Below are 144179 nucleotides of genomic sequence, written 5' to 3'. Positions count from 1 at the left end.
CCGTCACACTATCGTGTGGATCTTTACTCACTATTCCAGGAAGAGGATTTCTTCCTAGACAGTACTAAGCCAGAATATGTATCCAGAGGCCTCGAAAGGATCTTAACAGTCATGTATTCAAATTTCCAATTCTGTGAATAAAAGAATGGTGGCCTATAAAAGTAAACAATTTACCAAGGGTATCTAAAATACATGTATATGCACAGATAGCATCAAGGGCTGGTTTTCTAAAATTCCCTACTTTGAATTGTAACATTTAACTGAAAGAAAAAAATACTTTTATGACAAAAATCCAATATCATTGTAAGATCTAACACTCTTTCATATTTACATGAAATACAAATTTTAAAATGCCTTCCATCTTAATTTGCATAATTTTTTCACTTATATTTTCCCTTCAGTTTGAAGCACCACAAAAATATATAGACAGTCAAATACAATTCAGGAAACATCAACACAATAGTAACTTCAAAAAAGTAAAAGGAGAAGAGTTTGGGGCCACTGTATCTATTGAACACCTACTGTATGCCAGACATATCCAAGGTACTTTCACTTATGTTTACCTCTCTAATACTACTGTGAATATAAGACCTTTAATTCTCATTCTACAAATTAATTAAAAAGAAAGAAGTGAACATCTTTAAAAATTTCAGTTAATAAATAGAATAATTTAAAAAGTAACTTGAGGAGGGCACTAATTGATTATTCCCATAACACTATTCTGTTCTCATTTTAAGTTTCAATGTAAATGAAAATATTACCAAAATTATATTGACTGATTATAACAATAAAAATAAAATAATAAAAACATTTTAAATTAAGAATTAATTGTAGGCATAAAAATTTAGGAAAAGATTATTTTTTAAAGCATTCCACACTTAGTAAAAAATAGTTTGCCAAGTGGCCATAAATACAGCATTTTGTTTTAGTATTTGAAAATATGACTGGCCTCTGTCTCTCTATTACCATACTCTTAATTTCTACAATTGTAAAATGAACAGCCATCATCTATCAATACAGCTACCAGAATTCAGTATAATTTCAAAACCAAGAAAATTTAAATACTTCAACAAAAACACTGGGGGGAGGGGTTGCTGGTAGCTTATGTATAAATTAACACACAACAAAATTTGATTTCCAGCATTTGAAAATATTTTCTTAGGAGCTAATCATCATATTCCTATATACTGTTATAAAATGTTTACAGAGAACTCCATAAAGGTTTTCTCTTTTATCCAGTGATGCTTATGTTTCCTTCTTAGATCACAGTACAATATACTTAGCAGTAGTAACCATAATATGAAAGGTACTATGTACAAGTCAGTCATTCAAATCTTATCACCCAAAAGAATCTCTAAATTATATCAGTTAAACACAAACTTATATTTGTAATTTAACCATACAAATCCAGTGATAATGTACTTACAAAACTACGCTTGCCAGAGCGTGAAGTTGTTGATAGTGATGGTGTTAAGTAATAATCAATAGTCCCTTTCTTTGCAGTATTTAATGCTTTAAGGTTACAGAAGCACACACTTAAAAGGGTAAGATGAAATGGCATCTTCACATTCACCATATTTCGAAACAGTTTCATAAGTATATCAACCATTGGGGTCATCACATCATAATTTCCTAAATAAAGTGTTCAGAAGACAATATATAAACATATTATATCATAATTAATATTAAGAGATTAATGTACTTTATATTGCTTAGATTAAGAAATTAAAATCCTAAATGGTATCACTGGGACAACTTGACATGTACTGAATGAACCAGGACATCTCAGCATCAGTACTAAGTGCTAAACGAGTTTTCAGATTTGAAATACAGGACTTTAAGTTATGGAAGAACGCTGAGGTCAGAAAAATCTCCCCATAAAGCTATAATATAACTGAAGAAAATGGTAAAAATAAATAACCATTTTGAGATTCTGGAATGAATCAAAGGCAAATAAAGTGAGAAGCACTGATTTATGAAAAGCTGCTAGAACTTAGGTAATAAAGTGAGGACAGCAGCCGTACTGGCTGGAGTCATTTCTCCCATTTACCCAGTGCAGTTGGCTCAGTCATTTTACCAGGGTGAGGCTGGCTGTGAAAACCAGCATCTTTGCTGCCAGAAAGGACTGACCTGATTTGAGGCAGAGAACAAAAGCCCACACCCAGCAGTGTTGCCAGAAAAATGAACAAACTTGGTAGGAAACAAGTGAAATCGCATAGCTGTGGAGCCCAGGGTTGCAGCTGTGGCTGGGATGAGTGAAAGATCAGTGGACCGGCCATGAGTTTAACCAGGAGACCTGGGAATGAGAGACTCATGGAGGGCCCACATAAGCCCTCCTCAGCACCCACGCCGACTGAGAGGCTGCACGCACAGAGAGGGCCCAGGCTCCCCACACGTCTCCAACTAGAAAGGCAACAAGCATACCAGGGGCGTGCAAGAGGGCCCAGCAGAAAACAAAAGCCAAGCAGACTTGAAAATGGCCTAAATTTTGAAAGTGCTCTTCAACCCATGTATGTATCTGCTAACGGAGATGAAAGCCTTCCAGGCTGCAGCATCTGAGCAAACCTTTGACCAATTATTGTCTAACCACCAAACCGTGCAGACACAGGGGAAACCTCCTAAGGAAGCCAAAATAAAAATTTTTAATTTAAATTAAAAAAAAAAAAAAAGCTGAGCAGAGAAATCACGAGAAACATATCACAGGGGAGGTAGATTTTGCATCTTAAGTACAGACAAGTTACAAAGAAAAGAGGAAAAAAAGCCCATAGGGAAAAAGTCCAAATCCAGAGTTGCTACAATACAAGGTTTTCTAGTGAAAATTCCTAACAGAACAAACGTATTTAATAGCTCACTAACACCCTGTGAAGACTACCCATCTTTGGATCGTATTTCTAACTCAAAGTCTGTTTTATTAAGAGTTCAACCTGCTAACTAAGTTATCAGAAAATTAGCCCATTACCTGTCCCTAACTTCTGAATCACGTGGGATGGAATAGGGCACTGCCGACTCTCACGGCTACAGTGCTTCTCAGATGAATACCGACGGATTATTAACCTTACTGTATGTGGCTTCCTTCCATCTTGGCAGACTCTAAAAATAAAGAGAAAGAGGAAACAAGGAATTAGAAAAAATATTATCTAAAGATTTTTCTAAATGGTCTAATATACCTCATTTATCTGAAGGTGCAAGATTTAGTAACTAACAATTATAAAGACAGCTGATAACTAGGCAGTAAAGGTCCCTGAACAGCCCAAGTAAATTTCACAAAGTCTAGGCACTAAAGGTCTTAACTTTTAAATGTAAGCTCTCAGGCCTCACTCAGAATTGAGTGCTATCAGAAAAAGAACAGAAATAAGATATAATTATAACAAGCCATTTTATATTCCAAATTCAAATCATAACTAAAAGCAACATTTTAAAATCAGGAAATTTAAGAACCTGAGAATCATTCACTGACAGAAGCAAATATATAAAAAATGACATTTTTACACAAAAAAATTACCAAAAAAATTTAATGAGATTATTTTTGTCAAAAAGCACACCCCTCAAATAGATCCAAAGGAGTCAGTAGTATCACCATTATATGGCATATCACAGCAATAATGTGAAAGATCAATTATATACTATATTTAGGAAGTTAAGAAAATGTCCATGCATCTTAAAAAGCATTCCAGCCAAATGGTCTTAGTTTGGGTGTTGAAAACAAAAACAGAAAATTCACTTAAAAAGTAGAAAATGTAATTAGTAGAGAAAATAAATGTCACCAAAGAATAACATTTTCCTTCCTATATGTATGGCTATGGATTAAAAAATCACAAACATAAAATACAAATATTATTAAACATACTCAAATTGATTTTGAATTATAAAATATAATTTTATAGTAAATAACTATTTTCTTATTGCTTTATCACAAAACCTGTTGACTCCTGCTTTGCTAAGATAATAAAATATCTTAAATGGTTCCTGTAAACATGTTACTAGTTTAAATATCCTCCAGTTAAACTTGTTCTATTAAGTTAATACTCAATTCAAAGAGTATGATTTGGTTCCTATTACTAATTAAAACATACTAGAAAAAGGTTATACTCGAAGCAATCTTAAAACCAGTGCCTAGAGAATGGATTAAAAAGTATATGATTTTATACCTCTTACATACCTATAGTATTAATCATCATATGCTCTAGATCATTCACACATACACAATTATTCTTTTTGCCAGTCACTTAGACGGTATTAAATATCTCAGTCACTAAATAAGGGGCCACTGTGTGGAAGAGGGAATGGCAAGCAGAGATAAGGAGAAATGGTTAATAGTTGGTATTTCACAGGTTTTAGAGCATCTAGCCTCATTTCTGGGTTGATTCTTCAAATAAGAGAACCTATAAAACAAACTTCTCATGGTTTCTCCATGTGCAGAACTGTTTCCAATGGCCAGGCATTCACAGTAGTCTTACATTTAGCTGAAGCAAAGCAAATGACCCAGTTTCACTAGCATACTCCCAGGCCCAGGCTGAGTCATATCACTGAAGCTGGGTCATAGAGCCAGCCAGCTGCATGCAGCAAACGGTGAGCTGCATGGTGCTGCTCAACACATGAGAACCGCCACAAATGTGATGGCAAAGTTGTAGGAAATTTCACTTCATCAGTTTTCTGAAAGCTGGAGTCATCCAAAAACCATTTTCTCTAGTCACAGTAGCCATCCTAACATCACTGCAGAAGCACACCTACCCAAAACTGTTAGACCTCTGACACCTGGGAAATAGATACAGGGTGGCAAAGGAGCATCGGAAACCTAAAGGTCTTGTTCAGTTTATGCAATGCTGTTCGTATACCCTTAAACCGCAACTGACACCCTTCAAGTACTTACAGACCACTAAGCCTGCACATAGCCACAGTCACTCACTGCTCACACAGTCCCATTTAGCCATTCCATTCATTGGCTCCATTTTCTTTCATAGTCTGAGGCACAGGACATAAAAGGGTTCTTCTGCTTTTTCCATCACTGTTGCTCTTAATAATTTCCTTCCCTCAACCATCATGAATTTATAGATGTAGAAATTCTGGAGGTACCCATGAAACTCCCTTTGGTAACAATCAGCAGTTTAAGAACTGCAGTCAACCATAATGTTATGAAAATTAAGACTAGTGGAGATAGATGAATTAAATTTAGTTAAGAGCATCTGTCACTATCTTTGCTATTCTCTATGAAGTAGAGAAGTTCAGTGAGAAATCATCTATCTTTAGATGTTTAGTCTCCAGTTAAACAGTAAGTTCCGAAACAGAGCAGCAAGTATTCCTTCCATGTACTATAAACAATCTGTAAGATGACATGCAAAATGCAAAAATCACCTGTTTAAAAGACTAGCAAGTAGTTCTTCAATCTTATTTTTAGCTTCAATTTCTGATGAACATTTTTTAAGTGAATCTTCTTCACTAAAGGACTACCAAAGAAGCACAAACAAGGATTATTATAAACCCAAATAAGCATATCCAATTATCAGTGTTTATGTCAAATAAATATTCAGCAGCCTTTACTAACTCACCTCTTGTGCTTAGTTTGAGCCATTTAGTTCACTTTTATATTAAATCTTTTTACCTGCAAGTTATTGCACTCCACTAGAAAGTACACTGGAAGTCAAGAAAATTACAAAGCTCTAGTATCAACTCCAAGCTTTACTTTGAGATTACAGTGAGGCTCTTAATCCCCTAGGACTTGAATCTGAGCTTCACCTTGGGCAAGTGATTTAATCTTTCTAAAGTACAGTATCTTCATCTTAAAAAAAAAAAAAATAACAGGAGGAAGAGGGAATGAGGGAGGGAAAAAATTTTAACAAATGACAGTACTACCTACCTGGAAGGTTTGTTTTGAAGATTTAATGGGATAATTTGTATAAAGCACTTAGTAAAGTGCCTGTCACACAGGAAAAAGTCACTCAGTGTTACCTGGATGATTACACCTTTCTTCATTTCCTAAATCATTACACTAATCCAAAAATAAGATTTTTAAAAATTAAAACGTTTTGCCTCCTATATAATTAAGTGGCATTCAATCAAAGTGGCTAACTTGAGATTTAAATACTAACTCTTAGAGTCAGTGTAAGACTATTTATTAATCTAACACAATGAATAGCATTCTCATAGGGAAGGGAACATGTACTAACCTAATAAGCAAACTAAAATAGACAGAGCAGAGCAGTAAAACTAGAAATCTTTATCTCAAATAATGTGACAACCAGTACTCAATCAAAATAAATACCACCATCATGTACCTGAGGTGGCCCTGAGGGCGTCACAGGAGAGTGGTCCTCTCCAAGACTGAGCTTCTGGATACGCTGAGCAACTGAAATTCCTAATTCCTTTTCTAATATTTTGGATGAAAAAGTCTGAAGATCACGCACATTACTGATACCCAGTGCTTCCAGACGTTTGGCAGTTTTATACCCAATACCTGAGCAAAAAGAGATGCACGTGGTGTTACAGTAGCTTTTCTCCTTAAAACTGGCTAATTAAAATATTATATATTATATAGATACATCAACCACATCTTTTGATAGCATAATTGATATTTTGCTAAGATTAAACTTTATGAAAAATTTGGTTATTCTGCTGCTCAAGGCCTCTGAGTTATGGACCATCTTGAAAACCTACCAACTCTAGTATAATATAGTGAACAGACAACCAATAAATGCTGTCTTGATAAAATGAAATTTTTACCATTTGTTATATAACATTGCAGAAGTACTGAAGTTATTATTCATGTAAAGAAAGACTGTCACTAGAGCAATTAAAATTAATTACCATGTGCTAATGATTAGCTAACATGACAGATTCCTATATACAATACTACACATTTATATCTGGAGACAGTAACCATCCCAAATACAACTTCAAGCCAGAAGAAGAACAAACAAATCTTCTCATCAGCAAAACTCCTATCACAAAGTTCTTACGCTACAACTCAGCCACACGTTATCACAGGAAAATTGCTCAGGCAATTTAGTGCCCCTTTACTCCTTTCATTTAAAAAAAATAATTCTACAGTTGTCTGTTTGCCTTGCACAGTAAAAGAATCAAAGGCAATGGGTGTGTAGGGGGATTATTAAGTGAAGTGACAGACATTTTCACAACTGAAAAAAAAGGGCTGGTAATTTGGCAATAAGAAAAGAGAAAGTCTGTAAAAAAACGAAAACAAGAATTCAAGTAAAGCCGAGTAATACACAGTCCTCAATTTATTATAACTTGACATAGTGATTATTCTTCAGAATGCAGATTCAGAGTCATCCAAAAACCTTTAACTTAACTATTATACCAAATTAAGGAAGGCAAGGCAGTGTTTAACACATTTTGGAATCCAAACATGGGTTACATGGGTTAAAAAAGTAAAGTCATGACATCTAAACATTAAGCTTCAGTTGTCTTAGAAATTCACTTCCCCAGAACCCTATTATAACATCTTAATCCCCAGCAACGCCACAGAAGCGAAGTTTAACATAGCCATTATTGATGGTCTATGAAAACATAAGTATTTGGCCTTCAAAGATACAAACTTGCCCCATGACCTGAATAGGCCACAGAACCCCTCAAGAAAATCAGTTTTTTCATCTTCAAAATAAAAAGTTGACGTAGATGTTTTGGAAAGCCCTTTGTCACCCTAATGTTTTATATATAATCCCAAAACAGAATTAGTGTAAGACCAACTCCCCTCTCTAGACCTGATGTACAGTCTAAGAGCATGAACCAGAGACTAACAATAAAGGACCGTGTGTTTCCAGGTTATAACATTCATGATCATGTTCAAACTACACAAAAGCAGGTGAGACTATAAAAGCACTTTCATATATTTCCTCATATAGATTCCTTTCAGAAAACATCAGCTTTTTGGGTTTTTATCAGGAGCCAAGTACACAGACTCAAAGAATTAATTACGTGTATCTGTAGTTTTTAAACTTAAAGAAATACAATAAAACCAAATATATTTGTCTTACCAGGGATTTCCTTTATGTGGTTCAAACTATGAATGAGATCTTGAGAACTTTCAGGTAATAAGACTGTTTGTTGATTTGGTTTAAAGACACCAGAAACTAATTTTGCCAATAATTTATTAGAAGCCACTCCAGCGCAGCCAGTGAGACCCAGCTGAATGTACATGGCTTCCCGCATCTCTGCTGCAATCTGAGATCCAACCAGCAGTCTGACGTGCAAGAGGTCACGCAGGTTTACAGCTATAAAAACAGCCAATTTGGTTAAAAGCCACCATCAAAAGTTTTAATTTTCCTTTTCACAAATGAGTTGTAAAAAGATAAAAGGCATAATTTTCACCCAACTCCACCCCTCAGCATCACGATCCTGCCACCCACTTAACTCATCTCTTTGGGTCTTCACAGGAATTCTGTGAAGTAAGTAACTACTGCAAATGGTTTCCAAGGACCTGTGACAGTCAGTGCACACTGGCAGCGCTTAATGATTAACAGATTACGAAAGCTGATCTCTCATAAAAAACTCCTACTGGCATTAGTAGAATTTTTATTTATGTTTACCTGCAAGTAATCATAAAAATGAAAGTATTACATTAATGAGAAAACATTACAGCTTTAAAGAGCTGAATCTAAACTTTACACACTAGTGTTATGTGCTACTGAAAACAATTTTGGATTTGTATATAGTTTAAGAGAACTTTTATTAAAAATGTAGGGAAATTATGCAGAAACAAATTTTCTTAGGTATGAAAATGATATTAGAGTTATGTAAGACAGCTGTTAACTCAGGAGTATTTATTTACATTTGAAGTGTCATGACATCTGTAATTTACTTTCTTTTTTTTTAAATGAAATATAGTCAGTATACAATGTGTCAATTTCTGGTGTACAGCATAATAGTTCAGTCATACATATACATACATATATTCATTTTCATGTTCTTTTCCATTACAGGTTACTACAAGATATTGAATATAGTTCCCCGTGCTATACAGTATAAACTTGTTTATCTAATTTATATATATTAGTTACTATCTGCTAATCCCAAACACCTAATTTATCCCTCCCTACTCCACTGTCCCTTTGATAACCCTAAGTTTGTTTTCTGTGTCTGTGAGTCTGTTTCTGTTTTGTAAATAAGTTCGTTTGTCTTTTTTTTTAGATTCCACATATGAGTGATATCATATGGTACTTTTCTTTCTTTCTGGCTTACTTCACTAGAATGACAATTTCCAGGTCCATCCATGTTGCTGCAAATGGCATTATTTTATTCTTTTTTATGGCTTAGTAGTATTCCATGGTAGAAATATACATCTTTATCCAGTCATCTGTCAATGGACATTTAGGTTGTTTCCATGTCTTGGCTATTGTAAATAGTGCTGCTATGAACACTGGGGTCCATGTATCTTTATGAATTAAAGTTCCCTCTGGATATATGCCCAGGAGTGGGATTGCTGGATCATATGGTAAGTCTATTTTAAGTTTTTTGAGAAATCTCCATACTATTTTCCATATTGCCTGTACCAAATTACATTCCCACCAGCAGTGTAGGAGGGTCCCCTTTTCTCTACACCCTCTCCACCATTTATCATTAGTGGACTTTTGAATGATGGCCATTCTGACAGGTGTGAGGTGATACTCATTGTAGTTTTGATTTGCATTTCTCTGATAATTAGCAATTTTTCATGTGCCTACTGGTCATTTGTATGTCTGCATTGGAAAATTGCTTATTTAGGTCTTCTGCCCATTTTTGGATTGGGTTGTTTGCTTTTTATTACTAAGTTGTATGAGCTGTTTATATATTCTGGAAATTAAGCTCCTGTCAGTCTCATCATTTGCAAATATTTTCTCCCATTCCGTAGGTTGTCTTTTTGTTTTCTTATGGTTTCCTTTGCTGTGCAAAAGCTTGTAAGTTTAATTAGGTCCCATTTGTTTATTTTTGCTTTTATTTCTATTGCCTGGGTAGGCTGCTCTAGGAGAACACTGCTGAGATGTATGTGAAATAATGTTTTGCCTATGTTTTCTTCTAAGAGGTTTATAGTGTCTTGTCTTATGTTTAAGTCTTTAAGCCATTCTGAGTTTATTTTTATGTATGGTGTTGGTGGTTTGAAGTGTCGTGATATCTGTAATTTACTTTCAAATAGCTCATCAATCTATCAACCAAATCTATAAACAGAGCAAGATAAAGCAAATGTGGCAAAATGACAACAACACGTGAATCTACAAGGAGGGGCATAAAGACTGTTCTCACTGTACTGTTCTGTCAACTTTTCTGCAGGTTTGAAAAAAAATTTTTTTAATTTTATGGGAAGGACAAAGATTTCATAAAGAATTAGATGTTTTAGGATGTAAAAGCTAGCTCTCTATAATATGTTCTAGCCAACAGAATCCAAGTTTGCTTTAAAAATTATACAGAAACGTATTTGGAACCTTATTACTACCTAGACCTTGAAAGTGACAAAGGAGCCACAGGTAAAAAGACACATGAAAAGCTTCATATCTTCTTCTAAGAGAGAACTGTAGCTCTATCCTTTTCTTCTTAATATCAGGGAAGTGGAGAGTGACTGAAGATTGATGACACCAGCTCTCAAAAAAGGGGGTAAGAGGAAGCATGTGCTGGCTGAGACCAAGGTGCAGGTAGGTCAGGGCAAGTCTTACACAAAAGCAGAGTAGCTTGCCTCTCTTGCTAAGAGTTGGCAAAAATAATTGAACTGATAAAAATGACTGAGCTTGCAAAAGATGGCAGGTAGGCCTGGACAAGCTTCCACAAGGGGTAACTTGGGAAGTTAGAAGGCAAAGCGGGGCCTTGGTGCTTTGGGGGAATAGAAGGGAACAAGTGAAAGAGGCAACAAAGGCAAATTTAGTCTACCTAAAAGTTTGCTTAAAAATGGTTTTAGGAGAATAAAAAATTACTCTAAAAAGCCAATTCCTGTAACTTCAGGATCACCTAAAGAAGTATGACACCTTTGAAAATACCATTTTTAAAAATGGTAACACAGGACTGTGTCAGAGAAATGAGAAGTGCACAAAGCACAGAGCTACATGTCATCAAAATCTCATTTTCTGCCTATTTACTATGGAAAAGCACTATCTAATTTTTGTTCTCTTAGATTACCAAAGTATGGCTATACCACCAACAAAAGCCATAAAACTTTCAGAAAGACACTGTCACCGCATTGAACTGATTGAACATTAAGAAATGTAGATATTTCTAGTTACTAAATAGAATGAATAAGAACCCACTTACCCTGATTATTGTACACATGACCAGACACAGTCAGTGCTGCAATCTCGTCACTTTGAAGCTGCTGTAGTCTCTTCCCCACCATTTCTGTGAGATCCACAAAATTTTCATCGAACCCAAGTCTCTCAACAACTGGACTAAATTCTTCCAATAACTCTAAATTAAAATAATATTGGAGCAGAGATGTAACTGATTATAACTAGAATAGATTTAACTCTTTTATATTTAAAAAATAACAAAATATGTTAAAGATTTTACATATATTCACAGTTCCACAATATCTTTAATAAGGTCTTCAGTTAACTGGGATTTTTTTTTTCTGCATCACATTCTGAGTAAAGGCAGTATTTTCCAACAAAATAAGTCCAATAATAACATTTCCTGGGCAGATACTCATCACAATATATTTAGCTCCATCTCCTACACCTGTAATTTTTTTAGCTGTAGTACATTAAATATCAAAGCCGTAGGTCAAAGAAGAAATTATAGTCTGCTTAGAAAAGTGAAAACAAGTAATATATTCTAGCTATATTCTTCACGATAATTTTTAAGAGGCAAAACAAAATAAAATTTTAAATTTCCAATTAATACTGAGTCAAAAAGAAAAGTCATTTAATTTTCAAAATACATTACAATGCAGTATTTTGATTTGTCACCCTTCAGCTCATTCCTTACGGGCAGAGATAGACCATGACTTACATGTATTTGAATGTCCAGCATCAAGCACAGTACCTAGTGCTTAAGTCAAATGTTTACTAAATTAAACTGAACCAAAATTTGAAATAAGTTCAAAAAGACTTATCAATTCTCATTTTTAGGATTAAAAGTAGTAACTTTGAAATCACTGAGAAAAATTCTCACTTCTCTCTGAATCACCTATTGATACTAGCTGGATGGCAGAGAACAAATTATTAGCCTCATTATATAAAAATGCATAGGTTCTTAAAGTCTTATGATATGAAAGCTCAGAAACCAAAGACCTATGTCATTCCACAGAGGTGACTTTTTTACACAAATACTAGAAATACGTTCTGTTTTATTGATGCCAACACTGACAACACCAGGGGAAAACAATAAATATAACAACTTGATCTGGTAACCACCAGAAAATCACGTCCGACCCTCCTAGACAAAACCATTTATCTACTCTGAGGAATACTGAGTGTGTCCGACAACATAAAAGGATCCTTTTGAATTTCCCTCATCAATTTCTATTTTTTTCCCCCAAAAGTATATACCTGATATCCAGCAGTAACAGATAGAAAATAAAAGTTTATCAAAACAATACTATATAATAAAAATAAAGGACAAGGTTTTAAGTACTAAGCTGAAAAGCAAGTTAAATAGAGAATCACGTACAAAGCTGGTGGATCACTGAATAGTGATTGATCCTATTGGTTCTATTACTAGGTCACAGGAATAAATCACTTATCCCACTCCCAAAGTTAACCTCTTTTTGTCAACGTCATAATCAAGATGCATTTATTAAACATATGATTACACAAGGCCAAAGAGAGGAGTCTGTAATTAGAGAAAAAAGCTATCTAGACAAAAATGTATATATACTGTAGAAAATATGAAATAGTAAGGTTATACATCATAAACAGGTCTGAGATAAATGCAGCTTAGTATCAGAAAACTCGATACACGTTTCTGCATCTTGCCTTTTATTCACTTAACGACAAGACATATTTCTATGAGTCAAATAGTACAGCACCAAAGCTATTCTTTTTAATGGCCATATAATAGTCCATCCTAGAGAAGTCGGTTTATTTAGCCATTCTCATCCTGATGAGCATTTGTTTTCATTCCATGCTAAAATTATGAACCATGCTACAATTAACATTTTCCTACATATCTCATTATTTTATTTCTATTAGATAAACCCTCAGCAGTGATACTACTGGGTTAAAGAATATAGTATGTATCTTTAATTTCAAAAAATGTTTCCAGATTGCTTAAAAAAGGCTGTAATACTTTGTTTCTACTTTTTCTCACATTCTTAATTTTTTTACAAGTATGATGGATGTAAAAATAATTCAGATTTCCTTAGCGCTAATGAATTTGAGCATTCTTTTTCTATATTGTTGGACATTGGGTTTGCTCTTTTTGTCAACTGCCTACTCATATCCTTTGTCCATTTCTCCTGAATTTCTTTTTCTTGGTAATTGTCAAGAACTTCTGGATACTTAACTGCTACAAATAACAAAAGAACAAATAAACATAATAGCAAAAATATAAATAAAAAGCTGATTCTTATACATTTTAAAATTGTATCTACTTGCCACATGCCAGTACAAATGTGGTTTCACTTTTCCTGTAATTTACTAAAACACTAAGATTCAAACCTGAACCTTAGTAAGGGGGAGTTTATCTGTCATGCTAAAATATATAGAAAATCTTAGAAAATACTAATATACCCATTATCTTTGCTAATAGTTCCTAACCAGTTTTTAATTATGTTAAACATTACTGAAGCCTCTCTCAACAACCATTAGTGCATTAGAGTACAGCATATTTCTTCATAATTCATTTAAACTTGACATTTAAATTAAAAATTTAAAATATCTGGTTTTCTTTGGTATATCTTCTCCCATTTTCTCCTTTAAATTTTTAAAATATTTTCTCATATTTATAAAAACACCAGTCATTACAGAGTTCAAATTCCAACTATACATTTTTTGTCACCATTATTCATATTAAGTCATCCTCATGTAAATGTTTTTTTAAAGTGGGAAAGACCAAAGTAAAAAGGAACTAACTTATGGCATTTTATATTTATTAAAAGATTCATGTAGTTAACAAGCACCCTATATAAAAATTAATGCTGAAACTACATTGCCCATAATCTGTACCTGTAACCTTATATGACATCTCTCTGTAACGAGTCAAGTCTTCTCCATTAATCAATACTAGCTGTGGACACTTTTCTTTAGCATCTCTGACATTCATAAGTTTCTTAACTCCAAGCTTCCTAGCTTCATAGTTGCAGGTAACCACCAAATATTTCTGCTGAACCCCTGTAAAAAAAAATAAAATGTTTTATGGAAAAACTGAACAGGATTGAAGAAACATCTTAAAATATAATTTACCAATTCCATATTATAAATGTAAGTTGTAATGCAATCTGTTTAGATAAGAATAAAAAGCTCTCAGTTAAAAAAAAATAGCCTCTACTCATAAAAGTCCTATGAAGTACGGTTTAACAAAAACGACCATAAACCAACAGTTCTAGGGCGTCTTCAGCAAAAAGGCACAAATAAAATTCTTCTAGGGTTTTTTTCCAGACAGTAGAAAACCAAACTAAGTTATACTAAATTAACTCTATATAACTTTATATATAACTGTAGACCATCTTTTACCAAAAAAAAAAAAAAAAGCAGATGAAAATAACTGAGTACAATTAACTGGTGGCTGCTTGACATCCTCCCTTATCTTCTGAGTAACTTTCTAAAGAATTTCAAGCAAGGTTCTGTTACAGCTGCCAACCTACAGCAGTTATTAGGGATCTCCCCCAGTAAACGTTCTAATTACTGAACTGTTCTTCACAGTAATCTGCAGAAAAGATTAGACAGTGGGGTGGAATGAAGAGCCCCCTATCAGAAAGGATTAAACTATGATCATGCACAGACTTTAAAACTTCTAGTTTACTGGTGGCTTAAAACTGCTAAAATTATTTGCTTTTCTCTTTACACAAGTTGACTACTTGTTTACCACGATTAAAGTAACATTCACCTAAAATATGTAAAACACAAACATGTAGAGGGAAAGAAAAGGTTATGTCCATTCCCCTAATGTAAGACATTTTGTTTCTAAAATTTTGATATTATAAACCAGGCAAAGAAACATTATTTCATTATTTTTGATATGTTTATGCCCAAAAATAGAATCACTGGGTCAAAAGTAATAATTTATGATTCATCAGTTAACTATATAAAAAATCAGATTAGTAACTTCAACTGAAAAAAAGTCTTTTAACACAGAATTATAAGGACTCAGCACTATGTCACCAGCCCAAGTACTCATTTGTTTGCTAAGTACAAATGAAAGACTATGTTCACTTTCTCCTAGAAACTTTCAGCATCACATCCCTCACATCCTGGTAATCATTCATTCCTGCATCTTAATTACACAATACCTTTTTATTAAGCATTATTTACAGAGCACCTTGTTACAATGCTACTAATTACAAATACCTTTAGGAGAAAATTTAGGTCCCCTTATCCTCACTCCTTGACACCCTTAGGAAATTTTAAAGATCCCAGACTGACCTTGGCAAAACTAGTAATCAGTCATCCCTTTGTTCTTTAATAAATCAGCTTGGTTGGGTTGAATTAGGATTTATCAGAACCAAAGTAGACATCAGAGCAGCAGGTGAATAAAATTGCTCTTTATGCTTATATTAAAAGATAAATCCTTACTACATGCATAAAAGAAACTTTCATAAATTTACTTTTCCAGTTTAAGATATAAGAAGAAATGTTAAAATAAGCCAACTTAATAGTAAGTAAATCCTCAATGTAAAATTTCTCTTTGCCTTTTATTTTAAAAGGTACTTACGTTTTTTATGGAAAGCTTGTACTATATGCCTTAATATTTTAGGTTCTGTTCAAAATTCAACTGTTTTGTCAGATGTTACGCAACAATTCAAGAGTTATGGGGAGAACAGATGAAATTTTCCATTAAAATTAATACAAGAGGATGTTCTTGAAGTAAGGTGGTGGTAAAATTTCAAACACTGAGAAAACGACTAAATGTTTATTATGTTCTTTCTGTTCACTTATTTGGCTGGCTCTACCCACCGTGTCACATTCACCATTTGTTAAACGAGGCTTATAAAGTTAACACCTGGTAGTGAAGCAAAGATAATTGTCTATAAAGCATCACAAAACTGCTTCCAACATTTACTAATATGATTAATAAATCAGAATATAATAAACATAATAATGAATCCTATTATACAATGAAAATAGTATCAAAGTCCAGAATTACCTAAAGGTTTGTCCTTTAGTTCTGGATTTGAGATCATTTCTACTTGTGCATAAAAGCAATCCAGATCCACGTGTACTATGACTCTAGATGAAGAACTTCCTGCGGGTACCACTTGATCATGAACTGTAGCAAATTATGCAAAGAAATACAAAAATACTTTCAGGCTGCTTATCATCTCTGAGCAATTGCCAGATCCCTGAAACATGGTAACTGAGAAAGAATACAGAGTAATTTTTAAAGTTTTTCCTGGGTTTATTACATGTGTCAAAGAATCTGAAAATTAGACATGAGAAACTCCATCTACAGTAGGGTCTTCGGTCTGGTTTACTTAGCATTTCTTTGTTTACTGTTTTTTTTGTTTGTTTGTTTTTTCAGAATAGTAATAAAGTTTAGGGGGAAAAATTTTTAACAATAAGGGAAGATGCAAGGGGTAATCTACCATTTGGAAGTTTATAGTAAAACTTAGAGTAAATTGGAAGGAGTAGAAAAGTTTAAACACTGATTTTCAACCAACGTAATTATTCTAAGTGGCGTGTCCTTAAATTGAAAAAGTAATCTGAAATACAACACGCAGAAGACGGAACCTATGGTTCCCAGTGTACTATATTTAGCTCCCATACGAGATCAGGATTATCTGGTTCAATGCTGAATACCCAATACCTAAAACAGAACTTGGCATATACTAGACTACCAATAAATACTTGCTAAATTTAAAGATCGAGTAAGTATCTCTTGGATTTTAAAAAGCCAGTTCATGTCTTGGGGGAGAGGGTAGACGGGTAAGACAGAGGAGATTCCTGCTCTTAACACCAATTACAAATAAGGTAGGCTAAATGCAATGTGCTATTCTGGTTTGGATCCTGGAGCAGGAAAAAAAAATTGCGGAAAAAAAAATTGGTAAAATCTGAATAAAGCTTGTCCTTTAATCGTTATTATGCCAATGTTAACTTCTTAGTTTCGACACATGTTCCATGGTGATGTAAGATACTTTTCATCTCTCCGTAAGTCTAAAATTATTTCAAAATTTAGAAGTTTTTAAAAGGAGGTGGGGTGTGGAAGCAGGGAAGGAGAGCCCTGGCCCCAGGTCCCGGGGTTGAAGCGGTACAATGCAGGGCCCAGAGGCTGGAAGAGGGTCACCGGAGAGGCGGCCACTGCAGACGTGCCTCGTCCTCGGTTCCGATAAGACCCATCGCTTCCCGTCCGGGCTGAGGCCGGGCCCAACCTCCGCCAAGTGGGCGCTTCCGCAACCATTAGGCGCCCGGTTACCTCTTCGGCTTTCACTGGGCTGTTTGAGGGATTATAAATGCACCCTTCACAAACAAACTGACGCGCCCACCCACTCCTACTGGGCAAATCCACCCCTTCCGGGGTCTTCGCTTAAAAACACCAGGCTTCGAGGGCAGCTCTCTCGGCGGAGCCGGGAAAACGAAAGGACCCGCGAGGGGCGGGGACGGTCGCACCCCAACGGCCGCCGCCGCCGCTGCCGCCCCGGGCGTCCGCCCGCCCCGCCCCGTCCCGCCCTGCTCATTTACTACAAGGGAGGCCGCCGGGTTCCTCAAGCCCCCGCGCACCCGGCGAGCCGCCGGCCACCCCCTCCTCCGCCCGTTCCATAGCTGGAGCCGCGTCCTCTTCCTCGTCGCGGCCGCCTTCCGGCTCGGGCTCCACCCCCCGCTTCTCCATCCCGCGGCGGCGGCCAACCGCAGCGCAGCTTCCGGCCGCTTCCGCCTGGTCTCCAGGGAAGCTGCTCCGGGCTTCGGGCCTCGCGCCTGCGCAGTCCGGGCTGCCCCGCCCGCGGCCGGGAGGTACGCGCCGGCTGGGAATCCTGCAGACCCACGTGCGGAGGTTCTCTTCGCCCAGGCGGGACAGGGAACGAGGAGCTGTCGTCCCAACAGCTCATTTTTTATCTTGAGGTCTTCAATTAATCTCACACCACAAATGTTCACCTTTCACCTTTACTCAGAAGGCCGCCTGTTCTCCTGATCAACTGGTAGCAAAATCGTTCCCTTAGACGCTGAATGATTTGTGGGAGTGAGGGAAAGGATAGAAATTAGTGTAAGAGCAAAGCGACCGTGGAAACTAGTATGATTAGCAAGTACGTTAAAGTTTGCTGCATTTTGTTTGTTTGTTGTTTGATTCAAAGAGACTATGACAGATTGGACCCGTGAATTTTTAATCGTCTAAATTGAATAGTATTTTGATACATGAGCTTGGGAGTCAGGTAAAATCTCCAATGCTAACTGTGACTTTGGGCAGGTTAAATAACGGCTCCGAGCCTGTTTCTTCACTGTAAAAAAAAAAAGAGAGAGAGAGAGAGGGAGAGAGAAAGGAAAAAGGAAGGAAGGAAGGAAAAATTGTGTTGAGTGTCTTCAGATTAAATGAATGAATGAGAAGTAACATACGCTTTAATACTCCGGTGTTTATTAAACACCAGGTACATGGAAAGATCAAAGGTGCTCAGTAAGTGTTCATTTTCTTTTGTCTTCTGTTGAGATGCCTTGCGTGCCTCTGTGTGTGTGTGTGTGTGTGTGTGTGTGTGTGTGTGTGTGTGTGTGTATTTCTTCCAATAGAGAAAATTTAGAAATTTCTCTGTGTCTGTATATATATATATATTTTCACACAAATATTTTGGGTTTTATGCAGGATTCTGCTCTTACGAAATGGACAGGAAAACTTTGGGAAACCCATTAAAGCACATGCTGATGCTTCTGTAAAGAAGGAATACAGGCAGAGCTGGGACTCAGTGATTTGGAGACCAAGTCTTCCTCTGAGTATTTTACTCTTGGACCTGTTCCCTGGAAGTCTCCAGTCTAAAATCTAAAACGCCAATTTAAAGCTATGCTGCTTTCTTTGTGAATGCTGTTAGGAAAATTTTGATAAAGTGCTTTTGAATTAAGTGTCTCTTTCGCTGTCATCAAGGGTTCAATTACTTGTAGACAACTAAGGTGTTTTGGTTTAATTCCCCGATGTTGAGAATGATACAAACCAAGGAAATACCATAGCCAATTAAAACAGTTCCTTTATAAGAGACATAAGCTTGCTAATGTTCAACAGCTTGACTAAAAGTGAACCGGTGTTGAAAAACAACACACATAATCAGGTCCTCTAGTTAGTTGAACTCATTTCCCTGTCAATTGTCAAGTTGAAAAGTGGCTTTTAATTTAGTAGAAAAATAGACAAATGGAAACTTGAAATCCCTAGGGGAGCAAGCAGGGCTGACTCTGTGCAGTAACACAGAGCCTCACACTTAGAAAGGCTTCTCACTTGGTTTAATGTTCTGCTGTTGCTGTCTTGAAATTCTTAATAATTTTTGAACAAGAAAGCCATCATTTCCCTGTTGCCCTGGACCTCAAAAATTACCTAGCCAGTGCTCCGAACAAAGGAGGGAAGTGGCATAGAAAATGAAACTTATAAAACACCTGTATGTCAGACACAAGTTTCAGTCTTAAAGCAGAGTATGTCATTCCATATGCCTTAGAAGGCAGGTATCATCATTCTCATTTTACCAAAGATGAAACAGGCCAGCAGAAACTAAGATGCTTACTCAAGATTGTGAATCTAGTAGTGGTAAATCCACTTGCCAGAGTTTTCAATAGAGAAGAATTCATTAAGAATGTTTCTTCCATAGAGGAAACCACTCCCCCTGCCCATTTTCCTTGGTGCTTCAAACACCAGACAACTTAGATATACTAGGAGGCATAAAAATAAAATTTATATTAACTACTATGTTACTTTGTTGTGGGATGAATTAGGGAAAGCATTTCTTTTAATTCTGTCTCTCCTCCCCTAGTTTTAATTAATTGGCTCCAATCTTGGAGAATTTCAGGAAATAAATATTTTAAGCATGCATTATAGTTGTATATTTAAGTGCCAAATGAGGAAAGCAATTGCAAGGCAGACTAAGCATTTAATCCAAAGAAAATTACGGTTGAAACAATATTTGTTGGGGAGCATGGGGTTGCAGAGTGTGGGTAGTGGATAAAGAAACTGAGGGCATTTACAAGCTTCAGAAGTCAAGACATTATGAAATTAGCATACATTAAAAGTGGTAACCATAAACACCCATGTCAGGGAAGGCTGGGAAAGTTGCCAGTGCCTGCTTCTTTTCTCCTAGCCAAATTGGCCATATATGGTTCAGAGGAAGGACTCTAGACGATGTTCAAGGACTTTATGTGAAGAGTGTGAGGTTGTTTATGAATGTCTGTAGTTGATGTGGTTGGTGGCTAGGTAAGTAGAGGTTGATCACAGGGTCAAATGAACTATTTGAACTGGCGAGGCACAAAAGGCCTGGTTTTGTAGTCTTTGGCCTAGTGCAGGGGTCCAAGATATTGTCCCCGGGAGATAATCTGGCAATATCTTGGAGGTACTTGTGGTGGTCACATCTGGGGAGTTGCAGCTCTGCACTGCTGGCCTGCGGTGAGTAGAGGCCAGGGCTATTGTTGAACATCCCGTAATGCACAGGACAGCCCTTCACAATGAAGTTATCAGCCTAAAGGGTCAGATGGGCCAAGCCTGGTGCACTCTGGCCCAGGAGTGTTTACATTGTCCTTCTCCCAGATCCCTCCTCAGCTTAAAGTCCCCAGTTGTAAACTAATATGTAGAATTGGTCTTCCGTTATGTGCTTTTTAAATTATAAATAGGACATTTTTAGAGAAAGGAGGATATGAGAGAGGGAGAGAAGCATTATTTAGTTGCTCTCCACTGTGGGAATTTACATTCTGAGGCTAAACAGCAAATGCATGCATTTGCTAGAAAAGAGATTTAAGAAAAATATTCACACTTTTATGAAGTTTGTGAGTTGTCCCTTAGGGTGAAAAAGGCCAGTGAGTCAGAAATAATTTACATGGCTTGGAAGCTAAAACCAGAAAGGCTTCAGATGATTGAAGGCAAGCTGTCATTATTTTTATGCTGTTGTACAATGTGCATGTTGTGCAGTATTTCCTAAATAATACTCATCCAAGGACCTCACACCTATTGCATAAAATTTTCAATTGTCATAAAGAAACCCTCCTCTCTCTCTCTTTTTGCACATTACATTATACACCAAACCTGCAGTTTCAAGCTTTCTCAGTGTGACCTAAAAATATTCGCTGCATACCATGTGATTGTGGCTAAGAGAAGGTGTAAGAAGCTGGAGTTTTTCTAACAGTCAGCTTCTCTTTGCTTTGACCTTTGTGGTTCTATAGAAGTCTGAAGAAAGGACTGAATAGTCATTTTAGCAATGACATTTAAAAAGTAGCTTCTCAGGGTGTGCTCAGTAGATTTTGCCTTGTCATTTTGGACAGAGAGAGGTGGGGACCAATGTGATCACGATAAAAGTCATTGGTCCCAGTTTGTAAATAAAGTCTGCAAGCTTCAGTCATTGACAAAAAGAGAACTTCTTGATGTCATATAGAAAGTGCAAGCAGATAGACATTGATCAGATACACTGTGTTAGATTTATAGACACCTAATTTTAATTAGACATTTTGTTTTTAAAACTTCTTTTTCTGATGGCAAAAGTAGTTCGTGATTATTACAGAGAATTTGGAAAATATAGAAAGGAGGTAAAAAGAAAAAATCCATAATCTGCTGCTCAGAGATAACCAAGCTTTTATAGTCTTCTCATAAAGCACAACTTAAAAAGAAAGCTTTTGTTTAATTTTGCAAATAAATTTCTGTATCTGTTTCTTTATTAAACCACAAAACCATTGTGAGGTGCATTGCCTGAATGAATGACAGGAAAATCTTTGTATACATATTTGTTTTTGATATTAATTTGAAGGAAATGAATAAACATGGTCTCAACATCATTTTGGAAATGTTAATAGTTTCAATTTAATTAATAATAGTCTCCATTTTCCTGGTTTGAGTGTAATCCAAATTCTTTAAAAAGGCAAATACTTTTTTTTAATTAATTTTTTTATTTTTTGAAGAGTGATTTTATTTAGGTTTTTTTGTGGGGGAGGTAATTAGGTTTATTTATTTATTTAATTTTGAAGGAGGCACTGGGGATTGAACCCAGGATCTCGTGCATGCTAAGCATGTGTTCTACCACATGAGCTATAACGTCCCCCCTGGCAAATAATATTTTTATTTATAGGACTTATTTCTTAACGTTGATTCAAAGATTTCATTAAAGTACCTATTAATCCTAAAAGCACTGCTTGTGCCTCTGATTTAACATTTTTTTTCTTTTCATCCATTATTTAAGATATTCTAGTAAGACAGATAGATAATAAGGTATAATGTAAAAATCTCCCATAATCTCCACTGCACTGACATCACCGCTGTTAACAGAGTTAACCACTGTTAATATATATTGATATACTTCATCAGACTTTTTCTTATGATGCTTAACATAGCGTAGACATAGTGGTAATCATTTCTAACTCGCATCATTGGGATTGTACTACACAGACTCTTATGTACCAAGTTTTTTCACTTAGTATCTCTTGAACGTCATTTCTTTTCCACGCACAAAAATCTACTGCATTCTTTTTAATGGATGTGCTGTTTTACCAATTCCGTATTTATGGACACTTATTTCTGATTTTTTGCTGCAGTGAACATCGTTGTATATCTCTCGCTATGCCCTTCTTTGGGAGTTTGATCCCAGCCAAATCTAACCTCTTAAAATTCTGTAAGGTTGCTATCATTATCTTTTTAAATTAATGAAAATCATTTGAAAGCGCACTGTGATACACGAGTCCTGTGGGCTTTACTTCCAGACAATCTCTCAGACCCCTCCACTTCAATGCATCGGCACTGATCCAGCGCAGCGCAGGGCATCTCACACACAGTCATCGCCCACTCAGCCCACAGCAGTGGCCTCGGAACATCTGCTCTTTACCATCTGTGAGCCCTAGAATGATGTTTTAATAATGCAATACATAAGTTTCCTGCTAAGAATCTTTCAAAGGCTTCCTGCAACCTTTAGAGTAAAATTCAAATGCCTTTTTCGCCATGGTCCTCAAGCATTATAGCTGTTTAACGCTTTTCTTCCCTACATCCTCTCATAGCAGTTTCTTTTTTGCTTATGTTTGGGACAGACCAGCCCCCTTTCTGTCCTGGGGACATATATTAGTCCACAGTCAGCAAGCTGGAGACCCAGGAGAACTGACGATACTTCCAGTCTAAGCCCACAGGCCCGAAAACCAGCAGAACCAATGGTGTAAATTCCAATTCAAATCCTTGTCTGAAAGCAGAAGACCAGTGTCCCAGCTCTGACCCAGTAAGGCAGAAAGAGCAAATTCTCCCATATTCAGCCTTTTGTTTCTAGTCAGGCCTTCAACAGACCGAAGCAGGCCCATCCCCGTCTGCTTCACTCAGTCTGCCGATTCCAGTCTTAATCTCATCCAGACACATCCTCACAGACACACCCAGAATAATGTTGAACCAAACACCTGGGCCCCCCATGGCCCAATCAAGTTGATACATGAAATTAAAGATCATAGAACCATTTCCTGCCGGCAGACCACTGTATTGTTTGCAAGGTTTTTCGTAGAACTGGCTTGTTCTCTTTCTCCAGTTCTCAAGTCAAATGTCAACATCTCTGACTTTTCCAAACCGCACTCTCTCAGGTGGCCTTCCCCAGAATTACCACATTCTCTCACAACATGCTGAGTATCATTTATCACTTATCCCAATACATAACTTTTTGCTTGCTGTTTACTTGTTCTTTATCTCTCTTACTAAAATATAAATTATATTAGGGTAGGGACCTAGCATGTGTTGTCCTTTTTGGTATCTACCAAAAACGTGTGCCATAAATGAATAGCATTATTTCAACATCAATTGGATAATTTAATATTAGATTTTAAAAGTCCTGTATAGACAAATTTTCCTTGTAGAAGAATTCCTAATAATATATGGAGATAAGCCCTCCTACAGGAGGTGGAGTTTAATCTTCCCCCTCTTACAAGAGGACTGGACGGTGACTTGCTTCCGAAGAACAGAGGATGGGAAAGGAGGAATGGTAAACTTAGACAGTGGAGAAACCTGGCAATCACTACCTTAATCAGAAGATCATGCGGATAGCATACATCCCTGACAGGATGCATTCAGAAAGGCACAGCATCGCTTCTGTGGAGTTCTTGCCAAAAATGCATATCATGTAATGTAATCACACGAAAACCTCAGACAAGCCCAAACCGAGAAGCGTTTTACAAAACAGTTAACTGGTTTCATCAAAAGTGTCAATATCACAAAAGACAAGATAAAAGGAAATGTCACAGTTTGAAAGAGTTGAAGACGACACAACAACTCAATACAATGTGGCATCCTGGATTGGATCCTAGAACAGAAAGAGGATATGAATGGGAAAACTGGTGAAATCCAAATGAAATCTCAAGTTTACAGAAATGTATTAATGCTGACTTCTTAGTTTTAGCCAAAATATGATGGTAATGCAAGATGTTAACAGCAGAAACTGGTGAGGGTTATGTGAGAACTCTATTATCTTTGCAACTTGTCTATAAACGTAAATTTATTCCAAAATAAAAAGTTTATTTAAAAAATAGGTAATCACAAACCAGAATCTAAATAAACTGCAATATTTTTTTTCAAATCTTAGACATAAAAGAACAAAACACTGAAAACAGAAAGTCCCCCAGACTCATAAACACACACACATGCACATAAAGGTAACTATGTGAGGTGATAGATGTGTTAATTAACTTGACCATGATAATTATTTTACATATTTTACATAATGTATGTTTACTAAATTATCACATTGCACAACCTAAATATATACAATTTTTATTTGCAATTGTACCTCACTAATGTTGTGGAAATAAACTTATATATTGCTTCTGATATTCAAAAGTGCAATGATAAATCTATCTTTTTGTTAGTTAACTGTATATATAGAGAGAAACTGATAACTACTGTCCTTTGAATTATGCTTACAAAATTTCAAAATCTCCTAAGTCTCAACTATTACTTTCCACTTCTGTTACCGTCCTTCAAAATCCTTAAAAGACACTGTCTTTGCAGTTAATTTCCATTTAATGTTTATAATTGAAGAATATTGTTGCGTATACTGGCACCAAACAGATAGTTGCTGCTGTTAAAATGATCACTGCTTACAAAAGTTTCCGCATGACATGATTCTTACTTGTCTATACGTCTTAGCTTTCTTTCTTTTGAATAAAGCCAGAAAGATTATTGAGCAATCAATGGTAACGAACACCTGAAGTCAAAACTGCTGAATCCCAAGTCCCTCTGAGGCGTTAGACACAGAGAATCACCAACAAATTCTTCCACCAGTGTCTGAAGTGGCTTCTACTCTAAAATAGTCACTATCCAAAAGCAAGAAGAACAGTTTGTCCTTTTTGCTGTCACTTGGGTAGTTATATTCATTCCAGTGAATGGCATCTGCTACAGTCACTTGCGCAATACGTTGATAAATAATTCACTGTAGAAAACATCCTGGTTTAGGATTTACATGGAATTAGCTAAGAAATTGATACCTACTTAAGTCTTAAGACATTTTTTAAAATGTTGACCTGAATTGTTTTTCTTTACCTTCATGGAGTCACAGATCAAAGTCATGAAAGATAAGGAAAGATGTGGAATTATCACAGTTTGGAGGAGACTAAGATAATGGAATAAATAAAAGGTACCATCCTAGGTCAGATTCTGGGACAGAAAAAGGACATTGGAGAAAATCTGGCAACATCTGAGTAAGCTTTGTAGTTTGGTTAAGCACTTTATGCCCATGTTTATCTTCTGCTTTTGATACTTACGTCATGTTTTGATATCACATTTTGATACTTATACCGTGGTCTTGAAAGTTATTAACATAGAGAAACCGGGTGAAGGATAGACAACAGCTTTCTGCACTATATTTGCCACTTTTTGCAACTTCTGTTTAAGCCTAAAATTATTTCAAAATGAAAAGATTTTTAACCATGACATTGGAAAATTCCTCAGGAAGTTGTTACTTCAAAGAGAGACAGTATTTCTCAATAGTTCTAATACAGCCAGTTTACCCTCCAGCTTTGAAACAGGCCATTGTTTCTTCCGTCAAGCGGCAGATAAAGTGCAGTTGCTGGCTTGGGCTGTAGGAATATTTTGTACACAAGTGTGTATTCCAAGATCCTAGGATTATACTTTGTAAAGCAAAATTTTCATGTTTTGAGAGGCCTGTGGAAAGCAGGACCAGTTGAGAGAGTCACATTTTAAGTTTATTTATACAGAATATTTATGCTCATTGGGTGGAACTTTGGGTTGAATTGTCTAGATAATTTTTAACTTGGGGGATTTTTTTCCTCTTTCCACTTTTTTTTTTCTTTCTTGTCTAGGGCATATAGTTGAATTTGAATAAGTAAAATATAGACAACGTCACTGTAGTCCAAAGGAGGAAGCAAATACACAGGAACTTTGTTAAATGGGTAATAGAGGAATTCATTCTTTGAGATTACTTTAAAAGTGATCATCATGAAAAGGAGGTCCTTTTGGCAGTTCAGAAATCATACCCTGTCTTACTATTACATCCATTCATCACTTACCACTTGCCTGCCTATTCTTCTACCTCTAGCCTAACTCATTCCTCGAACTCTAGTCTATGTAACTCAGCAAGGAAGTGTCCCTATTTCACAGAAGAGGGAATGGAGGTTCAGAAAAGTGACATAACTGGCCCAGTCTAGGCTTCAGATTCAGACTGAGCCGTCTGCAAATGACTAATACTTGTATTGGTTGAACTACCCTGCAATAAATTCTATCCTTAGTGAATTGTGTCATAGTGAGATTCAGTATACAAGTTTAGTTTTTTGGGGTTTTTTTTGACATATTTGAAACATCCTGTTAATTTTAAAAGAAAATGTGATATTTCCTTTGAAAATTGGTCATACATAATTAGATTTTCTTCAAAATTTAGAAATATATAAGAAAATTCCAAGTCTTCCAGTTACTGTTACTAGGTTCCATTAATAGCAAAATGTATCAAGCTGATAAATTGTATGTTTCATAAGTACATTAACTTAACGTGTCAACATCTTAGAGGACCTTTTAATAACATATAGTATTGCAGCACCCTAAAATGTGTTTCTTAAAAGCCAGAAAAAAAATTAGTGATCTAAAAGAAGTAACTCAATGTTTACTTTAAAAAATCTACCTTTGGCCCTTCATTTATGGGTTCAGAACTATAGTGAAAAATTTATGAGTAATCTCCTTGGCACAAAACAAACTTTGCAAAGCAGAGATAAATAACCAGTCCTACTCTGATCTCAATGAGAGTTTCTACTAAAAAAAAAATTATGTACTTTGGATATGGGAAATATTACTCCGAGGAGCTTTTATTCTAGAATTCTGATGCTCTGTAATTGGATTAGTAGACGAAGATCATTTACTTGATAAAGAGGGAAAGAAAACTTTGTGGCCGTTGTAGCTTTCACCTTACAATTAAGAGTGACATAATTAAATGCTCGACTTTAGCACCCTGTTATAAGATACAGGTTTAAACCTATCCCTTACATCATGAAACCAGCAAGTTTCCTTCTGTGTGCCCCAGAGCCCTTCTCGGTGAAGTTGAAATGCATTAAAGGTTCTGAGCAGACAGTACTCTGCTCAAGCTCTCAAAAAAACAGAGAACACCAACACTCCTTACAAGTTCCAAAACGACAGTGTGAACTAGATAATCATTGTTTCCTAAACCTTCCTGGTCTCAAGAATCATCTAGGTACCAGTTTAAAATACCTTTTCCTAGGCACGTCATCTGGAAATTTCAATTTAATAGTTTGCAGTGGGGCCTGAGGATCTGAATTGTAGACAAATGTCACCGGCGACCAGGCATATTTGAGACACAAATTTTTAAAAATAAAATAAAGCATGTGTTACTCCTACCAGGAGTTAATACAGAAAGAATAGAAACTCTGCTATTAGTCAAATTCAGGTTTCCTCATTTATGAGTTTTTTAATCTCTCCTTCAACATCTGCTTTAAAAGGTAATCATATTATCAATCTCTCAAATTTATTGTCAATATTACATACAAAGGATCTAGGCTCTTGCTACTCAAACTGTGGTCTGGGGACCAGGACCTAGCAGTCACTGAGAACTTGTTCAAAAACGCAGAATCTCAGGCCCCGCCCCAGACCGTCTGAACATGCTTGTTAAGAAAATGGGCTGGATGATTCACATGCCCTTTGAAGTTGGCTAAGTGCTGGCCTTGTCGCCGAGTCAGGGTTCAGGAAATGCTAGAGTCTTTCTTTCTCATTATAGTTGTTGTACCAATAATTCAATTGAGCTGAGGTTCAGTGAGTGTCACCACCATTTCTTACTGCTGGGTTAAGCCCATCAGGTACACTTTCAATTCCTGTACAGTGCAAAGGCATAAATAAATCAACAAATGCATGGGCTGAACATCAGACTCCCTGCAAAAGGTAACTGAGAATTTCACTTTCCGGCCTTTGCTCCCGCACTCTGCCGCAGGCAGGGAGCAGACAGTTCCCATTTTTCAGTCTCTTTTAGGGATTATTTCAGATTTTCTCACACGTGCCTCACTGACAGTTTCTTACACAGCTTTCACTATTTTTAGCAATTGTTGGTAGCAGGAGAAGCCTACATCTTATAACTGAATTGGTCGCGGCTTGAATAAAAATTGGGAGAAGGTTTTATTAAAAGGTTTTGGGTTCCTTTTTCTTTCTTTCTTTCTTTTTTTTTTTTTTCTTTTTACTTTCAGAACTTACCATTGAATTCTGCAGAGTCCGAGGAGGAGAATTAGGTACAACCTGTCTTACTGCCTCAAAGACATTTTCAGTAATTGCCAGCAGTTAAGGTGCACAGCACATGTTAGTACATGACAAATGAAAATGAAGACTAAGTTTTAAACTTTGGGGGTGCACTCAGGGAACAGTGGAAAAGCCTGGCTGCTGCACTGAATATTTTAGCTGGAATGCTTTTATTAAAACAGTAAATGAATTTAATGTTTGAAAAGAAATGAATAGGATAATTCTCAGATTTGTAGATACTCCAGCCACACACAAAATAGGTTTCTTCAATGCTTTGTGTCTCTGAAGAAGTGTCTATTATGTGCTTATAGTATAAAAAAACAAGTCTACCACTTTGATGATTTTTTTTCAGTGCTAACCTTGGCTTTCTTTTAGCTTAATAGGAACAACTGTGTCTACATTATAGTTACATTGCCGCAGTTCAGGAATGCTTTCACTTTTATTTTCTCATTGTTGTTACCCAGTCCTTTCTCATTCATCAGCTCAGTTGATCTTCAGGGGAACCGTGAGCCAAACAGGAGCTTAGCACATCACTCTCACGAAAGGGGCCTCGTGCCAGGATGTAAACATCGCTGGTACCTTCTGTCTATCACCTTTGTTGATCTCCCATATCCTTATGGAACTGGGAGGGTATTTTACTCCCCAATCAGGAATAATTGTGTCAGACAGCAAAAGAAAGCAGAAAGCATTCTGGTTTGAGCTACGCACATACTTTTTTTCCCCTGAACTATTTGGGAGAAGGTTCCCTGCATCATTCCCTTTACCCCTTCATATTTCAATGTGCATTTCCTAAATTCTGTCACTCATTTTGGCATATAATTTTGCAGTCACAAACATTTTTTATTGCAATCTAACCATTAAGTTTATATCCTTTCCTAGTTTTAATTCTTTCCAACATACCTTATGTTTTTCGTATGTTATTGCTTTTCAAATGTTTTTAGCCCATGAGTTCTCCTACTTAACCTAGCTGAGTAGTGAGAGCTTGCCAATTCCTTGACTTTCCTCGTGGCTTTGTCCCCTACCGCCTGCAGCTTATCTGTACATTTCTGGTAAGGAGTGGCCATAACTGCATCGTAACTTTTTTCCACAATGCAGCCTCAGACTGACCCACCCAGAGCTCAGCTGTTATCTTTCAATCCCTCGTAATTACCCCATATTCATATCAAAAATTGTTGCACATAATTAATGATTCCACATGGTTACACTGTCTCTTGCATCTTTTAGTGGTCTTTGCAGGCATTCACTGTGGTCAGAAGACCTGAGTTCTTGTTCCAGCTCTGTCACTTATCAGAGAGGTAATCTTTGCCAATCACCTAATTTCCCACAATCTTAGTTACCAAAGTTAAAATGATATCCAGCTTCTCTATCTGTTAAAACCAGCCTTATCCACTTTAGGCTTCTTTTGAGGATAAAATGATAAGGTGTATGGGAAAGGGCTTTATGAGAAATGCCAGAGTATTGTAAAACAGTATATCTTCAAATATTCAGAATCAGAAAGGATCATAGACTAAAATGACTGGGTCATCTTGCAGATGAGGACATGAATGGACAGAAAGATTAAATAACTTGTTCACAGTTTGGCAGAGCCAGGCTTCCTGGTTCCCAAACCAGTGTTTTTTCAATCTCAGTAAACTGTCTTCCGAGACGGAGTCAGCCTCTCAGGGTGCTCAAGTTTATGCCTTGATGTTGTAAAGAACACAATCCCAAATCCCCCAATTTTTTTTTTTTTTTGCCAAATATTTAAAGCACTAAATGTGCAGAGTATAAAAAAAATACAAGTTTAGAAAGAGAATTTAAAGAAAACTCACGAAGATTATAGGTGACAGAATTTTACTTGAGATTATTTGCAATATCTGTTAAGAAATCATTCTTGCTCACTGAGGTTCAAGCTTCATCAAAGCATCAGCAACTAAGATTTATGTTAAGCTTGAGCAGATTAACCCTCAGTTCAAGGTCAATAAATGGCCCCTATAAATTGTCAATAATCATTGTTTTTCAACAGATTTCAGTACAAACATGCAACCACAGGATGACAGGTTAGCAGTGGGATAGTTCTGCCTAAAGCTCAATTCAATATTGTTCTAAAAATTTAGACTTGCAATTATTAAAGAGGCAACTAGCATGATTTTTAGATTAAACTAAGTGACAGATTAATTTGTTTTTAGTGATAAATGTTGAAGGGATATCCCCCTAGACACTGGATTGACTCTGCTCTGTGTCCATTCAAACAGAATCTCCCTCGTAGAATTTCTAAAAAGATAAGAAGGGAGACGAGGTCTGAAGCTCACAAATCTAAGAATTCTGTTCTGAGAACAAAAGTCTTCACTGTGTACTCTATTGAAATCAAACTTCTAATTCCAGTGAATTATAGGGGAGTTATGCCTAGATTTCAATCAGAGAAAAGGATGCAGTCTACAAAGTTCAGAGCAATTGTCTTGAGAATGCCCCCAAAATTTCTGTCAGGGCAACATTTCTGTACACTCATGCATCAGAGCTATTTCACGGTTCTCAGCAAAGGTTTGAACAGTAAGATCCAAGACTTTATGCATATTTTTACAGATAATAAGTTCATATTAACAAAACTGAAAATCACTGAATTCTCAGAGAACATCACCCAGACTGTTCCTCTGACTCACTGATCCTGGAAGTTTAAACATGAGAAGGATGGTGTCAGTTTTAGGTTGTTACCGATCTGTCTTTTGGTATCGGAGAGAAACATCAATAAATAATAGAATTTGAAAGCCCATGATTTTCAATCAGTGCATTTCATTTTTCTTTTTTTAATGTAATACCTCCCCCCCCCAAATATAAAAGCAACATGGCAATTCTTTATCAGTTACAGATGTTGGGTTCCTAAAAAGCCCTGCATTTGGCAAATCCTGAGCACAAAGAATATACAGCCTGAGGAGAAAAACACACGCCATAAAAATATGATCCGTGTTTTTAACTTAGTAAATAAAAGTAGAAGGCATCTGCTTTAGAAACACACCAGATTTGCTGGCATTAAATATTCGCTTCAGTAAGTCACCCCCTTCCTGAGTCACCTTTATCCATTATTCAGGAAAAATTGCTGAAGTAGATTCTCAAGTTACCCTCATGTTATCAGGCTATAACTCTATTTAATGCTTTCCGAATCCTTTCTACCTTAGAATTTACTGTTGTTGTTCTTTAAATTATGCTTTTCTTTATTTGCTTTCTGCAAGTCTCAGCAAATGCTCGCGTAATACCTAAATTTTTTACAAGGTATCTATCTTAATACTTAGGCATTAGGGGAGAGAGAAGAGAGTCTGGTCATGAAGGCATACACAGAGAGGTTGGGGAAGGCAAAAACAGAGCTGGCTACAAACATGCATGTGTCCTCTGAACTGGGCAATGCTTCCATGAAGGGGACAGGATGGAGCCACACATTAACCTCAGTCAATCCAAGCTGGTTTTTTGTTTTTTTTTTAATTAAAGTCCATAACTCTCATGTATGGCTGAAGCATCATGCTGTACACCAGAAACTGACACAACATTGTAAACTGACTACGCTTCAGTAAAATACACACACACACACACACACACACACACACACACACACACACACACACACAAAAGTCTATAGCTCAAATCCTCTTCAGATCATACTAACTCAGAAATAGAGCCAAGGAGACAAAAGACATTTTGCTTCTAAATTTTAATAGCCATAAAATGAGGTCTGAAGTAGAAAGCTTTTTTCTGAGGCCTTCCCTACCTCCCGCATTTCCCCACCCACCGTGACTTGAAGATAAACAGGCAGACATGAGCAGCCGACCTGACTTTTCCACCCAGTAGCAGCAGGGTGAGGAGCTGGTTCTGAGAGCACAGAGGCCTGTCGGGGCCTGCAGGAGGCCAAACACACCTGCCAGCTTAGTGATGAGAACCTGGGAGCGCAGTGAGCCACCATGCCGCGGGGGAGGCAGCCCGGGAAGGAGCTGAAGGCTGAGCCCACCCGGCCTTAGGATTGTCGGGCTCTCCCCACTAATTAAATAAACAACAGTGCTTGCCTTGGGGAAGAGAAAAGAGAGAATGAAGAAAGAAAAGAGGGAAAGTCAATACACTGCCCCTGGGAGAGTAGGGCAGAAGAATCTTCATTATTGAAAATAGTAAGAGCAATCCTTTAACAACCATCCCCCACACCCCCCAGCACATACACACACATCTGCTATCGTGGAAAAATAGATAACCGTTATTATTTTGAATGTGACTCCATCTTTTTATTTGGATTGTGTTTTATCAGGTAGTATTGATTTCAAAGTCCAATTATGCACACAACTCAGCTTGGAGACAGCTATTTAAGATTTAGAGGAAGGAGAGATCGGTCACTGTCTACAGAGTTCAAAGAATCGGCCCTGGGCATGGGAGCGAGCAAAGAGAGCTTAATTGTTCTTCAATTTATTTCTCTCGTTTTAAATAGATAATGCTTAGCTTAAGGGCAAATACAAGGTATTTATAAAGTATCCCCTAGATTTCTACTGGCAATATCTCATTTACTTATTGATACAGTTAGAGAAAAGCTTTCTGTTTATGTTGACATTCTCTCCCTAGAAGAACAGCCATAAAAACAACACTAAAAAACCTTTTTTCGTGCTTGCTTTGGCAGCACGTATACCTAAATTGGAATAATACAGAGAAGATTAGCATGGCCCCTGCGCAAGGAGGACACGCAAATTTGTGAAGTGGTCCATATTTTCTAGGAGCTTAGGATTAGCAGATACAAACCACTGTATATAAAATAGGTAAACGACAAGGTCCTGTAGAGCACAGAGAACGCTATTCAATATCTTGTAATAAACCATAATGGAAAAGAATATGAAAAAATACATGTATGCATAACTGAATCATTTTACTGGACACCAGAAACTAACACGTTGTAATTCAACTGTACTTCAATTTTTAAAAACCCAAAAAACCCTTCTTCTGTTCTACATTGACTGCAAGGAGGTTTTCAGTAGCACCTGCACCAAATCTAGTCCTTGTGTCTCCAATAATAATGTCTACCACAGGGTATGTGAGATAAGAAGGGCGCCAACTTGTAACAACACTTTAACAAGCAGCACGTGCCCTCGCTGGAAAGACATAAATACAGAGGCTGAGGACATCTAACATACCACGTGACCGGACCGAGCAGTGCAGAACGGGTTATTACACAGAGAGGAAGGTTTAAGTCTCCTCAAGTTTGGTAGAGATCAAAGTGGTTAGCTTATCACTTCCTGAGCCAAAATGTTCAACATGAGGTTATTTGAATGCCAAACCTTTCCCAGATAAACATATTAAAAGTACATCATAAAATATTTTTAAAAAATTTAATTAAAAATGAATTTATTATTATTTTTTAAGCACATCGGACAACCCCGGCAGAAAATGGGCAAAAGATCTGAACAGACACTTCACCAAAAAAAGATGTCTGACATCATTAGTCACTGGGGAAATGTAACTTGAAACCACTACACCTGCATTAGAAAGACTAAACTTCTAAAAACTGACAGTACCAAGTGTAGATGAGGATGCAGAGTGAAGGGGACTCTCATACATTGTTCATGGGGATGTGAAATGGTACAATGACTTTGGAGAGTGACGTGGCAGTTTCTTAAAAAGTGAAACATAACACCTACCAGGTGCCAATTCCATTCCTAGCTATTTACCCTGGAGAAGTGAAGACATATGCCCACACAAAGACCTATATGTGAAAGAGCATATCAGGTTTACATGTAGTGGTTGAAAATTGGAAAACAACCCAAGTGTCCATTAATAATGAATGGATAAACAAATGGTGATACATTGACAGTGGACTACTACCCAGCAATAAAAAGGAATGGACAGTTGACGTTCTCTACAACATGGGTGAATCTTAAAATAAGTAGCTAAGTGAAAGAAGCCAAGAAGAAGAGCACATAGTGGATGATACCATTTAATTTCAGAAAATGTTAATTAATCTGTAATAACAGAAAGCAGATTAGTGATTTTCTGGGGAAAGGGTGGAGGCGAGGAGGATTACAAAGAGGCAAATGATGGAAATGTTCATTATCTTGATTGTGGCGTGTAGTAAGATGCACCAAACTGTACTTTCCAGATGTGTGAGGTTTGGCACATTTCAATTATACCTCAATAAGACTAGGGGGAAAACACCTTGAGAAACCTAGCACTTTAGGACATTTAGATTTAGGTCTTTCCTGCCTCCATTCCGGAAGGGGAAATCTTTATCACTTAGGAGGCATTTACCAAGGAATCCACTGTGTTTGGAAAAATTGGGTCATGGACTTTAGGCAGCCTAGCTGACAGTCAAAAGAACTGACCTTGTCTGATAAAATGCATGTAGTCAGATCTCAGTGGTGGGAAACTTACTTATTCAGATTTAAGGCTTACTCAGCAAAACAAGAAAGGCTGTCGTATCTTGAGGTCTTGATCCGGTTCAATAAAACTTAGAAGGAGTGATGTCAGTAGTCCTATAATCAGACTAGGTGGGTACACATGATCAGATTATATAGAAGCTCTATAAGTCTTATTAAAGAAAGAATTGAATTACATTATTACTTGATTAGGCTCCTTAATTTCCTAGATTCATTTATGAGCTGGAGATCCAGACTTTCCAAAACGATCTTACTCAAACTCTTCTGTCTTTCAAACTTTTTTTTTTAAAGCAATAGACTCTAATCAAGCAAAATCTCACTCAAAACACCCACCTCAATCACTGCCACTGCTGCAGATAAAAGTAGAAATTTATGAGCACATGTTTATTTTACAAGTTTATATTTTTAAATCCTTATTGACAAGTATGACACAACCAGAGAATAAAACACAGGGTTGGATGATTTTAGCTGATATATCGACCTCAGCTTCCCTTTCTGTTTCTTGCCGGGATTACAGAGTTTTCAGAAATTCCAGACTCATGTAGATAAGGAATTTCAAATGGTATTTTTTTAAAAAAATCAGTGCCCATGGAAAACTCTTCAATTAAACTGATCCAGAAGCTAAAGAAGATGTTAAAAAAAAAAAAAAAAAAGTTGCCTCTAAGTGGAATCACCGATAATATCTAACAACTGATTTCATTTCAAAAAGGCAGGCAAAAATCACCAAAGGTTTACAGTGTTAAAATCATTTATCATGAAAGGATCACAGCTCCACGTGCTGTGCGTTTTCTTGTCCCTGCACAGCTCTACTCCGTGGTAAGCACACATAAAGTGCACTTCCCCGAGCCTCGCCAGCTATTTCACAATGGTGCACACACGTTGTAACAGTGGCTTTACTTGTACAGTTTGATGTGTTCAAACATGCAAAAACTTCAAGTCGAGGAAAGAAAAAGCTGAGTCAGAACCAAGTGACAAACTTAACAGCCAGTGAAGCAATACTGAGGAGGTTCAAGTATCTAATCCAGATGGCAAAGGTGAAGGTGTTTTGCGGGTGAAATTAATGCGCCTGATGCGTTTAGGTTGAGTCAATCAACAGATTATCCTTGGTGTCCTGAGTTAACCAGTTGAATCCTTTAAAAGAGAGTCTAGAGATCAGAAGCAGAAGCCAGAGACTCTTTTGAGGAGCTTGAAGAAATCAGTCTCCTTGAGTTCTGTGGCTGCCAGGAGTAAATACTGCCAACAACCACGTAGGCTGGGAAAACGCATGAGCCTCAGTTTGAGACCCTGGCCCCAGTCCACACCTGGAATATTCCCAAAAGCAGAGGACCCAGCAAACCTTGCCCAGACTCCTGATCCGTGGAAACTGTGATAATAAATGTGTGTTGTTTCAAAAGGACACATTTGTGGTAATTTGTTCTCCAGCAATAGAGAACGAGTACAGATGCTTTATTCCCAGGCAAATACTGTGAGCACATCAGGGCTGTCATTCAGTGTTAAACACTCTTTAAACTCAGGGGTATAGGTGAGTGATCTCAGATGAGCTCAGAAAACTCAGCTCAGCTAAAGAAAAAACACTCGAGAGAGTCATTCAAAATTATGTCGTAAGAACCTGAGGAAGTTAGTAAGCAACATGCTAGGTTCTGAAATGCAAATGTGAGTTAAGCCAACGACTTGAAATGGTCTCTGAGTTAAATTTTGACTTATAACATATTCTAGTGTGTTTTATTACCATTAAAATGTTTTTACGTTTTTAGACTATATATTAAAGTACGTATAAATTACAAAGGTAAAAATGTAACCTTACAGTGGAGGAACTTGCCAGACACCCCCCTTAATCAAGTGATCAAAGTTAATGTGACCAGTAATGGGACAAACTGAAATCCTGTGTCTGCTGATAGGATGTTAGTGAGAATGACACAGCACCGCTTCTGCTGTGTTCCTGCCGGAGATGCACTTTACCTGCATTTGATCACAAGGAAACATCGGACTAACCCAAACTGAAAGACACTATACAAAATAACAGACTAATCTCCAAAAGCTTCAAAGTCATGAAAGTCAACAGAAGACTGAAGAATTGTTCCACAATTGAAGGAGACTGAAAAAAAAACATGACAACCAAATACACTGTTATGATCCTGGGCTAGATTCTTTTGCTATAAAGAATATTTTGGGGACAACTGGCAGAACTCGAATGGGGTCTGAGGATTATGATTGCATGTAAATCATGATTGTATGTTAATTTCTTGATTTGATGGTTTTACTGCTACTGTTGGAGGAGAATGTCCTTGTTTATAAGAATTGCACGTTAAAGTACTTGGGGTTAGGAGATATCTTATTAGCAATTCACTTGCAAATATTCAGGAAAAAGATGTTCTTTAAATTTTTTGGAAGTTTGAGATTGTCTTAAAAGGTACACAAAAAACTACACACTTGAACTTTTAAGAAATTATGCATTTGGGCAACCCCTAAGTACTTCTTATGGAACACTATTTTTAAAAGTCTCTCCTTTACTTTTTTCCAAATATAACACTATGTTAAATAAAACTCCCTCTCGTCTATATGGCAACTATACACTTCTCTATTTATTTAAAAAATTGTAAAATTGATCATTTTTCTTTTTTTGTGGTTCCACTAACTGTTTAATTTTTCTATTCCTTTGTGATAGGTTATGATTTGTATAATCATAGAGTTGAAAAATTTGTGGGAGATATTTGCTAAAATAAGTACAAATTTCGCTTTTCATATTTTCATGCGTCCAATAATTTTACATTTCAAACATGTAGTTTTGCTTGGGATTTTTTTCCTTATGCATCCTCCAGTGCTATTTATTATTTAGAATCAGTTAATTACTGCATTCTACAAGTTGTAGTGGCGAACAGCAAATCCACCATAGATAGTCAAATGTTATTTCAGGGTACAGTATACAAATTATACAACTGGAAAGCCATTTCTTTGTGACTTAAGCTTAGATGCTAAAAAAAAAAACCTTATAATCCTATCTTCTTTTTATTGTTAACTAAATTTCCAAAAATATCTTTCTCATCTACAGTCACTGTATACAAGTTAACGTGTTTAGAAAAGCTTGTAAACATTTCTATGTTTCATGTCTTTTAAAGAAAAATATTTCCCACTAAATTTTTGGACATTAATGTTTTCATAATTTTTGGTGTCATGAAACCCCTATATTGGAATAATTACTCCTTGATTAACAGATGAAGATGAGTAGGGAAAGGAATGAGGGCAAAATTCTCTGCACCTTTTTGCTCCCAAGGCTGCTGCTATATGTAATGTTTAGCTCTTTAGACAGCCTACAGAAACTGACTTTCTAGACACACCTCTCCTTCTTCAGCTGGCACTTTTCTTAAGCCGACACGAAGCAATCAGACTTGCAGATCAACTCTGTCAACATTCAGTCTAACATTCAGGTCTCTCATTCAGTGCTAAAAATTTCTTTAAGCTCAGAGTTACAGCAGAGAGAAATCCCTGAAACTCAGATCAGCGAAAGAAGAAACAATAGGAAGAGTTATCCAAAATTACACACAAGGAAAGTGAGGAAGATAAGGAAGCTGCTCACTGAAAATCAACAGTGATCCCCACCCCCCAACATAAATCCCATGTGAGGCTTTAGGTAACACGTGCACCATGTACGAAAATTAAAATGATACATCATCAAAGGTAAAGCTGTATTTCACTGCAATGGGTAATTTAAAGACCCCAGGTTTTAAAACCAGATGGCCACATGCTAGCTTTATTATCTGCTGGTTAGGTAAACTCTGATGGGTAATTTAACCTCTCAATGCCTTAGTTTCCTCATGCGGAAACTGGAGACGATGCTATTTACTTTGCACACTGGTGCATGATGAGATATGCCTGGGGAGTATCTGGCACCAGGACTGGCATGTAATAGGCACCAAGGAAAAAAATGATAATTATCCTTCATACTCATGAGGTGGTGAACGAAGGTACCAAAAGGAAGTCCTATTACAATTTTTAAAAATGGTTATATTTTTACCAAAATCACACATGCACGCAGTTCAAAAAGTTCAATAATATTAAGACATGTATAAAGAAAGTACGCAGGACTCAGCCCCGTCTCTCTAGTCCTCAGTCGCACTCCCAAGAGGTAACTCAGTTCTGCTTTACTAAGCTGCTGCCACTAGTGCAGTTTCAGCGTCCCAATATTTGGTTACATCACTCAAATATGATTACCTATTACATAATATCACAATAGTATGACCATGATTATATTTCATTTCTTTTTCCCCTAAAGCTAATCATTACCTCTTTTAAAATTTTTCTTAGTGTTCTATGCGATTATCATTGACTTTTTTCCCCCCAACAGTCTCCAAGAGCTTTTTAACATAATTTTCTGCAGAGGCATCAGCATAAACAGTCCTTTTTTTTTTCCTTTTCTTTCTTTTTAAATTTTTTTTCCTAGAAATGTGCCTCCTATAACCTTTGTCCTCTTCCTCCAACCTGGAATATTGCTCTCTGGGCCTCCTGCACATCTCTTAGGAGCTCTTTTCCCCATCATCTTGGCCATTTGTGTCTCTCTGGTGTTACTGGAATCTCCCTTTTCTTGGGTCCCCCATCTTCCTCAAACTAGTTTTACTCCCATGTTTTGGTAAATCACATCCTTCACTGGCTTCCTGGAAAAGACTCCTTAGAAAATTCATCTTGAGATCTATCCTGCAGTTATGAAAATGATTATTGACTGAGTATAAAATTCTAGTTTGAAAATAACTTAAAAAAATTTAAGGCATTGTTTCTTTGCCTTAGAGCTTTGTATCGTTGAGAAGTTCAGGATTACTCTTACTGTCCATCCTTTGTATGTGAATTCTCCCAGTTCAATGGTATTCTTATTGCCAATGCTTTGTATGTAGATTTTTTTTCTCTTTGGAAGTTTTCAGAACCTCCACCTATGATGTTCTGAAATTCCATGATGTTATATTTAGTGGTGAGTCTGTTTTTCTTCAACATGCTGGGATCTCAGTGGGCCTATCAATCTGGAGACTCAAGCCCTAGAATATTCCTTAAATTTATTTTTGATAACTTACTCCTCTTTGCTTTTTCTATTCTTTATTTCTGAAATTTTATTGATCAGATGTTGGACTTCCTAGTTTTTTTTTTAATTTTTTTTTCTGGAAGATTTTCTTAATTTTCCAATACTTCGATTGATGTTTTAAAAAATTCTGCCATCATAGTTATATTTCTAAGAGCTCTTTCTTATTCTCTGATTGTTCCTTTTTAATATCATCTTGTTCATCCTGAAATGTCTTCTGAATATGTTAATCTCTGAGTATATTAATTAGAATTTTTTAAAAAAACATATGCAATTCCTTTCATTGCTCTGTTTCCTCCAAAGTTATTTTTTCCACTGTTTTTTGCTGTTTTTCTGTGTTAAGGCTACCTCAGATATCTGGGGATCCTAGGAAGCCCCTTTTAAAGAATAAAATATGAGAAAGCTGTTTAAAAGCTCTATGTGCAAGGACCAGAAAGATTTTAAGAATGTCTTCAACAAATGAAGAAATAGTACAATACACAGAAAGCAGGGTATTTATGGTCCCGCCTAAAAAAAAGACTTGGGGATAAGTGTTGAAGAGTTAAATAATATCCTCTAAGAAAAATCCATCTTATATAAAGAGTAAAAGAAATAGGAAAAGAGGAAGCCAAATAAAGGTGTTTCAGCTGACCTGGTGAACCATTTGAAATGTAATCAGTTGAAGGACTTGATCTGATTGATGTACAGTGAGAAGATGCCACAAGAACCTAAGCATGGATGGTCTGATCCAAATGACAGTGAGAGAAAGCACGTGGAAGTGAGTTAAGTACAGGCTGTTGTGCTAAAGTATTTAGTGATCATATAATAGTTCAAAGGAGAGAAGTCTGAGCACTGTGCTGCTTCTCTGGGGGTGACAGTGACCTATGGCATTAAATGCCTTGGATTTTGAAGACAAGGGCAACACCAAAGTACCAACGAGTAAAAGAAATATTAAAATTTTGATGTTCTGATTACCTCTCATATTTCTACAATCCAGTGATCTCCGCAGAAGACATGCGAGGAGTTTGGCCCACAGTGCCGCCCTCCCATTCAGGAATCTACTGAATGATTAAATCACATACACTCTAAAATGATGTTTCTCTGGCAAAGAAAATTCACATTCTCATACTGGTCACAAGAGGCTCGCGTTTCACAGTATGCTCAGAGATTATCCCCTTATCTTTTCAGTTCCATGATAAAGCAGGGTTAGGCAAAAACTAGACCTGAATAAAATTATGTTTCTTTCCAATCAAATTACTGACTTCCCCTGTGTTCCCCCTACCCCTGCAATGTACGCCCCAGTGAGATATCGCAACATGCTTCACTTTACCATAATGTTATGGCAGTATCTTGTCCTTCTATCTTCTTGAGTCCCTGAGATCTTATACTTAGTTATTATTCCAAGTTTCAGATTAACATATTTGGATGTTTTTCAAACTTCTAAAAAAAAAAAAAAAACACCTTTAACATATGATTTAAAAACACTGAAAACGACAATAAATTTGCTATGTCTGTGAGTCTGTTTCTGTTTTGAAGATAAGTTCATTTGTGTCCTTTTTTTAAAGATTACACATATAAGTGATATACGGCATTTTCCTTTCTCTTTCTGGCTTACTTCGCTTAGAATGACAGTCTCCAGGTCCATCCATGTTGTTGCAAATGACATTATTTTATTTACAGTAGGATGATCTGGCTGATGCCGAAGCCATGCTGGCATCAGAGCACAGGGTTCAGTTCTGCGGCTAAATCTGGTGAGAAGGTGACTTAGCCAAGCTACAGCGCACAGAATAAGAAGAATAAAGATGAAGCCTCAAAGAACACCATCATTTAAGAAACTACTCAAGAAAGAACCAATACCCAATGCAACTGGAAAGTAACATATAGAATGAGAATCAGAGAAGTATGATGTCTCATAAGCCAAGGACGGAAAGGATTTTAAGAAGTAAGGGGTCACCAGAGATGAATATTAATTTCTCAGAAATCTCTTTTCTTGGGAAGAAAGGATATGATCAGGAGAGTGCCAATTAGGGCACTTTTTCCTTAAACTTAAGAAATAAACATAATCCTTTCACAAGGAAAAAATAGAGGACCCCCTCTCTTCTGGTGTTGAGTTAAATTATTTTCTGATGTTACTCATAGATGTAAAAATATGAAACTTGTTTTAACCTCATAATGCTTGTGGTTCTTATGTAATTAAAAAATGAACAGATTTATAAGTTAAATATAAGGAAAATTATCAAATAAACAGTCATAAAATTAAATCAATGTACTCTTGTGGATGACTTCCATCCTTCCAACCCCTTACCCCCCTGCCCCCAACCACCAGAAGCCAAATCACTGATTTCAAAGTGGATATGGTACAAATTGCCACTAGTCAGATAGTTTGGGTTTTGGCCTGTGAACACCACTGTGTTCTTGAGGTGGCAAGTTTTCCTACCACTTTTCTCTGTTGAAAGACAGCAGAACTTTTATTCAGTGTGCCCTGAAGTTATTTGGCTTCCATATGGCACAACCTCATCATCCACATATTAAGTTGGCATCTGTTCCTTTGTCATTAGCCAATGTCATTCAAAATAGCACTGTTTGTTACCAACTAGATAATCTTGGACAGTGAAATAAGGTGGCATGACTCAGACACCAGGTGTTCATGGCTTTTTTTTTTTTAATAAAAGAGTTTATTGAAATGAAATTTTCAGCTGTAGAAACACTAATTAGGTTCTCCTTCCCCAGACCTATCACTCTATTTAGGGCTCAGACAATAGCTGCAATGAAATGACCAAGTTCAGAGATAACCTAATGGTACATATGCTCTGTAGCTGGGCCTGTCATTGTGTGAAGCAAGGAGATAAAAATTAGAGCTGATATAGAGATGATCTCTTGGAATGCTTTTGCTTCCAATCAGAGTATGAAAGGGAGGCCTTTCCTGGACTCCTACTGCTGGGTGCAAAGTCTACCAACCATCCTTCTTTGCTGGCTTTCTCCTCTTCTGACTCTCTCCTTTACTCTGTGCAACCTCTTACCCAGAGGGCTTAAGCTTGGGAGTGGCCCAATTTCCAGCAAAATACACACACTTAAAAACCCAAAAGCGGTTTAATCCCCAAATGGTCTAGTTTCTCATGTAACACAGAAGTCTGGAGATAAATAGTTGCAAGACTTGGTTCAGTGACTCAATAATGTCATTCAGTCTCCATCCTCTGGCCCTGCTCTTCTTAGGGTGTCTGCCTTCTATCTTTCTGCTCTTTGCTTCTCCGTTGCAAGTAGCTGTCACAGCTTCAGGAATCATGTCCATGTTTAAGGTGGGAACAAAAGGGAGAGGGTAGTGTCAACCATGCTTTTGTACTGTTTTGCTTTAATAGAGAAGTAAAAAACTTTCTCAGAACCACTCCCTACAGTCCACTGTTCTCACCTAAACTAGACTGGGATAGCTAAGTATTTAGATTTTTTTCAGTCTTCATAATGGAAGCAGGCAAGGGAGATGGATGTTACATTAGACCAACTGGCATGTCTGCTACAGATGATGACAGACAACGTTGCTGGATCCCTCCTGTTCCCATCTTCCTCCTTACAGGACAGACTTCTAAGCTCTGCAAGAGAATATGTAACAGTAAACATAGATGCTTGGAGATAAACAACATGACATCTCAAGATTAACTGTACAATTGTGATCAGCTTGTGGGGGAGGCTGGAGGTAGGTGAAAGGTGTACCTTTCAAGCCTGCAAGTATTTCAGAAAGGAATCATTTGGCCAAATCATGGACTCTCTATTAGCTTTTTCACATTATGTTAAAAAAAATTATGGGTAAATCAGAAATTAGCAAAGCCCCTCCACCAATACTCTGAAAATCTTGTAAAAGATTCCAAAATAAACAAAAAGACATTGAAATGTATGTGTGCATATACGTTCAGAGAATATTAGGAGAAGTCAAGTTATTTGAAGTCAAAGAGCAGAAACGTAAATGTTGGTAAATACACAAGTTCAGGAAAGGTTGTTTAGAAGTAGAGTCTCATATTGTGATTAAATCGTTTAAGACACAAAATGTTTGAGGAATTGATGAATAGTTACTTTCAATTCAGGTAGGAGAGACTGACCACTCTAAATTAGAACACATTATAACTGTCTTATAATTAAGCATTTTTGTAAAATGAATTTAAGCCTCATTTTTAATTGAGTTAAATTTATTGTTAAATAACTTTTGGGACTTGGAAACCTATTCACATTTTATAAGAATAAGAACAGCTGTTAATACTCTGATTTCAGATAATCCACGTGATTATATACTTCCATTGAGAGGAAAATATGCTGCTCATTATTTTGAGAGTATCCAATTTTTACAAAATGCATGAATTTGATTTATTCATCAGGTATCTAATAACCCCTCCCATGTTCCAGGCAAGCCCCGTCAGGCTCTGGTGATGCTATGGTGACAATAAGAATGGCCTTCTAGGCTGGCAGGGGAAGAAACACAAATAACTAATTACAGTCAAGTACAATAAATGGCTGGGGGAAATATCTAATGGTATACATACAGCACACAACCCAGGGGGGTCCAGGAATGAGGGGGTGGGGGGAGGTCAGAAAAGGCTCCTTGCGGGAAGTGATGTCTAAGATGGGACCTAAGGGATAAACAGGAATTAGCTCAAGAAAGGCGCTGGGGTAGGGATGGGGTGGAAATAAGGGAACTTCATCCATTCTGAAGCAGGACTAAGTCCAGGGGTGAAATAAAAGAGACAGTGGGGCAGTTTGAAAGCAGCTAAGCAGACAAGGCTGTAAACTGAAGTCCGGCGACGTGGGCTCTCGGCCTACTCTGCCACGTCTGAGACGCATGTGAGACGCTGGGAAAGCCACTGATAGCATGAAATCTCTCGGCGAGATGCATTTCCCAATTTATTCAGTTACTGTTCCTCCCTCTGCTGTGAACAGCAGCCCTTGTCAGCCCTAGTTTCTCTGGATCACACGTCCTAGCATTCTGGTGTTTTTGAGACCAGAATTAAGTTAAAACAAAACAAATCAAAACAAAAAGCCACCAGTGTTTAGCATGTTAAGTGGTATCTTAGAGCTCTGAAACCTAAATGTCATTTTCTTTCTAATCCTAGTCCTATGTTTTCTATTTTTAGGAAGTTAAATCAAATAAGCATCTCTCCATCCCTTAATCCTAAATGCCTAATACTAGCCACTTATGGATGGCTAATGTAACAACCAGCAGAAAATTTTAAAAATGCCGGACACTAGCTTCTGAAATAATTTCCCTTGATTCAAAACTTACTTCTCCTTGTCTTCTCTTGCCTTTTGAGTAATTAACGCTTCTCTTTTTAGTTTGAACTATGCAGGGTAAGATTCCTCTGTAGTCATTCCAAGTGGAAGGTAATAAAAAAAAAACTTTATTCTGCATGTACTTGAAAGTGTCATTGGGCCTTCTGACACACCACGCCAGAAGCCTTTCGTTTTAGTTGGGAAGCAGTTGAACAGTAGTTGGGCCAACTCAGTGAATCATAAAACCTGCTAATTGGAGCTGGAAAATGGTTTTTGGCTATGCCCTCCCTCTTGTTTAATGTCTTAATAAATTCTGACCATTTTGTTTGATCTCTGTTAAGAGAAGAAAAGTGATCCCCCCTGTTATCACTTGGTGCAAATATACTCATTGGAAAAAGCTGGATTCTCCAATATGTAAATCCTTCTTTTACTAAGTATCTTATCACACTCAAAAATTCAAATGCAGGTTATATTTGTTAATAAATATATAGATCTCAAAACCAGCCATTACTTCCTGTTCTTTTAAGTTTCATCCCTTGAATGTGTTCTATTTTTCTTAATAAAAATCCAAACTGACATCTATTTTTCTTGAAAACTATGTTTTATTTAATGGCTTAATCTCAGGTTTTTTTTCTTAAATAACAAAGGGAAAATATCATAAAAAAAATAAAATAAGCAGTCTTCCAGGGGTGACAGCTGGTGTTTCAGCACCTGCTTTTACACCTGGGAGGAAGAGATCAGAGGTGGTTAAATCTCTTTTGTTTGCTTAATGGACCAGATTTCATCCCTAATTCTCTCTTGCTGTTGTTGTCTTTCACTTTTTCCCTAATGTGAAGCCAGCAAGACCTTTTCTACGGCAAGAGAGATAAAATTGAACAATCGGTCACTACTTTACTGCCTGAGAAAAACAATGCTGCTATTCTTCCAAGAGTGATATAAAATGCATTTCTCCAGAATTATAAGAGTGCTATTATTTGTCCAGTATTTTAAGGAAAACAAAGGGATCTACCTCTTAGTTACTTAGCGTTTACCTCAATACTTTTAGGTGTCAATCTAGTCCCTGTGAGAATTTGATGTTTCCTTAATTAGATTGTTTCCTTCTTTTAGTGGAAGAATAAATAAGTGTTTTTGTTTGGTTTTATACTTTGCTTTATGGTATCACAGCAGAAAAATTCAAGTGTGACCCAAAAAAGCTTCTGAAATGCCTAAAGAAGAGTTTTCTTAACAGAGGGAACATTCCACTATATTTACTGGGGTTTAGCAAATGGAATCTGGTAGCAGAAGTCAAAGTAATTACCTTAAATTGACAGTGATTTATTCCTTTAAACATGCTTTCATATCCATTATATCATTTGATCTATAGCCTTGTTAGACACAGCATGGGAAGATAAAATTTTCCAAAAGTATATCTTTGCCCATCTATTATCTCAACTACCATTTCTACTGAGATTTTTGCTCATGTTTGCCCTTCAGTTTTTAATTAGGTGTGAAAATCAAAGCCTTCCTCTTGCCGGGTGTTTGTTTCCCAAACTTTGATCTCGTAATTCTCTTTTATTATTTAACTTGAGCCTTAAATGTTGGTGTTCCTTAAGATTCAGTTCCTGCTTCATCTTTCTTTTTCTTTTATCATAATTTTTTAAATTTAAACTTAAAATTTATTTAGTTATTTATGTATTTATTTATCTATCTACTTTTACCATGTGTGCTTTTCCTTGGAGATCTTACTTACTTGCAGGGTTTCCTTCAATTGTCACTTTCACAAGATGACTTCTAAATGTACATCTCAGAACTGATATCTCTCCAGGGGACTTGACTTTCCAACCTTTTGCTGGACACATTTTAAAACAGATTTTATGGAGGAAGCTATAGCTTAGTGTATCTCAACTCAAGGACCTTCCTTTAATAAGGAACTTTAAGGTCAGGCTCAGAGACAGATAAGTTTGCATGTTTGAGTTGGTGTTTGTCTGCATATGTTACAAAGACCAATCAAATAAATTTTGATTTTCCATTATTTTATAGTAATTTTTTTTCCATATATTAAACTTGGCCCTCAACATTTAGGTCCCATGTGTACAAAAACTAAAGTTAGTTTATCGCCGTTTTCATAAAATGTAGTTTCCATCTTTCAGTCTTCCAAACATTTCATAATATACCATCTTGAGTTTAGAAATGTTAAAACACATAGAAAATGTGGTCCTCTGAAATGGAAATTAGTTTTCTTAATCAATTTGGCGTTATTCTTTAAAATCACTCCTGAATGATGAGTTGGCAGGTCAGAATGAATTCCACGCAGATTCCTAAAGGCCGGTGACAGTGCGTTAAGTTGGTCTTTCAACATAGGGGTGTATTTACCAAGTCAAAGGCCATGGGTATTTGTCGCAGGCCATTAGACAAGGAGGTCCAAATTAAGAAAAGATCCTAAGAAATGAGGTAAATTCTAGGTGGATTCAGGGATTCTGTCATTTTATGGAGAATTCAAAGGTGAACCTTGCAGAGCTGGAGGGAACTTTTCAAACTGTCATTTCCCTTCCAAAGTTCTAGGAGGATAATCAATCCAGGGTCCGACGGCCCGGGAACCACACTTTAGGAGCGTAGCGATATTGCCGTATTGGGACACTTCGACTTAATTCGTGAATCTGAGCTCCCGGGCAAGCTCTGATATAAAGATGCAGGAAAGAGGGTACCTCTTATGCTGAGAAATGAATAGTCGAGTGAGTAAATATAAAACATGAGATACAGTTTGTTCGTTGTTCATTAATCGGGAAGCAAACGTGGGTAAAATCGCATAGCTGAAGAGGTTGACTCTATTTGAAACAAAGTAACCCAGTCGCTCTGACATTCCCCCACCGGTGACTCGGGGCCCAAGTCGCGCGCCCCGTGGGGGCGGGGGCCGGAAGGGCGCGGCCGGGGGCGGAGCGGGTGGGGCGGAGGCGTGTCCTCCGGGAGGCGGAGACAAGATGGCCGCCCCTAGCGCTTGGAGGACCTAAGAGGCGGTGGCCAGGGCCACGCCCCGGGCGGGAGGGCCGCTCTGTGCGCGCCCGCTCTATGATGCTTGCGCGCGTCCCCCGCGCGCCGCGCTGCGGGCGGGGCGGGTCTCCGGGATTCCAAGGGCTCAGTTACGGAAGAAGCGCAGCGCCGGCTGGGGAGGGGGCTGGATGCGCGCGCACCCGGGGGGAGGCCGCTGCTGCCCGGAGCAGGAGGAGGGGGAGAGCGCGGCGGGCGGCAGCGGCGCTGGCGGCGACTCCGCCATAGAGCAGGGGGGCCAGGGCTGCGCGCTCGCCCCGTCCCCGGTGAGCGGCGTGCGCAGGGAAGGCGCTCGGGGCGGCGGCCGTGGCCGGGGGCGCTGGAAGCAGGCGGGCCGGGGCGGCGGCATCTGTGGCCGTGGCCGGGGCCGGGGCCGTGGCCGGGGACGGGGACGGGGCCGGGGCCGGGGCCGCGGCCGTCCCCCGAGTGGCGGCAGCGGCCTTGGCGGCGACGGCGGCGGCGGCTGCGGCGGCAGCGGTGGCGGCGGCGCCCCCCGGCGGGAGCCGGTCCCTTTCCCGTCGGGGAGCGCGGGGCCGGGGCCCAGGGGACCCCGGGCCACGGAGAGCGGGAAGAGGATGGACTGCCCGGCCCTCCCCCCCGGATGGAAGAAGGAGGAAGTGATCCGAAAATCTGGGCTCAGTGCCGGCAAGAGCGATGTCTACTACTTCAGGTACCGCCTGGGGGGGGGGGAGGGGACGCCGGGGTCAGGCCGGGGTCAAGGGTCAAGAGCTGACCTGGGTAGGGGATGTCAAGATGAGAGCAAGGGCCGAGGGGAGTGGCCAAGACAGTCTGGCCTGGTTGTAGAAGGTGCCTGAGCCTTTGGGTGAGAGTTGACCCCAGTGCAGTGACAGTCACAGTGTCTGAATGGCGAGAGCCCAGAGGAGGGCGTCTGATGTTAAAGGTGTTGGTGAAAAAGGTTTGTGGAAAAAGGGTTACTCTGGCAGGGATGGCTAGTCCACTGAAGGGTTAAAAGAAGGTGTAATTCATCGAAACTATAAAACCAGTCACTGTTGGCTCCTGTCCCAGCCTGTCCCAGATTCATCATCACAAGAGTGTTTAATCATGCACATGTGGAAGAATTAGCCATCTACAGTAACAAGGTTTCAGTTACTTTGTGGGATCCAGGAACATTTCATGTAGAGTAGCTATTTGGAGTGCCTGTATTTTCTTGGAACTCTCTTGGTGTTGCAGAACTTAACCCCTCTTGAAAACAAACACTGTAATAAGTTGTTAGACTCCTAGGCCAAAATTTGTACCCCAGGGGACATTTTGGTTGTTGCACCTTGGGAGGGGGTGTTACTGGCATCTAGTGGGTAGAGGCCAGGGATGCTGCTAAACATCCTATAAGGCATCCTACGAGGCCAGGGATGCTGCTAAACGTCCTATAGTACGCAGGGCCGCCCTCACAGCAAAGAATTATCTGGCCCAAAAATGTCACAATTGTGGGTTGAGAAATCTTGGTCTGAATGATAAAAGAGTTTCAGCCTGCTGGTGAATCCTGTGGTCGTACTGTCTGTGTCATTAACTTGGATGACCCAGTAAGCCAGGAAAGTGTCTGTGGCTATTCATGCCAGTGGAATTTTCTTATCAACAAATTTACCAACTTTTCTTATAAACCATCCCATTTATAGAAAATATAACCATGTTATGTACTTGGAGGGCTGTGTTTGTGGGATGATTGAGTCATTTTTTAGGGAATATATATGGATGTTGGAGTAGTTGTCTTCTGCCATTTAGCCATTGGAATATGATATAAAGGATTTCCTTTTTCCAGCATCAAGTAGGTTTAATACATTACCCCTGGGAAGAAGTGTATATGCACACACACACACACACACACACACACACACACACACACACACACACATGCAATATGGTGTTTATGAATTTCAAATACTCTTAAATAGATTTGTGGTTAAAAGAAGTATGTGTGTATATATACATATATACTACACATGAGAATGTGATCACTACTGGTATAACATATAAATATAAACATATTCTTGATAGTTGCTCAACGTATGGGTGAGTAGTTTCAGTAAAGTTATTTTACCTCTTTTAGTTAAAAAATAAATAAAATAAAAGTGATGTGGCCTTAGAGCGTATTTTGTCACTGAGTCTGAGACCACTCATCATGAAATCTTAAATGATAAACAGAAAACTTACTTTAAACGTACAGAGGTGACAATCCTGTGTTGTATTTCCCGTATCATTAAATATTAAATTTGCTTCAGTGACACTGAGAAAGTTATTGTGGAACAAATGGTTACTCCTTCTCAAGTTCACTTGTTTCATTTAGCGCTTTTCACAGTTGTTCATTTTTGCATATTCTTCCATTAACAGCTCCTGTTTTCTTTCTAAGCAAGTAGTGTGCATAACCTTAATGTGAGCCAAGTATTGATGTCTCGTAGCTAGTTATATTTGACGGGAATATTCTGTGTCTGGGATTGAACTCCTTGAGGAATAAGTGGCTGGTCTATTCTCAGTAGAGCATTTTAAACTTTGAATTTCACTCCTTATGGCATTTCTCCTGGGATATGGTTTGTTTGGTTTTGGGATGATTTATTTGTTCAAAGTAACTTTCAGATATTTCAGAGCTTTTTTTGTTTTGTTTTCCTTGCAGTAGCTGGAAAAGTAATTTCAGAAAGACAAATTGCTGTAGTGCTCATTCTGATCTGTGGTCACTTAATTTTTTTTTTTTTTTTGAATGTGTTGTAAATTTTCGATGTTAACTTTTTGATACAAACTCAAAAGATATTTTATGGTAGAGAAACTGATACAAGCAGTTTAAAACAAACTTTCTAAACAGATTCATCCTAAGAAGAATCACAAACAAGTTTAGTGATAATTACTCTCTAAAGTCTTTTTATGAAACAGTGCAACATGATTTCCTTTTTACTTGTTTACGCAAAATAAAAAGGCACATTGAACAGATTTGTGCCACATTCGCTTAGCTCAGGGCTGGAGGGAGTGCTGTCTATTGCCTGTTGACTACGTACAAATCAAATCGTAGTTACTCTGCAGGATTGTAACATCCAGTCTTGCTTTCCTTCTGAGAGGTTACATTCTGAGGCAGGAGGACACATATAGTGTGATGTGATACTTGTGATACGGTGGTTACTCTGACTTCTGCTTTCAGTGATGAAGTCATATTAAAGGTGAACACATTTTTCAACAAAGTGTCACTGCTTTGCATGTGAGCATCCCCGTATACATGCTAGCCATTCAAAACCAGTAGCTCACAAAATACAAGCCATATCTGTTAATAGGTGGGTTTGGCGTTAACTCGTCCGTTGGTAATGTGAACACCTGCACCTATTTGTTCACACAGATTCTAATAATGCTAACTCCTGATTTAGGTTGCCCCTGGGGAGGTTAATTTAAACAAATCTGTGCCTGTTAATGGAGGGAGTTTCTATGCTTACTAACTGGGCTTAAATCAAGCTCATCAAGAAAAACCTCAATTTTTTTTTTTTTTTTTTTTTTTTTTTTTTGCTATTTCCTGAGGTTGCCAAGTTCTAATAGGAAGACTCGCCTCTGGTTGCCAGTTAAGCAATGTAACTATCCGTTCTGTCTGGATTACTGGTAGTATCATGGCAGTTTGTGTAGTAACATCCAAAGCTAGTTTTTAAAAAGGCTATAATTTGATAAAATGATGGATCCATTGGTGTAGTTTCTGAAAAAGTTCTTTGCCATTATATGAACCCATTATTTGAACAATACTTTTCTAGCTGGTGTACTTGACTCCTGTCATTTCTGGTACCCTGCACTTGCAGATTGATATGTTTGAAATATTGTTTTCCTCTGCATAGGAACCTTTAGTAATTATCTTATTGCCTGTTTTTAAAAAATCAAGTCTAAACTTATTGGGTTCTAGACTCTTGGTTATAACTGGGTTAACAGCCTGGGAGTCATGGTAAACTGTTACGGCTGCTACCATAAAATATCATCTGGTTGAATATTGGAAACATAACAGTAAACATTCTTGAGTCTTTTATCAAATTATGATGCATTTGCAGCTGATCACTTCTCTGAAAAAAAAGATAAGATGGAACCAGAGAACAATTAAAATAATCATTAGAAAGCAGGTGCATGAAGAGAGACTAAAGAGGTTTCACCTTGATCTGAAATTGTATAATTGAGGTCTTTAAATCATGAGTGATGTGATTAAAGTAGGAGTCTCTAGGGAAGGCAGCAGAGCACAGGAGTTAAGAGATCGGGAGTCAGCATGCTTCCTCTGCACTGACCAACGGTGCAACATCGAGCTTGTCACTTAAACTTCCCAGGGCTGTGGTTTCTCTGTTTGTAAAGTGGGTATGATTGTACCTGTACCTCATAGTGTTATAAGGATTTAAATCTAGAACACTGAAATAAATACATAGATCTCTTGAAGCTTTGAATATGTTTAAGGACTAATTAAAGAAAACAGTTCTTCAGATAACTCAAGTTGTATGGGCTGAACATATTAAATAGGTTTTTAAAAGTGTACAAGGCATATCCCATTTGTTATTAAAGGTCAATATGGTGCTTTGAAGGCATGAATTCTGAATCATTGAAGATGTCAAAGTTCAATTAGTCTCTTTCCCTGTTTTTTTTTTTTTAAATAGACTCACCCATGTAGTCTTTGTTGGATTTGTCAGAAAAAATCTAGCTCAGCGGACCGGGGGTCACAGTTCTTTAAGTCTCTCTGACGTTCAGTAAACTGTTCTTCTCCATAATATTTTCTTTCTAGTTATCCACATTTAGTTAAATGTTATAACTCTCATGTTTCCATAGAACCTGTGACTTTCTCACATTGGCTATGTTCCTCCCTCCAGGCACAATGCTGAACACACAGATGCTAAGTGTTTACCAATTCATATGACACTTAAATTTTTGTAAAACAAGTCTTAAATGCCTTCCTAGCCTTTGTTTTATATTATCTGTGATTTTGTGCTGTACAGTTGTCTCCAATTTGCAGGTGGTGGGGTTACGACAGGGAAGTTAAGTAATATGCTCTAGGTTGTGCTGCTGTTAAGGGCAGAGTTAGAATCCAGATGCAGGTGGTTTAACCCTGAAGCTCTTAACCACCCTGCTCTGCTGCCTCGCACAGATCCCTGCTTGTATTCTCAAGTATTGCACCAACTCATGCCTAGTCTGCTTTATTGAGCTTCGTGTACCATCTAAAATAATGTAATTACTTATGACGATGCTTGCATCCTGAAGTTGACAAAGGGTAAATTCTAAATCCGATTTGGTAGTGAAGCCATTGAATCAAAAGATGCTCTTCCAGTTCTATGCAATATTAAAGGGGAAAAAAATGGAAAAATTGTTTTAAATTAACATAATCAAAGCAGTTTTATTCTGGATAACATAAGTAATCATTTTGTTCAGAAATGTTTCTCTCTTTGATAGACATTTATCCTAGGATTGACTCTCTCATTTCTCAGATATTCAGATAGGTAACACATTCCCTAAGGAACAAGCTATATAGGTCTTCTTCATTTAAAAAACTTTCACTTAAATTAGAAGAAATCAGATTGTAACTTGCAGGCTAAATGTAGCTTATGAGATAGTTTTATATGATTTCTGCAAAAAGCTCGTGTTTCTTTCAGAGTTGGGATACAGTTGAAATGTACCCTACAGACCAAGTTAAAAAAAATCCGTTTAGTTAAAGAAAATAACAAAACGCAATATTTATTAAACACTTAATTGCATAACCAAAGGTTTTACTTGCTTTTAGTCTCTTTTTGATAATGCCCATGTAAAGCCTGGGCCCAGAAAGAAAAGCCATAGGTGTGGTGGACATTGTGCTCTGGTGATTCTCTCTCAACTGTACCATCGCATCTTTTGTAATGTGCTAGAGAAAGTTTTGTTAGGGTGCACCATTGCCATCTGTCCTCCGTCTGATTTTTAGAGTCTGACATGCAAAGTCTCTCTTGCCAGAACACCCGCAGTACCTGAAGTAGAGGAAATACATAGCTCAAAAGGAACTGATACATGTTCATTCTAAATATGATCTCTGGCAGAAATTGATGTATGATTTGTTTCAGATTGCTTTTAAATTTTCATTTGTGAAGTACAGGGTCACAATTTAATTTTTCATAATTTAGTTTTAATTAACAGAGCAGAAGTGGATGATTTGCGAAGTTAGTGATTTTTCTGTTTTGTTTTGTTTTTGTTTTACACTTTATGGTTGGACTAATTTAATAGCAATTCACAAACTTTAGCCTGTGTTTGAGATTCGGACCGGCAGGATGACTTAGAAATAAACCATCAGCTCTTGACTTGATACTAACACCCTTCACAGCTCCTGTCTGTTCTCTTACTGCTGTTTGCCGTTTCCACTAAGAAATAACTTGGCAAATTGAAAAATGAAATTTTACTTGATAAGAACTTCTAAAAACTAAAACTTTTCAAGGAAAGAGAATAGAAGTATGAAATAGAATGAAATTTGAATGATATATGGAGATCTTATGGTTTTGCCTTGTCTTATTATAACATAAATTCATACTCATTTGGGAACTTGATTACATAAGGAGTATGCAAATACAAATAATAGTGAATATAATTTAAAATTAGATTTTAAAATTGAGCCCTTAGTATTTGTCAGGAACCAGTAGGAGTGATTTACAAATGTGAGGAAGAAAAACATCATCCTTTTGATGATTTTTGAATAATACATCTTGGTATTCTTTCCTTTTTATGCTGGAAGAGCCCATAGATTAAAGCAAGGAGGAATAGCCTTAGAATTCTTTTTAACATGTATGCAGTGATGTACGCATCTCTTTAAAAAGGTCTTTCCTGGAGGCCCCTAGAACAAATGGGCAATATATAATATAAACATGGACATATGAAATACGTTTTGCAACTTTTTACTCTTAGAGCATACAAGGCATAACTCACCATGTCAGATTACCATAGTAGTTTCTAAATCCTTTCTCTCTATCTCTGTACTTATCTGAAGGCCTTGTTTGAAGTAAGGCTGTCCATAGATGACACAGGTTTAGAGTAAGAATGGGGACTTTGAGTCAGAAGATTGGGCTTGAATCTTGAATATTGTTTTACTGTTTTAACATGGACAGATTTTTAAACTTCTGTAAGCTTCTGATTTCTCAACTGTAAATCAAGGGTAAGAATTCTACCTCATGGAATGTTTTGAGCTTAAATAAAAGTACATGTAAGGCATTTGGCATGTGTTGAATTGTCAGTGGATCAGTAAAATGTTAGTTCCTTTCTCTTCACCTAATTAACCAACATAAATAGAAGCATGTGCTTGTTAATATGTAAGGATTCACAATATTTTGTTCTATGTTGAAGTGTGATTAGAGAAGAACTTAGGTTATACATGTTCATCAGAGTTTTAAAAAAGTATTCCATTTTTTTTCTCTGATTATAAAACTAACCCATGCTTAGTGTGGAAAATTGGGAGAATATTATAATGAGAAATGACAATCCTTGTTTAAGTCCTAAGGAGAGGCACTGCTGATATTTTGACATATTGCCTTCTATTCTGTTTTCTGGATATATTTTTCTACGCACACAGGTATGTGTGTATGTGCGTATGTTCTTTCTTGGTACTTTTCATACTGGAAGAATCCATAGATAAAATCAAGGATGAATAAACTTTTAACACGTAAACAGTAGTGTATGCATGTCTTTAAAAAGGGCTTTCCTGGAGGCCCCTAGCCTCTTCTTTAAAAATATAGTTTTTGGGGGGGTGTTCTTATCTATCGGTCTATATATTTTTTATTATGGGAAAGTTCAAACACGTGCAGAAACAAAAGTGGATAGAAGAGTGTAATGAATCCCTCATGTGCTTGTCTATGAGCTTGAACAGTGACTCCTGGCTGGTCTCATTTCATCAATATCCAGTGCCCGTCCCCACGTCTCCTGTTATGTTTTGAAATAATTCCCATAAGTGTTTCATTTCTGACATTTCCATAGCACTGTTCAGTCCCCAATTCAACCAAAATAGCCACTGTTTTTTCCTTTTTCAGAAAGTGAGTGCTTGTGGCAATGGGATGAGATTAGGTAAAATTCTGCATTCATTCATTTTTTATTTTTTGGTGGATAATCCTGGCTTTTTATTTTCTTAATCATAGAGATAACAGAATTTGCTACCAACAATATACTTTTTGCATACAATTTTTGTTACTTAAATGTTAGTTTATGGAATGAGAATGATTGATACAGAATTTGAATTATATTTGAGGTCTTTTATACCTCTTAAAATTGTGTGGTGATTCTTTAAACATTTAGGTCAAGGGAAGAGGTGAAATGCTGTCATATCTTATCAGTTGCCAAATTGTAAATAATTTTTTCCTTATTGATACTTTAAAAATAATTCTCTACCTCATCCCTTACCCCTCCCCAACTGCTAAGGAAATTCTTTAATGCTCAAATTTACTTATCCAAACTCTTCTTATTTTTAAAAAACGACTTTTCAGTTTTCAGGGAGAAATATTCAGCTTGCATCCTTTAATGTTTAAATATTTTATTATAGAACATTTGAAACATATGGAAAAGTAGAGAGAATTATGTAAAAACTGCCAAGTATCCAGTTCAACAGTTGTCAGTCTCGTTTCATCCATACCCAGATCTACGACCCCTGACTCATTACTTTGAAGCATATCTGACATCCTGTCATTTCATTTGTGAATAACTGCACTTTAATATGCTACTTGTGAAGATAGGATTGAAACTTGTAGACGTTTTGCAACTATACAGAACTCAGTGTTTCAAACTAGAATACAAGAGATGCCAACAGGCAGTTCGTGGTTATTGGCCTGGTTCCTATTACTTCTTTCTGCTCAGGCTTATGGAAGAGGTGTGAGACAGATTGGTATTTCTGGGCTCTTGGGTACTGGGGTGGAGACGTACATACTGGACCAGGTAAAAGATGTGGTTTGCGTCGGGCTGAAGAGGGAAACCATTCAGCCTGTTTATTCAGACTTGAATAAACCAGTATGGCTGGGGTGAAGGTCACTGGGTAAGAGGAGTGGAAAGTAGGGTTGAAAGGTTAAGAGAAGACTAGATGAAAAAGAATCTAATTGCAGGGCTAAGATGTCTGACTCCCTTTTGCTAATGGGTTGAAGTCCGTTGAGGGCTTTTAAACTGGAGCTGTCACAGTGGTGTTTCAGGAAGTTTAGGATAGTTTAGGATGCAGAGACTAGCAAATAGAAAATCAGCCTTTTGTAATTTAGACCTGAGGTGATACAGACTTGATTTAGGCAGTGGGAATGGAAAGGAAGGATGGATTCAAAGGTGATTGTGAAGGAATTAGATTTAGTAACTGATCAGAGATGGAAGGTAGAAGTGGATGAGAGTAGGTAAATTCTACCTGGCACAAATATAGAGGGCTGAGGATGGTTCATTTTAGGAAAGGCCTCCATTTAGAGTTTGGGGAAAAACGAGTGGGAGTGGGCGCTGACTTTTAGATAGATTTTCTTGTGTGTGTGTCATGTAGTTTTGAAAAAATGAGATATGTTCTTTGAATTAATTGGTTTGGCAGTTTTCTGATTGTATGTTTTGTACCTAGGTACGGAAAGCTAATTTTAATTTCAGATTTCTAGTCTTGGCTAACATTTGATTTCTGGAGATAATTGTTATTTAAAGTTAGAGAAATCTTTCTTTCAGTACTTAACTCTTGTAAGTATCAAGTAACTTTAACACTTAGAAGAAAAATAGGAAGTTGATGTTTCTTCATTCTCAGACTTCTCTAGTGCTGTAGTTTGTGGCATTTTTATTATTCCCCGCAAAGCACTTCCCAACGTCGTTGGAGCATGAAGCACCTCGGCACTTGCCCTTGAACCACGCAGCTGACCACCTGCCGTCCACAGGGCACCCTGATGCTCGCAGGCCTGTCCATTTCACCCCATTCTGGGTGCTGCTGTCCCAGAAATTGGTGTCAAACTGGTGTGAAGATATACTCGTGTCTGCTCACATCTCTCGTTTCATAATGGTTTGACTAAGCGTCATGATTATCCATGTTACCAAAGTAACTTGAAAAAATACATTCTGCCGTGTTAACTCGCTTTCAGAGTGCGGTTTCACATGGCAGCGGCAGGTCTTCAGGAGAGTGCATTTTCTCATCGTAAACTGGCAGGGAGTGAGTGTTGCAGTGGTCTAGCTCAGGTAATGCTGATTACAGATGAGTTGACAGAGTGACAAAATGCAAATGCCACTAAGTTAAGGAGACTGTCACTTAGGTCCTTTTGGTGTCACAATTAATTTTTTTTTGGATTTGAAAGTCAGATGCCAAGTAAAATCTCTTTCTTTTTGGTAAACTATAATTAGAAACCTCTAAGGTAGAGTTGCATTTAAGAAGTGCTTTAAACAGTTTAATCAAAATGAAAGCAGGCAGAGACGTAGTTCAAGTGATGAAATGCTCTTATGAGAACTGGAAAAATATAACTCATGCTTTTGATTTTCATTTATTAGTTACTTTTTTCACGGTATTTAGCAGGGAGGACAAGTTAAAGGTGAGATCACAGGTTGCTTCAGGGTAGGCAGATCTAGGGGGCAGTTGGTAGGGAATTTTTTTGTGGTTGAAAGTGAAATATTAGTATTTCATTACTGGGATTAGAAGTAATCACTTTGGGCAGAGAAAACTGAAAATGACTAATATCCTTCACTAGTCTACTAGAGTTTAAAAAAAAAGTAATTTCCCTAAGTTACAGTCTGGTGCTTTTAGAATAAAAGCTTAGTCATGTTAAGCCCTGGTGTGCCGGAGAGTGTTACCTAACAGCAGCCATCTTAGAAGGCAGACAGATGATAACTTAGTCACTTTGGGCAGGACGAGAGCCTTAGTGGCGTGGGGTCTTTTTGTTCACCTAGCACTGACTTCCTTGGCCACTCCAGGGCCGTCTTGCCAGTGTGCAGGTGGTCTGTACCTGACAGGCAGAATTCTGCTCACCCATTCCCGTGGGCCTCTTCCTGCTAATATGCTTGCCTTCAGCTCCTGCAGAGGAAGATCCCTGGTCTTAAAGTTCCCCTGGGGCAGCCGGGTTGACTTTCCTCAAAGCACCAAGCACAAGCTAGAGCAGTGAGAAGAATGCTGCTTGTACCACTGTCCTGAAGGCAGCAGTGTTGTATGAACAGTGTCTGCAGCTGTGCAGTGCAGGGGCTTAGGTCTGTGTATCAAATCGTTTATCAGAATCTTGTTCTGGCATATCTGATTATAAGGACAGTGTGGGTGTTTTAGCTTAATTAAAATTAAATGTAATATATTATGACAAAATAGTAATCTACCAATTTTTCATTAATTTGGGTCTTGTAGTAATACTTCATTTTTTATGTAGCATAAGATTAATTATGAAAATATATTCTGGTTCAATTTTTAAAATTCCAGGCAATATAACTTTTAAGTAAGCATAGAATTTCTGTTTCATTGTGTCTGCAAATGAAAACCTTATTCTTAACTATCCATCTAATAAGGATTTTTTTTTTCACTCAGAAGTTGCCTTGTTCCATGCTAGCTTATATAAATTATGTTTGAGGATTTTAAAAAGGGACGCTGTAATGTCTGGTTGTTTGACTCATCAAGGGGATGTACAGAATTGTAATGAAGTAGAATTGCAGGGTTAGTAGAATTATTTCTAAGTGGGCTGGGGGAATCACAGACAACTTCATAAACGCAGTGACATTTTAGCTGGGCTTGGAGGAGTTAACAGTTCCGCAACAGACAGGATATTGCTTATGCTCATCCTTCCACCTGCAAAGACATGGCCGGAAGTCAAAAAAAGTGCATGGAGTATTTTGGTGACATTGAGTTTAGAATGTGGGGTATCTTCCAGGTTGGTGGGGAAAAGTCAGGAAAAAAAAATCTAAACAGATTGAATGTTTTTGATGTTTCATTGAGGAGGCAAAGCGATTTTGTCAGTGTTGAGGAGTCTCTGAACATTTAGAACTTGGTATTGGATGTGTGGCTGAGGGATGGGGCATTGAACATTGTGATGTGGCCTTCTAGTTTGAAGATTGGTTGCTAGGTAGACAGTGATATTTTGGGGGTGGAAGTTTGCAGTGGGCAGAGATGATTCAAGTTTTGGACAATATTGAGGATTATGTGCTATTTTCTTTTGTGATGCTGAGCATATTTGGAAATATGGGTTAGAATGGGAGTTGAGGTTTGCTTATACACAATCCTGTATTCTTTCATCTGCTATGTTCTGTTTGTTGCCTGCTTCCTTTTATTCTGTTACATTCTGGTCTTAACTGGTTGTTGTCTTCTTCTGGAGGCTGAATTCTATACCTTGAATTGTGTTTCAGGAATAGTTACACTGTGTGATTATGGAAAAAGAATGTTGATACGATCTTGAAGTCTTGTGGTGGCAGAAGACCATGGAATTTGTGTTACAGAGTAGGGTGTGTTAATTTGGATTTGACCCAAAAAGAAGTTTTGCTGTTCCAGGGAAATGTAAATTGCTTGGTTTTCCAGCCTTTTCTCTTTTGTCTTCCTGTTGAATTATTTTTCTGTTATTGTGGTCAGTTGGTACAATCTTAAGTTCTAAATATGACATGTTGGCTTCTTTGAGAGATATTCTAGAATTCTCACAATTCTCTGCTGATGACACATCACACTGAAATGTATTTTAGCATATTTGGCTCAGAAAATTAGATAAGACTTTGGGGCATTCTTCCTGTAAATCGTTCTTACAAATCAGTGCCACGTGGGAAAAAATTTTTTAGGAAAGACTAGCTTAGTTTAGCCATGTTTATAATTCTGGCACTTTTGTAGTTTTCCAGCTTCGACAGTATTTCTTAACAAGAGGTAAGTTATTCCTGATACACTTCTCTGAGGTGGAGTTAGGCTAACAAAAGTTATGTCAACATTGTACAAACACATTTGCAAATGTTTGCCTTAGTTTTTTCCTTTTGGTAGTTACATTAGGGAGCATTTAAAGATTGTCAAAATTTATTAATTTTAATAATTTTTTTCTATTGTAAATGTTATGAGTTCAAATCAGTCGCCCAAACATTATATGGATTCCAAGTGTGTGTAAGTGTTTTCAACAAAAGTTGTTGACTTCAAAAGAATGTGAAGTTCTTTCTGATTACTGTTGGCATTATGTATATTAATACTTACAGAAAAAATAGCATTTTGAAAATCACTTTGGAAAATGTGTAAGATTGAGGACATCTGAAGTGCTCTACTTGCAGTTAGTGTTGGGATTCTGTTAATGATTGCTGAGTGAGTGACCACTGGGATAATCTCTATTAACATCTGTTATGTGTTCCAGGGCTGTACCTAGTGGGCTGTTATGTTAGGTGACACATTATCTCTTTTTATAGGAAGTTAAGAAGTTTCTTTAAAACTTTTAATATTTCTTTGAAAAAAATAAAGGTATGTAAAATTGTCACATGGTAACAATTGGGAACGGAAAGGAAGGCATGAAGGAAAGGTTTATGTAGAGATCTAGGGTAAATATTACTGTCTTTTGTACAATTAACATTATCTTTCTTCTAGTCCAAGTGGTAAGAAGTTCAGAAGCAAACCTCAGTTGGCAAGGTACCTGGGAAATACTGTTGACCTCAGCAGTTTTGACTTCAGAACTGGAAAGATGATGCCTAGTAAATTACAGAAGAACAAACAGAGACTGCGGAATGATCCTCTCAATCAAAATAAGGTTGGTTAATTTATTTATATGAGTGCTATTTCAGAAGCTCTCCAAGTATCTTACATTGCACTGTGTCACTGGAATTTGGGTTGTCTGAATATCCCAGTTTTTTTTTTTTTTTTTTCCTGCTACTACTACAGAGCATTTTGACTTACAAATCTGATTAATTTTCTGGTAGCTGGCAGTGCTTACAGAGAGAGCCTATGTAAGCTGTGCACAGCTGAAAACAGCATGTCAGTATCTTCCTATGCCAGAATACACCACACATTTGACCCTTTGGGACTATTTACAAAATATTTCTTTGTTGATGTTAATTGTCTCCCCCTTTCTTTTTTTTTCCCTTAAAATAGTTCCTATTGCCCAGAAAGAGGCAAAATTTTATTGTGGCAGGTATCCTTACTTACCACATAGTTTATACTACCTGCTCATTTTCAAGAGTAAGCTTTGAGAAAGAGCATTTTTTATTTTGGCTTTTGGATGGTGTTGAGGACAGTGACTTTAGGAATAATACTCTCATTCTAATACTGTGATTGGAGATTTTGTCATTAGCTCTTTTACGGAGCTGCTTGGTTGGTTATTGTACAGGAATTTGAACTAGCAGCACTTGAATTATGATGCTAACGTAATTGTATTAAAGCACCCAGTATCTCTACAGAAAAAGCCCTTCTCTCCCCTCTAAAACAGCTGATCTTATAGAACCATTTTTTTCTCCCTAAATTTCATAGGTAGATGGGTATGCGTGTTGCCACCGCCATTCTCTCTCACTGACTGTGTGAAATGGCGGAGGGAAAAGTAAAGGCTTTTCTTTCCAGAGTTTGGACTGACGGGACTGTGCGAGCCCCTTGGCAGCACGCGTCCGCCTGCGGAGCCCCGAGGCAGCGTGCAGGGCGGGGGCGTGGCCTGCGTGCTGGCTCCACCGCTTAGCAGCCCGTGTGGTCATGGGCTACTGCATCAACCGCTGATGGCCTCAGATTTCCCATTTGTAAAATTAAGACAATAAAGTCTTTCCTCTAGCAGTGTTGGGAGGAGTAAACAGGGATTTGTATGACATCACCTGCAGGTTCTTTTCCTTTTCCCGATGTAGCTTCCTAAGCACCAGGCTGCCTCCGTGACCGGTGAGGGCGCTGTCTGACCCGAGCTCTCCTCCCCTTTTACTTCTCCTGGAGAACGTGGGGTCTCTGCTTCATATCCCTCTTTGTTCGGAATCTAGCTTCCCAGTTAGTTTACAATAGCTTGGTTTCCAGGAAGTGGTGTGGAGGTAGGAATGCACTGTTCCCTCACGTACTGTGTAGTTACCTGGCATGGTTTCCACAGGAGCATCGCAGGTACCTTGTTTGGAGAGGCGGTGCAGGAGGGGAAGGCTGAAGGTGCCTCTGTATTGCTTATCTGTGGTGTTGCTTTGGGGTGATGGCTACGAAGCTGTTAAGGACACGAGGCAGTGGGAGGAGTCGGGGTGCTCAAGTTAGCACAGTTAGGGACTTGAGTATGTACAGGTGAAGCTGTGTGATTTCACCTTGAAGTCTTTATTCTGGGTTTATTCGACTTCTTAAATGTGCAGAGGAAAATTAAGATTATTTTTCTAAAACTGCCTTTTAAACGCTCTAAACAGTGCTGGGTGTCTTTTGAAGGAGCTTAAATATTTATGAAATGAATGGAATGCTTTCAAACTATCCTATTGTTACCAGAATCATAGTTAAGCTGCACTACTCGTAATAGGAAGATATACTTCCTGACAGTTATGATTCACTAAAACCTGAAACTAACTCGTTTCTTTAGTTTGTATGCACCTTTCTGCTCTAGCTGCGCTGGACCGCTCGCCATCCTGCACCGTGGCATGTGCTTTCAAGATTCTGCTTGCTCATGTGCTGTTTCCTCTGCTTGGAATGTGCTTCCCCCTTCCCCTCCATCTGGTGAACCGCTACTCATCCAAGGCCCAGCTCCATTGTCTCCATGTCTGTGAAGCCTGCTCTGCATTCTCCAGGCAGAACCGGTCCCTTTTCCTGCAGTGCCTCCCTGGTGCTTTGCCGTTGTATTTGTGATTGTTTGTCTGCTTCAGCTAGACTGTGAGCTCCACGAGGGCAGGGCCTGTGTCTTGTTTAGTTTTTTTATGTATAGTCCAAAGCCTAGCGCATGGTAGGTACTTAATAAACATTTGCTTCGTGTTTATTTGGTTTATTATTCACCTCATTCTAGAACTTTATAGTGGTTATATATGTTTATTGAATAAATTAATATACCATACATTATTTTGGAAATGTCTTTTATTATCATTGTTTTCTGAAACTCTATCTGAATTTTTCTGGGCGTGGTCTTATTTGTGCCTCTGATTTTATTTTAGTTAAGTAGTCAGAAAATGGAGTTTTTCATTTTTTTTTAAAGTAAGCTCTCTTTTGGAGTAACATGAACATTGAATATCTCTATAAAGCAGAAAACGTACTTGTGGGTAATTAATAATTATACATATGTGGTAATAGAAGTGAATAGATCCTAGTTCTGATTTGAATATAGAATTGACAGAAATTACCAATGAATTGAGTGTAGAAGATGACACAGAAGACTCAAGTGTGAGCCCTTAGATTTTAGTTAGACTGAGTGACTAGGTAGATTTGATTGCCATTTACTGAGATTGCCTTGGGGAAGAATTTATATGGGTGAATAAAATAAACTCAGCTTTGAATACAGTAAATTCAGCTTTGAGTGTGAGATACTTGTCAAACATCCAAACGGAGATATCATGTGTGCAACTGGTATACTGATGGAGAGGTTTGAGCTGGAAAGTCATTAGCACCTAGGTAGTATTCCAAGTAATGGGACTGGAGATGATTGATAGATAGATCTGGAACCAAGCTCTGAGAAAATCCAATAATTAGAATTTGCTTAGAGTAGAAGGAATCAGCAAAGTGGATTGTGACATGATTGCTGGTAAGGTAGTAGAGACATGGGAGAGGACAATGTTTCAAAAAGGAACGTGGTCTGTTAACTTTGATTGCTGCTGAAAGGTGGATGCAGGAAGACAGGAATTTCCATTGAGTTTGGCAGCATGATGGTTATTAATAACCTTGATAACAGTAGTCTCACTGGGAAGAGAAGCCAGACTGGATTGGGCTGAAAGTGAATGAGAGTTGAAATTGGTCAGCGTGGACAATTCTTTCAATAAATTTTCTTGGCTAAGGAGGAGAGTCACTAGATGGTGGATGAGAGGGTTGCCTATTTGGTTACTCTCCCATCTTAAAGGCTTTGGAAAGGTTAAGAAGAAAGGAGTCTGTAACACAAGTGAAAAAACCACAGAGGTTTAATTAATAATACATCTGCAGTGTACTAACAATGATGGGGACCATGGAGTCTACTGGGTAGGGAGGAATGTGAAAGAGGTTATGGAAGAGTAAGAAAATAGGTCATTCAGTGGATAGGAGATACCAATGGCTTCAAAGAATGCAGTCCTAAGTGAGTTGCAAGGATAAGAAGTAGCAATTGGAGAGTTAGATGCTTGATGGAGATACTGGAGATGGTGCAGTTACTGGTGTTGACAAGCCTGTGCCTATTTTAGGTGGGTGAGATTGGGTGGAAGAGTGGATCAGAAGACTCAGGATGTGGGTGAATTATCTACATGGGTATTGAGGCCCCTAAGAATGAGGACAAGAGCTGAGATGGGGAGGAAGATACAAAACAGAAACTGAAGTCTTTCATGAATGAAGGGGAAGGCAGGGAGGAAGGGTGGAGTACAGTCAGAGGATTGTGAGCTTCAGAGGAGCTCATGTTTCTGAAGAAGCAAAAATGGGAAAATGCGTTGAGAGAAACGAGGAGAGAGAAGGGAAGCTGTACCACTTCTTGGTCCTTAGATAGGTAGTGGTAAGTTAAAAAGAAGAAACCCTCAGAGCCGCTCAGGGTCTTTGTGCTTCTGTGCCGTTGCTCCCAAGGGGAACAAGTTAGAGCAAATGTCTGCAGAAGACAAACTAGGGATGTCCTCTTCGGTCGGAAGGGCAGACCCGTGAATTATTGTTCATCTGAATTTAAAATGGTTGCTTTAAGTGAGAGTGTATTTGTGAGAAGAGCTCTGGGATAGAAGTTTTTTTTTAATTAAAAAAATTTTTTAATTATTTATCTTTTATTGAAGTATGGTCAGTTTACAATGTTATGTTAGTCTGGTGTACAGCATAGTGATTAAGATAATGCATATATATTTGATTGTATTTCATTCCTAAAACAACCTTTGTGTGTACATATACTGCAATATAATTCTAATATTAACCACCTGGAATTAGCTGACTTCACAAATAAAGATCACAGTCCCCGCCCCCCCCCAAAAAAGAAGAAAAGCCTTTATTTGAGAGAACTTTAGGGGAGATAGGATCTTTGAGGGGCAGCCAAGTTTCAGTAAAGTCCAGAAACTGGAGAGAATGTTTAGAGAAAATATTGAGGTTATAGGAGGGCCTGCTGCCCGGTCATTCAAGAGCATGCAGTGTAAGGACGGGGGTGGGGATGGGTAAGATTAGGGGATTGGTTTTCAAACTTCGGATCATTGAATCAGTGTAATTGTTCAAGACTAGAATTTTTAAGATATGAAATACAATAGGTTAGAAAATAGCGCACACATCCCAATTAGTAAGGGTAAGTATTTTAGATGATTTTTGTGATACTGTATACCCTTGTGTATACCGAGTAATGATGTAAAGTATATATTTCTTCTCTTGGCTGAAGTCGGAAAAGTTTGAGAGCCACTGAACTAGGAGGTAGCTGTACAGAATATTATGGGGATGAGTGCTGGGTGATGACTTATGATCTGGGGGACTTGGCTGTTGTTACGAAGATTGGATGTGGGGTGTGATGGATTAATTTTGATAACTGCTAGAGCAGAGTACACAAGCAGTTGAAATATTACTGTCCTGACTTTTTAGAAAGGAGGTCCGTGTATCTGCTGGATAACTATTGTAAACAAACTTAGAACTTTCTTAGGCAACTCGGACCTGTCTGGAACTCTGAGCTCTGAAAGAACTGGCTGTATTCCTGCCTTGATTCTCAGCCTCTTACATGAGTGATCTGTTACAGGACTGCTCGGCAGAGTGTGGGCTCCTTAAACTCGTTTGCTTACCTCCCTAAGGGGGAAAAGTTTTACTGTTTGGAGCAAGCCGAATTCTCACTGAAGTTTTTAGGATCCAAAATTGATTGGCTGTTTGTCTCCAAGTTAATATCATTCTTACCTGTTAAAGTTTCTGTGTTCAACCAAGCAATCACCTGTCTCATCCCTGTAATTTATCCATTGATGTCCTATTATTTGACCTTACACTTTGTTCCAAGGTTTTAATCTCCATACCAGTCTCCTCAGGTCTGGAAGCACTGTGCTAAATTTAGGTTATTTTCTATATGGATGGAAAGTCGTTACGGCAAGTAAGTTTCAGTGAGATGACTTAAGTTTTCAGATCCGTAACCAAAGAATATTTTTCCTGAATCATAGCTCTCTAACAGCAACATGGCATGTTCCCTGCCAGTGTACATAGTTTGTTTTGATGTCTGAATCTCATGTTGGCTGTCTGCTGAGTTCTAAATTCTTTGCAGTCTTTATTTCCCATTATTTCATGATATAACATCACTATGATTGACAGCGACTTTGCCAAGAGCACCATGTGTAGACTGAGGATTATTTTCCCATGGGATGCTTATGTAGGGCTGGCTGTGTGACTCAGAGGAAGACGCTGCTATGTACCCATCAGCATAACTTAACGTTAAATAGTCATAAATGGAACAAGTCTGAGGATTATTTTACATTGGTAATCTTGAGGTATATGATACAGACGACTATGCTGAATAATTCTGAGATAGACATTGTAGACTACATGGAGTCAATATTTTCCACTTATGTAGCATGTGTATGTTTAAGGCTGAAAATGAGACTATTCAAAGACTGTAACACAAGGCCTTATGTGTAACAGACATTTTATGCATTTATTCCAAAGAAATTTTTTTTTAGCATATTCCATGTGCTCAGGCAGTATTCCACATTCTGGAAATACAGTAGAGGAAATTTGTGTGTTTGTAAACTTACATTGTAGTGGGATGAGAAACTAATACACAATTTAAATATTAAAGGTACACAGTGAATGAAGTAAGAATGGTTGAGATTGACTAGGGGGCTGCTTTAGGCTGAGTACTCAGGAAAGTTTTCTTTGAGGGTGTGATTTTTAGGCCCAGATCTGAATGAGAAGGAGTCAGCTGTACAAAAACCAGAAGGAAAAGGGAATAGTGCAAAATCCTTTGAGGCAGGATGCATTTAACATATGAAGGTAGAAAGCAAGCCACAGTGACTGGAGGTTAGTGAAAGTTCAATGAATGAATAAAGGAAGAAAGGGTAAGCTGTAGCAAGAGACAGTAGGACTATAGGTGACCTTTGAACAAAACGTTTGAACCTCACGCCTCCACTTACATGTGCATTTTTTCAATAGCAAATATCGCAGTGCTACACAATCAAGGGTTGATTGAATCTGTGAATGCAGAACCATGGATCCAGAGGGCTGACTATAAGTTATGTGTGGATTTTCAGTTGTGGGGAGGGTCGATGCCCCAAACCTTCATGTTGTTCAAGGGTCGACTGTATTTAGTGTTCTCTTGTCCGAAGAACTTCTAATTTTCGCATATGCAGAAATAACCTTAGTAAATAAATAAAGGGCATTTATTTCCCTTCTGCTAATAAATGAAGATAATAAGCAAGTTGTTATCACCTAACAATGCTTTCATTCTTCGGCTAATTTGAGCTAGGTATTTAGATACGGATTTGGATAAAATTGCTAGAAAGCAAAAAGCAAACAGAACTTTATAGTCCGTTCAGTATGAGAGTAGATTTAGCACATTGTAAGTTAGTGTTTCAGATGTATCCAAGTGCAATAGATAGACCTTTTGAGACGGTCTGGGCTTGGCTTTTGTGCTACAAATGAAGGTAGATTTGGGGACGTAGTTCCCCACGGTACAGCTTTGGCAGGATTTATTTTGGATGCCTGGGTTTCTGTTGGCGATTGAGTCAGTTTCACCAAGTTCTGTTAAGTCCTGAAGAGTTACTTGACTCTGTAGACTCTAGGTCAGCTAGAGAATTAAGCCCTATAGAAACCAGTTTGTGTGACTTTCTACAATTCTAAGGGTGTGTACTCAGCTAGTGCCAACTCAGACATAAAGGAGATAATTAATTCCAGACACAGATGCCTTAGTTTGAGTAGAGCTGCTCTAGCCATCTGTTTGAAACTCCTTAGTATCTTTTCCCATCAGTCCTTTTATGACCTTATAGTAACTAAAGCTCTCAGAAGTAATTTTTTTAAACAAAACTCTTCAAAACTTACTTTCAATGATGAATTTCAGTCCTATACCTCTTCAATTAATTGCAAGTATATATCCTTTTTTAATGAGCTCAAAGTGTAGTCCACCCATTTTATTACTTTTTAAAATATGATCCCATTGATCTCCTTAAAAAAAAAAAAAAGAACTTGTTCCTCACTTAGGATACTATATGAAGTGGATTTTCAGTATAAAATCATAGATCCCAGATGTATTTTTCTTTACTTTTTGCAGAAACCTATGAAGGTTGCACCACCTTGTGAATATACTAAAATCCGCTGAACCGTGTAGTTTAAAGTGGTGAATTGTACGGTGTGTGAATTATGTCTCAAAAACTGAAGGACTATAAAGCACTTTGCATTGTTGGCTTTTGATTTTTATGGAAAGGCATTAGCTGTCAGCTACTGTGTATCCTGGAGCAAATCTGAAATTACTTTTTTGAAGATAATCTTGGTTCAACCTAAAGATACCACTTAGGCTCGCCTTTTTGTGAAACGGGATGGCTTTCCTTCCGAGAAAGCTTAGTAAGTTACATTTGTAAGTGTTAATAGCATCTTGAATAACAGGTTAATGCTGAACTTAATAGAAACAGCTGCTGTTTATTCAGAATTTGTGTGTCAACATAACTGTAAGCTATAACCCTATTTTGTTAATTGTTGTCTTCCCCTGACCCTGACAATGTAAGCTCCGAGGTGGGGGCTTTGGTGTTTTGTAAATGACTCTGTTCCCAGCATGCACTCACAGATGGTAAGCTCTCAATATTTGTTCAAGACTGAATGGAAGCTGCACCAGCGGTAGCATCTTACATGCATGATCTCGTTTGATCTTTGTAAGAGTCTTGTAAACAGTTACTGTTATTATCTTCATTTATGGATGAGGAAAGTGGCCTTAGAAAAATAAAGACTTCTCAAATCGGGGCATGAATATCTCTTGGGGGTATGCAAAGCCACAGAATTAAAATGGTACTTGAATGATACTTGGAAGTGTCAGTTTTATTTGAACATTTTTGGGTAGGAAGAGCAGCATTTTTACATGACAACAAACAGGACTAATTTTAAAAATTAAATGCAGAATTTGCATGAATTTTAAGGGTAAAATGAATCCTCAAGACTCTTGTCATAGTATATGTACAATTGTGAGCTATTTACTGAATATACTGTATTTTAACACCAGGCTAAGAAAAGTGGTATTTAGAATATATAGTTTAAGTTCCTGCTGTTCAAACTTTGCCACGTGAAAGGCTTTACATGGTATCACAGCATGGGTAGTTTTAAAGGGGTTGTTTCTATGTCCTTCCTTCTGAGAATGTATCTAAGACAGAGGTACAGGTTCTTCCCCCCATCAGCTCCCCTTTCATAGTCAGCTTTCTCCCATTTTACAGAAGAATAGCACACCTCTCGCTTGTTCGTGGTTTTACTGTGGTATGGAATGTTTGATCTCCAATAAAGGAACAGTTTGAAATGTTGGTGATGACACTGACAAAATGGATGACTTGGTAACAGTCAAGTCTTTCTGCTAATACAGTTCTTCGCCTGCAGTAAAATTTATTAAGCGTTAATGTAGATGTTGATTATTAAAATTTTTTGATGGTTCACTATGTGATATTTTAACATAGTACTCAAAAGAAGGCCAAAGAATTAAGTGACAGACTAAAATTCCTTCATTTTCTCATTTATGTGAACAAGGTTTCTCGGTGTTAACATAAAAAAAATGAAGAATAGGAACAGAATTGATATTAAATCTTGTCCCATTCTAGCAGATAGTAATACTCATCCAAGGCCATGGAGTTCATTTTTTAAATAAACAATTATTTTATATGTATGTATATATATAATTTTTATAGACTGTGTTCAATAATTATTTATTAAAATGTGTAATTTACCATTTTTTGTCAATTATATACTATTAATTGTAATAAACCAGAAGTCACTTATTTATTTTTTAATCACTAAGCTTTGTGGTCACAGAAAGTTAAATAACTACGATAATAAATGATTAATTAAACATTTTCAAGTATAAAATAGGAAATAATTCTGGAAATGGAATATTAGTCCAAAGAGAAAAAGGAGTGAAATAAAATGAATTATTGTTGAAGAGTTTGTTCCTTTATACATGGTTGATGGTGGGTATATTTAGATTCTGTTAGACACACTGTAACATGATATAATAATTTATTATTGAAGTGTCAGTATTTAAAATATCTGGTAAATGCATCCTTTGCAACTCTTTAAAATATGGAATATTCTTGATGGCAAGTTTACAATGTAGGGCGGATATATGAATATATATGTTTTTTGATTTTAGTGGGTAGGAATGAAACAGTATTTGAAAACTACTGGTTGATGACACATGCTCTTCACCCACCTCTTTAGTCACCCTCTTTGCTAGCCTTACTCAGGTTGGGTCACTGAAAGTCTGCACGATCATCAGACCACACTGGTTCAGTCATTTTCATCTTCACTGAGTTGTCCTTTAAATATGTTCTCAGCTTTTATGGAAGGTCACTGGAAGAAGAAACAGCACTTGGAAGTCTGCTTAATATTTGTTGTGATGTTAAGTGTCTTTAACTTTTTTTCCCTAGATTTAATACCAGAACTGTTTTTGTTTTTCTCATTAACTGGTATGCTTCCTCCTTTCTGACTGTGGTATCTGTATAATTTAATGTTTCTCTTTTCACCCACACCCCCAGAAAGTTCACATCTACATTTGATGCTCAGCTCTAGTATCTGTCACTATTAACCTTTGGCAAGGAAATTTGTTTTCTCCTCGTCCTTGATTTTTAACAATTTTTAAATTAATTTTTATTGCATATTTGGCCTTTGTGAGTTTCAAAGCATCTTCTCAGATATTAATTGGAAAGAGATGAAGTAAAAACTTACAAAATAAAAAAAGATTTATTTTTGTTCATCCCAGGGGAATAGAATAAACCCTCAAAAATTATTTGAGTTACTTGAATACTTCCTGCTTAATATACACATTATTATAAAATACATTAAACTTTGATTTGAACAGCCTGTATACTGAGATTCATCAAAGTTTGGAAAATTTTAGTTCTAATATTAGAATGTGTGTGTTTGTCAGTTTAATTTTATAAGGAACTTCTGTTTCACTTTTTTTTTTAATATTAAAGGGAAGATTTCAGGTATCTGAATAGCTTTAATCTTGTCCCATAAAGTATTTGCTTTGTAACTCCTAAGTTTATGGCAGATGGGTGGTTATTTAGAAAAACTCAGACAGCAACGGGGCATGAAGGACTCTGACAGTGTTCAAGGAAGAGCAGTAATAAAATTTACTGTTTTTCTAACAGTTTCTGGGAAAACCAGTTAGTCCAGCTTTTCAGATTACGTGACACTGTTGTAGAACACAAAGTTAATTAGTACAAAAATTCTGTCTGTGTTCAGAGCTTTCAGTCAGTTAAAAGGAGAAAAAAATAATAAATACCAAAATAAGATCAAGAGAAGAGCCATGCAGCACACTCTTGAGTAATCTCATTCCATGACACTGGGAAATGAACTGTTTCATCGTCAGACAGTGGAAGCGAATGGTATATTTTAAATAGTTTTAGCCAGCTTTTTCTTCAAACTTTTAATTTATTGCAGCACAAACATAAGTTAATGGGAAAAAAAAGACCAATCTTACCATTGTGGCACCAGTAGTTTTACATGTTCCATGCTTGTTCCTAGTCTGCGTGGATTCAGGATTTTATAGTTTAGAATCGTTTAGACTAGTCTTTGCTGCTGCCAGTCATCCTCAGTAACACTGAGAATCTTAACAGGCTCGACTGTGTGTGCTCAGACAGTCACTATATACTTCTTTGTCTACTGGTACCATCTTTGTTCTAATACCAGCACAGTACATTGCTCTTTATTAAAGACCAAAAACACTAAAAACTAAATAAGGTATTGTTAGTGATAGGTACTAATTATAACTAATTATGACAGAAGTTCTTCGTAAGCATTTATATATCAAGCTTCTTTAGGATTGAATATTGACTATTTTATAGGTTGAGTGGCTTCACTTAGGGCCTCAGGATAATCTAGATGTTATAAATCAGGGTGGTCCAAACCCTCTGCACATCACAGAACTACCAGGAGAGCTTTAAAAAAAAAATTCTTGGGTCCCACACTTTTTAGAGATGGCATCCTAAGTGGTTACTCAGCAGCCTGTCGGCCAAGTGTGCCTACCTCTAAATCAAATTTATTTGGGAAAACCATAAAGATAAAGTGAAATGCCTGAAATAGCATTATTTATTTATGATGAATACATCTCTTAAAGGTAAGCACGTACATTGTGAGAAAACTGAGTGAGAGAAAAGAATGAGAAGCATGACCAGTACGCACAGCGAGGAGGAGTGTGTGGGGGTGGGTTGGGGGTGGGGTGGAGGCACATTTACCAGTGAGTCCAAATAATACTGTAATTCTAATAAGGGTCGGATTAATTTATTGTGGTCCTTACCTTTCTAGTCATCCTACTATTCTTTAAGCACATTTCACAATCTTGATACCCAAAGGGCTCAGACAGTTACCACAAATGTGAGTTGTGGACTTTTGCAAAAGGAGAACCCTTACCACCTCTAGTGGGCAGCCACCACTTGTCAGTCATGGCCTGTGTGGGCTGAGTCAGGCCAGTATTTCTAGATCTTTGGGTTTTTAAGTGAAGCTAGAGTTCTGGATTTTACGTGAATTTTATTTGTAGATGTTGGCTTAATTTATTAAAGACACTACAAAACGAAACAAAAGGCATCTATAGGTTAGGCCTGGTTTCCCTGCCACCAGTGTGCAATCTTTGTCTGAGGGCAGTGGCGGTCCAGGTGTGGTCCCTGGACCTGCAGCAGCACCTGGGCCGTAAGGGAAATGCACATTCCCAGGCCCCACCTCAGACCTCCTGAGTCGGAACTTCTGGGCGTGCGGCCCAGCAGTCTGTGTTAATAAGCCCTCTGGGTGACGCTGGTGCATAGTGAAGTTGGAGAACCACTGTTTTGGAGTCTGGAAGTTGATATAATTTTTGTCTGGAGATGTAAAGATAAAGCTCATTGAATATCCTGTAGATTTAGCAAGTATATTTCTATACTAAAACTATGATAGATATATCTCTCAGGTATACATGATCTTTAATATTTTTTGCCAAAATCAGAATACACAATGATTAAATCACATTTTGTCCTTTTTCTTTCTCCAGCACCCTGCCCCACTGTTGGAGTATTTTAAATGAACTTAGCAATTCTGTGCCACCGTTTGTTTTCACTGGAACACATCTTAACATTTTTTTACTAGCCAATTAAAAGAGGATAAGTCTGTTGTTTGACTTTCTGAAACTTCCATGTTAAGTTTCTATTTGAAAAGTTTTAAGTGTGCGATAGGATATAAAAAATGAATCTTCCTCCTTATATTGTTCTAAATTGAGTTCTGCTTGCGAGAATTAGAAGAACCATTTCTAATTATCTTTTTTTACACAGGAGAAGATTAACTTATGTGGTTTTATGTAAGCCTGACCCCCTGACAGCTGTTTATATTTTAATGACCACGTGTACCATTATTTTCCTACATTCTCAGAGTGTAGAAATGATTGTTGTCCTGCAAGCCCCCCATCTCTTTTGTATAACCCAACCTTAAACATATTTGTTCATTTCTAAGTCCCTAGTATCTTGCTAATCAAATTAATTATGAATTTTATATAGAGAATTTTCTTACATTTAAAAGTATACAAAAAGCTTTTTATGAGAAAACTTCACGTAAGTCTTACATAATAACATGCTTAAGATGCACTTTACAGTTTTAAAATGATGAGATTGAGAAGTTTGGGACAATCTAATTTAAAGTAGTGGATATAGAATTAATAGTTCATTTAATTATATTTATATATAATGTTTATTAATTAAAACACTTATGTCCACAGGGTAAACCAGACTTGAATACAACATTGCCAATTAGACAAACAGCATCAATTTTCAAACAACCAGTAACCAAAGTCACAAATCATCCTAATAATAAAGTGAAATCAGATCCACAACGAATGAATGAACAGCCACGTCAGGTAAGGATCTAATTGGTTCTCCATTCTTATTTTTCAGAAGATTCTGGTATTTTTACCAGACATAGTTCAAGTATACTCTGGTTAAAATGGAATATATTTGGAAAGAAAATTGTTTTATATTCTAGGCTATTACACGAATGCTGGAGAATAACTCTAATATGACATTTAGGTAAAATGTTTTAAGAAAAAAAATAAGTTAATTAGAAATAAATCTAAATTTAGCATTAAGGACATTTGTATGCTTTTGTGTGGTAATGTACATCAGACTTGGTTCTGCTAATCTTAGTCTTTTATAAAGATTATCTTTCCAGGGGTAATATTTCCTAAGGGGATGAAGCATGCAGTTTGTGTTGCTTAGTTTAAAAATATATTCTATTATTTGGAAACTACTTTTTGTCCTGATTTCTTATTACATGAAAGCGGTCCCTCCCCTTTTGAAAAACAGAATTAAATAAACTTTGGTTAATATGGTATATTGTCCTGTGACTTCCATTTTTGTATAAATTGCATTTATTTTTCTCTTTCTTTATTGCTTCAAGCTGTATTCCACCAGAATCTTTTCTTAGAAAAAAAGTTTTATCTGAAAGGCCTCCCTGCTGCTTAATAATGCCTCAGAGCCAGGAGAGGGAGACTTGACAAAATGCTTAAACTTTCCAAGTAACCTTGCTTATTCACTCCCTAATTGTGGTCAAAAGATTAGGTACGTCATGAAATTTTAGTAGCAATTGGGGTGAGGGAGTGGAGGGAGAAACATCTGTGCATTTTTTTCTCTCCTTTCTCTGCCTCCTCCCACATAAGGGTCAGAAACGCTGATTTACCTACGACAATTACCTTTTGCTCTCGTATTCCCCTTTTAGATGGCTCACTCCACCTTTTCATTTGAATTTTGTTTTTCACTAGTCCCTCAAGTGTCTCATCTCCAGACTTCATAAAGGATTGGGCCAAAACTTTCAGACAGTTGCTCTAAAAGAAACTACATAAAGAAATTCAGTTCCCACATCCTCTGTAGTGTTTTTTCCTCTTCAGGTGAGCCAGGAAAACAGAAGATATTTGGAGCCACATTGGATCAGCATCTTGCTATAGATGTCTCAAGATTTGAAGTTCTAAACTTGCTTTACTGTTGGTCCCCAAGAGATTCAACAGGGGCCATGTAAGTGTATCACATCCAATATAAAAGATGCGTACCTGCATGTGCCTTTAGGCTCTTGTCACCACTTAGGTTTTCTTTGGGCCATTCAGCTTCCTGTACCAGGCTTTTCCCTTCTGTTTTACTACTGCACCCAGCGACAGTCACCAAACCGCAGTAGTTGCAGTGTATTCATGAAGGCAGGGAAGGAATTCTGCCATTCTGAACTTTGCCCACCTTGATAAAGCCATTCCCTGATTGTATTCTTTCTCAGATACTGTCTAAAGTCTTGCACATCTTGTCCTTTGGCTTTTTGGTGATTGTAAAATCGTTTCCTTGTAAAGATTTTTATTAATTGAAAAATTTGGAAGTGTGTAATTGGGTAAGACAGTTTGCTTCAAAAAGCCCAAAAGATAAAGAAAGTAGAATAACTAATAATATTAGTTCTGGACTGAAAATCTGAGTTGTCTTATTGAGAACAGATAGTGTTTAGCAGATTTTATCCTCATCATTACCTTGCCAAATCATTCTCAATACAGTCTGTAAACAAATATTTTGGTTAAAGGCCAACCGAGTAGCAAATTATGGTCATTTTGTCAGTAATTTGTTTTCTGCACCTAACTTCAGTCACAAATTTTGAAAACTGCAGTAATTATATTTACTGGGCATTTATCTGGCTATAAAGATATTGGTAACCTAGATTTTTAAACTGAAGTAATCAGATTTGTCGCTCCTTATTCTTTGGTGTGTTGATTAGTTTTAAGTTTTCCTTCTTTAATTAAGGTTTCTGAGATTGTCCTCAAATGAAAAGAATATGTCAAAAATGCAAAATCATCCCCTTTGCCCTCGCCCCTCCAAAAATCCACTTACGTCATTTCAGCCAAGATCTTCTGAGGGTTTTATCTTTTAGCTTTCATAGACAGGGAGTGTTAAAATTATTTAGGAGATTACTTCTCCAAATGTTTGGACTGTTTTTCACATTATCCTCTTGTTGCCTGACAGTTTTTGCTGGATGTTTTTGATTATAAAAAGACATTAGTTGTCTCTCCCTCTTCTTTATCTTGAACATAAGAATCGAAATAATATTTGATTACTGTCTCACTAATAGGATTTCAAAATATAGGGCTGTGCATTGGGTAAACATATGAAAATAGTAAGGAGACATCTTTTGTATTAAGTGTTTTTAAAACCGTGATCTGTCATCCTGACTATTTCAGTTTAGATTCAGGTTTTTTAGTAAAGGAAAGATACTGATTTTAATTATATTCTGACATACATATGGCAGATGACTGCCATTGAGCTATTGTTGAGGAAATAGTTGGCAAAACATACATAGGGAAAATGATTTTTTCCAATTTTGGTGTATTTGGCATAGCTGTTTTGAACTAGATTGGTAATATAAATTGCCAAATTTTTGACTTGGAGAAGTTATTTTGATCACAAGATTAAATTAACTAGACAATGAGTTTTCTATTTTTGAGGTTCCTGCATATATAAATATTTTTATCTTAACTGTATCACATCCTTTTAATAAGATATTTCAAGCTAATGGTATTTTAATTCCTTTTGGAATGTTAAAGATTGAGACCTAGAACTAGGATTTGATTTTTGGATCTTTTACCTTGAATAGGTTTGAAGTTATTAGTCTAGATGTGAGGCAACTGTAGAAATTAAAAATTCTGCTTTTATATAACAAACATCCTATGCTTAGGTCTGTCTACATGGCAGTCTAATTTGAATTCTGTAAAATATATAAATTATGAATTTCTGATCTATCCACTCCCTGAAAATGCCTTAGCTTTAAAAGTGCAATCAAGGATATATAAATAACTGTGCATTAAACAGAATTCAGCAGTGATTTCTGCCTATAATTAAAATTATAAGATAGAAATGACATTTGAAATACCTGGTTATGATAGGATAAGTAGCCAGCCTGTTTTATATATACTATCAGCATAGTTAGTAAGTACTTGTCTTTTCATTAGATTAAAAAGAAATCTGGAGTGCGCTGGAGGGAACTCTACCAGCTATAAGACTCTTATCCCAAACAGTAAGATCATTAAAAGATCCTTATTTGGCCAGGAGTGTAAAATACTTCTAAATTCTTTTTAATCTAATCAAACTGAGGTTTTTTGTTTTTGTTTTTGTTTTTTTTTTTTTGGCTGTTGAGGGTGTCTTTCCTAGCTCTCTTTTTTCAACATATGAAGAACTCACGTATCTGCTTCTTTCTTATTTCTTCGATGCTGTCATCTTTGATACTTTCTGGTCTCTTGCTTTTTCTTTTTTATCCTCAAATCAAAGAAATTTCATCTGTGAGCCATTACTTCTTCCTTTAATTAAAGCTGATAGCCTTTAGGTGTTTCTGATAGTCTCTGAATATTAATTACATTTCTTAACGAATACTCACTTTTTTTTCCTAAAAAGTAAATATTTAAATCAGTGAAGAAGTGAATTTAAATCTTCCATTTGATCCTAGATTTTTTTTCTTTTTCTTTTGTTAGCTAATTCTTTGTTCAAAGGATATAAAACTTTACTTAACTCTATTCCAGAAGCAAGTCTTTTTTTTTAGAATGATTTTTTTCCAGCTTTATCAAGATATAATTGACATATGGCATTATGTAAGTTTAAGGTGTACAAAGTAATGATTTGAATGTATATATGTATACATTGTGAAGTGATTACCACCATACGGTTAGTTAATGCATTCATCACCTCACATAATGACCATTTTGTGTGTGTATGGTGGTGGTGGTGAGAACATTTAAGATCTCTCTCAGCAATTTTCAGGTATACAATACAGTATTGCTAACTGTAGTCACCACGCTGTACATTAGGTCCCCAGAACTTGTTCATCTTATACCTGCAAGTTTGTACCCTTTGACCAACATCTCCGCATTTTCCCTACCCTTAGCGCCTGGCAGCCACCATTTTACTCTCGTTTCTGTGTCAGACTTTTTAAGATTCCACATATAGGTGACATCATACATTATTTGCTTTCTCCTTTTGACTTATTTCATTTAGGATAATGACCTCAAGGTTCATCTATGTTATTGCAAATGACAGGATTTCCTTCTTTTTTATAGCTGATAATATTCCATTGTGTGTATGTGTGTATGTATATTTGCAATAACATAGATTTCATTTCCTTTGGATATATACCCAGAAGTGCGATTGCTGGATCATATGACAGTTCTAGTTCTAATTTCTTGAGAAACCTTCATAATGTTTTCCATCATGGCTGCACCAATTTACATTCTTACCAACGGTTCATGAGTGTTCCCTCTCCTTTACTTCCTGGCCAGCACTAATTTCTCATCTTTTTGATGATAACCAAGAATGACTTTTTAAAGGTGTTAGAATACATTTTCTAGATGAAATATAAATTTTAAAAACATATACTTTAAAGACATTGTGTGTGAAAAGTTTATAAAAGGTTTTATATTCAGTTATTATAACCCTAAAGATTACTGTTCATTGCTGGTATTCTAACGTTTACTTCTTCCTAACCTCTGACAGTTGAAAAATTTCTAGTTTGGTCTTTATTATAATGCTTTTATGACTAAGAAATAGATAAGTTAAAGCACAGAGTTCAATGGAGAATATTATATTCCTTGTCTCTAGACAGTGAAATTGGCTGCCTGCACAGAGGAAATAGACATGTTGTCCTGTACTAAATTTAAAAGCACTGTTGTGGGTGATGTTGGAAAGATGCCATGTATACATACAGACTTTAAAACATTTTATCTAACGTTATATTATATATATTTAATCCATGTTTTATATAATTTGTGTGCTATAATTTTATAATTAATTGTATATTATTCCAACAACTGTGCCTTGTGCTAGCATACGATTTACTTAATTATTTCCATATTGTTATTTCCAATTTTTCCACTACCACAGGTAGTACTCCAATGAGTTTCTTTATGTATGTAACTTTCTTCCCATATTTTTCAGTGTTTCCTTGGGCTAGATTCCCAGGAATATAATTAGTGTGAATATTTATGACTTTTGATACATATTGGCAAGTTGATTACCAAAGAGGTGTACCCAATTAAAAGTCTATCAACAAATTACGTGCAATTCAGTTTCAGCTTACCTTCTAGGGTATTGTTATCAATACTTCTTCTTCTTGGTAATTCAGCATATAAAAGCTGCGTTTTATTTTAAATTTGCATTCATTTGAATATTTGTGAAGTTGAACAGACTAAAAGCATTGGTGTTTAATTTTGCAAATAGGAAATGATTAAAGGATTTTGAACAAGGGAGTCGCTGAACTTGACCATATCTTGTGACCTAAAGCTAATACAGTGTCTGTGCTTCCCAGAAGCATTCCTTCTTATCTTCTCAGAGATCTCACTCAGTGGCTTATGTTAACTACCTTTCATCTCCAACTTTTCTCTCTAAACTGGCTTCTCTCCCAAAGCATTTAAACATATTCAAGTCTTCCCTATCTTAAAAAGTTATTTATTTTACTCTGTGTCTCCTTTTGATTCATTTACTTTGCCTTCCCTTTACAGTCAAACTTCTTGGAGTTGTATTTACTATCAACTTTACCTCTTAATTTTTGTATCTCTGAAATAACATCTTTTGTTCCCACTATGCCACTTGAACAGTTCTCACCAAGATTGTCGCTGATCCTAAGTAAACTGGATGGAAAAATTTCAGTCCTTAAATTACTTGACTTGATTTAGCATTAGGCCCTCTGACTACCCCTGCCTTCTGAAATACTGTCTTTTATTCTGTGACACTGTACTCTCTTGGTTTTTTTTTTTTTTTTTTTTCCCTTCCCTGTTTTTTCTCAATCCCCTTCCTAGGTTCTTCTTTCTGTGTCTGTCTTTCAAAATGGTGGGGTTTCCTAGGGAATACTATGCATTCTTCTCTGTACGTAAACCTTCCATGGATAATTTGACTCATCCTCATGGCTTCCATTATCATCTGTGTGTTAATGATTTCCAAATTTACATCTTTGTCCTGAGCTTCAGTTGTTTGTATCAATCTATCTACTAACATTGTTTGCTTGGAAGTCTCACCAGCATCTCTAATTCATCTACCAAACTTCACCATCATCCTTTCAAACCAGCTTCTCTCCCAGTGTAAGTACCACTGTCCACCAGGCCACCTAAGCCAGAAACCTGAGCATCATCCTTGACTCTTCCCACCTTTCACCCCCAAAATCTAATTAGCCAACAAGTCCTATTGACCCACCTCCTAAATATTCACTTGCTCTGTCTCTCTACCAAGTGACCATCATTTCATCTCATCTCTCTTCTTCTTATTCTCTTCAATTCATCCTCCATATCGCATCCTGAAGGTCTGTTTGACTTGATGACCTATTAGTGTTATTCTGCTGAGTACCTTTTGATGATTCCCATTAGTTTTTAGGTCAAAACACCTAAATATGACTTATAAAGTCAAAACACTGAACATGACTTACAAAGTCCTTCATGATTTGGCTTTTGCATATCTCTCTGGCCTCACATTCTTCCCTTGTTCTACAATTGAATCATGTGAAATTCTGCAGATTTTTGAATGTGCTATTCATCTTCCCCCTGCACCCCCTGTGCATTCCCTGATCATATTTTGTGCTGCTTTCTTTCCCACCTTGAATTAGCTATTTCCAACTCACCCTCAAATCTGAACTTAGATATCACATCATCTCTTCCAGAAATCTCTGATTCATCAAGCCTGGATTTAGAGACCCTCCTTAGTGTTTCTCCCTTTCTGATCATAACTGTTATTCATTACTTTATCCATAGTTATCTCCATTATGTTGACGCTTAACATGTATCTGTTGAATTAATGAATTAATTAATTTTTCTAAATTCAAAAATCATGAATTGAGCCCTCAATTTGTACCAGGCACTTCTCTAAGTTGTGGGAATACTGCCGTGAACAAAACAAAGTCCTTGCTCTCAGGGAACTTCCCTTCTAGTGTGATAGGGAGACAGATAAACACATAGATAATGCGTCATGGTATAGTAAATTTGACAAAAACAAAAAGCAGAGGAGTGAGAGAATATATGGTCTTCAAAAGCAGAGAAGTATGGGGAGGGCATTCTAGACGGAGGTTTTAATCTGGCTCCTGCACGTAACGTGAGAGCTGACTTAAGGCTAGGAGATCACTGAAGAAATTATAGGACGTTAGGACATAAATGATAAGATTTGTTCCATGCTGGTCATAAAACAATTGACAAAATGTATTGCTGGATCAGCCGTGCCTATGAGGAGTGTTTTAGAATTTAGGTAACTAGCAAAACAATGTCATTGACAGGAATATGGAAGTATTTTTTTAAATAATAAACTATGAATATGAATATTAGTAATCATGGGAACTAAAAGATCCAGGTGGTAAAAGATGATGGGCCAGAGACCTGGAAAGAAAACTGGTTTGCAGTTTTCTTGATGTCTTAGGCTTTATGGGTAAGAGGTGTAGCTGGAAGATTTTATGTGAATTAAAAAAAAAATTAATGAATCCATAGGTTTTTCCTTCATAGTAACCTTTAATCATCATGTATTTTTGTACATCATTTAAAAATAATTCACCAATCATGTGGGGAGATCCATGACATTTTTTGAAATTTTTGTATTTCTCTAAGTAACATAGGAATATAGATGAAAAAAAGTCAAAAACTAGAAAACTTTGTTTCAGAACAGCAGTTTCCTACTTTTTATGTCATCTAGTCCCATTTCCAAAAGCATTTTTTCCCAATTCTGGTCATTTCTCTTTATAGTCACCTCCATAATTCTAAATAATATACTTATTATGCTATTTCTTTGTAAATTTTAGACATTATTTCTTCACTTCCCACAGTGGTACATGAATACATTCATAGTTCCCTCTCTCTGCTTCATGCTCCCAACATAGTTGTATCACATTTTTAGTTAAATAGTTTAAATAGTCAGGGTTTACATTATTATGATGGAAAATATTCATGGTTAGGCTAAGGAACACCCGATCATCATCATCAGAATTCTTTGTTGTTGTCAGTCTTAAGAATGGTGTGCCGTGTTTTCTTTATAATATAGTTAATCTCGCCTGAAGCTCTAACAGTTCTGCCACATACCCACCCTCAGTGATATTTGCCTTATTCTGGAAAACAGTGCGGTTCCTTCTTATGTCTTTCCTGGGGTCACCCCTGCTCCTCTTCAGTCTGGATTCGTCCTGTGGTGTTGCTCGGTAGCTGTACCTCTGGGGATTTTTCTTTGCTGGGCTTCTGTGTAGGGAGTTTGTTTCCTGGGATTCTGTGTTCCTCCCTCTCAGTATACACCCTCAGTTGTAACAAATCCTCCGGCAGCTTTCCAATCAAATATAACGGGAGGTAACGTTTTTGAGAACCTGCATGTTACAAATAAGTGTTATTCCGGCTGGGCACAGTCAAGTTTGTGTGGGTGTGCAATCCTTAGACTGAGATTCGTTTTCCCTGGAGTTTTGAAGGCATGCATCATTGTCCTCCAGCTGCAGTGTCGCTGAAGAGAAGTTCAGTGCCATGCGGAATTTCTGTTCCTCTCTTACGGTCTTTTTTTTTTTTTCCTCTCTGGAAATGTTTAATATATTTATGATTTTGAAAAATTCACTGGTATGTGCCCGGAGGCCTTTTTTCATTCAGTGGGCACTTGGCAGGTGGTGGATGTGACTCCTGTCCTTTGCGTGGGAAATTTTCTTGTATCATTTTTTTCCTTCTTCTCCTGAACCCTCTAACTTTCCATCCTCTCTTTGTATAAGTGGAGTATTAGCCATCTTAGAATTTTCCTATTTCTGCTTTTGTCATTTACATCTTATTGTTGTTGTTCTACTTTGTGGGATATTTTCTTGATTTTAACTTTTAGTCCTTTTCTGAATTTTTTATTTTGGTGACCGTATTTTTAATTCCTAACAGCTGTTTCTTGGCTTTTGTATATAAAATCGTGCCATTCTTCTCTTACGGATACAACTACTTTTACCTCTCTGAGTCTGTTAATTATAGGGGTATTTTTTATTCTATATTTGTCTTTTCCTCTGTTCCCTGCATTGGCTATTTTGTTGTTATTGTTACTGTCTTTCTTGTTGGCTACTATGGATATTGTGTCAATGAATACCTAGTTCACGTTTGTAGTTTGGGGTTTATACAGGAGTAGAAGTGCTGGGTCCTGGAGTACGCATATGTTCAGCTTTAGTAGATGCTGCCACATAGTTTTCCAAAGTGGTCATGCAGAGTTACCCTTCCACCAGCAGTACAGTCGCTCCAAGTCCTCACCAACACTTGGTATTGTGAGTCTTTAAGATTTCGAACATTCTGCTATGTGTTTAGGGGTATTTTGTTGCAGTTTTTAACTTGCATTCCCTTGGTATTTGATGTGCACTTTCTGTATGTCTATTGGCTGTACAGATCTCCTTTCTTTTGAAGCGCCTGTTTTTATGCATTTTTCTGTTATCTTGTTTGTCTTTTTCCCATTGACTTGTGGGAGTTCTTTGTGTGTTCTGAATACCAGTTCTTTGTCAGATATATCTTTCACAAATATCTTCTTCCAGTTTGTGGCTTACCTTTTCACTTCCTTAGTGGCATCTTTTAATTAATGTAAGTTCATAATTTGAAGAGAGTTGGTGAGGCGGGAAGCCCCATAAAAAGACCAGCAGGACCCCTAGGCTGGGCCGCTGCTCTCCTCTTAGCACCGTCTGGTTCCCTGGCCCAGAGGCTCTATCTCACTTTTTGCCTCTAAAGCAGCTAACTTACAGCTAGAATTCTATTGGTTACCTGAGCTCACTTCTGATTGGTTATTTCCTTCACTCCTGATTGGTTATTACTCTCACTCCTGATTGGTTATTACTCTCACTTCTGATTGGTCCACTTCCCTAACTTCTGATTTGTCCATTTGTAGTACTTCATTTGCATGGAATTCACTCCTGATTGGTCTATTTCTACAAAGATTGTTCCTGGTTGGTCAACTTCTGTTGTACTTTATTTGCATATGATGTTGCAAAGTATAAAACTGGCAGCCTATAAAAGGCCTGTGTAAACCTAGAGATGGGGTCCAGAGCTTGAAGTGTTAAGTCATGAGGGCCTGCTGGCGTAATATACCTGAGTTCTCAAACTCTTTGAGTGCTGCTTGGTCTCTCGCCAGGATCCAGGTTGCTGTCACAACTGAGATGTAACACATTTTTCTGCAACATTGGGAGGTGGGATAGAGACTGGAAAAGTGCGGGGCTGGGGACTTATGGGGTATTAGTGATATTCTGTTTCTAGATCTGCATGGTAGTTACATGATTGTGTTTACTTTAGAAATCTTCACTGAGCTGTGTACATATTTTTTTTTTTACACTTTGTATGCAATACTTGTGACGATTTACAAAAAGTAAAGGATATAATTTATCAATCTCTTTCTCCTATTTCTGTGACACGTTTAAGACGTTTTTGCTTATTCCAGTGTTATCAATATATGCCCCGTGTCATCTCCCGAAAGCTTTGTTTGACCTTTGCATTTAGGTCTCAATCCACCTGGAATTGACTTTTGTATATGATGTGAGGTGGATTTATTTTTTCCCATATGAATGTGCAGTCGACCCAGCACAATTTGCTGAAAACCATTTTTGTTCCATTGCTTTGTGTTGTCTCCTCTGTCAAAAATGAAATTTGTAAGTGGGAAAGTCGTGAGTCTGTTTTTGGACTCCCTGTTCTGTTCCTTTGGTCTGTTTGTATATGTGAATCTGTTTCACTGGGCTGTTTGTCCATGGATTCCCACCACTGCATTGTTTTAATTGTTGCAGTTTTATAAAAAGTCTTGCTATCTGGTAGTGTAAGTGTTCCAACTTTGTTATTCTTCATTCAAGACTGTGTTGGTTAGTCTTGGCTGTTGGCATTTCCACATACATTTTAGTCTCAGCTTGTCCTGTCTTCTTCAAAACCTGCCAGAATTTAAATTTGTAGATTAATTTGGGAGAGAATTAAGGGTTTTATAATATTAAGTCTTACAATTCACTAACCTCGCATATTCCGCCATTAAGATTTTGTAATTTTCAGTCTAGAGATCTTACGTGTCTTTAATTAATTTCTAGATATTTGATGGTTTTTGATGCTACTCTAAGTGATTACATTAAAATTTTTCCAGTTGTTGCTAATATGTAGAAATAAGCTGAGTTTTGTATATTGACTGTATATTTAATTATCTTCCTAAATTCACTTATTAAATAATCTTTCCAATTTTATACACAAATAAGCATATTATCTGCAAAGAAGGATTTTATTTCTTCCTTGCCAATCTTTAAACCTTTGATACTTTTTTTTTTTTTTTTTTTTTTTTTTTTTTTGGTCTTCACTGGCTTAGAATTCTAATACAATCTTGATAAAAGCAGATGTCCTAGTCTGTTATCACAGTTCCAGGGAACATTTTTAATGATTCTCCATTAAATATGATGCTTGCTATAGATTTTTTGGTAAACACCCTCTGTCAAATTAAGGAAATTCACTTTATTTCTAGTTTACTAAGATTATTTTCATGAATGGGTATTGAATTTTATCAAATTCTTTCTCTCTACCTAGTTAAATGATAGAATGATCTTTATTTTGTTAATACAGTGAATTACAGTGATTGGCTTATGGGGTAAATTGCAGTTCTTGATTTTTTTTTTAATGTAAAACATACCTTGAATTTCTGGATTAAGCTCAATGTGGTCTTGGTGTGTTATCACTGTTTAGATTTGCTGTTGTTTTGTTTAGGATTTTTTGCATTTATATCCACAAGAGAGGTTGACTTGCATTTTTCTTTTCTCATAATTTTCTTCTCAAGCTTTAGTATCGGGGTTTTGCTGGCCTTGTAAAATTAGTGAGGAGGTGATCTCTCTTTTTTTTTTAATTTTTTATTATTAGTATTATTTTTTTAAATTGATTTATAATCATTTTACAATGTTGTGTCAAATTCCAGTGTAGAGCGAGGTGATCTCTCTTTTAATATTCTCTGAAAGAGTTTGTGTAAGATTGGTACTTTTCTTTAAATGTTTGGAAGAATTAATTGTGCTGTTTTTAAGTGGGAAGGCTTGAAACTGCTGATTCAATTTATTTAATAAGTGCACCAAAGAATATGCATAGTTTCTATTTCTTCTTATACCAATTTTGAGAATGTGTTTTCCTAGGAATATGTGCATTTCATAATTTTTAAATTTAATAATATAAACTTTCTAGTAATGTTTCTATTATTTGTAGTATCTGTTGTGATGTTATCCTCTTTTCTCTGACGGTGGCAGCATCCAGATGAAAGGTGGAATAAGGTATTGAGGAGAGCTCTCATAACAAGTTCTGAGCTCAGTCTGTACATGCACTTTTCCCCATGGAAATCCAAACTCCTATTTTATCATCAAATGTATTAAGATAACATTTATTTTATAGAAGTTAGTTAATTATATAATGGATTATGCTATGTCTTATTTGACACTTACTGCCTTGAAGTAATCTTCTAGTGATATTGGGAGCTCTGTTTTCTCATTGTCTATATTTGCTTGCTATTTTTTTACTCTTTCTCTTTATTGTCGGCTTTCTGAGTCCCTTTATTTTTAGACTTTTTTGGCATAAAACATAGCGTTGATTGTTTTCCTATTGAGCGTCTTTTTTTCTTTTATAACTGAGTTGACTGTTATATTTATTGATTTTATAGATACGTTTGGTCTTGATTCTATCTTTGTAATTACATACTGTTTTTAATATTTTATTATCATTTTCTGGTGTTTCTATTTTTGTTCTGAGGTCTGGTTTTCCATTTAAATTCGAAATCATTTATTCATTTATTCGACAACCTGTATTGCTGCATATATTACAGGTGCTGTATAAACACAGAAGTCAGACAGGCACCCTGTACTTAGGAAGACTTCCAATCTAATAAGGAAAACAATGTGACAAATACGTAAAATAAAGGGGCATACCTACATTCCCACGTAGACTTATATGTTAATAAGAAAATTATTGTTCCGTCTTTTCAGCAGCACATGGAAACCTTATAGACCTCATGAATGAGTATTCTTATTCCACGGTCATCTTAGGATCATGCATTTTCAGGCGTCTGACAAGTAGAACCTGCCCACTTTGTGTAAGGTCGGTGGTGCTCGTGACAAAGTTCCAACAAGCAGCTGCAGCAGATGTCACTGCCCCTCCGGCCTCCTCAGCTCTGACTTTTGCCTCTTGCTTCATCCTTTCACACTCTTTAGCCCAAATCGTTACCTTTAGCCTTCACAGATCTCCCTGTAGTTTGCGCGGCCACGTGAATCACGCTTTTCCTTGATTTACATAATAATTTTCTTGTCGTTATCTAGCCTGTTCTTCGTCGGCCACTCCGACAAAATAAGCGGGTAGCTCTTGCTCGACTTCTGATGTTTGCGGGCCATGGTATTTAAGTTAAGTTGTTTTTGCTGACCAAAGCTAGACAACTCAGATATCATATGGGGTTGATTTGAAATAGAGCAGTTTATGAACTGGACAGCGAATTCCTTCTGGGCAGGAAGCATCATTCCTCTGTGTAGCCCTAACCAGTGTCTTGCCTATTTAGCCTTCCATGAGTCACTGAATATAAAGTGTACATTTTTGGGGTTTTGCTTTAGTCTACAAATACATGACAGGATCCTTTGTTCTTTGATTAGATTTCAACAGGAGCCTTAGAAAAGTGAATAAGATATTCATTGAATTTATGAAATCCTAACATTAGAAAATATTCTGAGGCATTCAATAAAAATTTTATATTTTCAAAGAACTTTCTCATTTTTTATTAGTGTTTTGATAACCTTCTGAGTTACCTAGTATTTTTGTTTTACTAGTGAAAATACATACAAAGGCAATTAAGTAACTTCCTTAAGACAACACATCTACTTAATGGCTGAGTCAGAACTAAAGCATTAAGCTTCCAAACCAGTGTTTTGTTTTTTTTTTCTGTTACCCTGTATTCCATCTACTTAGCCACATATTCATTCCATGAAATCTGAGTGTCTCGCATTGTGCTCTTGACAGAGATGAAGACTATGCAGGTTAAAATTCATAAAATAGTTAGATTTTTAAAGTAACTTTTGTTTCTTCTACTTTACAAAGTATTACCATTTCTGTCTTCAAATACTTTAAGAGGTATACATCTTATACATTTGTTTTAATTAGGGAAAAATGCTTATTTAGTCTTATTTCTTTGATAATTACTGTTAAAAGTTTAAATTTGTTGCTTACTAGTAATAGAAAATACAGAAGTATACAGAGAACCACTATAAAAGATAGACTTCCCTAAGTCTTCTGACAGGAGGCGATGGCAGTGGTGAAGTAGGGCGAAGGAGGCTTGAACCAGGAATTATATTTGGTAATTCGAAGGTTACTGTGACCTTGGGCAGGTCAGTGTTAATCTGATAGTAGAAACAGAGCCCAGGTGAGAAGGAAGGAATGAGTGGAAGGTGAGGAATTAAGACAGCAAGTTTCTCTCCTAGTGGAAGGAGGAAAACAGAGATGGTTTGAGGGAGAAGTGGTATAAATAAGGACATTTTTTAGGTTCGCCGTGTTCCAGTGCATCTGTCACTTCAGGGGAAGAAGCCGGAGGAGAGGAGGGGGTAAAACAGGAAGTGTGAGAGGAGGATTTGGGTAGACCGATGGGCAGGACCAAGGGGAGGCAGGAGAAGGGAGGACCAAGGGTCATGTGCAGAGATGCTCTCAGAAACACAACAGGACACATACTCCTCTGAGGGAGGAGAAAAGTGAAGGAAGGTGGATGGTCCAGAGGAGACATGAGGGGAGGGGAGGGGAACTCGTGGCCTTTAGACTTGAGCTATTGTTATAGGCTTCTTGGTTTAGGAGCTAATGTTCAGCTTGTTCTATTTAAAATGAACAGTGAATTTTAAAATGTAGAATAGATAAACAAGATTATACTATACAACACAGGGAAATATATACAAGATTTTATGGTAGCTCACAGTGGAAAAAAATGTGACAATGAATATATGTATGTTCATGTATAACTGAAAAATTGTGCTCTACACTGGAATTTGACACAACATTGTAAAATGACTATAACTCAATAAAAAAAAGTCTAAAAAAATAAAAAAATTAAATGAATAGTGAAAAATAAGAGTTTGGATATATAGGACTTTCAGATGAATTTAGTTTCATGATCGAACTCTCTGTGTGTTTCTGTATAATCAGTGTAATGCTTTCTAATGGAGCTTTTAATTCCGAAAGCAAAGGGAAGATGCATTTTAAGACAAGATACGAAACTTACATAAAGATGCAAGTGTCTAGTTGTTTGTGTGGCCAAATTTGGTGGAACACTTTTTCCCTGGGCTTTTAATTTGGAATTGGCCAGGCCCTGCTGATAGCGACATGCTAAGAATTCATGGAAATTAAAATGTTCGCGATCAGCCCGTTGGTTGTGTTTTGTCGCTGTGCCTCCACTCAGACACCTGAAGCCGTTCTGAACGTAGCCGTGTTTTCCTCAGTCGTCGGGATCCTTTATGGCCTCTGGCCCTGTGGTGATAACAGAGAGCTCCCTCTAAAATCTGTACATACAGATGCAATTGCTGACTTACGGGTTGGGATATGAAATGTCATGTTTCAGTTACTTGGATCCCCATGCCTACCAATGGAAGTGATATTATAGATGGTTCTAGTGTCCCAGGCAAGACCATTTAATCTAAAGTGTCTGGATTGTTAAAAATAATTACTGTTTGTAACCATGGAAGTGTGTTAAATTTCAACTCATAAGGTGAGAAGCGTTTCTCCCACTTCTGCTTTATCTTACTTACACCCTGGTTGTCTGGCCACGACAGAAGAGGCACGCAGCCAATGCCCAGGGTGGGATGGAGACTCTTTGAAAGTTGAGAAAGGAGCTGGCTGCAGTGACACACATGCCAAGGTGGGGGGGGGGGTCTCCACCCTGTCTCAGCTCTGAGACCTGGGCCCCTGCCATGGTGAATCCTCTATCCCCCCACCCCTTTCTCTTCCTCTGGACCCATGGTTCTCAGCCAGACCTGACGTGGTCCTCCCTCTCCAACCCCAAACACCCAGGGAAGTTGGGCAACGTCCAGAGACATTTTTGGTTGTCACAGCTGGGGTGGTGCTCCTGGGATCAGGGACACTGCTCCACAACAGATAATCACCCGCCCCGAGATGTCACTAACACCAGGACCAAGAAACTCTGCTCTAGGTCATTGCTGGGGTGGGAGGGATTTTTTTTCCCCTTCTTGCTTCACTGCAGAACAGAAATGTAGTTTGTTTCCAGGTTCTCTCCTCCCTTCTATTCTTGAAACAAACTCAGAGCCTTTCTGAGGTTTTTCTAAGGGCTCTACTCTCATCACAACATGGAAATAGATGGAGTAAAAATAATAAGGAAATTACAGTTTCATGAGATCTTAATGAAAAGCTTCCATGTTACCCACTGGACTTAAATAGAACAAAATTCTCATCCGTCCTTAGTCCTCTGTCCTTCTTCCCCCCTGGGGCTTCCTCACTCCCTGGGTTCCCTCCTTTGGCAGGGACCCTCTCTCCAGTAGCCTCGGGAGGGAGGAAGCGTCCTCGGGCTATTGTAAGGAGTGAGGGGAAAGCTCCTTTGTTACTGCATAGATCTGGCCAGAAGTATTTTCAGTTGCCTTCCTTCTTTTAAGGAACTCACAGAATGAGATTCTTATATCACAGCATTTCCCTAAGTGCTGCTACACGGCACAGGGGTCTCCTTTCTCTGCTGCGCTCTCCTCCTTTCCACCCTGCACAGTACTTCCACCCCGTCTGGCTTCACAGGCGTGTGACCTGAGCAGTTGCCTAGAAGGGCCTGTGCCTGGTCAAATGCTTGACTGTCATCATGAAACAATATTAATACTTTCTGAACAAGGAGCCTCCCATTGTCATTTTTTACTGGGACCTGCGAATTACTTAGCCAGTCCTGCTTTGCAAAGTTCTCCCAACCAACTCTGGGCCTAGGAGAGAGGCAGTCTGGCTTGGATGAGAAAAGGAAGAGGATGAGTTTTAAGATGCTCATCGTAGTGAGAAAGCCCCAGCTGAAAATCTGGGCGGGAAGGGCAGATTCGAATGCATGTCTCAGTCTTCACTTGTAAATACTCCCCTTTCGGAGTTGACTGTTGTTTGCTTTGTTTATATTTGTGAATTTTAGTAAGATGACCAACTTCTTACTGGGCACTGTGGTGTGGCGATCAGCAGCGCGCTCGACGTGGCGGGCAAAACTAGGTAGTAAACATATTTACTCTCTGCCGGGCACGTTCAAGTGTTTGTAAAACCTTTTTTATTTTCCGTAACCATTTGAGACTGTTTTTATTGTCCCATTTCATAGGGTAGGAAAATGAAACAGGTTACACTAGCTGTCCAACTTTATAAAGCTAGTTAGTGACAGAGCAAGGATTTGAACCCAGATCGGTCTGAGCCTGAAACCCAATCCCATTCACTCTGCAAGTCAGAAGTTACATCTTCCTACCGTCTGAGCTGACTTTCAAGTTGAGGTCATTACTATACGTGGAAGATCAATTCCTTTTAATCAGTTTTAAAATACTGCACAGTGCTTTTCAAATTGAATATGGTGGTGGATGAAAATATTATTGGTATATTTGATCCAGATACTTTCCATGTGTTCATGAGAAATAGATATTAGCGTAAGTAACCTAAGAAGTATTCTTATAGAAAAAAACTCAAAAGCCTTCAGTTTCATGTGCTTCATGAATCACTCCCTCTCTCCTGTTTTATGAAATATCTGCTAACTCTCTATTGTTAGTGTGAATTATCTAAGGGTATCTTCTTGGAGTGCAGGTCTCAGTCTTTAATTTCCACCCACCAACTAAAAAGTGTGGTGTTCAATGTTATTGATATTTGCAATTAACTCTAAGAAAGCTAATCTGTAGAGACTGTATATTATACCAATTCTTTGGTTTTTTATCATGTGAGCTACCCCAAATTATGGTTTGATGTCATCTTAAAACCCTGTTCAAGCTTTAGCCTAAATACATTAGGTGGCTGGGCCTCTTAATTCTGCATGAGGAGGAGGCAGGCAATGGTACCAATCATCTACAGCAGACAGCGTACATAGTATTCTTGGTAGGTAAATGGATTAAGTGCAACTTGATAATTTTCTTAGCAGTTATGATCTTTTATCCACCTTTAATTTCATGAATAGAAGGATCTGTGGCCTGTTACTATTAATGCAAAGCCAAACATGTAAATGCCCTTCCAGAGCACAGTGTTCAGATCAGGACTGTTTAATAATCACACCAACCTGAGTTTTAATTCCAGCCGCCCCACTGACTAGTTTGTGTACCTTTGGTAAGTTACTGTAGCTGGGACTGATAATGTCCTCAGACGCTGTAGGAGAGACTAACTGAATTACTGTGCACAAAGCCCTGAGCAGAGTGCCAGCCTGCGAGAAAGGGCTCGATGGGTAAATGGTAGCTGTCATCCTCCTCCCCTTCCTGTCCCATCAAGAGAAGATGGCAGGGCACAAGCAGAACGTGGGCAAGCCCTTTCTCTGTTTACACCTGAACAATTTGGAATACTCTTCAATATACTTTGACACACATCCTCCTGCAGTGAAGAATAAAAAGACAAATCTCTCTCTCCAGTCCTCTGTGTGGACAGGATAGCATGATACGTTTTTTTCCATCTGGTAGAATCAGGAATCGAACTTGGGGATCAGCTCTGTGTGTGTGCACTACCCTTCTCTGAGCACAAACCAGACCAGCCTTTCTCAAACTGAGATTCCCTGGCCTGCATCAGATCACATAAGACACTTGTAAAAAATCAATCAATCAATCAGTCTAGCTCTCTAACCCCAGATCTATTGAACAGATTCTCTGGGGCTGAGGCCTTGGAATATGCATTTAAATAAGTCACCCTGGCGATTGTGTGTACAAACCATTTAGAAATACTGGCCTGTACTCTCCTTCTCACCTCCTTGCCTTTGCTTAAGCTATTTCCTTGGCTTGGAGTAGCGTTTCCTCCTCTGTACAATTCTTACGTGATTTTCCAAGAGCTACTTCTTCCTAAAAGACTTTCCAGATTCTCCCAAGTTGGAGTTAATTTTGTATCTTCATTATTGCGGTTATCAGTCTCCCTTGTAGAGTTTTGCTAGTTTTCTACCAAACACCAACCATTTAGAGGGCAGTGATTGCCAGTTATCTTGATGACCATCCCAGGCGCCCAGCAGAATACTTTGTGTATAATGGACACTGAAAGAATGTTGTTGAATTTGGATCAATTCTCTCCTGACTTTATTCCAGTAAACCATTCTGTCCTGACTTCCTCAGAAGAGCACAGATCTCTTCTGCGTATGTGTTATTAAGCTCCGGGTGATGGAGGACAGTCCTCATAAACATGACCAGCCTTAGTTCCCAGCCTATCAGAATAGGGATGTGTATTTGCGAGTGGCCTTGAGGAGTTGTCTGACATCCCTGTTCCCTCCTCATCTTCATCTTTGAATATTATTCATAAGGCGACTTGAAGGAGTCCACCAGAGTCCCAGTTAAATCCTCAGCCATTAAGAAAAGAAAATGCTAGAGTCGTATTCTGGGTTGGTTTTACTTTCGGGAAGATGGGCTTGACCCTTCATCTCACTAACGGAGCTTCCAGAGCACGACGTCGTGCTTGCCCGCCGGGACTCTAAGGCAGATAAAGCGCATGCAGCTGATACTGCTGATGCCCCAGAGACCCTGCATCCGTGTGAGGAGCAAAGGTGTAGCAGTGGGCTCCACCTCGTCATCAGATGGTTTCTCCAAAGCCGCACTCTCCCTGCCAGTGATACTGTGGGCGCTTTTGTGGTTTTGGATAACTTCTAATCCCATCCTGTGCTTCTCCATCAACTGGTTTACTGGCTGGGCATTGCTGAGACCATTGGCAATATAAAACGATGCATGCATGGGAGCTATCCAGTTTTCTTATACACTGGAGGGTGACAAAGAAAACAAGATATTAGAGGCACCCACAGGGTCGGATTAGCGGGGGTTAAAAGGGGTGTGATAACTGCGGGTGGTAGCACATTAGGGAGTTTCTCCAAATCTTAGACCATCGACCCTTAAAAATATTACATTGATTATCTGACCTCACACCAGGCAGCAGGGTTAAGCTGAGAAGATCATTGGATTCTGCAGGTGTAATCAGGTTTTTATTGAGTAGGTTGGGATTTATGAAAGCAGTAGTGTTCATGAAAGTATGGTGGAAGAGACAAGAGGGGGGGTGCCTTACAAATTTAGGAAGACTCATCTTCGTGGTATTCCTGTCTTTAGGTTTCTAATAGTAATGCACCAGGAAGAACTGCAGATGACCTAGTAAACATACAGAATGCATCAATGAGCAGACCTGAAATTTTAAATTCAGGGAGAGGAAGACCTCTCTCTTTCCCTGCACCCCTCCAGGCATTCAGGGATATACAGTGACCAGAGATAATGAAAGGTCACTGAATTTGGGGAGAGGAGCTGACCAACTGCTAGAGTAAATTTAATAGAAATTCATGGAGTAGGGGCTGGAGTACAACAGTTCAAATGGAGCTGGGAGAATGAAGATAGTGCATATTGATCATTCCTTGAGCACTTAGCTTGGAAAAAAAAAGAAAAAGGTAATTGTATAATCTGAATAAAGTTTGTGTTTATATATATTAAAAAAAAAAAGATTACAATTCCAACACCCTAAGGAATTCCCTTGGGCTGACCTCTTGTAGTCAGACTGTCCCTCCACCCCTGACCCCCACACCCATCCCTGTAGTTTTTTTCTTTTTCAAGATGGCATATAAATTTGGTCATACAGTATGTAAAAGACTGGCTTCTTTTATACACACACACACACACATATATATTTATGTAAATTTTAAAGATATTTTAAAGTGCAAATTTAAAGAATCCCCACTCTCTAAAACAAACAGAAGAAGCAGGAACCTGAGATGGATGTAGAGAAGGTGAGTTAGGAACATGCTGAAATGTAAACAGACATCTATGTCATGAAGATGGTTCCAGTCCTCACAGGACCTAGGGGAGCTTATTGGCTTTGAACAAGTGGTGGACAGGATGGAGAGGTGGGCACTGGTGACCTTGACCAGTTAAATGTTTTCTTTGCTCACCTAGCCTCCTTTCCTTTTCTGACCTTTTTCAGTTCCCCACTCAGCTCCCGGCGGGTAGGGATGAGGGGAGAAATACACACACAAACACACACACACACTTACACGTACGTAAATACGTTCATCTCCATTTTCAGAGCATAAGCGTTTCATTTATGAAGAAGTCATCAAACCTGTCAGATTCAACTTTGGATTTAGTTGAGGGCTATCAGATGTCACGTGGTGGCTCCAGGACTTGTAATCTAGAGTGGTACACTCGTTTCTCAGTCCAAGATTTATTTTGAAAATTTTTTCTTCCTAAATTTTTGCATTATTTCCCTTCAGATTAATAGAAATTTAAAAATTAAAAATGATAGAATGTAAACATTTAACTTGATTTCTAGAATTGGAATTTTTAGATGTAAAATATTAATAATCATCTCTGTACGTGGTTTTCATACTTTGTTTTTGGTAGCATAAGTTTATTTTTACAAATTAAATTATGTATGTATAATTGTATTATAAAAGTACTCACTAATCTCATATTCACTGATACCTCTGTATACTTTTTCATTAGGAATGAACTGTGCTTTCGTATCTTCGGTTTTTTCCCCCTGTAGTTGTGACATTCAAAGCACATATGATGTTATTTCCCCAAAGAGAAAACAAAAAGCAGGCAGGGTTTCTTGAGACATTTATCACCTTCATCAATTATTACCTTCACCTATTTTTCCCTCATGATGGTTAATGTACTCATGTCCTCACGTCAGTTGGCCGTGTATTCTGCTGCTGATGTAATTCATAGGGAGACGTAAGGAGATGTGACCGTATACCAAAGGTCTTCAAAGCACAGTGAAGCAGGCTACCTTTGGTGCTGGCACTTTTGGTTATTATACAATCTAACATATTACTCTTCTGCCATAAATAGAATTATTTTACTGTGTCTTCCCATTTGTCTGGAAGGTGATTATCTGATACTTTTCAAATATCCAGAAGTTAGAATAAAAGCCTGAAAAGCCCTCTGAGTGGTCAAACTTTGTGAAAGTAAATATAATAGACCTTGTGCCTATACTGTGGCAGTATGTGGACATACATTACAGTATGTGGACATATATTAATCACTTTATTCAGTCCCCACAATAATCTTATTTGATAGTCCTTGCTGCCACATTTTACAGAAGAGAAGATTGAAACTTTGGAGGTTACAGAACTTGTCTAAGGTCATACATCTATGGCTGGGGTTTCAGCTTAGTTTTGTGTGCCCCTAAAGATCCTCATTCTGGGTCCATTTACTCCCATATTCAGTCATTCACACAAACACCTTTTTAGTATTTACTCTATGTCAGGCCCTAGGGAACCAGGATGAAAGACAGATATACAGAATCCTAAGGAATTCCTTTATCTGTTTTTGGGGGCTACAGTAAATATGAAGCAGACAAGAGATGAGGCTTGAGGACAAAGACAGTATCTATTATATTTTCTGTTGCATCTGCAGGACAAGCACAGCACATAGTAGGAGCTCAACAAACATGGTGAATGGATGAGTGGCACAGTGAGGAGCACCAGCCAGCTAGGAGTGAGAATTGAGTGTAGAGGAGACATAAAACCAAACAGCGGGACTGTCTTGGACCATTTAGTGTTTGAATAAGCAATTGCAGACCTGAGTAACCCCATGGGGTATGAGGAGCCATCAGTGTGCTCACTGAGGCCAGAAAGATGACCTGGGGCCACTGAGTGACTAAGGCAACCCAGGCTCTGTGCAGCAGGAAGAGAGTTACTCATGAATGTGACATCCTGTTTAAACAGCAAGGAAGTATGTAAGACATTTCAGAAAAGTTTCCATAAAAATTAGCCCTTTTTCCCTTTAAAGTATGCTAAAGGGCTGAACTTCAGTGTCTTGGAAAAATCACAAAGGTGGAAGAGCTCTTTGCCTAACAATATTGGATACAGGAGTATTACATGATCAGTTTGTTTTCTTTTCCCTGATAAATTGTAACATTAAATTTTCATGCCAAATGAATCTTTTAAGAAATTCAAGTTATATTCTTTGGAAGATACCTTATAAAGGACTCTATACAGCAGATAGCATGTAACAATCTATAGTTTGTAACAAGTGAATAGGTTGCATAGAATAACAAAACAACAGTTTTTAAGTAATATTTGAAAGGATTATGATATGTTGAAGTAATTCATGTTTGGAGTATCATTTAGCTTTTTGTAAGGGAACAAAAACGGGGAAATTAGGAAACTACTGAAATGATTTCAATTTCATTATTCAACAGCATCGATGCGCTACTTTCTTGTTCCAAGAATGTATCTATTAACAGTGATGTTTTGCCTTACAGCTTTTCTGGGAGAAGAGGCTACAAGGACTTAGTGCATCAGATGTAACAGAACAAATTATAAAAACCATGGAACTACCTAAAGGTCTTCAAGGTATTATCGAAGTTCAGTTGAGCAGTACCTACTATGTGCCAGGCTCTGTGTTAGATGCAGTGCAGTCACACATGACTGAGACAGGTCTCTGCTTTGGGGACTGTACGCCTTGCTGGATATGAACCTCTTAGGTTTTAGTAAACGCAGAGGAAATGTCCATGAAAAGCTTGTATGTTGCAGGGATGTTTCAGGGCAACTCCTACCTAAGATTTTTTTTTTCTGTGTATACATTTTTGGCTTTAGGTTAGTTAGGTTCATCACAGAAGTTAACCCATGTGCTGCTTTTAGAACCAAATGTAGCAAAGTGGCAGAATGTTCCAGGCTTCCTGCTCGAAGCCTCATCTGGCCCCTGCACTTGCTCTTCCTCTCCTCCTCTTACCAAAAGAACAGCCAGCAGCTCTCCTTCTGCCTCTCCCCTCCACAAACCGCTGCCGCAGGTAGCAGTGGGAGCAGATGCCCATTGGTCCCGTGACAGCAGCGAGGGGGATCTGGGGTGGAGAACTCAGTTGCCGGCCAGTGTGCTTGTCAGTCATATGTTAACTCCAAGTTCTAGAGAAGCGTTCGTTTTCAAGTTAGAACTTTGGCTTTGAAATCTTGCTATATTGTGGGTTGCTCAAAAATCCTCATAATTAATGGTTAGAATATTGCCTCATCTCTTTATGTTCCTGGAAACTGTTGCTTTAACTAGGTTTAACAAATTAATTCTATTAGTTTGGATATTTTGTTAGGTATTTGAAAAAGCTGTCAAAAGTGCAGGTACAGCATACTTGCATTGGCTTTTCCTTTGAAAGCCCTACACAAAGAAGATCAGCGTTGAGGTACAGATAGGAATTAATGTTAAAAGCTACAAGAGAACCTATTCCAGGACCCTAGGGATGCATTAATAGGAATATGTGAGGATGATACGACTTTAGAAGGGACTTAGATCATTAAAATAATTGACTTTGCTTGAGGAAATGCAGCCAACTTTTAAAAAGTTAGTACTTGGAAAATGTATTTTTAAATTCTGTTAATAAAACTTTATTTTTAGGTGTTCTGTTACTATTTCTCAAATGTTAATTTTTGGTGTATAATAACTGAGTAGATATGCTGTTAGCTTTTTCTGCTTTGGCTTGTGTCAGTTTTAAATAGCTGATCCCAAATGCATATAAAAATATGAGTTGTTTTAGATTGCATAAGGTTTGCTCAGCGCGTCCAGAAACTTCCTTTAACTTTTTGCATGTTTCTGATTGCAGGAGTTGGTCCGGGTAGTAATGATGAGACCCTTCTGTCTGCTGTTGCCAGTGCTTTGCACACAAGCTCTGCACCCATCACAGGGCAAGTCTCCGCTGCTGTGGAAAAGAACCCCGCTGTCTGGCTTAACACATCTCAACCCCTCTGCAAGGCTTTCATTGTCACAGATGAAGACATTAGGTAAGGCAGCATAGCATGACTTCAAAAACTTGTCCTTTGCACTTGGTACATTTTATACTGCCCAATGGGCTCAGTGGTACATCTAGTAAGTGGTGAATCAATCAAGAAGTTACGTGTGTGTGCGTGTGCGTGTGCGTGTGCGTGTGCGTGTGTGTGTTTACAGAGCTTTTGTGAAACTAATGGAAAGTGATACAGGACGTTTAAAACAAATATGTGCTTGAAAAAGGTAGCCGTGCTGTGCGTAGCCGCATCATCACGATGACGGTCGCACTCTCTCCGCATCATGGTTGCAGTGTCTTACGCAATCTGGGGTTCTGCCCTTCTGCTCTGAAGAACCCCTTTCAGTCATGCCTTTTGTGATTGCTTCTGCACTGGTGTGTCTCTCTTTAAGCAGATCAGAGCCATGCTACTTTAAGCTCAGCTCTGTTTTCAAAGTTCAGTTTACTTCTCTTGATTATGTTTATCTCATTAAGCTCAATTTAGAGATTTATTTATCTTTACTTCACCTTGTTTCAAACACACACACACACACACACACACACACACACAGAAGCCAGATGAGAAGCAAATGAGAAGAAAGATGAAGCAGAGGGTAAAGCAGTAAAACAGCCAGGAATGAGGAGCGGACACAAGCTGCACCCATTAACATCTTTTACTCTTTCTAAGGCTGGGCCACAAATTAGGGCTTTAGCAGCAAATTATTTAATAATTATTTAATAATAGGACAGTGTGTATGCTTCACTATTTCTAGCCTCTGAATGTAAACCAGAAAGCTGACTACTAGAATATTATTCCTAGATGAAACCAGCAGATGGCACTTTTGAATTAGAAAATATGTATTATATTTGTATTTTTTAAAAATAAATCTATGAAAGTTGGCACGAGAATGTTTTTAAATATGTGAGTCTAACTAGGTTCATAATCAGAAAGCCTTTCCTGAGTTTTTAAGTCATTCCTTTTGCAAAGACGTAGAATGGTTCAAAGTTGCATTCAGATGCCTTAATTACATAGGATTTATGATCAGTGTCATTTTTTAAGAAAAACAAACTGTAAAATCAAGGAAAGGAATCGACTTGCTCTTTGTATTATCCTTACCCCTGAGGAAGGAAATTACTCCTGAGACAAGTTCCCATCTGCCTTGGAATGCGTGCCCAGTTAATCAGCAGAGATTCCACTAGGTCATTATGGGTGTTGACTGAGGTTCTGAGTGATGTGATGGGAATGTGGAGGACTTCAACACCCTATCTTTTGATAGCAGAGGAAACTGTCTCAAAGCCAGTTCTGGACGCTTTCCTTTTAGGGTTGACTTGTCTAACAAATTGTCCATTTGCTCTCACTGTCATAACAGAAGTTATTATGCAGACATTTCTTGTTGAATTAGTACAGGTTCAAAATAAATGACTGCAAATGGAATTGTTACCCTTTCTCCAACTGTGAAACCAATAATCTATTTCTATTAAACCTTCAACTAAAGATCTCAACACTAAGCATGTAGTTTTTTCAGCAGTCCTGATACAGTTTCCTCTATGGGTGTATTTGTTTCCTGATACTAAGTAACAAATTCTCATCACCCTGGCAGCTTAGAACAATACCCGTTTATAGTGCTCAGGTCTGTGGGTCAGAGGTCTGGGCCAGGCGTGACTGGATTCTCTGCCTGGGGTCTCACAAAGCTGAAATCCAAGTGTCAGTAGTACCGCCTTCCCTTCTGAAGCTTGGGCTCCTCTTTCAAGCTCCTGCGGTTGTTGCAGGATTCATTTCCTTGTAGCTTTGGGACTGAGTCCCCTCTTCTCCTGTTGGCTGTGGGATGGGGGCTGTTCTCAGCGGTTGGAGGCTGCCGGCAATAGCTCTTAACATATTCCCTCCCCTGCTTCTTACTGGAAGGGCCCAGCCCCTTTTAAGCCTCTTTTTGTTAGGTCGGGCTCTCTGTGATAATCCCTTTTGATTGACTCAAGGTCAGTTGATGGGTAACCTAATCATAGGATGATATCCCATCATATTCATAAGTTCTGCCTGCCCTTGAGGGGAGAGAATTTTACTACAAATGTGTACAGGGGCAGGTGGTGACATCTTGGGGACTGTGCTAGAATTCCACCCATCACATCACCCAGTGCTTTGATTTCGGCTTTCATAAATGTAGGAAGCAATATTCAAGACAAAAGGGAAGCCATGGCCAATGTCAGAGTTTAAGACATACTTCCCTCTTCCCGAAGCGAAAAGCACCCTGCCTTCCGTTTTCTCCGTCTTCCTGAAGGGGTTACTTCGGGGCAGGTTGGGCAGGCTCTCACACTCTTACTAGGCGGGCGACACTGCCAGTGAGACTGATATGCCATCGATCATAAACCCTGAGTCCCGGAGCCAGAGGCAAGACTAACTGTACAAGAAACAGGCAGCGTGTCCTTCCCAGCCCTGCTCCACTGCGGGAAAATCTGCTCAACCCCAGTTTCTGTTGATATGCCAGAGGCTGCAGTGCTCCTCTGACTCAGGGACAGCCCCCCTCTTTTTGCAAATTCATTTAAAAGGTGGAAGTTTGAGCTTTTTTTCTCTTTGTGCTGTTTCTAGAGTTCAGTAAAGATGACCTTTAAGGTTTTGTGGCTCCACCATGTATGGTCGTTTCATTCCTTTGGACTCATGAGATGGAGAGAAAGGTGACTTTACAACTGACTGAGCGCCCAGGGGGTGAATGCTCAGGGCGTCTTGGTGGAGTCTTCTGGAACGTTGCCCCTCTGCCCTTCTGCTTGCCTGGCGCTGGGGCAGTGCTGCAGTTTGTCTTCCTCAACTGTTGATGGAGAAAATCTTTTTCTTTTCTTTTTTTTTTTCTCAGCAGAGCCCTCAGTATTCCTTGTTGCATCTCTTTCCTGTCACAGGCTGCTCCATCTCCTCCTCCTTCTCCATCCTGACCGCCTTTCCTTTGGTCTCAGGAGCTGATTCGTCCTGTTTTCTAGTCAGAGCTACCTCCCACCTGGGCCTTTGCCTCTCTCCTTTTCTTTTTTTTTTTTTTTTTCCCCTAAGACTTTCACTTACCAGTCTTGTCCCTGCTCTTGTGTTTCTTCAGTCTTTAATTCTCCACTGGGTTCTCAGTATGAATTTCTATTTCCCATCTTTGTTTGCTAGAACTGTTTTAGGAATCCCTCTTGCCTTGTCAGGGAGCTACTCTCAATTTTTTCCTGCTTTTTATTATTTTTTTTAAAACAACCAAAAAATTATTTATTTATTATTGTATTACTTAATTATTTTACTTTGGTGGTGGTGGGGGGAGGTAAGTAGGTTTGTTTATTTTTAGAGGAGGTACTGGGGATTGAACCCAGGACCTTGCGCATGCTAGGCACCACTTGAGCTATGCCCTCCCCCTTTCCTGCTTTTTAATGATACCGTGTATACCAGTAGCCTTTCTTCCTGGGCTTTGTTTTTCTTCTGATGGTTCTGAAACTTTTTTATGACTTGGTGTCATTCACTCTCCCTTTTGAGGTCCCTTTACCGTCCCCAAGACACAGAGAAACTTGTGGCACGTCCCTAACCTACTCGCACATCTCGGGCAAAGAGCCTTCTCAGTGTCTGTCCCTGGTGTACAGAAGCGGAGGTCTTGGCTCCTCCTTGATGGCCCGCAGGTCTGCGGACCCAGGAGAGAGCTCCAGCTACCTCTCCCCTGACCTCGTGCCCCCACCTCCTCCATCCTTCTCAGCGCCTCACTGCACAAATCTCTTTTCCTTCTTTATTTTTCCATACGACTTCCCTGCTTTTATGTTATCATCCTTGATAGGAATAACCCTAACTCTTCACATACTTGAAGTTTTTGAAGTTGAAGAAAAAGTCACTGAAATAAATCTAGTGCTCCCACAATTCTCTGTGAGATGAGGGACACCTGCTTGTCCGAAAAGCCCTGTTTTTGGCAAGACTCATCGCCTGTGTGGCTTGCTTTTGTGAGGGCAGAAGCAACTTCTGCAAAGTCTAAGGAGAAGGGAATGCGTGTTTCTTGGGCATGTTCGTGACTTTGAAGTAAAAAGAAACCATATCGGCAACTTCGTCTTTCCATTACTTGCCAAGTTATCGGAGTCTTTTTTACTGTTTTTAAAAAGGAAACAGGAAGAGCGCGTGCAGCAAGTGCGTAAGAAACTGGAAGAAGCCCTGATGGCGGACATCTTGTCCCGAGCCGCGGACACGGAGGAGATGGACATAGAGATGGACAGTGGAGATGAGGCCTAAGATTAGCATCAGGTAAACGGCACCAGAGAGACGCGCAGCTTCAGGCCTTTCACCTCCTTGCTTTGCCCTTTGGCGCCTGCTTGGGCGCTGGCTCAGGCGCCTTCTCCTGCGCGCGCGCTGTGGTTTCCCCCAGTCTGTGTCCGAGGACCGTGTCAGGGTTGCATCCTTTTCTTCTCATTATGTGAAGACGTCCACACCCCTGCAGCCACTCGCAAGGGATCCGGCCTCCTTTCTTAATGCCAGGTGGAAAACCTGCAAGGCGTCACTAGAGAAAAGCAGGGGACAGAGAAAAGGGCTCTGCCCTGGGGGGAGGGGCGGCTGCAGGAGAGGAAGGCTGTCACCTCCACCGCAGTAGCTGTCTGGGGTCAGTAGTCCCCTCTGTAAAACTATGGTCACAAAGTAGGCAAAATCCCTCTCTTTTTCTAGCGCAGACGTGATGCAGGGAGAATGAGAACGGCATTTTAAAGTATAATAAATAATGGACCCTAAACATTACAAATTGTGATCCTGTCCTGAACTCACAGCTGAGTTTGACAGGCTCTGTTCTGTTGGGTACATAGTCTTTTTACATGGTTACCCTCCGATCTCCGAGGGTTCACGTGGCATCTTACTTCCTAGCTCTATCCTGCTTTGTTTTGGGGGCCATGTCTTTTTACCACCCCTAAGCCCATTATTTATTTGCATCCTTTGCAGCTGAGCTGGGGTGAAGTTGGGAGGGAAAGAGAAAGAGCTGGAGGGAGGGAATGAGGGAGCAGCGGGACGAGAGAGTTCCTGTTGTCATCTTCGAGCCCTTCCTCTCTGTCCTGAGAGTCAGTCTTGCGTTCAGTGCTGGGTCCTGGGGGCGAAGTGCTGGGCACAGTTCCACAGCCCCTGGGCACATAGAACTTACTGTACAGTTGTATGGAACCAATGCTCCCCTAACTGTATAATTAGCAATTGTGATGAGCACAGTGAAGGGAAAGTGAAGGTATTGGGAGAGCTGATGGGGGAGCAGCTAATGTGACAGCAGGGCCAACTCGGCCTCTCTGGAAGGTGATGATTCTGTGAGGCTGTAAGGCCAGTAGGAGTGAGCAGAAGTTTGGGTGAACCATGTTCTCATCAGAAGAAACAGCAGGAAGGACTCAGGTCCTTTAAGGAACAAAGGAAAGATCACCACCATGGTTGGAATGTAGTAAGTCAAGGGAGGGTTAGAATGCTCAAAGATGAATCCAATCATGCTGAGGCTTGTGGATTATTGTGAAGGATTTTGAGCTTTTATCATTAAAACCACTGAAACCACTGGAAATCCACTGGAGGCTTCCAGATGTGGTGAGATTTGCTTATTGACAAGATCCTTCTGGCTGCTGCATGAAAAAGAATTGGAGGAGGGAAAGTCTGGAAGCAAGGAGACCGTTTAGGAGGCAGCTGTCCCTCAGCAAGAGGTGATGGTGCTTCATGAGGGTCTTGGCAGTGGGTGAGGAGAAAAAGAGGAAGAGGCCGATTTGTGATGTATTCAGAGGTAGCCTCGACTGGACCCAGTGACTGACTGGTAGTGAGGGTTGAGAGTGGGAAGAATGACCCTGGGTTTTTCACTTGAGCCTCTCGGTGGATAGGAAGGGGTCCTGTTTGGTACAGGCACAGACTGAGGTCTGAGTTCATTGTTAACACGGTCTCTCCTTCCCATCGGTGCTTTTGTCTGAATTCAGGGAGTGGCCCACGTCACAGTGACACAGAAATCAGGCCGTAATGACAATGCCTTATATTTACAATATTCAGTGACAGCAGGAACATTTGATCACACAATTTCCTGACCACACAGAACCATTCAGAGATTGATCAATCGATCTATCCATCCATCCATCCCTTTAGTAACAGATTGAGGTTTAACTTGTTACTTAAGATTTTACAATCAAGAGGAGTGCTACCCAGGTTAGAAGTGATTGCAAGAAAAAGCCCTAAAAACAAAGGTGTTAAAATATTTGGCTACAAATGAGATATAGTTTCAAATATATAAATAGTTCCATTTTTGCAGTTGCATGGTATACCCTTTCACTCAAGTGAAGCCATAATAAGACCTCAGTGTGCTTCTGTCATCTCTAAGAGCTCTGAAGTAAAATAAATTATCACGAAATAGAGTAAATCTTTGTTGGTAGAAATTTTCCTAAATTTTCTCAAGATATGATTGGATTCGGCTTTGTCTACTGTGTTTTTTTTTTTTCATTTGTATGCCCTATGATTTCTCTTTTTATGGTGATTTTATTAATTGTAGATAGAAAACATTTGCATAAGCATGTAAAGGGGTACATATGATTTCTTTGAAAATAAAGTGAGTATTAAAGTGAGATAAAGCACTTGAAACGGTGAGGAGATATATGCAGCCCTTTTTAGGTACAGAACTGTACCTAAACAGCTGTAAATAATGCTGTCAGGGCTTTCTGAATGCTGTTCTAAGTGAAATTCAGCCTCTCACTGCTTTTCCAGGTTTTGTTGACCTCACCTGAGAAATGCTTGGATGACTTAAGTTTGTTTGCTTTTTCTTCCAGGTAACTTTCGACTGACTTTCCCCAAGAGCAAATTCCTAGAATTGAACAAAAACGTTTCCACTGGGTTTGGCCTGTAAGAAAAAATGTACCCGAGCACATAGAGCTTTTTAATAGCACTAACCAATGCCTTTTTAGATGTATTTTTGATGTATATATCTATTATTCAAAAATGATGTTTATTTTGAGTCCTAGGACTTAAAATTAGTCTTTTGTAATATCAAGCAGGACCCTTAAGATGAAGCTGAGCTTTTTGATGCCAGGTGCAATCTACTGGAAATGTAGCATTTACATGAGATATTTGTTTCCCCTGCAATTTTAATATTGAACGGATCAGGAATACCAAATAAATTTCCCAATTAAAGATTATTGTGACTTCACTGTATATACACAGATTTTTATACTTTATTGAAAGAGGACGCCTGTACATTCTTCCATCATCACTGTAAAGACAAATAAATGATTCTATTCACAGACTGATTGGAATTATTTCTGTCAAAGAGCACACACCATAAATGACAGCCTCCTTAGGGTTCCTGACTCGTGTTCAACTGTGATCTCTTGGCCTTCGGTTTGAAATGGAGGTGACAGAAAATAGTTGACATATTTGCAATACGCCACGGATATCATGATAATTCTGTTGCTTTCACCTGAATTCTAAGTTGTCGTCTAGCATGGATAATTTTTTTTTTCTTTCCTATAATGAGCACTTTTGTTAGTTCTATAAGAATAAAGCGTTTTCTTCCCTCAGGCATGAATTAGGTACGCAGGTACCCTTCAGATGTTACTGGAAGTCCGTGTCTGTTTTTTCAGAACATTTCCCATTTTCCAGTGTCCACTAGCTTACAGGGTTAATAGGTGCAGGTCGGACCCTTTGCCGCAGAGAAACGCAGCTTTCTAGGCAGAGCTGCGTAATGAACCAGACTTTGCTAACTGGTACCTGGCCTCTGAAGTATGAACATTTTTTTTTTCTGTTGAAACTCAAAAGCATAACTTCATTACCATATATCCATTGATATCTAATTACTAAAACTGGCATAGCGTTAAAAAATGAGTTTTAAAAATCCAACTATGCTTAAGTTAATTGGATGCCAAGGAAAGGAGGGAGTGGCTCCAGGCAAGTTTAAGCACATTTTGAGAAATGGAGCAAAAATAATATCTTTCTATAGGAAGGGGTTATATGTACTTATTAACTCTGAGTTCTTTTAAAATTAGCCCCCAAAATGACATGATCGCGAATGTAACCAATTTAGTATAAATGTCACCTGTGCATTTTTTTTTCAATCACTACCTCCAGCTCCCTTCCAGTTCCCGGGGAAGGGAGGAAAAGTGAAAGCAGTATGGCTAGGTTTGAGTCGCTGTCTCTCTAGACCTTATGCCAAACTGCATAAGAAACACCTTCTTGGCATTCCTGATTTGCATTCGGCTTTGATCTCTGGGCCTTAAGCCACCAATTTCCTCAGAGTAATCTTTCTGGCAAACGAGCAGACTCTGGGAAGACAAGTGGCAGAGGGTGCCTGCTCTGGACCCTTCAGACCAGTTGGGGTGGCAGTGGGAAGTTAATATTGAGTTCTTTTTAAAAGCTCTCGTGACTAGTGAGAAGGAATGTCCAAAGGCTTCTCTTAGACTCCCTCCAAGTCCATGATTCTTCCTTTGTAATCAGGCTGGGGTAAAACGCTTTTATAAACAACTTTTGTAAAACGAGACAGACAATGTAAACACACACAAAACTTTGATTTTTGTTCTTATATACTTTGCTCAGGTAGAGAACAAGGTGTGAAAGCCATTGCATGGTGTCCAGCTGGGAAACATCCCGTAAGTCAAGGGGTTCCCAGTATGCCCACAGGACATGTCCAATATTAAATTCATCATCTTACCCCACAAACCCACCACCATCTTGCATTTCCTAACTTGGATAAAAGCAAGTCATCTGATCCAGTTGCCCAAGGCAGAAGCCCAGGTGTGACCCCACTCTTTCCCTTGCCTCCAGCACCCCATCAGTCCAGTTAGAACTACTAACCAGATTTCCCACACCCACATCTCTTCTCCAGTCCTGCCACCACTCAACATGCAACCTCTTCTCCTCTCCTTGGCACTTTCAATGGCTTCCTTTTTTTTTTTTTCCCTTCTCCTTCCCTCTCCATCTCTCCTTTGTCTCCTCACTATAGTCATCAGAATGGTCCTTGAAGCAAATGTGACCATCTCATTTCCCTGCTCAAAATTCCTCCCTTCTCTGTGTACCCAGTTTAGAGTGCTTTGAAATGGAGAGAACCTGTGTTGGAACCTGGTTTTGCCGTGTGTGTGACTTGTCAGGTTCCTTCATGTCTTTGAGCCTGTTCCTCCTCAGTGAACTAGGAATCACACCTACCTCATAGAGCCGTCGTGAGGACTGGACGAGACACTGTTTGTAAAGTGTTAGCACAGTGCCTGGCGCGTGGCCAGTGCTCCCGTGGGAGCACGCTCTTGTTAGGATCCTCGCAAGGGTCTTTTGATAAGGCATTTGCTGATAACCCTAACTACCCCCAACTTAATACACCCGCGATACTTTATTTTCTGCCTTGGCATTCTGTTTATTTCCTTTGTAGAAATCTTCTAAATCAATATTTTATTTATTTGTTGACTTTTTGTCTCTCTCTCTCTGCTAGAATGTAAGCTCCATGAGAGCAAGGATATGTCTGTCTTGTTCCCTGTTATAACCCCAGCGCTTAGCCTAGTGCCCAGCACACAGTCGGTGCTCAATAAATGTTTGTTGACTAAATGGACAAGTAATCACAAGGCTCTTCATGATCTGCTACCTGCCTACTTGTCTAGCTCATCCTGCCACTGTCCCCACCGCACCTTCGGCTCAAGAAAAACCGCATCACCTGCTCCTTCGAAGTGCCCCTTGGGCCTCTGTGTCTTTGCACCTGTCGTCCCCTTTGCCTGCCTGTCAAATGGCAAATTCCCGAGCACTGGTCAAGTCGCAGCTCAGTGGCCACCTCCTCTGTGAAGCTGTCCCTGATTTCTCCAGGCAGATGTTCTTTCTCCCTCTTCCAAATTCCCACTGCACTTTGTAAATACCTCCGTGGAAGCACTTTACTGTATTGTATTGTACATTTGTTTGCATGTCTGTTTCTACTTTTAGTCTGTAAGCACCCTGAAAGCAGAAATTGCATCTTTTCATCCTAATGTCCCCAGAGCCTAGCACAGTGCCTGGCACAAAACAGTTTGTCAGTTAATATTTGTTGAATGAATTTGTGAACGAACAAAGGGTCTTGCCATTGGAAAAGTGTTGCAAGACATCTGTATTATCACAGAAAGGAATGCCCCTGGTGGCTTCTAGGGTATTTGTGTGTGTGTGTGTGTGTGTGTGTGTGTGTGTGTGTGTGTGTGTGTGTGTGTGTGTGTGTGTGTGTCTGTGCTAGAGAGGAGCTCTAGAAAGCATTATGTAATCTCTTTGAATATAAGATGACTGGTTTGAATTTTTTAAAGTTGAATAATATAGATCTTCATAAATAATTGCAAAAGATATCAAAAAGCTTTGTGATCCCTCAAATGCTACAAAGTCCAAAATAAATATTTGCACTATTAGTATTTCCATAGTGAATGCTATGCGAAAATGTACAGCAATAAATTTTGAAGCTTTAAAAATGTTTGTGTAAAGTCATCTTCAGTGACTTCAGACTTTGGGGTTTGGGCCCCCAGAGCTTCCAAGCTTACCCAGTGACACTGCTTTCGTGTGTTACTGAGACAATTGCTCAGATGTTCTGCTGGCGTGGTTAGTGAACAGAAAGGACTGACAGGGTTCTCCACGGAATCAGGTGGAGGCCACACTGGGCCTTGGGAGGCCATAGCCTCCAAGCCTCCGCTAGGACCATCATGGCTCCCTTGTCCTGCCCTCCTCGCTTCTGGGATGCACATATGACCCCTCACTTGTCATTACATCATCACTTCTAGCAGGATTAGCTCTGGGATTGTGAAACAGAGCAGCCAGCTATCAAACCTGCATGTCTCAAAGGGTCTGGGGTGGACTTTAAAATTTCAGGTTGCAAACTGATTTCTCTAGAAAGGCGCATGTAAGTGACTGTCAATTATTTGGCTTTTGTTTTTATGACAGGAGACACACATTTGTATTTCCTCTCATTTATACAGCATATTTTACTTCTCACTTCCACACATTTTATAATTCACAGAATACATTTACCTCCATTAACATCATGGTTGAATTTTAAACTACATAGAAGCCATGTCCTCTGCACACACTATCACCCCCATTTAAGAGTTGAGGAATCTAAGAAGCAGACAGTTAAATGAGCTCCTCAAGCCAGTAAGGTGCAGAGAGGGGCACGTGAACACAGAGGTGGTCCAAGTACAGTGTGACGGTGGCCTGAAAGCTTCCACTGGGCAGAGTGACTCTTCGTGGGAAGCTTGGTCCTTTTCAGTCTGAATAGTCAAAGCTTTCCGTCGAACTCCCCTGCTGAGAAAGCGTCACTGGAGTTACTCATGTTTTAGAAGAGGTGGGAAGGGGTGCGGCTTCTTCACTGCAGGACGCTGGGACTTATTTTCATCGGAGGGGTCAGCGTTTCCCTTCTGCTGTAATACTTTCAACTTTTTGCTTCACGAGCTTGATGCTGTGAGAAGTCAGGCAGCCAGAGGCAAGTGGACCGCCGGGCCCGGGGAAGGGCCGGCAGAGTTGGGGGCGTGCATCTCGGGCACGTGGGAGAGCATTCTTTGGCTTTTAACATCTGTTTTCATGTCATCTTTTTGAGCTTTTAATTTCTGAGGGTTTCATTAAGCACAGAATATATGAGCAGAATAGTACATGTGTTTCGTTTATAAGTAAATATCTATAAATTGGGGACATATGCTTCTTTTGTTTTTTGAAAGAGGTCCTTATTGAAAGAGTTGTGAGACCACCACTCCAGGGCAGGGCTCCTCATTTGGGGTTCCGGTTCCCCGGAGTCAAGGACCCTCTTGTCTACCCTCCCGCCATCATTCTGACGCTGCATTTTGTGCCCAGTTTTGTGATGCTGTGCTCTTCTCTGGGGTAGTGTCCAGAGCTTCCATGAAGTTCTCAGTAGGGAATGTGTCCCACAGTGCCTGGTGTCTGGTACGTATCTCATCAACTGTAGCAACTCTTTCCCTCAAAAAACACCCTGGTGATTTTTGGGGGGATTGGAATCTGTCTTGGGGGGACGTTATCCTGAACTTTGCTAACTGGACAGATACCTCTTGGACCAAGAGTGAACCAAAGTGGGAGATGTGTGTGTGGGTAGGGAGGTTGGTGGTCCGCTGTCAGGGTGCCTTGTTGATCAGTTCATCACGGCGTGATTTATACTAAAGGGCCTTGGACCCAACCGTAGCTAATTGTGTAAAAATAGAAACATTTGGAAACTTATGGGGAAGGATTGAAAAGCAAATGGTAGAATGTGCTGTTCATGATGGAAGTGACTGCCTTCTTTTAAAACCTTTCTCTCTCTCTCTCACCTCTTTCTCCCCCAAAATGTAGAGTCTACTATACTTGCTATAATTGAGAAAACCACAAGCTTACAGCTATGACTGTTATTTTTAAAAAATGATTGTAGCTCTTTGGAGTAAGCTAGATTTTAGCTTAGCAGCAGCTGCTGGGCCAAGGGGATGAATTAGTCACCTAACCCTGAAAACCCTTCACACTGAGAGGGAGGGGAATGCATTATTAGTCAGTGAGCCCGAAACACACTCAGCTTTCCTGGAACTTTAAATTCACTCAGCAAACAGTCACAACCTTTGTTCTTCTTAGTTTTTTAGAAAAACAAAATCTGACAGGCTCCACTGCCATATCCTTAAAGACCCATAAAGAGGCAGGAAGGAAGATGGGTGAGTGTTACAGAATGGAGGGAACCCTAACCACGCAAGGACATCCCCACCCGGTCCAGAGATAGCTATCTCCCAGGACATTTAGGGGAAGAAGTCAAGGTGACAATGAAGAAATGTACGCTCTGACAAACACGTCCATGGAGCACTTGCATATTAATTCAAACGTCTATAACCAACTTGGCTCATACCCTCACATTAAAAGGCTATCTTTTTCATTTGTTTATTTACCCATCGGATGTGTGGCAGACCCAGAAAGCTGGCTAGTCCAATAGCCATTCACAGAGACACCGATGACACCCTTATGCTCCTAATGAAGAGCTCATGCCTTGATCTTCAGCAGCCATTGTGTGACCTTGAAGAGACAAACAGGGGGATGAAGAGTCAACACTGCAGAGATGGTAAACTGGAAGGCGAGCAAGAGCCCAGGCTCCCAGCGACGTCACCTTCTTGGACCAGCCCTGATGATATCCGCTTGGGCTGCTTGTGAAATCAACAATACCAACATGCAATGAACACATGCCATTTTTTTTTAAGCGATTGCTACTCAGTACATACCCTCCCTCTAGGCTCAGCTTTGAACACTAATATTTGATTCATCACTGGAAGCCCTGCTGAGTTTTCTTTCTCGCTGTCATGGTTTCATACACTGCCACTCACATGCAGGCTTTTGTTCACCCCTGCCTGGATTCCTACAGTGACTTCTGTCTGCTCTCCACGCCTCTCGTGTCTCCAGCTCCGTTCCATTTTGCACATAGTTCTCATCTACCTCTTAGATTATCTGATGTTCTCTTGGGCGTCTATCCTTCTAGACCAGGTCTGAATTCCTCAAATGACACCTGGCCCTTGGTCTACACATCTTACCTGTGAATTCTTCCGACTAAAACTCTTAATCAGTTTAGACACTGGATTTGTTTTCTATTGCTGGGGTAACAAATGACTGCAATTTTAGTAACTTACAACAGCATGCATTTATAATCTCATCATTTCTGTGGGTCAGAAATCCTGGCACAGTGTGACCAGCTGGTTCTCTGCTCAGAGTCTCACTGTTGAAATGGAGGTGGTGGCTGGCTGGAGATTTTATCTGGAGGCTCTAGGGGAGAGTCTGCTTCCTGGTGCGTCCAGGTTGTCAGCAGAGTTCAGGTACCTGCAGTAGAGGACTGAGTCCCATCTCCTTGATGGCTGTTAGCTGGGCTCATTCTCAACTTCTAGAGGCTGCTCACATTCCCTGGCTCATGGCTTCCTTAATTTTAAAAACACTCAAAGCAGGTCACATCCATTCTATGCTTTCGATCTTCCTCAGCTCCCCTTCTGCCTCCTGTCTCCAACTCCAGCCAGGGAAAATTCTCTGCTTTTAAGAGCTCATTCGATTAGCTTGAGTCCCCCAAGATAATCCAGGAGAACTTTCCTATTTTAAGGTCTGCAACTTTAATTGCATCTGCAAAGTCCCTTTTGCCATGGAACCTAATATATTTCTGTTACTGAGAACGACAGAATGGATATTTTTGAGGGGCCATTCTGTCGGTCGTACACTTTTAGCCACAAGTAACGGAAAAACCAGTCTCAAATGGTTTGAATAAACAAAAAATTTATATTAAATGTATACATAAGACAATCCTATTGGAGGTCAGATGCCCAGTGCAGACCAGCAGGGCCCCAGCTTTTCATCCGGGTAGCCTTCTGGTGCTGGCCTCCCCTCCGTGTCATAGCTTCATCCTCATCTCAGTAGCAGGATGGTTCCAGGTGACATGTTTAGACAGGACAACTGCCAGATGAAGAAGGTCAACGGTTTCTTCCTACGTCTGCTCTTCAGAATCCCCCACTTTCCCTCCTACTTCGTTGGCTAGCATTGGGTGACGCGTCCACTCCTACACCAGTCCCTGCGAAAGGGAGTTGGAATTACCCCAGGTGGCTTAGACAAATCATATGGGAGTGACATGGCCGCTGGTGGTCACCCACAACACCGGCTCCCAGCTGCTCACTATTCTTTTGTGTCATGCTTCTCCCACCTTTGTGCTTTCATTTTTACTGGTTTCTTCATTAAAAACTAGCTTCTTTGTCTCACCATCAGTCCAAGGCCTCTGTTATCTTTAAGTCCAAGAGCATCACATTTCCTTCCTGAAGACTTGTCGAATGCATCCCTCCCTCCAGTCCATCCCTTCTTGGTAGCATGACTCAATCTGACACATTGCACATGACTCCACAGGGCCTGCTCCTCAAATGTTTCTCCCCTTAACCAGCTTATACATTCCTCCAGGACATGAGCAATGACTTCTACAAACAGTGAATCTGGGGATGAGTTCATCAGCTTAGTACCTGGCATTAGTTGCAAAGTTGACGGCACAGTCCTCATAAGACCACCCTCACTTCTGATACCAAGTTTAGGGGCTCTGGAAACCACCCTCGGGTTCGAGCATTTGCTACAAGGATGCACAGAACTCACTAAAAGCAGTTATATTCATGGTTATGATTTATTGCAGGAAAAGGATACAGAGAAGCATCAGCCAAAGGAAGAGACACGTAGAGCAGAATCTGGGGAGATTCCAAATGCAAAGTCCCCATCGTCCTCTCCCTACTGAGCTGGGACACTACCTTCCCAGCATCAGCGTGTGATAATATGCACAGGGTACAGCCAACTAGGAAAGCTCCCCTGAGCTGCAGGGTTCAGAGTGCTTCACTGGGGCTTTATCATCTAGGCACGATTGATTGATTGCCCACGTGTTTGCATCAGACTCCACAATGAAAGATACTGCTTGACCCAAAGCCCCCACCCCAGGTCACAAGGTTGGTCTTTCTGGTGGGTCTAGCCCCTCTCCCCACAAGACTGTGGGGCCTGGTCAGTCCCATCCTAAAATCTATTGTGACCAGACCCACCCCAAAGAAAGAGATTCTCACCAGTTATGACATAGATTACCTCCCAGAAACCAAGGGCAGTGGCCAGTCTCCTCTTTGGGTAAGGCCAAATTCTTCACCATACCCTTCATGGTACGTATTTTGGTAGCAGCTACGAACCTGGTTATTACCAGGAACTTCAGCAGAGTTCTGTTGATAACCAAATTAATATTTAGATATTCCAGAACAATCATACTTAAAGAGGATTTACCATTTTGTGCCCCTCCACCAAAGCCTTATTTTCCAGCATCACTCTTACTTATCACATAAACTAAGCAAGAGAATCTCTCTGTTGCTTTTTCTTCACAAATTATACAAGCTCATTAAGGCACAATCGGTTCCTTTTTTCTTAATCTGGAGCAAGTGAATGGTGTAAGAATGAACAACAGGGCCACAGACTGAGTAATCCTGCAAACACTTTACCCCTCGAAAGAAAAAGCAATGATCCCCATTAAACTTGAACAATCATACTTAATTATTGCAGTGGTTACAAAGTCAGAGGCACTTCCTACCTCTAACTCAATATTTTTCAGGCCTTTTAAAAAAATCCATCCTTTCATCAATATCATATTAAAACTTTCTTGAATCGAATCTTATGACTCTATAAAAATCTAGTAAAGGAGATAAACCAACTAAGTGAGGTTATAGGACAGGAGAACAGGTCTTGCCACGTATTATTTCTACAGGAGAGTCATCATTTCTGGGGGGATCCTGAGGTTCCATAGTCAGTACATAAAGTGAAAATATATAGTCAAAATGTGACGATATCTGAGCATTTTGTTTTGCCTTTTAAGTAAACGTCACTGTCTAGAGGTGAATGGAGGTGGGGGGACGGGTAGGCGGGTAGAGAAGCCTAAAGCGCTCCTGCACATCTGGAGGATTACCTATCATTCTGGTTTTTAAAAACGATTTATTTAAAAAATTATATGCAATAAAATTCAGCCTTTTTGATAGCGCAGACCTGTGAATATGGAGAGTCATGTGTCCATCACTATAACTGGTACAGAAAATTCTATCACGGCCACCCTCCCAAATTCCCTGGTGTGGTTCCTTCGTCGTTACCACTTCCCTACCCTAAGCCCTTGTCGACCGCTAATCTGCTCTCCATCTCTGTCGCCTTGTGCCTTTTCCCAGAATGTCATATGAATGGAGTCGTGCTGTATGTAGCCCTGTGGAACTGGCATCTCTCACTTAGCCTAATGCATTTGAGAATTGAAAGTTCATCCTTTTATCGCTCTGGAGGTTTGTTTATCTGTGGTTATTTATTCATTGGTTGTCGGCTATTATTGCTCTGAGTATCAAAACTTGATCACTTTAACACATCTTAGAGGGTTTGTTTATTGTTGAGGGGATCAAACACAAAACCCCAGGACTGAGAGAAATGACATTAACTCGAAAGAGTGGAAAGTGAGGAAACTGAGAGATGCAGGAGCAGACCTGGGAGTGAGAAGAGAACGAGGAAGGTGAGACAGTATCACTTGAAATAGTGATATGTGTATTTTAAAACCAGATGTGATAAAGGAAAATAGAAAGAAAAGCCTGTATCAAAATCTGATAGAAAATAAGGGGCCATCACCCATGTTGAGAGAAGCCACATTTAGATTTTTTAGAAGATGTTGCTTCTTCAGCATTTGCATCCTCCCTCAAATGGCACATTTTATGTCTCAAATGCTTCCCTTTTCACAGCCTTTGGTTGGAGAGAGCCTCATTACCGTCATTTTTTACTGGCTGTCAAGATAGCTCCGGTTCAGCCGGGCCCAGCCGAGGTAATGACCCAGGCAGGGGAGTAAGCCATCAATTCAATATATTTCCTGAATGCTACATTCTTTCTAAAAATAATATGTAAGATGTCTGCAAGCTAGTTCCTGAATTGTTTTTATTCAAGAAACTTTAAGATGAGCATTGCCGGCTCGTGCATTAGTGTTCATCAAATACTTCAAATGAAACGTGCTCTGAAAAGTCAGTGCTGAGTTTCCAGAAGAACTCTTCTAAGGTTCTATTTCCCATATTCTTTCAGAATTCTGTCCTGAGTCTTTCCCAGAGCTTTTATGCGATTCTCGCCCGGGCTGGACCGGAGGGAAGTGTTCACGTGACGGGGCTGCTCTTCCTTCTCTGCTTTTTCTCTCTCTTCTCTCTTCCTCTTCCCTCCTGTCGGTCATCACCACAGCGGGCAGAACTGTTTCAGGACCTGTTCTCAGAGACAGAACAACCACCAGGGTTGGCTCACAGAATCGGGCTATTATTTTCCTACAACCAGCATTTGGGGTTCACCTTCATACCCCATCTTCCTGCAGTAGCAGCCCTCCCACTAATTACCCTCAATTACATACACGCGGGGATTCAAGTCCAGGTTGTCTGATTCAAGAGTGCTAACTGCTACTCCTCTCTAACTCTCCTGTCTCATCCTGTTGTGCATGGGCGTTCCAAGCCATGTTATTTGCACCCACAGAATCAATGATCTTCACGGTCCTTTGGGTAACTTACATTTTTTACCCAAAACTTACATTGGGAAGGAATTTGAATGCCTTTCAGTGTACGCATATCAATTTTGGCAACCCTGAGCAACAACACACCATTTAGTCAACAGTTTTGTGTGTGTTTCTCTAATCATGCATTCAAGCAACTCTCATATCTCTTTTAAATTAAACCCTTTAAAACTTTAAAATCTTTAAAACTCTACCAGGCTTTCTACCATGTCATAATCATTTTGTATTGACCCAACAACATTGTGAGGGGGGGAAGCGACATTCTCAATAGAATTTTGACTTTCCTGTAGGCTTTGGAAGAACAATAGAATTGCGTCAGCAGCCTTAAGTGAGTATGCCGGGGGCCCAGGCCAAACTTCACAATAGCTGGCACCTGGTAAGAGGTAAATGTACGCATGCGCTAGTAGCGTGAGTCCGCATTATGAACAATACGCATGCGCAAGCAGAATATATAAAAAGGACCAGCGCGCCGTGCCGCGCCGAGGCGCGCCATCTTGTTGCACTGGAAGTAAGCGGCGTTTCGCTTCACGTCGGCTCCTCCCGCAGTCTATTTCCCGGCATGTCAGCTCCTTGCGCATTTTTCCAGTTGGGCAGCTTGCCTCCTCGAATCCCTCTCCCGCCCCCCTCAGCTGACATCTTGTCACTAGTCTTCTTTATATACGATTGGAGGAGGTCATAGAGAGGATGTGACGGCCAGTGGACCTCTACAATCAAGGCTCCTCACGCCGTTCCCTGTCCTTGGGGTGTGTGTTCCAGCCACTGTTTTCACGCTAGCAGCCGTTTCATGTCTTGAGAGAGTAATGTATTGTTGAGACCATCGGACAGTGTATGTGACTGAATCCTATTAAGGGCGCTAATACCGATTTCGAGATTCCAGCAGGTGGGTGAAGAGAGTCACTCATCTTGCAGCCGCTCAAGCCAAGCCATGTAGGTAAGCGCCCTCGTTTATTACACCTGCTACCAAGCAATCGGGAGGGATCGCCTCTGGTCTTGCCTTGCCCTCTGCAGAGGGGCCGGTTTTGAATTTCATCGGGAATTCCCAGGGTTGCAAACCAACAACATTCTATCATTTCCAGGACAAGAGATGAAGTCAGAGGAACAGTTGCCTCCTTGCAGGAGTTAGCCAGCCAGAACTTCATCTTTTTCCCCCTGCGTGGCCATTTTATTTTCTACTTTATTCTACCTTTCAAGCCCGGGGGGCGACCAGAAATGCCTCATTCCCTTGGACAAAAGGTGCTTAACTAATGAAACAAAACTGAAAAGGAAAGTAATATAAGTCACTTTTTTTTTTTTTTGGTAATTTGGAAAGACTGGTATTCTAGTTTTTCAGAAATTGTAGATTTAACTATGAAGTCTGACAAGTTGGTAGCAGGAGCATTCTCTGATACTTAAAAAAAACAAACTCAAAATACACACGGGGAAAAGCGATATATTTGAAGGCGCAAGTACTGACTGCGGGGGGGATTCCTTGCACGTGAAAGCGGGAACTCCTCAGACTAAATGTTGCCCTCAGTAAGGTGCATACATTTGATAAGTGCTCACACACTTATGTTTATCTTTTGCTTGGCTTCTTGACATACTCAAAACTGCAGGGGGAAACCAGAAATTTTGGTGAATAATTATAATGCTTTATGAATCTGTTGAAGGAACCGCTTGAGGTCCTCATGGGTGAAAGATAGAGGATGAGTCAGCTCCTCCTCTGTGGAAATTATCAATCTGATTTTTCAGCTAGTCCCCTATCAAATAGGTCACTGCCTGAGCGGTTACTAGTAAAGACAGCCTGAAACTCCAAATGGTTAGTGTCAAGGACAGGGTCAAAGGCATAATTGTTATTTTCATGAACCGGGTAACTGGTTTAGCCCCAGCACATGAGTTTAGTTACATTCTGTGTTTCTATTTTCGGTGACAAATCAAGTGTCTAGATGAGAAGTCATCACCTCCCCCTCTTCACAGATACTCATTTTTAGAAAGAAAGAAAGAAAAAAAAAACCACCCACGTATATACCGGCTTAAAACTCCTTCTTCCACAGTTCGTAGGGATAAAGAGATCCATCTGAGATTATATTTCCCATGCTCACCATTTCCCAATAAATTCAGCCTCTTCCCACGTGTGTGCTCTGGAGAGGCTGGCTTTGTTTGAGATGTTAACGATTACCGCCACTAAGGAAAGGTGCTTTAGCGTAGCTTTCTTGTAGATAAGTCCATTACTGCCCAGAGGAAAATCCATTAAGAGCCTAATCCATCTCTTGTCTGCTCAGACCAAGACAATGGGGGAAGGAGGCACGGACACTATGCTGTTTCTCCCATGGACCCCAATGGCCTCTCCAAGTTAGTTGGCAGTCCCTTTGGGGAACACCTTCCAGTTCCAATAAGGTAGCCCTGAGCCCTGATGTCCTGTACGGCCAGTACAAACAAAGCCACTTTAAAACCAGAGATGTTCTGAAAGGGGAGGGTCCTGTCAAGCAGATCTGGGCTGTTTTCCAGGATAAAGAAGCTTCACATGACACTTAGAGTGATGGAGCTGTTTCTGAGCTGCTTCTAAAATTCCTCATATTTTTCCTGTGTTCCTATATGTGACACTGTGTAGATTCCCTGACCATAAATGTGGATCATTTGAGTTTTATAGTACAGTCCCAGCTTTGGACTGTCTGCCCTTAGAAAGGTTCATTTTTTACTGCAACCCTGGGATGTGCTCTCAAAAACACCCTACCCCCAAAGTCAGACTCTCAGACTCCAAATCTCAGCTCCCTCAGTGTTTCATGTGCTTGATTTCCTTCCTTCCCCCGTAGAGGGGGACAGATCTGTGTATTAAAAACCAAAATTTCAGGTGCCAGAAGTGTGTCTTTGAGATTATTGGGAGAATTTGACCCGCCATCCCCCACCCTGCGGCAAGGTTGCGGCTTGTGTCCCCGTGGCAGTGTGGTGTTTCAACCTAGTGTGACTCAGTGCTCTCTTCTAGATCAGAAAAGAAGCAAGCCCAGGGGTGATGTGAAGGATGAGATAGTCCAGGTAGCCTGGGGCCTCCGAGCAGGGACTCAACTTCCCGTCCCGCCGCCTTCCCCATGTTGGGAGGGACTGGAGGGGTTGGCAGCTGGTTTAGGGTCTTGGCAGCCACATGGGGCAGGAAATCAAAGATGCACATTTAAAATGCAGGCACTTGTTTCCAATCTATCTGACTAACAGCAGCAAGCTGAATGCTGGTGCTCGGGGCAAGAGAAATACACTGACCAAGTTTGCTCCTATTAAGGCAGTTTTAATTGATGGCACTTGGCAGTGAGATCCCGCCTTCCCGCTACTCTCCACGCCCCTTTGGATTTTAAGAAAGCAACGCAACTTTCTTTGTACTTTATTCATTTCTTTTCCCTGGGGCCAAATGCCCAGCACATTCTAAATGAAATGAAGAACCTCTAGGGGTCAGTGCAGTGTAAAAAATGGCCAAGGCTTGAAGCTGAGCAGAATCCTGTGTTTCAATCACAGCTTTGTCCCCATTTCATCCTAATGAGGGATGGCTCCCGTTACCTCCTGCTGAGCCTGGCTCCAGAAGCAATCCCCTTGATGGCCGTTTTCCTTTAATGTAACTTTAAACATTTGCAATCAAAGGCAGCTCTAATGTGGATTTCGGACGATCTGTGCCGTTTTCAAACATGTTGCTTTTCACCTGTTCTGTTTGAACCTAGAAGGTTGCCCCCTCCCACTGTCCTTTCAAAGCTTCACCGGTGGGGTGGAGGTGGGGGGGAGTGCAGAGCCTGCTGCCCGTTCACCACACTTTACCCCGTTTCTTCCCTTGAAGTAGAAGAAACTGTGTGTGGTGAGACAATGATCATTGGTCTCGTTAAACCTTCAAAGATTCAACCCTGAGCGATGGAAATTACATGGGACAAACCTATTGTGTTTCTTCCTCAAAATCAGAGTGTGTGGCCGGGTGGCCAGCTGTCCCCCTCCGCGGTGCACAGTTACTAGGCACAGGCTGCCCAGCCCAGGAGTCTGGACTCTGGCGTGTGGGTGGGGCATTGTGACCGCTTCTCCCGCTGGAATGTGAGCATAAGAGATGCGCGTCATTTCCAGGCTGAAATGGTGAAAAAGCAGGTGTGCCTCCCCTACCGTCGATCCCCGCACCTGCCAGATGGAGACCAAGGCCTCTGAGCCCCAGGGAGTGGAGGAAGTCGTCTGTGTCCTCAGATCACCCTGTGGAAGGTCTGCTGCAAAACACCCTCCTGAGCTTTTACATAAAGGAAAACCTTTCTTTTATTGTGTTAAGCCTCCAAATTCCTGCTGCTTATCTCCTTAGCAGCTAGTGTTATCCGAACTTAGCTGAAAGGTGGGGAGGCGGTTATAGACTCGTCAACGGAGTTTCCCGGTTGGTGGGTTATAGTGGTTTGGTTTCTCTTCCTACTTCTTTGATGCACCCAGTAAAGCTTCGGTCACGTCACCTAGAGCGCCAAACTCTGGCAGAAGTTTCCTTCTGAGACTAACAAGGAGGAGGGAGTTTTTTTTGGCCTTGGAATAACTGTTGTTTTTAAGGGCAACAGATCCAGAGTGGAACATGCCCGTTTTCTTTCTTTCCACACTCCCAATCATAATATCCCATTGAATCAACCCAAGTTGGGTTTTCTCATTGTCAAAAAAACAAACAAAAGAACCCATGTGGGGTGTGTGTGTGTGTCCGTCCGTCCCCTATTGTATACATATGACATTTTTGGCCTTTGTCTTTCAAAGTTGAAAAGTCTTAATTTCTTTCCTTATGTTGTCAAAAGATATTTAAGTTTTAGGGCATGATGGGGGTGGTGTGGGTGTGTGGGGGAGAGAATGATAAAAAGACAGAGGGCACACCAGAATGACAGGTGGGGACAGAGAACTTCTGTTGAGACCCCTCGGCAGACACTGCAGAGCGTGAGGGATGCTGGGAATATCCTGAGCCCTAGTCTCTCCTCACTGAGGTCGTTTCAACTCCACCCATTCACTCCTCAGCCCTCCTCAGTTCTGACCCCACTACCTCACTGGGACAGTTCTCAGCTCACAAAAGTCCAAATTCCAGCATCCCTTTTTCAGCTCTTAGTCCTATTAGCCCCTCCACCCGACCCCACCCCAGAGCACTCACTCCTGTGGACCATTTCTTTGTGATGTGCTTTCTTGTTGGCTTTTTGCAGTGTTGTGTCTCCCGACCCCCTTGATCTGGGAGGTAGCTGCTGGCACTGGTGCCACCACTTCTAGTGTCCTCGTTCCCTGCTAACAACCTTGTGAATGCATCCTGACACCCGAATATGGTTCCAGAATCCTCCCTCGGGGGCTCCAAGCAGACACTGCCCGTTGATCAAGGTTGACGTGATGGATGATACCTCCTGTCCAGCCTGCCTTAATTGTGTCTCTCCTACCATCTTTGATTCTATTTCATTTTGATGTCCATCCTTCCCCTGGATGACACCATCCCTTCCCACAGTTCCAGTGAGTACCCATATGCCAAAAACACCCCGATCTCTATTTCTAGATCAAATCACACACCCCCCCCCAACACTGATAGTTCTACAATTCAGCAGATTTTCCCACCTGGAACAGCTACAAATGCTTCTAAGTCAGTGTGTCCAAAACCAAGCTCATCATCATACCTCCCCAAATCTGGTCTCTTATATCCTCCAGCTTTGTTAATGGCACTGTAATCCATCCAGTGGCCCAGGCTAGAAGCTTCTTTTCCTTTCTTTCAGTCTCTCTGCCCCCATTCCTACCCCCGCATCACCACTGCTTTCCCCTCAAAGTCCACCCAGTAACAGAGGCTGTATGTGATAAATGCCAGATGAGTAAAATGGATAATTGCTTGGCAGGAAGGGCTGTAGCTTTTCCACGATCTCCATTTAACTACCACTCCCATCCAACCGTCCCCTGTAAACACGCACTCTCAGTGTACTTAATGGTGTACTTAACGCTGCAAACACAACCAGCCTCTCCTTACAGGAAAGTAGCTCTTAACCCCTTGTGCGTGAATTTTGGAGTTCTCTGCAAGAAAGCATTTCTAGCTACACCATTCCCCAGCCTAATCAATCTTCACTGGTTTCTCTTTGCCTGTAAGATAAACCCCCAAACTCTGAGCCTGTTATCGGAGGATGTGTCTGACTCCAAGCTACATTTCCAGCCACATGAACTGCCTGTTCCCCCTCCACGTCCAGCCCTCAGGTCTGGCATGTTCATTACCCACTAATTAGTTGGTGTTTCCAGGATATTTTTCTTGCACTTACCTGCCGGTGTCTCTTTTCTTCCTAATTCTATCTGGTCACTCAGCTCGAATGTCTCTTCTGTGAAACCTCTAACTCATTCAGGTAGACCAATCAGAAGTAGGTGTTCTCTGCTCTGTTCCCCAGCACATGACACATTTCTGAACAGCATGTGCAGAATCCTGATTGGGTGTCTTTCCTGCCCTCCAATTCTAGGTCCCTACAGGGAGGGACATCTGCTTATTTTTGAGCCCATGACACCTTGCATGGTGCCTACCGCCCAGCGGATGAGGGTGAAGGAGGCAGCGCACGTGCTAAAAGAGGAGGTGAGCGTCATCACTGACGAACTGCTAGGATTTTCACTAGGACATTTTAAATGTCCTAGTCAGGACGTTCAAAATCTAGAAGTACAGTTCTGGGGTCTGCAGGACAAAGGGGCCCCGGCCTGGCTCCGCCCACCTGGACGGAGAAGCACAGTGAGGGTGGTGTCTGTGGAAGGAGCTCAGACATGTACTCTGGCCAGACTGTGTGTGTGTGTGTATGTGTAAGGAAGGCTGGTGGGGAGTAGAGGAGGTAATTTCCATAGAATTACCTGTTGGGCAGACTGTTTATAAGCAAAGCAAGCATTCCTGGCTTGTCCACTATCAGATAAAACCAGTTGATTTTCAAAGGCAGTTTGAGCTGCTACTTGGGGCAAACACACAGCTGTGCAGAGGGGTACAGAGGGACGGGATCAGGTGCTCACTGCTGAGTCATTTACAGTCCCGCTTAGGAGGCGAGGTTTTTACAAAGCTGGGTTGATAAGTAGGGTGATCACGTTTGATCATCTAGACTGGGACATTTTTGAGTGGGAAACGGAGCACCATTAAGTATTTCACCAGGAATATAGGTCGTCCCCCTGCCCCCCGCTGGGACATACAGTCACACTAAGGAAGGCTGATGTTTAATGTGGACTATAAATGCCAGAGTTTCCAAGGAGAAAGTAATCACGAGGAGGTTAGGGGTCACAGAATCTCTGAAGAGGGGAGCTTTGATACAGGCCTTGAAGAGGATTTAGAATGGTGAGAGGAGGTGGGAGAAAATGTTGCAGAGTGGAAGGGAGTGAGCGTGAACAAGATGGTGGAAGACCCAGCGGTTTGAATAAAGGGATCAAGAGCATGTCCACCTGTCTGGATCAGGGGGTTCACAGAAGGTGGTGATGTGCGGGGTGGAGAGGTGGGGTGTGGACGCCAGAGAGGAAGGGGAAAGCCAGGCTGGCAGGAGGACTTCGGCTGCCAGGCTAGAACATCTGCATTTCTCACTCAAGGCAGTGACAGTTTTGAGTGGAGTGATTTGCTCAAAACAAAGCCAATGTGTATATACACATATATTTAAATTAAGGTTAACTTTGCAGTCCTTTCTGGATGTAGCAGGGGGAAACCAGAGGTGAAACAGGAAGTTGCAAATCTCCAGACAAAAGATGATAAAGATGTTAAGTGGGACAGTGGCAGAGGAATGGAAAAAAGATATTTGCAAGTTACTTTGTGGAGGGGAAATAAACAAATGAAATCTGAAGATTGTTTGCTTATGGGAGACAAGAGAATCTAGGAAAACTTGAGGGTTTTTTTTTTTTTTTGATTAGGTATTTTTATCTATTGTGAAATGGTCACACCATACAAATATAGTTAACATCACTACACATAGTTAAAAAATTTTTTTCCGTTGTGATGAGAACTTTTAAGATTTATTGTCTGAGCAACTTTCAAATATGTAATAGAGTATTAGTAACCATGGTCACCGTTCTGTATGTTACATCCTCATGACTTGCTCATTTTATAAGTGTTGCTCGGTTGTCCCACTTGACCCCCTTCACCTGTTCCTCTCACCTGCCATGCCCCACCTCTGGCAACCACCAGTCTCTCCTCTGTATCTCTGAATTCAGAAAACAGGAGGTTTTGACAGTAGGTGACTGGGAGGCAGGTGGCCCCAAGTTAACAGAGAATAAAAAAGTAGATGGAAATAGTTCAGGAAAAAATAATTAAGCTGGGAAAATTTGACATATTTTTGCTTTTTGACTTTGATGTTAAAAGTAACAACACACTTATTTTAGAAAACTTGGATAATGTGGAATTACAGGTGATAATTTCAGCATCTGGTGATTTTGATGTGTCTCATTCCTGGGACCATCCTGATGGCCTTTTAATTCTAGAGAAATAGATAGGTGAAGGTGAAGCCCGATTTCTGTGTGAGTTTTTCAAATGGATTGCCTTCTGTGTTTAGAAAATATTTCACTCATTAAAATATGTTTGAAATGGCATTAAAGAGTGGCATGGAGCTCCCTATCTTGTAATAATCTATAATGAAAAAGAATATGAAAAAGAGTAGATATGTGTGTGTGTATATACATCCATAAAGCTGAATCACTATACTGTATACCAGAAACTAACACAACATTGTAAATCAACTATACTTCAATTAAAAAAAAAAGTGGCATGGAAAGATCCACAGGTGGAAACTTACGGGACAAGTATCACATGAATGGTGATAAGAATTTAGGGAACAGAGAAGTCAGATACCTGAATGAAAAGCCCTATTAAAATACACTCACCAAACATGAATTCCAGTGATGGGAACAGTTAAATACAATGAAGATTCTGACAGGTTGCTTGTATGATTGAGGTTTAAACAACTGAAGATTCTTTAGGATTTATTTTCTGTGAAGCCTGGGTTGTTCTCGTTTCTCCAGCTTTCTTCTGTTCCCTTCATTCTTGATCTACATTCATTCACCAGAACCGTTGCTGTTTTATCAGCAACAGTATTTATGTGGCACATTAGTGAGTCATGACCAGGCTGAATTCCATGACGTCGTCCAAAAGTTCTCAGTGGTGCACACGCATGATGTACCTTTCTTTATCAGGTCACATCATCTTGAGCTTAAAAATATGCTGACAAAAATAGTAAATGTGCTCTTCTGGCCTTCTCCTGTCCTCCAATGTCAAAATCTCCAACAGCCAGTTATTTCTAGGGGTCTTCTGGGAATCTCACGTTGCTTATGAACAGAATCCTTTCAGCCCCTGCAAGGCACTCTCATGTCCCTTCTCCTTGATGGCACACCTTGACATTTTCTGCCAAGGCGTCATGGATGATGCTGTTGGTTTCAGTGCTGCGGCCGGCGGAGCCCTCTGGGTACCACCACCTGCTGATGCCCCCTCAGTTGCACTGCGCCAACCACAAGGGCCCTGCAGCTGTTGCTTTGTGCTAAAGCATGGATGCTGTTGAAGCTCTCAGATGCTGATGGGACAGTGCCCTGCTGCATGAACAGTTGAAGTGGGGGGACATCCTTTCCCCAGCTTTGGGCCACACTCTCTTTGTTCCAAGGCAGCGCTACCTTCTGCTCCCCAAATAACAGTGAAAAACAGGTCTTTCAGTTTATAAGCCGCTGTTAGCTTTTTAAGACCCTAACATAAGACCAGAGCTCCTGGGGCCAGAGGACTGTCTGAGTGGATACTTGCCTTACTTAAAATTATTCCTCCCCTCAGATTCTAGGACTCTATCCTGCGACCAAGTGTAGAGGCCTGTCCACTTCCCATAGGATTTGCACTTCCTCAGGGTTTCTCCGTTTTTTCGTGTAACCATATCTCCGCAGACCTAACTCGATTATTCTGAAAGACATCCCCAGTTGTGTCTTTAACATCAAGGCAGGATAAGCTCAGACCCCTCTGCTGGTGCAATGAACATGTCCCTCTAGTTGGTGGCACATTTCTGTTGCAGGATCCAGAGCAGCAGCTCCTGAAATGCTAAACCCAGCTTTCCACCAGAGGGCAGGGATGTCATAGCTACTGAAACGCTCGAGTTATGTTTTACAATAAAGGAGACCAGGTTAATACAAAATGTAACCTCAAAATTATCTTCCTGTGTTGTTCTCTGTGTATCTTTAATATTTCTACAATGCATATTAGTGTGTTTAATGGTGATAACCATCCTAAGTGACTGTATATTCTTATGGTGGCTTTACTTATATTTTCACTTCTAGTGGTTTTATGGGCATGGAAAGGGTGTCTAGCAATACAGATTGTTTGGTGTTACCCTAGATTTTCTTTGAAGCATAAAACATACATTGCACAGGAGATTTTAAGAAGAAATAAATATAGAATTAATTGGCATGGCATGCCGTACTGCAAGAACATTTGGTGCCATAGCCTACATTTGCCTAATATGTATTTGAAACAATTTTGATTTATTTCTTATAAAAAATTAAATCTGATATACTGATTTATTTCTGCTTCAAGTTTTTTTTTTTTTTTCCCCCGTAAGCTTGGAGAAGAGCTATCTGCAGTTTCCAAGTGGGACTGTTTTGGTTTTGAGTATCCTTTTTGCGAATTTAACTTCTACTGTATAGGAAGTGAAATCCTGGTGAATGTTATGCTGATTTGTGGTTTTAGAGAATCCTCTACACCTTGTAGAAATAGAAGCCTTATGATGGCAATGTGAGGTTCGTATAATAAGGTATTTCTCTTTGGCTGTTGAGAAAACCAAGGTGTAGCAATTATCCTGAGTCCCAGATAAAGGGAAGTTCTTTACAAGCTTTTATTTGGGCCACAGCTTTTTAAAAATTGGTGTGCTAGCATGTCCACAATTTTTCAGTAAATATGTGGTTCTAAAAATAAAGAGCTATCGTCTCATTGTTAGTTTCAGTGTTGATACAGTGCTTAGAGCCCAAAGGTGCTCTGGGGCTTCCGTACTCCCTTTGCCTTCGTTCAAAGGAAAAACTTTACATATGCAGCACTGTTGTTCCAGAGACATCTCAAGGGAGGGAGAGAGCCAGAGTAAAAGACATTGCATTAATTTTGCTCAAAACAGTGAGCATAACGTGGCTCAGTGAAATGATACTGCCTGAGATCAAAGCTAAAACCTTTGACCAGCCTCAGTGTGCCCTGCCTTTTCACTGCTGTTATGATATACGAAGACTCTGCTGAAAGTGTTACGGTAGCTGACTCCCTGCTCCAAACACAGCCCTTCCCGGCAAAAAGGGAGGGTTGGCAATTGGCAAAAAGCACAAGGAATGGGAAACACTGTCTCAATGAGTTGCCTTTTTCTCTTGATCTTTTTCCCTCACTGGTAAGTTTTAAAGACCTCAAAGTCATTTTGCCTGGATGTTCAAGGTGATGATAAACTGCATAGTGCAAGATACGCTTCTAACTCTCTATTTTAGAGACTCGGATTAGATCCTTGCTACTTAAAGTACGGTCTGTGGACCAGTGGCATTGACATCACCCAACAACTTGTTAGAAATGCAGAACCTCTGTGCCTCACCCCAGGCCTCTTGAATTGAATCTGCATTTTAACAAAATCCAGGTGACTCATTAAATTTTGAGAAGTGATAGCTTATGTAATCCTTTTTTCCTTCCTCTTTCTTTTTCTCCCTTTCATTTTTCCTCCCTCCCTCCCTCCACCCCTTCGTTCCTCCCTTCATCCCTTCCTTCCTTCCTTCCTTCCTTCCTTCCAACTACAACAGATGATTTCATGAACCTCATGACTAGAGCGCATATGGAGACAAAGTTGGTCAGTGTGCTGCCATTTCCTTATACTAATAATTTTTTTAACATAAACGATAAGGTACAATTTGCCTCGCATTAAGTAAATTTGGCAAAACTCCGACTGACAAGACAGACACGTGAGGAAGTGATTATTCACGTTGTAAAAGAATCTCTGCTTTAGAAGGAGATTTGCTAAATTATTTCTCTAAATTGCCCTGGGGGTACGTATGAAATGGAGTTTGACTCAAATGTTGATTCACAGTCCAGGTTCTGAGATGGCATGTGATACATAAATTGAGACATGATTGCACAGATAGTTTTAGGCACCTTATTAATTTCTGGAAGAGCTCTTGACCTCCCTTCTCATTTCTTTTTCCCATTTCATTCTGATTTCTCTAAGTCTACAGTCTGGAACGACTTCTTTTTTTTCATCTACCAACTCATATAAATCTCTCACCTCACATCCCTGTGAAGTCAAAGCCTTCACGGAGATTGAATTAGCAGAGAAGACACCTAAAGATGAATCCAGGAAAAATGGCCTTTAAGCCTGATGAATAGTAATGGTGGTATCATGCTTGGTTTGAGCCTGTAATCCTCTCTGATAGCAGAATCCTGCAAAGAGAAAGAGGATACCTCCCTGCAGAACACTGAATAACAGCAGAGAAATATTACTTGGACCCCAAATATTATCTATAACTGGTAAACCACATTGGAACAGCCACTCAGATCACCGGGTCCTCCATGGCCTCACGTGTTCAGATCTCTACTTACGTTTCTACAGTGCAGTCGGTGTTTTTGATGGTTTCCCCTAGGAGTTGTGGAGGGCAGGAACTTTGTTCTTCACATCTTTGTGCACCCAGTGCCTGGTGCCTGGTAGTATTTCACACTTGTTGGATGAAAGACTTAGGAATCTGCACAATTACTGACACCTTTAGAAAGCAGCAGGAATCTGACATCTGAGCAGAGTGTTCACAGAAAGTGGAACACTGATAGGTCCTCTCTTTTCAGAGAGACAGTGGTAACATGGTTCATCTGAAATGTCAGATAGTAAGAATTAGCATTTGACTTGGAAATTGTGACTGTATTGGAATATTAATAACAAGCATTGGAAACACTAAAAGACAAGAATAAAAAGGAGGAGGGAGAGGAGGAGGAGGGGACATGGGGAGGAGGAGGAAGGGGAGGAAGAAAACTATGGCTGTTTCATTGAAAATCTTTGACCGTACAACAATCCCTGAGGCTTGTTTATGTCCGTGGCGAACCCTGAGTCACTTCGTAGATCAGTACAAAGGACTCCGCTCTGCTGGGAACCTTGATTGTTCATCTAGGCAGATCAAGTTTTAAAATATAGGCCTTCTTTTTTTCTAGGCCTTGCTTAGGAAGAGGAATCAGAATCACGTCTTTGTCATCTAAGCACCAAGCGAAATGCAAAGAATATGCTTGGATTAAAAACCTGCTAAGGTAACATATGAGGAGGCAGGTCACACATTAGCACGTTCCTCCTTATGTAGGTGGTGCCTTTCCTGCCGGGTGCTTGGATCCTGACGGCAGCAGACATTTGGGTCCACCATGTTTAGGTACCCCCTTTCCATGCTATCTGGAAGTAGTCTTTAATTCATAAATTTGTGAAGATATGCTATTTCATAATTACTGAACTCATACTTTGATAAGCGACACAAGTTTTCTGCGTACTTAATTATGCACAACAAATCAAACGTGATCTAGTAGAATGCTGGTCTGATTCTTCCTCTTAAGGAAATAATGAGGAAATGTAAAGAGAAGTGGCCCTGTCCTGGTCTAATCTGGATATCACTTCCACTGTTACATAAGTTGTGGTTATCCTCTCAAGTATTTTCTATACTATCCTTTTTTTTTTTTTATCGGTGTATCCAGAGATTTCATTCGCTTTTATCATGGCCCTCGCTATTTGAAAATACTAAGTTTTTGTTTTTAAAAAGAGGCAAAATTTTATTTTACTTACAGTGTTTATCCACTATATTCCTAATGAAGCCTGTTACCTTCAGCAAAACTGTTGGTTGTTAATTATTATTATCCCAAGAATAGGATAATTGTTCCTGTAATTTTCTCATCCTCTTCTCCAATTGTTCTTAAGGCTTTGGCCATTTGCTCTTGTGTTTTCTATGATCTACCCTTGAGCACTTGGGAGAAGAGAATTTTACCACTGTTGATAGAAAATTTCACTTTTTGGTCAGAAGTAGAGCTGAAAATGGATCTCCTGTTGGATAGAAATGTGGGCACGCAGGTGCTTCCCATACAATAGTAAATACCTCCCTCTCCTGAATACAGCAGCTAAGTCATGATTCTCTTTAAAAATACCATACTCAGTATCCCAGAGGGTTTCAAAAATAGCCCCAAGAGCTTCAAAAATAGAGTTGGTGACGAGGAATTCAGGACAAAATACAGAAGATGAAATGTAATGGGGTTAAATCTTTGAAGATATTTGGGGTGCATGATCAGACATAATGGTCTGGGAGCACCAGATTTCTCATGAGTGGGGCAGCACAGAAAGGTAAGACCTCTTCGTTAGTGATTCTTGGAATTACGTGACATGCAGTCCTCCCCCTCCCCCTTGGGAAAGAGCTGATGCTTGGAGACGTGACACTTGCTGGGAATATTCACTTTATTCAAGTCTGTTTGTTTTTGTTTTTTTTTTAACTTAAGAACTTTCAGTTGCATTTAACTGAGCATTTCAGAAGTGAAACTAAATATAAACTTGATTAATTCCCTGGAACATCGGTCTCCTTTTCGCTTGAGCAATGCAGGAATGATGTATGAGAGTGTGTGCCTCGGCTAAGACCTGGGAGGGAAGGGGAGCTTCTGAGACAGGTGACTCGGTCCTCAGCATTTTCTCAGTCTGGGCCTTTCGAAGCTGCGCCATCCCTTGGACTTCAGCACAAAGTGCTCTGGGGAACTTTCTTTTGATGACTATCGGAGATATGACCAAAATTGCTATGAAGTGTAGCTCAAGCAGCTGACAAGTGGCAAAACAGCTGCTCTCTAATCTTTTAGGGGCTGTTTTAATGCTCGCAGCACTCTCTTGAAGGAGCTAGGAAGCAAAGCTATTGATTTCTGCCCTATTTAGGGTAGGTTAGGCTGTGCTCGTATTGACAGATTCTTGTCCCCAGGGAACTTGCTGGGAGGAATAAATGCATGTCTGGGTCAGACAGGCCCTTTCTCCAGAGGTTTCTAAGTAAGAGTAAACATGGATGTAGTCGTCGAACTCATGTTTTATACCACAACGTGTTCCCACCGTGTGGTTGTGAATGTTGGCTGTTACTCTTCCTTTTGCTTGGACAGATTTAGACTCTTTGAGATTATCCAGTAATTTAGGGTCTTCAATCCCAGTTATCCAAAGATGAGGACCTCTTGCCCATGGCCATAGTGATTGGAAGCAGCTGTTTAATCATACATCCCATTTCCTCAGCATCTGCCATCCAATCTAGAATTGTCACATTAGCCTAGGATTGTTGGTCTCAATGTTTACATTGTTTCCAGCCAGGTAGCTGTCTGGATGTACTTTCTGGAAATATTTGTAAGAGAAAAATCAAGCTTTAGCATAAGGGAAGAAGTGTACAGCCACGTCTGACCCATAAAAAAGCAGAGAGGAACACCAAGTTCAACTTTAGCACCCTGGGTCCTCCCTTCGGGTGTTAATTTCCCTTTTCTATATTTCCTATCTGGCTTGGGGATGTCTACATTTTTTTTAGCTTTATATTAAATTGCCTACATCTTTCTATGTCAATAGAATGTAAAATGTATGCATGCTTCAACAATTTTAATGGCTGCTTATTACTCTGTTGGGTATATGTTCTTAACCAAACCCTAACTGATAGGCATTTATGTTACTTCCAATTTTCTGTTTTTTCTTTACAATGCTTAGATCGGCATGTTCACACATGTAACTTTGTATCCTTATCAACATTATTTGAAAGGATAATCTCCTTTGAGTGGAATTACTAAATCAGAGTGTATGTACATTCTAACATGGGCCCATGTTGACAAACTGCTTTCCAGAAGGTGTGAATTTACGTACTCATCAAATGTGCATCAGAGTTCCTTTTCTTCTAAACCCAGCCTCTTCTAGTCTTTAGAATTTCTTTAGTCAACTGGAGAGACGAAAAATAGTTTCTAATTATTTCAATTTTTATTTTTTGATTTTCAATGATTTTTAAGTATCTTTTATGATTTCTAAGAGTATGTGTAGTTTTAGTTCTTTTATTGAAGTTTGATTCATTTTGAGTTAATTTTCACATGTGGTGTGAGGGAGGGGTCTAACTTCATTCTTTGGGATGTGGAAACCCAGTCATCCCAGCATCATTTGTTGAAAGGACTATTCTTTCCCCCTTGAATTGTCTTAGCAGCCTTGTTGAAATTAATTGACTATAAATGTGTAGATTTATGTCTGAACATAATCCTATTCCATCAATATATACATCTATTTTATGCCAGTACCTCACTGTCTTGATTACTGTAGCTTTGGAGTAAGTTTTGAAATTGGAAACTATGAATACTCCAACTTTGTTCTTTTTCAAGATTGTTTTGGCTTTTCTTTTTATGATTTGTGTAACTATTTCCCTTTCTTTTTTGAATTACCTATTAGTGCCTGCAGTTAATTACTTATTCATGTGATTTGTGAAAGGAGAAGTTTCTTAATCTCTCCTGGTTTTGGGGGATGACATGAAATGAGTTTGTGATGGATGTGGGACCCAGTGCAGGCAGCACTTTGGGCATTATCAGTCTTTTATTCACTTTTGTGTGAAAAAAGAAATTTAAATGGAGCAAAATCATGAACAGGAGAAAATTAGACTCTATTTACTACCATGAATAAAGTCACTGTAAAACAAAGAAGGCTTGGATTGAGAAGAAGCAGGTACAATCCTTAAAAACATAGACCACCTCCATCAACTGCTCAATTATTTCCAAATAAGAGAGTGAAAGTATTGCAGGATGTGCGGTGGTCCATTGGCATGTGGGGAAACAGCATTAACGTTTATTTTAAATTATTTTTACCTCATTAAAAACATTTATTTTGTGCATATGGTTTAGAACATATTAATAATACAGTGATACATATACATGTTGTTATATATATACATACACATGTTGTAATAAAACCCCTATATTAGAAGCATATGCTTAAAATACTTTCCTGACAATGGTGAAGATAAAGAAAGATGGAGGCCTTTGGTCTGATTTTTGTCTCAGGCCAAATGTATGGGTTTATGTCTGGACGTTCAATCCTATTCCATTGATATGTACGTCTATTTTATGGCAGTACCTCACTGTCCTGATTACTGTAGCACTTGAGCATGCTTGTGCATTCCCTTTCTTTCTGGGCACACCTCCTTACTGATTCAATTTCCTTGTAACTTGAGCCCAGTTATTAGGCCATCCAGTTTCACTTCTTCTTGGTTAGGTGGGTCGTTGACAATTGAACTTTTTGGGTTGGTGCTAATCTCTGCCTTTGACAGTTGATTTTGGCTTCCTACTCACTGCTAGGCACCTTTAGACCCTGCTCATGTCCATCAGAACTTAGAGAGCAACATACTTCCCCCACTCTTGCCTGCTCCTCCCATTACTCTGGCTTTCCCAGGCTTTCATCATGTTTTGGTCACTGCGTCATCTCAGAGCTCTAGCTTATTTGTGACTTCTTTGATATCCATCAGAATGTATCTGAGCCCCATTCTCTAATGCCCTAACCCATTCTCTAATGCTAATGAATCCTGTGCTAACATAATGCAACACAGTGGGGGGAATACCTGGTCTGGAGTCAGGAGAGTGTACTCAAGTGTCAGCTGATATATCAGGACATCTTCCTGTTATATCTGATCTTCCCAGTCTTTCTTTTAGGCAAGAGCCTTGAAAAACTTTTTCACATTATTTTAATTTGTTAATAAAGTTTTTCATTATAAATAATCATCTTTAAAAAATGGCTCCTACACATAGATGGTTGTTGGGAGATTCTGAGTCCTGCCTACAGGGGAAGGTAGCTCTGTTTGTATAAGACAGAACACACTGTAACATTATATTGTTATATTACTTAATTACAATATCTTATTATAACATTGTATCTAGTGCACATTTAGCAAATTAGTGGCAACTGCTCGCCTTTTCCATAATCATTGGGCAGGGTTATCCCTACTTTTTAATGTGGTCATAAAAATTGGTGGGTCATGTAATTTTCAAACTCAGAATGCATATATTTTTCAATTGAAGTATAGTTGATTTATAATGTTGTATTAGTTTTGGGTGTACAGCATAGTGACCATATATAGAGAGAGAGAGGGGGAGAGAGAGAGAGAGATCTGAATATATAGATGGAATATATATCTGAATATATGTACAAAATGCATAATTTTAAGAGTGTATCTTTTAATCTAGTAATTACCTTCATAGAAATTTATCAGATTTTGAAATACTCCAAAATGTTAACAGTGGTTGTCAATCAGTGTGATAAAATTTTAATATTCTGTGTATATCTTCAGAATTTTTAAACTTTTTAATAAAAAGAAGTTAGAAAATCCCAGTTAAAAAATGGATGTTTTTTTAAAAACAGGAGGAATATCTGAAGAGCCAGTCACCACCGAATAGCACTGTGGGCCTTTTGGGGCACCCACTTTACATCTGGGCTTTGCTGCTTCCTGCCTGTTTGACTCTGGACAAGGGACCACTCTAGGCCTCACTTTTCTCAACTGCATGATGGGGACATTTCCTGAGCATCTACTGTGCGCCAGGAACTATTTTCAGTGATAGAAAGCCACAAATGGAACAGACAGCAATCTTTGCCGTCTTAGAACTTACCGGCCTCAACTTTATCAGCTTGTGAAACTGGAAAGAGTTAAAACATGGAAAGCAGTTAGGACAAGGGCTGACACAAGGAAAGTATTTAATAAATGTTATAATTATAATTATTATTATTATGGGCACTGCACTATTTTTCAACAGGAAATTGAGATCTTAGTAGCAAATAGCTGAATTTAAAGCAAAAATGTGAGAGATGGATGTTGGTAAGTCAGAACTCGACTTGACTGGAGCTGTGTCAGGGCCTAGTGAGTGAGTCATACGAGGTCATGTTGCTGTATTAATTAACCCAGCTGCTCTGTGGGCCCACAAACCAGGTACAGGATGGACACAGAGGAATTCTTATTCCTCTGAATATAACATGGACTCAGAGGACTGGGGCATTTCAGTGGAAACTCTTCCCATCAATCAAGCTAGTACCATGGGACACTATAAAATCTATTCTGTCCACATTCTCCCTTACATACATTTTCAATTGCATCTGTTTCATTTTATTATTACATCATATATGTGGAAACTCTCAGGACAGAGGCAGATTTCAAGAAAAATGATGGCTCACAAAGTTGGCCTTGGGGGAAAACAGAACAAAAAGAAAAATTGTCTTTGAAACACCTGTCAGCATGCATTCGCCTATGTGCCAGTTATTGTTTTAGAGAATTGTTTTCAGAAGCATGAGCACAAATTTTTTTTTGCCAGCTCGTAGTTCAATTTAAGCAGCTTGAAGATCCTTGCGTGATCATTTGTAAAAAAATTTTAAAGAAGAAAAACAAAAGCAAACACAGCACCCCACCCCCACGTTCACTTTCATCCTCTTCTCTGCCAGCTTTTGCCAGCGTGCGGCTTAACTGAAAATGCTGGGTTTGCAGGTTTTTATTTCTGACTCAAAGCCCTTGAGAGAGTTCTGTGCAATTTAAAGGCTATTATAAACCTTTAGGATCACACTGTTATTATTTATAACAAGGTCTCATTGGGGGGGGTAAGGTCACAACTGCAGCTGAAACAAACTTCCTTCTTTGGAAAAAAAAATTAAACTCTGCTGATGAAAACATTAGATCGTAAAGGAGAAAACAGGACAGTATGGTTTATTTTGTAAGCAGTACCTATTTAAGAGAAACAAAGTTTAATAGGAATTTTGCAATGCTTCCGGCTATATTCCCTTCTGTCATATCTAGTGAGGAAGTTCACAAGGCAAGAAATTAAACACCTGCAGGTTTTGCCTCAGGCCCCAAGTCTGTCTGGCATAGATCTTAGCAAAGGTCAGTATTTGTTTAGAGTTTTGTTTAAGGCAACAAATGGAGAGTTATTGGAAAGATCTCTTTAAGCAAGACTTATAGGCAGGAATGTTCTATTTTTAAAGGTAGAAAAAAGGTGCAATTTTGTTTTTGAACAAAATCAGCTGGCATAATGCCAAGAACATCGAACATGGAGTTAGCATTGCTAGATTCTAAGTATAGCTTTTAGGAGCTGTGTGTCTTTGGGCAAGTTGCTTTACTTCTCTGGGCTTCAACATATACATAAAATAAGGGTGTTAGACTGGTTTTAAATATTTCTGGTTACAGCTCATAGTAAGAAATTTTTAAAAATTTTTAAATTTTCATTAATTTTTTTATGTTAGGGGTAGTAGTTTGGGATTTCAAAGCAGAGGAAGGCAGTTTACACAAAACAAACGTTTGGTAACAAAGTGTCTATTTTCTGTGAACTCCCATGCATCTAAATATTAAATATTGTTAAAAATCGTGTGCCTTTCCTCCTGTTAACCTGTCTCTTGTCAATTTGCATGATGCAGTTGCTGAATCTAAGAGAGTAGAGGAAACAGTTTTTCCTCCTGAAGATTAGCATAATGAACCCCAAATATGGCTCTTTTGTTATGAAACAAAAGTTTGTATGTCCGACGCACAGTAAGGCCAAGCAAACTGAAATGTCAGCTTTTGGAGCAGAGAAGGGATTATTGCAGGGCCAAGCAAGAAGAACGGGTGGCTCATGCTCAGAAAAACCCAAACTCCCTGATGGTTTTAGGGGAAAAGTTTTTATAGACAAAATGTGGGGTGAGGGCTGCAGGGTGTGTGACTTTCTTCTGATTGGTGCTGGTGAGGTAACAGGACCATGCTCCAGGAATCTTGTGCTCAGCCAGAAGTTGCCGTCCTCCACCTTGGTGGGGGCCTGGGAGATACTGTATGTATATTCCTTGAGGAGGAGCCAGGACCCTGCCCCAAGGCTGCACTACTGTTCCTTGACTGTTCCTTCCTTGTCTCTGCAACCCTCCCTTCCCTGATTAGCAACTGTTTGAATCTGTCCTTTGGAACTAGGGAAGGTCAGGGAGGCTGAATGAAACCTCTTTCCTACAAACAAGAAACAGGGGACAAGGAAAGGATTTGTACCAGGGAGGACCCCACAGGGCCCTGCTCCATCTCATTTTGGCATAAGGATTAATTTGAGCTGATTATTTTGAGAAACTGCAGACCCAGAAGCAGCTCTGAAAACAGAGAAGTCATCCTTTTGTAAGGGAAATTTGCATTAGAAAAGAGAGCCTACACCTGGAAGAGAGCTATTACTGGAGATGACTTTATCCCCTGAGAGACTTAAGTGCAGGGCAGGGCGATCCTTGTTTACCAGACATTCCTGGAAACTGCCTTCCCCAACTTAGATGCGCCAGACCCCTAACCCTTTCCTTTGCTCAGGGAGATTTTATAAACCTCAATCTTCTGGTTGCCTTTTGAATCTTATATCTTTATGGGGCTTCTGTACATAGGTATATAGTGGAAATAGGGGTGTTTCTTTTCTTTGTTAATCTTTTATTACAAGAAGGTCCCAGCCAAGAATCTAGAAGGATAGAGATGATACAGGAAAATGAATGGGGGAGTGGGCAAGAGGACGGTCTCAGCTGAGTCCCTGGGATGCGCTCCACCAAGTGTGGGTCTTTGGCTTCATGCAGGAAAGAATTCAAGAGTGAGCCATGGTTAAATAAAGGTAGGTTGATTTAGAGAGAGGCATACTGCATAGACAGAGTGCAGGCTGTTTCAGAAGGCAAGAGAACGGCCATGAAGTGTGGGGGTGGGTGCTCAGTAGGTACACACTCCATGGACGCAGCGTGGGCCATCTCACTCTGAAGGGAGAATGGTCCCGAGGTGTTGGGGGGTTGTTAGTTTTTATGGACTTGGTAACTTCATATGCTAACAAGTGGGGGGGTTATTCCAGCTACTTCGGGGAAGGGGCTAGGGTTCCCAGAAATTGGGCCACCGTCCACTTTTTGACCTATTATGGCTAGCCTCAGAACTGTCATGACATCTGTGGGAGTGTCATTTACTATGTTAATAATTACAATGAATGTATAATTAAGCTCAAGTTCTACTGGAAGTCAAATTGCCCACCATCTTGGGCCTCAAGGCCTGTTGGGAGTTGAATTTTCTGCCTCCTTGGTATTAATTGCTTTGTTATCTCTTGAATGGCTGTGCCCTGCGCCTCCTTCTTGCCTCAGAGGGAAAATTTTTTTTCCCTCTTGTGTCTACTTGACAAGATATCAGGAGTTTATGAAGGTCAGTGTTGGTTGGCAGGTCAGGGGAAACATGAAATATAACATAGAAAAGAGACAGATCAAGGAGAAACTTGTAAGTCATGCTTGTTGCTGAAATATTGGCCTCTGTACCCCGATAGCTGAATTGAGAGTCAGAAGCAGAGTTTGGGGAGAATTAGAAAAGAACAGTTTTATTGCTTTGCCAGGCAAAGGGAGTCACAGTGGGCTGTGAGCCCCACGAAATACGTTTTCCATCATAACCCAGCGTACATCTATACCCATATGAATAGACATATAGATGTGAATTAAAATTTTGTGGAAAAAAACCTTGCTGTATCTGATGCTCTGATACCATATCATTCATTCTGTTCCATTCTCTCTCATTTAGGCCAAATGCTGGTGGAGACTCATTGAATTAATTTCACTCGTAGGTGGCTGCAGTCAACAGTTTCATAAACACTGGGCTAGATAGTGTTTATGGCCTTTTTGAAGCAGAAAACCTCTGAAGTAGAATAATGAGGGATCATGGAACTGCTTATAAGTGAACAAAGACCTCTTCGCGCTGAATGAATAGCTCTCTCCTCTTATGAGACTTGTCAGCATATTTGAAGTAATCAACCAGGTCTTGCCAGATGAGAACGTGATTTTCTGCATCATCCGTGTGGTGGCAGGTGTGTTAGCCCCTGGAATCCCATGTGTTAGTGGCTGCCTCACTGGCCACCAGGTCAGCGTTAGGTGAAATCCTGAAATGGGTCACATACACTTGCAGAATCTTTCCCTCTTCCTCTGCAAGCCTCCTCTTGCAGATCCTGCTTCGTTCTAGAAGGTCCAGGAGACAGACACAGTCATTGTATAATGCAGGTGGGCTTGGGTCAAGCATGTCCTTGAGAAGCCAGTTGAATCTCAAGCTTGTCAACATTGGAGGATTTAGTTTAACAGAGACTGAAATTCATCAAGAATTCAGTTTTAGCCAAGTCTCATTTTCTCTGTGTAAGCCTTTCTGTCACTGTCTTTACTGTCCTTTTCCTTAATTCTTGGAGCTGTTTTAATCCACATCACTGTTTCCCAGGGTGTGCCAGGCTAACAGCACCCAATGAGATGGAGACATGGTGATAATGGAGAGTTACAGGATTGTTTATTCTTAACGAACATGGTAAATAATCTCTGATGAGGGGAACTTGGATGCGACATTTACCAGACTTACCCTCTTACAGTCTCCTCTAGACTGTAAGCCCAGTGAGGGCAGGGAGCTTACTGGTTTTCTTCAACAATTGCCTCAGGACCCGACATGTATTTATAGTCATTTTTGGAATGAAAGTTGCTGAATGTAAACTATTTGACTGCATTTACATATCATTGAAGAGAATGAGACAGTTTTCTGTGGAAGTACAAGAAAAGTGGGGTCTTAACAGCACGCATTGGCAGCATCCAGCTGGTAGGAGTTTTAGCCTTTGAGTATTTCTGGTCCCAAGGTTAGGACTGTCTTCCTGTTGGAGATTAATGTAGAGGACTCTGGATTCTGAGTATTGGTATTTCCAGTAAATGAGATGAATTGTCAAGCCAGACTGCTCCTTTAATATTGAATGCATCTAACTGACAGATTGTGTATATTTACATTATTTACATGTGTAAACATATATATACACATAAATTGAGTATATATTTAGTCATATTTAATCTATCACATACATAGTATTACACGTGAGCAAGCCAAGGCCCAGGTCATGTGACTTGCCCATCTAAGTGCACCCAGGAGGTGGAAGTGCTGGGATAGTATCATGTTTAGTTAAGTGCCTGGCTGATGTTGCTACCTAAGTATGAATGACTCCTTTTTTTCTTGATTTTGGGCAAATGTTTTCATGAAGTGTATATATAAATACCATGCTCACATGAAGAACTTCCACAAAGTGACCACAGCCATGAAACCAGCGCCCAGAGCATTCCCAATCCCTCAGAGCCCCCCTCGCGTCTCATCCCGGGTGCTGGGCCTCCCCACCTTGGCCACCGAGGAAACCCATCGTCCTGTCTTTCTACACCGTGTAGTACATTTGTGTGGTTTCAGATATTACATAGTTGAAATCACAAAGTGTGTACTTCCTTATATCTACATACATATATATACACACATGTATATTAAAAGAAATATTAGGAGCTTATACTTACTTCCTTCTTGGAACGTATGTATTATCTCAGATGATGCTAATTGATTCTGTGTGATGAGCTGTTTTGTTCTCCCCTGATGAGTCACGAAGTCTGCTGTTAGATGAAGATGAATACACTTCTGTCAAAGGGGAGTTATGCTTGATTTGAGCTCTGTTTGAACAGGTCAGTTAATCAGATCGTGGCGGTAAAATATTGCCACTTTCAGGAAGCATTGCAGGTGGTATTAAATTATAGAGTCTAGTCTTGATGTTTATGAATAACTCATAATAAATAAATAGACTGAGCATTTTTACAGAGTGACTAATAGACTTTGACTTACTCAGGTGGGCTGATTTAATGTGTTCAATCAGCTGCCAGGAATGAGTGCCAGAGAAGCATTGCGAACGAACAAAGTCAGGAAGGGGCACTTCTGTTAAGGGAGTGAAGGACCCTCCTCTTAATGGATAAAACTCTCAGACCTTTTACATAAACTGGTTGGGTTTCATCAACTTGGAGAATCTCCTCATCCCCTGGACAGTTGGCTTTAGCAATGAGACAGTTTGGTTTTCTAATGTATCTCGAGAGCTACCATTATGGTTTCAGAGGAAGTGACAACAGACTGGGATCTCAGTGCCTCGGTTTCCACATCCATGAAATGGGGCTGCTGCTTAGGCCTGTCTCCAAGTATTGCGGTGAGGATCCAATGAAACAATGCATGTAAAGCATTTGGAATAGCCCCCGGTGCATAGCAAGCACTTCGTCAGTATTAGCTGGTAGGATAGTTTAATGTATAAGTAGAAACATGGTTGCCCGCATGGTGTTTTTTGGGTCACTATGAGAGAGTTCCATCTACAAAAACAATTTGTGACAACACTTGTCATCCATAAGAGATATCCTGGTGGTTTTGTTAGGGCAGTACCTCAGACGGCAAGGATGTCAGACCAACCCATTTTGACTCAACTCAATCTCTTCTAATACGTATCCTTCTTCCTACGCCCTCTCATTACTCTGTTCCCTTGGAGAGACTATTTGCAGTCGAGACACATGGTCTGGTGCTTCACACACCTGTATGCTGCTGTCTATGAGGTAACCTCAGATGAATATCCTGCAGACACCTCCAGCTGGGCATGTTCAAGCCCAACTTCATTTCCCTCATCTCTTCTCCCCTTCCTCTGGACTAAGTAATTTAATCACTTACTCGCTCATACACTCATCATAAATATATTAAATGCCAGCACCGTGTTAGGCGCTGGGAATCCAGTGATGCCCACCGTGGTCTGGGTGCCTGTCCTCACGCAGCTTGCAGTCCAGGGGAGCACTGGACAGGGCAGTGCTGTGACAGGAGGATTCATTCAGCCAGATGAGCAGCCAGGAGGACTTCCTGAGGAAGTCACGTCTAAGAAAAGACCGGAATGAAGGTAGCTGGGCAAAGTGAAGCAGGGCAGGTGAACGCCAGTGCCCGGGGGATGCAGAATGGCATTAGTAGTATTCTCCATCTTCGTTTCCCACGTGCACTC

At 39.3% G+C, this 144179-nt stretch overlaps 2 protein-coding genes and 1 non-coding gene across 6 annotated transcripts in view; 2 read left to right on the top strand and 1 right to left on the bottom strand.

Annotated features, from left to right (window-relative positions):
- The window catches only part of POLI (DNA polymerase iota), a 22094-nt gene extending 4171 nt beyond the window's left edge, over positions 1 to 17923 (bottom strand). For 3 of the 4 annotated variants that reach the window (XR_012503337.1, XM_074355369.1, XM_074355367.1), the window contains exons 1-9: positions 17748 to 17910; positions 16216 to 16338; positions 14079 to 14243; positions 11227 to 11379; positions 7989 to 8225; positions 6273 to 6451; positions 5353 to 5444; positions 2960 to 3090; positions 1427 to 1632 (exon numbers count right to left, since the gene is read on the bottom strand). Coding sequence is in view for 3 of the 4 variants with exons in the window: in XM_074355369.1 (XP_074211470.1) it covers positions 1427 to 1632; positions 2960 to 3090; positions 5353 to 5444; positions 6273 to 6451; positions 7989 to 8225; positions 11227 to 11379; positions 14079 to 14243; positions 16216 to 16338; positions 17748 to 17895 (1434 nt within the window). In the remaining variant the exon portion in view is untranslated. Of the gene's footprint in view, positions 1 to 1426; positions 1633 to 2959; positions 3091 to 5352; positions 5445 to 6272; positions 6452 to 7988; positions 8226 to 11226; positions 11380 to 14078; positions 14244 to 16215; positions 16339 to 17747 lie in introns of all 4 variants that reach the window. The other variant, XM_074355368.1, reaches the window with a different exon arrangement.
- Positions 17924 to 33531: 15608 nt separating this feature from the next.
- On the top strand, positions 33532 to 33638 carry LOC123618662 (U6 spliceosomal RNA). Its single transcript, XR_006727129.1, has one exon. It is a non-coding gene; the product is annotated as a U6 spliceosomal RNA (small nuclear RNA).
- Positions 33639 to 48626: 14988 nt separating this feature from the next.
- On the top strand, positions 48627 to 107734 carry MBD2 (methyl-CpG binding domain protein 2). Its single transcript, XM_074355440.1, has 7 exons — positions 48627 to 49279; positions 62057 to 62216; positions 75420 to 75557; positions 99036 to 99126; positions 100362 to 100539; positions 104613 to 104751; positions 107262 to 107734. Exons 1-6 carry the CDS (start codon positions 48741 to 48743, stop codon positions 104737 to 104739), a joined length of 1233 nt encoding a protein of 410 aa, XP_074211541.1. The 5' UTR covers positions 48627 to 48740; the 3' UTR covers positions 104740 to 104751; positions 107262 to 107734.
- The last annotated feature ends 36445 nt before the right edge of the window (positions 107735 to 144179 follow it).

This window comes from Camelus bactrianus, chromosome 30 (genome assembly GCF_048773025.1).
Source record: "Camelus bactrianus isolate YW-2024 breed Bactrian camel chromosome 30, ASM4877302v1, whole genome shotgun sequence".
NCBI classification, from domain to species: Eukaryota; Metazoa; Chordata; class Mammalia; order Artiodactyla; family Camelidae; genus Camelus; species Camelus bactrianus.
Note: the sequence above shows the minus strand (reverse complement) of the source record. Positions and strands in the feature narration are given on the sequence as shown.

Bases quoted from the DNA above. Each gene is read 5' to 3' on its own strand.
- MBD2 (XM_074355440.1), top strand. From the start codon at position 48,741: ATGCGCGCGCACCCGGGGGGAGGCCGCTGCTGCCCGGAGCAGGAGGAG. The intron at 49,280-62,056 runs GTACCGCCTGGG...TCTTTCTTCTAG, and splicing joins AGCGATGTCTACTACTTCAG to TCCAAGTGGTAAGAAGTTCA. The intron at 99,127-100,361 runs GTATTATCGAAG...TTCTGATTGCAG, and splicing joins ACTACCTAAAGGTCTTCAAG to GAGTTGGTCCGGGTAGTAAT.